Here is a 122480-nt window from a genome sequence, read left to right as displayed (position 1 = left end):
ACCCACATCTCCGTCGACTTCGTCTCTGGGCTTCCTGAGTCCCAAGGAAAGAACACCATCCTCACCATCGTGGATCGCTTCTCCAAAGCTGTGCACCTGGTGGCTCTCTCCGGGCTCCCCTCTGCAAAAACTACCGCAGAACTCATTCTAGAACACGTAGTCCGCCTGCATGGGTTTCCCCAGGACATCGTCTCGGACAGAGGGCCCCAGTTCACGGCCAAGTTCTGGCAGGCCTTCTGCCGTCTGGTCGGCACCACCTCCAGTCTATCATCAGGGTTCCATCCACAGACTAACGGCCAGACGGAGCGGGCCAACCAACAACTGGAGCGCTTCCTCCGATGCTTTACCAGTGAACATCAGCGCTCCTGGGCAAGCTACCTCGTCTGGGCCGAACTGTCCAACAACCTCCACACCTCCACCGCCACCGGCCTAAGTCCATTCGAGGTATGCTACGGATTTCAACCTCCCATATTCGAACATCAGGAGCCGGAGGTTGAAGTTCCGTCTGCCCAACAGTTGGTCCGCCGGTGTCGGCGGCTTTGGAACCACGCTCGTGCTGCCATTCAAAAGGCCAACCTACGCTACGTCGTGCAGCACCGCCGCCGACACCCTCCGGGACGATTGTTCCATGTAGGTGACAGGGTTTATCTATCCACCAAGAACATCAACCTCAAGACCGACTCAAGAAAACTCACCCCCCCGGTACATCGGACCCTTCAAGATCACCCATCGCCTGAACCCTGTCACCTTTCGGCTCCAGCTGCCTGCCTCCCTCCGGGTCCATCCCATATCCCATCAATCACAACTAAAGCCTGTTTTCTTCTCTCCTCTGTCTCCTCAGGCTCCCGCTCCCCCCCCACCCCGGATTGTGGACGGTGGTCCTGCTTACACCGTTCGGAGAATCCTTGACTCGCGGCCCCGTGGCCGAGGCACCCAGTACCTCGTGGACTGGGAAGGCTACGGCCCGGAGGAGCGGTCATGGGTTCCCGGACGGTTCATTCTGGATCCAGCTCTCATCCAGGACTACCGTCGTCGGGTATCCTCCACTCCGGGTCCGTCTGGTGCCGGCCCTGGAGGGGGGGGGGTACTGTCACACGCACCGAGTCACGTGAGGTCACGAGGTCCCGGAAGTAATCTCCGCAGGTATATAAACAGGAAGCAAGGTTCAGTCGGCACCGGACATTGAGTTCATGTTTGAACGTCTCTGTAAGGTCGCATCATCTCTCCAACTCAACTCACGTGAGTACCGCTTAGCGGAACCTTTATATACCTTCTGTGTGTGTATGAGAACGCGGGTTTCCTGGTGGAAATCTCTACTCCTTTACCGGAGCGTTCTCAGAATAACTGCGTGGCTAACCTGCTCATTCGTGTGTATCCGCGTTTGAGTTCTCCGTCACGCAACACAGAGACCTATTCTCGTCAGACCACTTCTTGTCTTGCCTCCGTGACAGTTCCCTACCAAAAGCTACACTTGATGCTGCATATCAATACGCTAATGGGAAACATTCATTGTTCGACCGGTTTAAGTTTAAGTTTAAGCTGATGACAATCAAAATTATTGTTTCCCAGATCCAGTCAGGGGACTGGTTCATGACAATCGATCTCAAGGATGCATACTTTCATGCAGAAATTTAGCCACAACACAGGAAGTTCCTGAGGTTCGTTTTCAGGGTGAAGCTTACAAGTATCAGGTTCTTCCATCCGGCCTAGCCTTGTCATCCTGCACGTATACAAAATGCATGGATGCTGCACTGGCTCCTCTGCGAATCCAGGGCATCCGCATTTTGAATTACATAGACGAATGGCTCATTCTGGCCCAGTCTCAAGAGCTTGCGCTTCGACATCGGGATGTCGTCCTTGCTCATCTCAGATCTCTGGGGTTGAGACTCAACGCCAAGAAAAGCGCTCTTTCTCCTGCCCAGAGAACAACGTATTTGGGGGTTGTATGGGACTCGATCACAGTGCAGGCACAGCTGTCTCCTGCACATGTCAATCCATTCTAAACACCCTAAAGAACATCAAGCTAGGTCAGAAAGTTACTGTGCATTACTTTCAAAGTGTTTTTGGTCTCATGGCAGCTGCATCCATGGTGATGCCTTTGGGCCTCCTGCACATGAGACCATTTCAGTTGTGGCTCAGAGCCAGGGGATTTCATCCAAGGGCCAATCGCCAAATGCAATCGCCAAATAAGGGTTGCGCGCCAGGGGCTTTGTACCCTTTCTATGTGGTTCAGACCTCGGTTTCTGACTTTGAGTCCCACTCTAGGTCCGTTTTGTCATTGCAAAATGCTAACGACAGATGCTTCCTTCACGGGCTGTGGTGCGGTCTTAAATGGCCGTCCAGCCCAATGAATCTGAAGAGGTCATCTTCTCAACTGGCACATCAATTGCCTCGAAATGTTGGCTGTATTTGGGGTACTGAAATACTTCCTCCAGCGGTTAAGAGGCTACCATGTCCTAGTGCGTGTGGACAACACAGAGGTGGTCTCTTACATAGATCGCCAGGGAGGACTGCGGTCGCGCCGCCTGAACAGGCTAGCGCAACAGATTCTGCTTTGGGCACAGGACAAGTTCCTGCCCCTCAGAGCGATTTACATTCTGGGGCATATGAATATGGGAGCAGACTTTCTGTCCAGACAAGCTGTGACACACGGGGAATGGAAACTCCACCACGAAGTAGTCAGTCAAATCTGGGAAAGATTTTACAAAGCAGAGGTGGACCTCTTTGCTTTACAGGAGACAGCACAATGTCCCCTCTACTCTTTTCTGACACCTCCAGCTCTCCTGGGACTGGACACAATGGCCCATACCTGGTCCAGACTGCGTCTTTACGCATTTCTCCCGATTGCTCTGCTCCCGGGAGTCCTGGCAACAAGGGTCTCGCCTCTTACTGATAGCACCCCATTGGCCGTTGGTTCTCGGATCTAATATCCCTCATCGACAGTTCGCCGTGAGTGATTCCAGTGAGGAGAGATCTCCTATCTCAGGCGCAGGGGACAGTTTTTCATCCCCGGCCTGAGCTCTGGAACCTTCATGTCTGGCCCCTGAGGGAGACCAACTAAGAGATGCTGGGCTTCCATCCAATGTTGTAGAGACTATTCTAAGTGCTAGGGCTCCCTCTACTAGAACAAGTTATGCCCTCAAATGGCGTGTCTTTAAGAGTTGGTGTGCGACACACCATACAGACCCAGTTCACTGCCAAGTTGTTTCAGTGGTGGAGTTCATGCAAGAGAAATTGTCCTCAGAAACTTCTCCTGGTACTCTCAGAGTCTATGTGGCCGCCATTTCAGCTTGCCACACTCTGACTGATGGGGTCTCTGTGGAAAAGCACCCACTAGTAGTTTGCTTCATTCGAGCTAGACGTTTGAGGCCGGCCACCAGAGCAACAGTCCCTTCGTGGGAATTGGCGATAGTGCTCGAGGGTCTCGTTGGGACCCCGTTTGAACCACTAGGCTCTGGCAACCTCGCCATCCTGCTTAGACTTTGCCCCTGGGCTGGTGAAAGCCATTTTGCACCCTCACCCAAATTATCTTTCAAAATTTCCATTCTCGATCATAAATCCCTTTGCCTCTAGAGCTTAGGGCCCATTCAACCAGGGGGGTTGCATCCTCCACGGCTATAGCATGAGGTGCCCCCTTGCAGCAAGTGTGTGATGCTGCAGGCTCGTCCTCACCGCACACGTTTATCAGATTCTATAGTCTGGATGTCCATGCCACTCCAGGCTCGCTTGTCCTTGAGTCAACATCCCAGAGTCATGTCTGAGACCTCTTCAATGTTTGTGCGCACACACTACACAACCTTGGGGGGTCCAGACACTTCCAGTGCGGCGGTGTTGGTATTCTCGTTCCCATTAGCGTATTGATACGTAGCATCGAGTGTAGCTTTTGGTAGGGAACGTCTTGGGTTACTTGACTGTAACCCTGTTCCCTTAAAAAGCAGGAACGAGATGCTGTGCCTGCAGATACAAATATTTTGTCTTTTTTCCTGTTTTGCAAATGAAATAGTTTAAAACAAAGCCAGAGCAGAGCTGTTGTGTGTCTCTGATATAACACTGTGGTGTATCTTTCTTGAATGAATCTGTTTTTGAACGAATCCAGTGAACTAAATATTCAATGATCCATTCATAAAAACAGTCCACTTGCCTCAATCCAAATTGAATCAGCCATTTTGAAAAAATCGTTTGACTGACAGATTCAGTGAATCATTCATTAAAACACACACTTGCCGCCACCTACTGGCGGTTTTAATGTCATATTTATTTATCCATGACAAGCCTGAACTAGCACCAAAACACACAGCAAAATATTGTTTAATCATTATTATTGACTTTTTAAACTTTTGACTTTGTGACACATAAAAAATGTTTAAATTTTTTACAAATTTTGTAATCATTTGTTTTCACAGGACAACCCTGTGTATAACCATGTGTATAACCATGTGCAGATCTTAATTGTTTGCTAGCAGGGTATTATTTGGAATGGAATGGATTTTTTTTTTTTAGTGGCGGGTTATGTCATTTGAGAAATTTTGGGTTTGGCAGTTTGTGGGAAGCAGTGGAAACTTCTTAAACTCAGGCTGAAACTCTTTTTCTGAGCTGTTTGGAAATCACATGCAATGCAACTGGAAGACAATCATAAATGCATAAATATGCATGAGACTTCATCTCAGCACACATCCGCCTCTAAACCCAAGTATTAGAAATGATGGAACCTAAAAGCCCATAATGGGGCAGAACGCTTTGTAATGACTTTGCGCTTTCCTGCCTCCCCCTGATAGTGCTGACTTGACAAACTTGCTTCTCAGAGGTGGCTCAATCTTTTGAAACTCTTGTCAAATTTAATAGCACAGTAAAAGGAGGTTCTCTTCTCTATACATCCTGTGTTAGTCAAACCACAAGGTCTAAACTTAAATTGCTATGAATATTTATGAACCTGTTTTTAAGGCACAGATGGAGAGTATCAATTTTCCACAGTGTGTAGGCCACTCATTATGTTATTTCCATATAATGGTACCCAGGTGATGCTTTTAATGAAATGTATTAAGTGAAATTATTGCGTCCCATTGTTTCACTAAGGATATTTTTCTTCTTTTGTGTTCCACAGGGGGAAAATACATATGGATATGAAACTGCATGGGGGTGAGTAAATTATGTATTTAATATTTAAGACAATTTTAGACATTTGTTGAGATGAAACTCTAGACACACATTTGAGAAGGTAACAGTAACTACAGAAAGTAGTCATTTGCTTTCTTTTTAATCTCCTTGCTGTCTATGAGTAAAATCTGATATACAGATCTCATGTATGATTTTCTCTCCATCAGGAGTAAATACCACTGCAGGTATTTGCTTATGTTACAAACCCAGACTTGTTGTCAACCACCAAAAATTGACGTTTTCAGCTTCAACAAATTGGTCTCTGATATTTCTGTTGACCAACTGCACCCCATTCAATTAATTAGTTATGCTTATATTGCTTGAGTTAATTAGGTAAACAAGTGCTACAAAGCACCAGTGTGGCCCATACCACCAATTAAGACACACAACATCACAGACCCAATAAACAAATATGAAAAAGCAATGATGCGAGTAAGACTTATCTGTGAATGCTTTGCCATATGAGAAGTAAATGATTCACTCCCATCTGTTTGTTGTAGCCAGACGTTGCATCCACATTTAGATTGGTAACCTGTCCCTAAAGGATTGGACGTAGCTTAAAACTACTGCATGCCATCCATCTTTTTTACTTTAATTAGAACTAAAATGAAGGGAAAAAAAAAAAAGACTCTGCTTTTAGATGTTAAACACAATCTGGTTTTAAAAAGCATCTTTGTCTATTGATGTTTATTTAAAATTAGATGTATAATATGATGAAATCCATTTTTGTAGAGGCTATTTGCGAGATGCTATTTAGATGCTATTAAGTACAAATAGATATTTTTTTTTTTTACTTTGCATTTTCATGGGAATTCAATAGTTTTACAAGAGATAATGCTATTATTAAAGGATAAAAGCACCAATAAATAAATAAATAAATAAATATATATATATATATATATATATATATTTTTAAGAGTGATTGGCACTGGGATGAACTAATTGTTAAAAGACAGCCTTCGCCAGGTATTATAGGCCTCCTTAACAGAACCAGTGCAGGTCCACACGGAACCATGCTTGATCCCTTTTATTTAGTACAATATCATTCTCATTTCAATAATTCATTCTGCTTCCTGCTGTAAAAGGAATGAACTGTACTTCCCCTGTGCAGAGTTTTAAATAAGAACACCCTCCCACTGAGAGTGACAAAAGTTCTTTGATGTTCTTAAAGACTTGTCTACTTTAATGGATTCAAGAAGCTTGAGGATAATAACATTGACATGCCTATTTAAGAACCATGAATGATGTGTGTAGTGATTCGTGCTGCTGGATTTAATATGTCTAAACATATTTTTGGCATGACCATCTGGTGGTGCCTGTATAAAATATCCTACTTCCGTATGTTTTCATTGCCTCTTCAGGAGACAGCCACACCAGCCAAACATGAGTTACGTCTTAGTGAAAATAGGTACAATTTATGTGCTACTCAACCAGGAGTAACAATTAGGATGAAATGGCAATAATATGCATACTTTTCGGAAGACAGACTAAAATCCTTACGACCTACAGTATACAGTGATGTTGACATTTACAGTTATGTCTGTCTGAAGAGTGAAAACATTATCTGAATCACTAATTTGTTACTGGCTTTTCAGCACAAAACCACTTCATATAGTGTGTTTTCCTCAAGTCAAGTGAGTGTCGCGTTGTTACGGGCTTAATGCAAAAAATATAAGCAGTGATAGAATAGAAATGTACTAACCTACTGCAGCTGGAGTTTTAGATTAGGTTTAGATGTGCAACAAAAACAATCTATATAAAAATTGCATTTATTAAATGTACTTTTTCTGTATTATTTATTTATTTATTTATACATTTACTAATTGTTTATTATTTCAATGTCTAAAAATAGCAGTTATTACATTTCATGATTATTCATATAATATATTCTATTTCCTTTTATTGTACCCCATACGGTAAAAAATATGGCAAAATACATTTTTCAATATATATACACAAGTGTTTAACATTTAAACAACGCAGGAGTATAATAACAATATATCATGTCACAATATATTGTAATACTAAAATGCAAATTTTTGGATAATATTGTGTACCAAAACTGAAAGCTTAGACAATTTAATTTAGTATCAGATATGGTAATATCACCTAAGAGGTAATTAATTATTAATTAAAAAAAAAACCTGAAAACAAATCACAAATACAAAAATTTAGAACGTTTGTTAAATCATTTGTGTCTAAAATAATTATGTATTTTTTAGCTAAGCAAAATGATAAACGTTTCTTTTCTAATGTCACTCTTGTCCTGTGAATTGGGTAGAAGGATGAAGTTCAGGCTGATATAATACTAAATTCTGCTGTTTTTGGTAAAGGAATATGCTCAGTTGCATTTGTGAGAAAATCTGCCTGCACGCATTTCAAGCCAAGCCAAGTTTCCTCAGAAAAAGGCAACTGAGTCTCACAGTTGTAACACACAATACATATGTTTGTCCATACCACTGCATTTTCTCTCAAATTCAGTTTTGTATTTGTGAATCACTTTGCGTTTGTTTGAAAGTTGAGTTTTTCTTTGCAAAGCAGTTTATTTGCAAAACGCTGGATTTGTTTGATGAATATTGGCACAAAATTCACTCCATAGATCCACCCCCCAGATTTTTAAATAGTTGTATCTTAGCCAAAATATTGTCCTATCCTAACAAACCATACATCATTGGAAAGCTTATTTATTCAGTTTTCAGATGATGTAAAATTCTCAATTTAATAAAATTAACCTTTAGGATTATTTTTGTGGTCCACATATAAATAATTCTGTTGAAGTTCTAATCATTTATTTTGATTATCTTAGGCCGTCTCAGGTTGGTTGTACATGGGTTATTGTATGCCGAGAGCTGTAATAGCTATAGCTGTATTTTACACTACATTTTGAAGCAGCTTAGTGTGAGTCCCACTTTGAGTGGTGTTAGCTTTAAGCAGCCAAAATTAAACTGCTCATTCTCAGATTTTCTGTTGATGGCAGTCATCGCAGTTGGCTCAGTTTCACCGCCCCACAGGGAGCGAGGGGGATGCTTATATGATTCTTTTGTATAGTGCTGCTAAAGTCATCAGACATTGGGACACCAAGAGCCAGATGGTCTCCCGCTATACTTTTGTTGCACTGACACGCTTATTTGAGGGGGAGCAGAAATAGATAACCCTCATACCTAGCGCACTTCCTGCCAGCGATGAAACACAATGCCCTTACAGCTCAGCTGCATGCTAGCCAACAACATTATGAAGTTAAGTGGCAAAAGTTTTGGTGGTATCCAAAGTCTTTGGAAGAAATGTCCTTTCTGTAAACCCTTCTAATGTTTGTGCTTAATTTAAGCCGATTTGTTCTGTCCTTTACGATTTGGTCCCTCTCTACCATGGTTTCTAACACAATTCCATCCAAAGGAAGATAGGAATTTGCACCCACTGTTTGCTAACAATGCTTTTGGGAAACCCTGGGAATGCCTCATTGGCTATGTTTTGTGATTAATTGTGTCACGTCATACCCCATTTTTTTCTACATTCGGTGTGGGTGGCAGATTGCTTGTTGCATTGTCCTTCCTAAGGACATGGTTTAAGGAAGGGATGTTATGAACCTTTTTTATTATTTGATTGATTGATTGATTAATTGATCCTCCAATCGAAGTTCCAATCCGATATTTGCATTTTCCTATAGTGCTCGGGGCACATTTAAAGTACATAAGGGTTATTAAAATCAATCCATTGTATATGCATTAAAGAAATGTCTGAATCCATCCATATTGTCACATATCTGGTCTATTTTCTGTTCCATTGTTTCTTTCAGTCTTCTTCAGTTTTCAGTTTGTCTAGTTAATTCATTAGCTCCCACTTGTTTTTGTTTCTCTCTCATTAAACCTGATTATTTAAAGGGGACATCAGATGCAGAATTCACTTTTACGTGGTGTTTGCATATAAAAGTGTTTGGACACAACTACCCTACAATTAAAATTTAATCCCCAAAAAACCTAAACAGTCAGAATTATCAAGCTGTTTTGATTTTCTGAGTAGTAAGACGTCAAGCACCACCCACGACTGTTAACAGTCTGTCCCATATTAGCCCTCAAACGCTCACTGATGCTTCAGAATTGAAGACTTTGAAGATCAGGGTAAATGTAACTTTTTTTGGTCTTCTGGAAACATGTAAGTATCTTCTATAGATTCTAAAGGGCAGTACTAAATAAAAATATGATATTTAGGCAAAATAAGAAAAATGTACACAACTTCATTCTGTTCAAAAATGTTTACCCCCTGGCTTTTAATGCATTGTTTTTCATTCTGGAGCATCAGTGAGCGTTCAAACCTTCTGTAAAGCTGCATATGAGTCCCTCAGTTGTCCTCAGTGTCAAAAGATGGTTCTCAAAATCAAACAGTCATTGTTGGAATAGGTTTAAATAAACAAAAATGCTGAAAAATGAATTTGTGGGACCTTAAGGATTTTTTGAAGAACAGCTGTATCTATCTCTATATATTTTTGGGATTACAGTAAAACTACTAATATTGTACTAAACATGAACAGTAATCTCACGGACCAATTCTCTAGCATGCATACTACAACCATATTTGCTGTTAATTAGTACTTATAAAGCACACATTAATGCCTTATTCTGTATGACCATATTTCAGATCCCTTAATCCTACCTCATACCTAAACTTAAATACTTTAACTATTAATAAGCAACAAATTAGGAGTTAATTGAGGACTCTCAATTTTGAAATGAAGACTAGGTTCTTTTTGAGGAAAATCAGCATCTCTGCCATGTTAGCAGACAGGCAATTCCTCTTCTCATCAACAATGTTTAAAACTCCACATAAAGAGAACATACCATGGCTCTTAAAGTTTCATTTTCACTGTATTCTGTTGAATGTTTAGCTTTTAGGTGCCGTAACAAATTGTTTAACAGTTGCTTTCAGTTAAAAAAAAAATCTTTTAATCAGGCCCAATACTGATGTTTGAGATCAGTACAGGATGTCCCTATAGTTTAAGGCTGAATTGATTTTGGTGAAACCTAAGGTGCTCAGACAAGAGAAGAAAAAAAGCAGGTTCTCACTATCTCAACTCATATACAAGGATTTCTGTTGTTGTTGTGGTTGTCGTTTTTGTTTTTGTTGTTTAATGATTTTTCATAGTCAATAGCATTCCTTCTTACAGTAAAGGTATAAAATATATATACATAATATATAACTGGAAGTCTAATTCTGACTCTTCAAGAGTCTGGAGTTAGCTAGACCCCGAATGCATTTTCACTCTGCCTATGCACAGACTTTTTCAGTTTGACTACTGAACATTCAATTATCATTTTACAATGTGTACTGTATTCAACACATGCATTCAAGTCTTCACTGAAGGAGGTCACATATGCCAGAAGATAGAATTATCTAAGATCTAAGATCTAAGATGGAAGAACAATATGGGATAGACTAGAGTTAACAGAGTAATAAGATCTCTGCATCAAGAAATGGTGAGATCTAAAGTGTTGTTTTGTTGTGTATAGTACAAAACATTTAAAAGGAAGAACTTACTGCATTAATTAAAGAAAAATAAAGAAATAATTAAAGAAAAGTTGGGTCACTCTTTAGTTTGGAGACAAATTCTCAATATTAACTTTTTTGCATCAACAAACTCCTAATTTGCTGCTTATTAATAAAGTAGTTGTTAAGTTTAGGTATGGGGTAGGATTAAGGGATCTAAAATATGGCCATACAGAGTAAGGCATTAATATGTGCTTTATAAATACTAATAAACAGTTAAAGTGCAAGTAATATCCATTGTCCCTATACTAAAGTGTTACCAAAAGTTGTGTGCTTAAACTTGCCTCTTAAGGGGCATAGCAGGCATCATAATTTGGCAGGTCTTATATTCTGCTACCAAGGCTGTTTCATGGAAGAGTGTAGTAAAGTTATATACTGTAGGTTGATTTTGTGGTTCTGGAACCCAACTCTTTGTGATGCTGGACAGCACATGTGACCTTTGGGCTGTTCCACAATTCTGGCAAGATTAGACCTATTTGCAAAAAGGTCGAAACACAATGGCTTTAGACAGGGGTGTCGCTATGGTTTCCGGGCCCCCGAACATCATATTGACTTGCCCCTCGATAAAAATTGCATTCCGGGCTCTCTCTCCCTCTCTCCGGGCCCTTGGAATCATCCTAACCTCAACCCCACCCCCCTCTTATGGCGCCCATGGCTTTAGACAAAAACAACAAAGAATTTCCTACCATAATCAAAGTCACAGTTATAAGGGTCAAGAATAACTCAAAGAGTTTTAGAAGAGAGGCAGTCTAAAAAGATGAAATACTGAGATTTAAATAAATAAACGCAGGCATAATGAGATCTCAGGACTTTTTCTGTTCTGCAAGATTTTCAGAATCATGTAAACTGGCCAATTATCTTGACAAGGTGGGTTACACGTTCTACAAAGGACATCTGTTTTTTACATTTTGGAGCCTACTTCATAACTGAGGATCAAATCAAAGTAGTTAAAAAGAGAGTCAATTATGTCTGCTGGGATTTTTGAGGAATTTTGAGAAAGCTTTGTTGTCTAGATTTCTTGTGGTTTTGTGACAGAGCCCTAGCACTCCGATCATGTCCTGTTTTTCATGTTGTCTGCATGCCTTGTTTCCCGTTGGAGCATGGTGTTCAGATCCCGGCACTCATGTCTTGATGAGTTTCGGTTTCATGTCAGGGTTCGGACACTCATGCTCCATGTTCTGTCTTGTTGTGGGAGCATGTGGTCTTGAGCTTGCTCAGGTCGTATGCTCTTCTGTCCATGTGGATTGTTTTGTGTTGTTGTTATTGTCATGTGTTGTGTGAACACGCAGCTTATGAGTTTTCTCATTAGCTGCATGTTTGTGTCTTGTTTTGTACATGGCAGGTGAATTGTTTTGCTGGCCATGTGCTCGTGTTTTTGTTTTTGTGTGAGCACATGGCTTTTGTCTTGTTTCTATGTGCCATGTGCTCCCATGTCTATTGTCTTGACCCCACCCATCTTGTTTCCTGATTATTGGTTCATTTGCCCCACCTGTGTTGCCCTCATTACCAGCTTCGTTTGCTCTCGTTTGTGTTCAGTCCTGCTCCAGTTCATCTTCATACGCTCCCCGTTCATGTCCTGATCCTGTCCTGCCAAGCCTGCCATGCTGCCAGCAGTGTTTTTCCCCCACAAGGTAGTTTTTGTTGTTGTTTTGTTTTATTTTATTATCAAATAAAAAGCCAATCACTCTGCAGTACTGCATCCTCGCCTCTTCCCTACACCCCAACCCTGATATTTGTGGTCAGTCCACACAACAGGAGCTTTGCTGGTTCTCTTTCTTAAAGGAAAAGTCCACTTCCAAACCAAAGATTCCCATATAGTGTACTCACCCCCTTGTTTTTTTTTTCTTTTTGAGGAAAACATTTCAGCATTTTTCTCCATATAATGAACTGCTGTGGTGCCCCAATTTTAAACTTCCAAAATGCAGTTTAAATGCGGCTTCAAACAATCCCAAATGCAGTTGTAAATGATTCCAGCTGAGGAAGAAGGATCTTATGTAGTGAAACAAACAGTTATTTTCATTTAAAAAATAAAATTTAAATACTTTTTATTCTCAAACGCTTGTCTTGCCTTGCTCTGCTTGAGCGAAGAACTCCAATCATATTTTCTCCCTCAACTTCTACCTCAACAATCATTTCAAAATCATCCTACATCACTGCAGAAGTACCGACCCAGTCTTTGCAAAGTAAACCTACAAAGAAGATCAAACACCCTTAACAAAAAAAGGTAAAACAGTGATATAGGATGATTTTGAAATTAAGGGAGAACATGAGATGGGAGTTTTTTGACACACCCCAACTGTCATGAACCGCAAAAAAGAAAAAAAAACAAAAAGAAAAAAAAAACATCTGGGATCGTTTACAACTGCATTTGGGATCGTTTGAAGCCGTGTTTAAACTGCATTTTGGAAGTTTAAAATCGGGGCACCACATCAGTCCATTATATGGAGAAAAATGCTGAAATATTTTCCTTAAAAAACATAATTTCTTTACGACTGAGAAAAGAAAGACATGAACATCTTGGATGACAAGGGGGTGAGTACATTATATGTGAATCTTTGTTTTGGAAGTGGACTTCTCCTTTAAATGTGCTGTATGTAATTTTTTGACTGTACTAAAGCATAATAGTACCATAATATGTTTGCAGATATTTAGGAAATGTGTCAAGTTCACGTACCTGTTTCTCTAAAAAAAAAAAAAACAAACAAACAAACAAACAGGCAGTTATTCTACTTTGAAATATGCGTTCTGTGTCAGAATGTCTGTTTTTGTTTTGGTCTGTGTAACTGCTAATTTACCCAATAGTAATTTAACACTGCAGTTTGCCAGCGGAAAACACAGCATATTGCAGCCATAGAAGTCAGCAAACTAATTGGTTTAGAGATTGCAGATTCTTCCCCTTCTAAAAAGTCCTATGAATAGAGGCATATTAAAATGTGGATAAATTAACTCCTAAACTTAAAAGGTAAAGCACGCTGCTTTCCTTTGACAGTTGCGCTCGTTCATGTTGCGTGTTGTCAATCTGGCAACCTGAGGAAGTGCTGAGTCTGAGGAGGAGAGATGGGAGAAACAGCTCTGTCCAATATTTTAAATTTGGACTACAGTAGCCATTTCAACTGCTAGCTGTCAATATTACATATTGCGCCTTAAATGACATTTTAACTTATGGTGGTCATACTGTAATTTCAGAAGGGGACACAACTAATGTTGAATCCTTGAATGAAACATTAACATAGGATGATGTGCTAAAATCCCATCCCATGCATTATACTGATTATACAGAAAGTCATAAATGCAAATTACAGCATTAATATTAGAATTGGATTGCTCTTGTGTTTTGGCAAGCGTTAACAGTTGTGTTATAGGTCCAACTCTTGCAGAAAAAGTGGTTTGTATTAGTTATACAGTGTCCATGAGATGCAAAGCGTTTGTCCCGGGGGGCAGTAAAAGAGAGATGGAGCACTAATATTTTTCCTTAGCTTTACTGCACTTCATTTTATGGATGTGAAAAATGAACTTCCCATCTTCTACATAATGTATGAGACATGACTCAATCTTGACTAAGATCTACACGCCGAGGCCTTACGCTAAGATGAATATGCAGTCATACAGTTTGTGTTTACTGGCAGAAATCTTTAAAACACAGCTGCTTTCTCATTCTATGGATATAAACCTATGCTCTGTTGTTAAATTGCTGTGTAGTGGCATGACAGACCTGTTTTCAGATATGTAGTGATTTGCAAACAAAATCATTTGCAAGAAAAGTCAGTCAGATTGTATGCTATTTGTTTTATATTTTACATACAACTCTCATATGCAGCATATGGAGCTAGAAGACTGTTAATTCAGTTACAGGAAATGGGATTCCAGTAATTTCTTGCATATATAAGGATATTTATAGTGCTTGGAATTCTATAGTCTTCTAAATGCATTTTAGGGTGCATTAAACACCAACAATAGCAAAGAGCATTTGCTTCGCTTGAAGAAACTCACCACATCTGCCCCTTACAACATTAGGAAAATAAGTCCGCTTCCCTAGCCATTTTCTCTCTGTGTTTCTCTCTCACACACACTTTTGCTCTCCATCTTGATCTCCAGCTTTCTCTTCACATATCTCTTATTTAGGTCCATTTATTCTTGTTGAATAGTTCAGTGGAGAATACAATTTCTTTCATTATTTACCCCATTCTTTCATCCATGAAACACAAAAGAGGAATTTATGAATTATGTCCTAGTCATTCTTTTTCATACAGTATACAATTACATTGAATGGAGACAAAAGTTCACCCAAAAATGAAAATTTGCTTCTAATTTACTAACCCTCAGATCATCCAGGATGTAAGAGACCTTTTTGTTCAGTAAAAGATTTTTAGCTGAAACTGTGGTCCTTGATGATACAAAAAAAAAGCAAGTACAATCCAGGCTTATGAAAATATGTTCCTCTATATACATTTCTGCAGCACCATAATTATATACCTTACTGCACGTTTCGCAGAAGTTTTAATGTGAAATGTCCAGAGAGTGGCGCTAAAACACACACTCAATACGTGACTGTGGCACGTATTGTTGTGTTTTTATTACACTGCTTGTGGTATGTATTGCGGCTGTTCAGAATTAAAATATCCAGGAAGTGTCGCTAAAGGTTAATGCTCTATTGTGTTGGAAATATCCCCTACACCAAACCAAACCCTCAACCTACCCAATGATGTTAAATGCAAAAGTGATATAAAAAGTATCTGTTGATTGTGCCATGCTATTTTAACTTCCATATGCAGATTTGAGTTGTTTTGACCAGCCATAGTTTCACAGGAGCTCTTCACCTCTCAATTGCAATGCCATACCACGTGAGCTACTGAGCAAACCTACTGAATTACTCAACACAGTCATATGTGCTGTATATGTGATGACAACGTTCAAAAGCATCAGTTTTCAAATCGCGCAGGATGTTAAAATTGTTAAAAAGTTATAACATAATATTCTGCAAGCAATTGTGTGAAAGTAGGCTTTATTAATCAAACCTCTACCTGTATACCATAATTTGTGTGAAAAGGTATAAGAGCTGTTGGAGTTTTACTGCCTCTAGTGTTCATCTCAACTGGAAACTGCAGTGATTTGTAAGGCAGACCAGGTACAGTTGGTACCTTTTTTGTAAAAAAGTTGGTTGCTTTTTCTGTAACCACACCAAAACTAGGGACTGAAAAGAAGTGATTTTTCATATGATATTTTCTTTACTTGTCTACTAAAATATTAATAATTATTAACATCCCTAAGTAGGTCATATTTGCCACAATTAGCAAAACCTTTTTTGTTCCAACTCTATCCGAGTATAGTTGAGACACCCATCCGTAGTGCTGTAAAGCTGCCTACCCATTTCACTGCAAATGTAAAATACCTTTAGAAATGAAAATTCAACAGTTTTTATTTCCATTCAGTATTTTATTTGATTATTTGTTTAGTTAAAAGTAGTTCATTTGTAAAACATTGTACAGTAATGGCAAACAGCGATACAATATTTAATTTCAGTGCATCATTTTAATAGTAACAGTTGAAAAGTTTAGTACAGTAAATAGTAAAACAGTAAAAAAACATTGAACAATAACAATAAACATAATAAATAAATGATACATTGTGTACCCCACTGACCACCTCGAACATTTCTCTAGATTTTTACAGTGACCTTGCATGACACAAAGTCATGCAATATGTCTATTTTTAGAGCACAGATTAAAGTTTACGAAAATGTAAGTTAGGTTTAACAGTCATGTAAGGATGAGAAGCTATTCTTTGTGGAAGGACGTGGTGAAATGAAAAATTTACCTTAGGGAAAAAATGTTCCCTTATATCTTTAGACTGGAGAAACACATGTACTTCAAATTTCCCACGATCGAAGAGGGCACTAATATGCATGTGCAAAGCAAATTTCACAGATCAGACTTGCTGCACATGCAAGTTATTTAAGGTGTTTCAAATGTACCCCTGTACCAATTGTACCCGGTCTACCCTACATATAGGTATGTTTTTTCAGTTTTGCAGAAATGTATATGTACGTTTCCAGTGAGCCTAGGTTGTGCAAGTTAGTGGCTGCCCATTTTTTTCAGAATTAAAAAAGCATATCAAGGAACACAAAATTAATATCTGTGGCTCTCCTCACACCTTATGAAGCAAAACGATCAGTCTGTGCAAGAAACTGATCATTATTTACAACATTATTACCTTTTTTTTTTTTGCAAACTGGTTCTTTCAGAGAGTTTGTTTCTATGAACTCAGTTTTTCTATTTTGTTTACGTAATCATGCAATGATGTAACCTATGAACAATTAAATTATTAAAGTAATGATGTGAAATGTGGATATTTTACATGTCTAAAGCATATAAAGTAAAAAAAAAAAAAAAGTTTTCATCAGCTCACCTTTTTACATAAACAATGAGAAACATGAAACCATTTTGCCCCTTCATTCAAATGTTAAGTTTAAGCATGCGCTTATAAGTGGCTCATCTGTCTTCAGTCCCGGTCTGAACTTTTTTATCATATGGATCATATACACTGGTATTTTGGCTCATTTTGAGTCTGACTGACTGACAGGAATCTGAAACTGAGTTTTGAATGAACAACTTGTGCTGCTTGTAGTATTGAGTATCCTGCTGTTTTCACATATAAACCATCCTCCGTATTGTTTATCTATTTGGGGCCCTAATTAGGGGACAACAAGCACACCTTTTTTCAGTTTCACAAATTTAGAGCTGACCTGCACAGGGAAAAAAAATGGCTTATATACTTTATGGAACATGTGTATGCCAAACATACAGTAGATAGTCACTTTGATAGAAAGTTACACAGCATTGGAAAGAAATGAGGTTAAATAATGCCAGACCTTTCATTTTGCAGTGACCTATTCCTTTAAAGGTAATGAATGTACTTTCCCTTTTCCTTTTCACTGATACATAAATCTACATTTATATAGGGCTCCTATTTTCTTGCGACACCAGATAAATCCCTGTCCTCATTAAAGTGTTTTGAATAAATGTGTCCTCCTCCTGTAAGGTCTTTTGTTAATGACCAGTGATTCATGTGCAGCATTTTCATGGACATGGAGACTAATATAGGGACTCTAAGGCAATTATCGGACTCCCCTGCCACGATGGAGGCATGTTGGACAACTGAAAAGAGATTTCCCCTGCTGTTGAAGTTGTGGGATTAGATGCTTTCTATAAAAATGTGTTAAATGGGTGCTAGACATCATGAAAAAACTGTAAGAAATTAAAAGTTTCAACAGATATTGCTGTGTACATGTAGTCACATTTTTGACAATAACAAAACAACTTTTATTTGATACTCCTAAGAAGAACAAGCTCGTGCAAATGATATGCAAATGTGGCTGTTAGAGGTGTTAAGGGACTTGCTAAAAAGCTTTTATCAACATAACAAATTTACAGTGAATTGATGTTATTGTAATTCACTCATTGCATCATGCAGTCTGTGTTTCTTTTAGCTATTTCATTGACAAAATGAATGTCAGTGCTTGTATGTTTTCAGAAATGTGTTAACACATAAATGGATGTATCCAGGTTTGGGGAATGCTAAAAAGAAAGAAAGAAAAAAAAATCTGCTGCACTGAGGATTCCCAATTGCCCAAAAGAATGTAGAGATGATCAGAACCATCACCACAGCACTCCATCTGTTTGATTTTTTTTAGGTGAGTGTACTGTATGTACTGTATGCATACATGTACCGTATACAAAAAATGAAAAATTGCTGCAAATTTACTTACCCCAGGCCATTAAAGATGAATTTGTTTCTTCACAGGAACAGATTTGAAGAAAGCATTTCTATACATCACTTGCTCTCCAGTGGATCCTCTGCAGTAAATGGGTGCCATCAGAATGAGAGTCAAAACTGATAAAAACCTCACAATAATCCACAAGTAATCTACACCACAGTTCATGTTAGTAATAAACAAATACATGAAGACATAACTAACTTCAAACCATTGCTTCTAGAAAAAAAGTAAAAGTCCACTTTCAGAACAACAATTTACAGATTCCCTTGTCATCCAAGATGTTCATGTCTTTCTTTCTTCAGTCGTAAAGAAATTATGTTTTTTGAGGAAAACATTTCAGGATTTTTCTCCATATAATGGACTGCTATGGTGCCCCGAGTTTGAACTTCCAAAATGCAGTTTAAATGCAGCTTCAAACGATCCCAAATGCGGTTGTAAACGATCCCAGCCAAGGAAGAAGGGTCTTACCTAGTGAAACGATCAGTTATTTCATAAAATTAATACGATTTATATACGTCTTAATCTCAAACGCTCTTCTTGTCTTACTCTCCCTGAACTCAGTTTTTTTTTCCGGTTCATGACAGTTAGGGTATGTCAAAAAACTCACATCTCATCTTCTCCCTCAACTTCAAAATCGTCCTATATGACTGTTTTTTGTTAAGGCTGTTTGATCTTCTTTGCATGTTCACTTTGCATAGACTGAGTTGGTACTTCTGCAGCGATGTAGGATGATTTTGAAATCATTTTTGAAGTTGAGGGAGAAAATACAATTGTTTTTCGTATTTTTTTCGACAGTTTTTCGACATACCCTAACTGTCTTGAACCAGAATACAAAAAGTTCAGGCAGAGCAAGATGACGAGCGTTTGAGATTAAAAAGTATTTAAATTGTATTATTTTATGAAAATAACCGATCGTTTCGCTAAATAAGACCCTTCTTCCTGGGATCATTTACAACCGCATTTGGGATCGTATGAAGCCGAATTTAAACAGCATTTTGGAAGTTCAAACTCGGGGCACCATAGCGCTCCATTACATGGAGAAAAATGCTGAAAAAAGAAAGACATGAACATCTTGGATGACAAGGGGGTGAGGACATTATCTGCAAATTTTTGTTCTGGAAGTGGACTTCTCCTTTAAAGGTGGGGTATGTTTTTTTTTTTTTTTTTTCAAAAACGCTATAGAAAAGAGTCGGGCCGAGTACCAAAACAAACGTGTAGCCATTCAGCAGTCAGGGGCATGTCTACTCATGATGAGGATGAAAGAGCACTCAGTGGCGGATAAAAAAACAGAGAAAAACATCTGTGGAACAAAACAAGGCTTATGATAAGGCAACGGTTCCCAATCCCAGTCCTCGTGCCCCACCGCTCTGCATTTTTTGCATGTCTCTCTTAGTTAACACACCTGATTCAGATCACCAACTCGTTAGAAGCGAGCTACACATGCATGAAATGTGTTCAGACTGATGTGATCCCTACAGTGTTCATTGCTCCCTACTCCCTGAGCAGGGGAAATCAGTTGAAGTTTACTTCACTTCCGAACATTCAATCATGAATTTGCGCTGTGCAGAGGCCTGCAGCATCTTCACACACAGACGAAACTTACTAGAGAAGTGTGAAGTGTGACATCATATCCTCTGTAAATAAATACAATTTAAATTCGCACACTTTAATGCCCTCTGAGTGGAACATATACACCTGTTTCAAACTAGAATCATGGCAGAAAATCCTGGGATGTCCACTTTGCAAGGCACTTACGGTCGAATAGAACAAACGGCATTTGTGATAAGAGATACATACAAAGGACTAGGACTGGGAAACGCTGTGATAAGGCAAGAAGTAGGACCCGTGTAAATATCGGATTTTGCTTTCCAGCGCTGGAGGGGCAGGAAGGCGATTGGATGCTGAGGTTGCTTTGTTTCTTCTTGATAGATGAGTAACATTGGTTTTGCTTTGTTTCACAGAACTTATATATGCTAGCTTTTGCTTGTGTCATGTTCGCTTGTTTGTTCATCTGCAATCAGTGGCTGGCACAACATATTCCGCCATAATCGTTGCCTGGGTTGTGTACGTATGTGTGGGGCGGACCTATCAAAATAGGGCCGAGACCCTTTTAGGGTAGGGTCGTGTTTAAACATTGGCTACCAGAAATCACTTACTGTACATTTAACAAAGGTTAATACAATGTTGTAAAATTATATTGTTAATTTTTAGGGGTAATAAACTAACGCATCAAATAATGTTAACAAATAAAACCTCATTGTAAAGTGTTACCATACTACTAACTACTAACTGACTTTGCAGTGCATGACTCGGGCATGTTCTTGACATATGTAACCCTGGACCACAAAACCAGTCACAAGGGTCATTTTTTCCAAATTGAGATTTCTAAATAATCTGAAAGCTGAATAAATAAGCTTTCCATTGATGTATGGTTTGCTATGATAGAACAATATTTGGTCGAAATATACAGTACTGTGAAAAAGTCTTAGGCCATTAGTAGTATTATCATCAGCTAAAAAATGATTTAAAGTCAGTTAAAATTGGTCTTTTGCTGTAGTGTGTCAGTAGGAAATATCAGATTACATTTCCAAACATTCGTAATAATCCAGTGAGATTTTTGTTTGCACAAGGAGTCTGACAACAGCGAGTGCTCTGCACAGAGATCTGATCTCACCATCATCCAGTCTGTCTGGAATGACATGAAGACACAGAACAAACTCAGACAGACTAAATCCAGAAGAACTGTGAAAAAGTCTCCAGGATGCTTCAAGAAACCTACCTGCAAAGCTGCAGCACTTTTAAAAGTGTTAGGCACTTGTGTAAAAATGCTGTAAAATGAGGATACTGTCATAAATAGATTTTCTTTATCAATTACCTTCTATTAACTAAATGAAATCAACATTTGGTGCGACCATTCTTTGCGTTTACAGCAGCTTTTGCCCTAGGTGCACTTGCACAGAATTTTTCAGGTAGCTTTGCAGGCAGGTCTCTTGAAGCATCTTGGAGACATTGCCACAGTTCTTCTGGATTTACTCTGTTTCAGTTTGCTCTGTGTCTTCATGTCATTCCAGGAAGACTGGACGATGATGAGATTAGATCAGTGTGGAACACTGGCTGTTGTCAGACTCCTTGTGCAAACAAAAATCTCACTAGATTATTACAATTAATGGCAAACAGAATGTTTGGAAATGTAAACTGATATGTTTTACTGACACACTACAGCAAAAGATAGAAATAACTTACTTTAAACCATTTTTTAGCTGGTGAAATTACTAGTGGCCTAAAACTTTTGCACAGTACTGTAGCTGTTTGAAATCTGGAATCTGAGGGTGCCGAAACATTTAAATATTGAGAAAATCATCTTTAAAGTTATCCAAATGAAGTTCTTAACATTGCATATTACTAATCAAAAAATAAGTTTTGATATACTTACAGTAGGAATTTTACAAAATATCTTCATGGAACATGATCTTTACTTGGCATAAAAACAAAATCAATCATTTTGACCTATACAATGTATTTTTGGCTATTGCTACAAATATACCGCAGCGACTTAAGGTTTTGTGGTCCAGGGTCACATATTATGCGATATTCAGTTATTTATTTTTATAAATTAAATACAAATAATACAGTACCCTTTTCATTTTCTGTGAAAAGTTTTGATTTTTTTTCCTTGTCAATGTATATGGCTTGCGTGGGTAACCTCTGGCATTCAACATAACATAGGACAAGACATTTATTGTAAAAGGCTTTGACCTCTCTTGTTTATTCTGACTTTCATTCTGCTTCCCACAGACGTACTGTCCTCCCCTTCTATACCAATCCTTGGCCCTCCTTTCTCTGGGTACTGTCAACAGTTTTTTCTTGCCTTTCTCTTTTTATTCATCCTCACGCATCTTCTTTTTCACACTTCTTCTTCTTCTTTTTCTTTTTCCATCATCAGCTCCAGCAAGCTCTGAAGCCTTAATGATATTCTGAGAAAGATGCCCACTGGGCTTTATTTGTTTTTGTTCTTTGCTCTATTTTCCCTGGAACAAAACCACACTGACTGATGCCAAACAGATGAATTTCTGTTGTGCATGTTACTCAGCGTGCATTGTTCATCTCTCCACACCTCAGTTAAAGCAAAATAAAGCAAATATACACTTCTGGATACATTTTTAAGTACTGTCTGTGTGGGACCTTATCACCATTGGCCCCTTGACCTCCAAAATTGTTTTCTTAAAAACGGCTTAAAATATAAAAATCAGAAGATCAAAAATGATTTGGGATAAATTCTGTATAAAAAAAAAAGCAGATCAAGTTCAGTGTAGACTTATAAATGAGTGTTTGTTGCGTATCAGCTGCAGCTTTACTCAAAGATCTTGCTGTAAGTACATCTTAAGAGAGCACAAGAAGTATGTTTACATGCACATTAATGCACTGATAACTAACAAAAAAACTGTTTCCTGAAAAAATGGTTGGCAGGTCTGCAAAACAGACCAAAAAGCCATTTACGAAAAAGAAAAACATTTTAACATGTTTACAGGACCACATGCATTGTTGAGTTATAAGCATAATTGGTTCAAGAAATTAAGGATATGTTTCATGTGAAAAGCCCTTATGTAATATTGTAATTTCATTGTAATAATTTCATTTTTGCGATCAGCTTGAGTTGATGTGTCTATCCAGAGCTGGTACACAATGCAACTGGACCTTTTTGCAAGTATTCATCTGAGAATGGGTTAAATGCAGCCATAAAGAGATGCACATGGTGCACAGCATTCAAATGATGCTTGAATGGTATTAAGAGGGCTCATGTGTGCCAAGAACACATTCTCCACGCCATTACACCACCAGGACCAGCCTGTGCTGTTGACAGAAGGGAGGATGGATCCATGGATTCCGGCTGTGTACACCAAATTCTGACCCTACCATCTGTGTTTCACAGCAGAAATCGAGATTCACAAGAAGAGGCAATATTTTTCCAATTTCCAACTATGCCCAGCAGCCCAGTGGACCATGTTCTTGCTGACAGGAGCATCATAGTCTTTCACTGCTGCAGGCCAATGATTTCAAGATGTGACATGCTGTACATTCAGAGGTGACCTGCGAATAAGTTGTACAACAGGTTAGTTTCAGTACAGACCATAACAATTGGATTGGAAATAGCATATAAACCTTTTAAGGCAGACCTACCATGAAATTTAAGTTATTAAATGATGGTATGTGTTTATGTAGATGCCACAATTCAAAGTGATTTTAAAATAAGATTTCTTTACAATCACATTTCATAACCAAATTGAAGACTACACTACCCACAATCCTTAATAGAGATAAACCAATCAGTCCCTTTAACCAAGGAAACAGGAATCAACAGTGACAAGAAATTATTGTGAATGACATAATTGTTTCTCTTCACTTTTCTCTTCACTTTTAAAAAAAGTAACCAAGGGGTGTCTGAGCTTAGTGAAAGGTCAATTGCATTATGATGCAAATTATTTGAATTGATTCCTACGGCACAGAAGAATTGCAGATGCCAGTGATGTTGCCTTAAAAAAGTCTTACCTTTGCAGATGTCGGGCTGTCAAATTATCTAGGCATGTGGGTTTACATCTTCTCTCACATTTTCCATTACTCAGGCTTATATATCAATGTCAACCTCTATTAGCACATACAATGAATAAATAAATATTTTAAAAGTGGCTAACACATTTGATTTCAATTACAACCATCATACCAACTCTTTGTAAGCACTGGCACATCATTTAGATTTACAAAGAGCTTTTGCACTAAGCCAGTGGCCTGGAGGGTTTTAATTAAAACTATAAATACTCCTACATGACACACTAATAATGCAACATAGCTCTATGCCTGATTTCCCCATTGTAAACCTTTTAAGATTTCACATGGCTCTTCCCTAGACTAATATGATGCTTCAGGCATGAATCAATTGGTTTTTAATTGGCATGCAGTGCAAGACGCATCTCAAGATTTATTAATTATACTTCAAAAAACACATGGTTGATTACTGGAATATTTTGGTCTATTGTCTGATATTAGAACAAAGTAAAAAATAAAAACATTTTATGTTAAACAGTCGCTTATCATAAGTTTACTGTTGTTCAGATATTGTTACAGAGCGAACAAGATGTGAAGCGGGTAGATCCAAGTGCAAAGATTTATTCATAGATATGGTCAAAAACAGGCAGGTTTGAACACCAGCAAAGAGATGCAGTACAGGCAAGACACATAAACCAGTGACAGGTGTGGGTCAATCCACCTACAAACCCTGCCGGTACAGAGACTCTAGTCTCGCTTGGCCAGACTGACAGCAGAAGGTCTGGAAACCTTGGTTGCTTTGAATGGCCAAGGGCCACCCAAGACTGACAGGTAAAGCACATCATATGACAGACAGGTAAAGCAACCAGTCATGTTTAGTTTTGTGCTACGTCATGTGGAAATGTCCCCACTATAACAGACCAGTGTGTGAACTTTAAATATTTCACATATTTCCAGCATTTAGTTGATCCTGATTAGCGCTCATCATCACAGTTGTAAACACGATGGGTTTATTCTTTCATGAGGGGATTTGGCGTCACAGCATCTTTGTTTCCAGGCAAACCATTAAGGAATGTGACACACACATCTCCCGGAAATCCTGTATACTTTAACCAATCCGATAACGACTTCAAAACTCCTGAAGTGTTTCCACTTTTGTGTGCCATATGCATCAGATACCAAGACTCAAACCCATGACCTTTGACGTACAAATCCGATTCTCTAACCATTATGCCACGTCTGCCAAATTTCAGGTTTCGTTTAAAAAAACCTAAAGAACGAACCATTCTAAGATGTGGTAGTAGATTCTGAGCTTCTACTGCAAATGTCTGGTCATCACTCAATTTCAGTCTGGTCCTTGGAGTGTCTAGAGTCATCTGATTTGCTGACCTAAGAATCTGGGTGGTTTAGAATCTGTGGCCAAGTTATGCAATACTTTATTTGCAATGATCGATTATTTAAAATCAATTCTGTACTGAACTGGCAATCAATGAAGTGAGGTTAAAATCTGTGTTACATACCTGTTCAAATCTGGCAAATCTGGCTAACACCCACATACAGCGAGTTACAGTAATCTAGTCTTTCAGAAATAAATGCATGAATAATCATTTCACAATTACTGGAGAACAGTTTAACCTTTCCTATTGATCTTACATAGAAGAAACAACTAAATTGGTCTGTTTATCAAATTTCAAAGAACTATCAAATTGGACACCAAGGTTGTTCACCACAGATTTATGAAAAGGGGCTAAATTGCCCAAGTCAAAAGAGTTTTGGGTGTCAGAAGCCCTGAACCAGATTGTTTCAGACTTTCATTCAAATTCAGAAAAGTTTGTGACGTCCAAGGTTTAACTTCCCTTTAACTTCTTTTATCTCAGTAGTGAAGAAAATAACTTTTATCCTGTTTTCGCAAAGGTAGGTACACCTAAGTGTCATCGGCGAAACAATGAAAAGATACTCCATGCTTATGAAAAGTGGCATATATAATGAAAGCAAGATTGGGCCCAGAACAGATCCTTGTGGAACCTCACTAGACATTTGTTACCACGTGTACAGATTTGCTCACTGAATTCTCACACCTCTCCCTTCTTTTACCACTCATTATTTTGTGCATGCCTAACCCTCATTCAGTTCAGCTCTTTGTCTTGTCAAATTTTCTCTTGTGACTTTCTTTTATTACTTGGATTATTGGCCCACTTTACCTGAAGTATGTATGACCTCAAAGTGTTTATTGGTATATACTTTCCAAATAACACATTATATGAACTGAATTATCATGAACTGAATTATCGAAAGTTATAACTCCACCACATTCATGTGAAATCAGTAACAACAGCTCTATATTGTTGAGACAACGCAGTTCAAACAAGGGAAATACAATTATGTCAGTATGGTTGCTTAGGTACTACAGAAACAGGTGTGACTAGTTAGTTAATATCTTCAAAAAAATTTATTCGTACTACACTGGTTAGGCAGCAAGTTATGTTGTTTTACAGGAAAAAGAACCTCTGATTAGGACAAAAATACGGATTGACTTGGAAAGATTTTATTTTTTGTCACACATGGTTCAGATATGGTGAACACTGAAATTTGCGTATACAGCTCATCTTGAAAGCAGCTTGCAAATGAAAGCTCATTTTCAACCCACAAGAGTGCTATACAATGTTCATGGCGCAAAACCTAAATCTTACATTAAATCAGTTCAGCGCACCATTGTAGTCAGTGTACCGCTGTGATTTACACAGATCACCCGGCATAATGTTAAATCTCAAAAAGTGTATTTCCAAATAGTTCACTGTGCTTGACAAAATATCTCATCACAGATGTGCTGCCGTTAGACGACGGCTGGGAAATGGATCTGAAACGAAATGGCTCACCCTGAAGACTTTTATGACAGAATTTATATATCTGACTGCACCATAACACTTTGCATTTCCTGTTCTGTGCCGGTCCTGTTCTGAGGTACTGATGGGAGAGAGCGCGAGTAGAAAATGTAATGGCACCATCTGATTCTTTAATCAGAGCTGGGATGTGAGGAGCTGACTGTCTCTGAGGGGCAGATACATCCATGCTGTCTGCTGGTAATGGGGGCTGAGGAACTTACATGCGTGCACATGATCAAAGATGGCAGAAACGGAACAAAACCAAGCAGTTAGTTGCTGTTACCGTAATGTAATGTTTCTTAATTGGATACTGTCGATTAAATTCTTGTTTCTGAAAATGGCATGTTTTATACTGTAAGTATATCTTAAAGAAAACATTTTGACTTTATTTTTATCTGTAACACTTTAGGGACCAGTGCTTACTATTAACTTGTGGCTTATTAGCATGCACATTACTAGCATATTGGTTGCTTATTGTTTGAACATATTTTAGATACCTTAATCCTACCCCATACCGAAACTTAACAACCTTACTAATTAATAAGCACATCAGGAGTTTATTGAGGCAAAAGCTGTAGTTAATCACTTTAGTTTACATTTCAAAATGCATCCAAGTCCACATCTTTATTGTGCATATTAAAACAGATCTGAGGGCGAGTTAAAAATGAAGTTTCATTTTTAAGTGAAAATGTTTTTGTACTGAAATGAACTTGCTAATGACCACAGTGCTGGATTGGCTAATGAGTTATTTATGTCAGTTAAATGGAAGATTTGATCTAGCCTAACTGATCTCTGGCTGCATATCCGTTTTGGTTTATGAGCTGTGTTCTACCAATCATCTGATCCCATCTCCAGTTGAAGCACGCTCATCCATTACGTTGAAAAATAGATGAATGCTGCTTCCTTATCTGTGTAATCCTGACAGTAGCACAGCCCCTCCCTGTGAGATGAAGGGAGAGACGGCTCACTCTAAAGGGAGATCTATGGCAGATTGCTTTGCTCTCTCCAGCTAAACGCTGTCCTCAGAAATCTTGCCTGGGAAAACAGGCAACAGCAACATCACAAGATTCTTGATAAGGGTGTGTGGGGTCTCTCGATTTTCTTGCTTTGCTTTCCAGATTAATTTTTATTTCTTAGCAGTGCTAAGGGATGAACTTGTTGTTAATGTATGAGTAACAATGTGTAGTGTGAAAATGTATGTGACCCTGGACCACAAAACCAGTCGTAAGTAGCACAGGTATATTTGTAGCAATAACCAACAGCACATTGTATGGGTCAAAATAATCACATTTTCTTTTATGCCAAAAATCATTAGAATATTAAGTAAAGATTGTGCTCCATGAAGATATTTTGTAAACTTCCTACAGTAAATATATCAAAACTTAATTTTTGATTAGTAATATGCATTGCTAAGAACTTCATTTGGACAACTTTAAAGGCAAATTTTCTCAGTATTTTGATTTTTTGCACTCTCAGATTCCAGATTTTCAAATTGTTGTATCTCGGCCAAATATTGTCCTATCCTAACAAACCACATTAATGGAAATTCAGACGAATCTCAATTTAAAAACAGACCCTTTTGACTGGTTTTGTGGTCCAGGATCACATATATTGATTAAATATTTATACTTTTGCTAGCATTTACTATTTATCTCTCTGGATTTACTAGGTATGAGTTTGAGTAAAATGTTAATATTTGCTTTATTCTATAAAGGTCTGATAACATTTCTTCCAATTTTCAAGTAAAAACATTAACATTTTTACGTATATATATGTGTGTGTGTGTATGTATGTATGTATATATGTATTTACTTACTTACTTACTTACCAGAAAGTTGGTCAAAATAATAAATGTTTTCATTTGTAGTGATTGAAAATCAGTTATTGCACCAAGATTTATTTATTTATTTATTTATTTATTTATTTATTTATTTTATTTTATTTATTTTTTTTGTTATCTTCTGCAGTTAAAAATTAATATAAACTCTGAAAACATGCCATCTTTTTTGTTATTTTGTCCGATTGTCCAGATTGCTCTAAATTGCTAAATTGGCTTTTTTTTTTTTTTTGGAAGAAATTTGAAAGAAATGTAGAAGTTTACAGAATAAAATCTCTCTCTCTCTCTCTCTCTCTCTCTCTCTCTCTCCTTCCAATCGCTCCCTTTTTTAGCAGGGGTCGCCACAGCGGAGTGATCTGCACAGCCGATTTGGCACATGTTTTTACCCCGGATGCCTTTCCTGCCGCAACCCAGCCCTGAGAGTGCACTAACTCGTGTAACCCCAGTGCTGGGAGTTTACAGAATAATATAAAATAAAATAAAATAATTACATGAAAAAATCATTTGAATGAAAAATGTATTATTATTATTATTGTTGTTGTTGTTTTGTTGTTGTTGTTGTTACATTAAAGCAGCATTACATGAATAAAGTAGTGAGCAATGCAAATAACATCTTAATGTGTAACATTTTTAATATGCAATTTTTTTGGAACAGTTTATTAACTGTATTATTTGTTAACTGTACTTTTCTATTCTGTTCTATTCTATTCTATTCTATTCTATTCTATTCTATTCTATTCTATACTATAACATTAAAAAGTAGCATTATATGCAAAAAATTATAAAGCTTCAAAACCATCTTTTGGTCATTTGTAGCTACTTTATGTTCTGAAACACTATGGCTGATTTATGATTCATAGTTCATTTAAAATGTGCCATCAATATGATGTTCTATGAAACTTGCTCAGAAACACCCAGAATCTGGCCAGAAAACTGTGTCGGACTACAAAAAATATGTCCAGCATACTCGACATATGGAATGAGGAGGCTAGATATGCATGTTTATTTGTGCAGAAAGAGCCTAAACCATTCACCAGTCTCTTCTTCATTTTTCACTGCAAATGCTTTGATTCTAATGCTGTTTTATAACTTTTCAGAATATATTTATTCCAAGCTGTAAATCATTCAGTCAATATCTCAATACCACATGGCAAAACAATTTGTTTCTATAGAACTTTATTTCATGTACTTGTACATTTTTAAATCCTCTATGCTTGTATCTAAAGACATCTCAGATGATGCTCTCTTTTATACATAACAATATACAGTACATTTGTGGCAAACATTAGCAGACACAACCCACACTTTGTGCTTTACCTTTTTTTTCCCTGTATTTTTGGTATGTTTTAATATCATCACGAACAGACAAACATTTGCAATATTTCATACACTGGCATGCGCACAATGATCTGAACCTTTTTGAAGTCAAAACAACACCAAACAACATCCTTTTTGTGGTGTGTTCTGCAACTTTATAAATTAGCATTTTAATGCATTCATGTATTGGTTTTATTCTCACACATACGGTTTTGTCAGTCTTATGCAGTTGACTTTTTTTCTTTTTCTTCTTTTTTTTTTTCGTGGGTTAAAAAGAAAACATAAAAAGGGCTCAAACAATAGGGGGTGTAGCTGTTGATACGCCAGGCAACACTTTAAACAGGCCTGCCTGGCGGGAGAGCAGACCACGAGTATGTGAACATCTGAAAGGAGCAGAAACAGACGCAATGTCTCACAAAATATGTGCCAAGCACTTCTTCTTGCTGGCCTGCTTCAAAAGGTTGCTCAGAATCATAAGATTTTCTTTCTTTTCGAGTTCAGCAACCCACTTTCAGGCTTCATTTTGACTTGAAATAACAATATACTAGTATGGTTATAAATAAAACCAATGAGCTGAAAGCCAACAGAGCCTGCGTTTTAATGCACATTTTTCATTGCTCAGAATAACATACACATCTATAACATTCAAAATCCTAAACATCTCTTTCATTCCTCCGTGTGCTTGTGAAAATACAGAGCAAACTTCAAAACACACTATTATGATTCATTAAATAAGAGCTTTTACATACAGTACACCATTCTTCAATGGGTACAACATCCCAATCTCACATGAAAAAGTAACTATTGTATGAGGTGACGACTTTATATGAATTTGTATGATGTTAGACATACAGTTTTTGTAAGCATGAAGGCCCACCTCTATTCCCAACAATTTGCCAAAATGTTAAATAGTTATGAATTGCCTTGAGTTTGGGTTGGTTGGGTTGGTGTTTGAATTTGAAGAGTATTTACAGTGTAGTTTCAATGCATATTCTCATTAACTTTTACAATATTAAAGAAAAATGTGAAAAACTAAATTATAAACAAGTGCTGTATGTTTCTGCTTGTTGCAGTGCCAAAAATTCACTTTCTAAAATTTTTTAAAGGAATGTTTATCTTTATGAAGATATATTTTTCAGACATATATTAAAATGCATGTTTTTCATGTATGTCTAAGGTCTATATTAGAATATTATGAAATATGACAAAGGGATCCACCACATTTTGAACATTTGTGGCATTCTGATCCTGGCTGTGTTGAAGCATATCATTCTAGTCAGTTTATCAGTGTAAATATTTATTTACTTATCTCAAATTATTTCTAGGTGTGAAACTGAACATGTGCATGTAAATAAACGTCAAACACAATAGCATAACACTGATCGCAAGGTACAGCTTGCTGCAGACTTAAATAAAGAGAAAGATGATGAGTTTGTCCTTTAAAATAGAAAGGGGGGAATCAGACTATCCCATCCAATCTGACAAAGACAAGATCGTTTAAAAAAAACTGTTTTCTGACAGTAACAACGAATATTGCAGAATATTGCAAAATGAGCTGAAGGGAAACTGCTGAGAGCTATACCTCTGAGAGATGTGAGATGAAACCTGTGTCGTGGCCATGGAATTTCAAATGAACAATAGATGCTGCATCTTATAGTCTAACTGAGGCCTGTTTCACACCGCATACACAAGTGTGTAGGCAAAGCAGCAGCAGGAGAGCATGCTGTGCTTTTACATCCACAGCAGTTCTGGAGTGTAACAGAGCTGCAACTCTATACAGAATGTAAAGTGATTTCTGGGTTGCTAAATTGAACATTTCCTCTAATGATGGCAACAAACTATACAATTGTTATTGAGAGTGTGCAAAAGCCTGAAATAAACATAACTTGTTGATACTTTGACGTTTTGATTTACAGTGTAAACTGCACACACCCATACTGAAAACACACATTTTTGAGCAGTTACATTTATTTTTGAAAATGTATGTTTCTAATAAATAACTACAGCTGAAGTCAAAAGTTTACATACACCATGCAGAATCTGCAAAATGTTTATTATTTGATCAAAATAAGATGGATCATACAAAATGCTAAAGTTATTTTTTTTTTATTTAGTACTCACCTGAATAAGATATTTCACATAAAAGAGGTTTACATATAGTCCACGAGAAAATTTAATTTTACCCCATTCAAAAGTTTACATGATTTTTTTTTTTTTTTCATGAGTCCCTTGTTTGTCCTGAACAGTTAAACTCTTTGCTGTTCTTCAGAAAATTCTTTCAGGTCCCACAAATTCTTTGTTTTTCAGCATTTTTGTATATTTGAACCCTTTCCAACAACAATTGTATGATTTTGAAATCCATCTTTTCACGCTGAGGACACCTGGGAGACTTATATACAACTATTACAGAAGGTTCAAACACTCATTAATGCTTCAGAAGGAAAAACGATGCATTAAGAGCCAAACTTTTAGAATCTGAAGATCAGGGTAAATTTATCTTATTTTTGTCTTCTGGGGAACATGTAAGTGTCTTCTGTAGCTTCTGAAGGGCAGTACTAATCAAAAAAAAAAAAAAAAAAAAGGATATTTAGGCAAAATAATAAAAATGTACACTTCCTCATTCCATTCAAAAGTTTACACCCCTGGCTCTTAATGCGTCGTTTTTCCTTTTGAAGCATCAGTGAGTGTTCAAATACACAGAAATGCTGAAAAACCAAAGAATTTGTGGGACCTGAAGGATTTTTCTGAAGAACAGCGAAGAGTTTAACTGTTCAGGACAAACAAGGGACTCACGAACAACTGTCACTAAAAAAAATCAGGTAACAACACAGTATTAAGAATCACATGTATGTAAACTTTTGAACAGGGTCATTTTTATAAATTCAACCATTATTTCATCTCTTTAGATTTGTAGCAATGTCTTTGAATGGGGTGTGAAAGAGGCCTAGCTTTTAGTAACAAGTAATTTGTCTGTCCACAATGAAAGTGCAAATGCTACACGCAGCACAATGTTCAACAGTCAATTAAAACATATCTGATGTTTAACATATACCACTGCCAGTGTGAATGCGTCTTTGAATGGAACCCAAACATAAGCAAAACATTTCATTGGATTTCCACTGAGTTATAATCATAATGCTATTAATTCCATTACTGACTTTTAAATCTAATCAAATGATAATGTATCAATCTCTTTGTCTGGCTTTTACCTCCAAAGCCCTTGCTATATATCTCCAAAATAGTGTTGACATAGATGTAGGCCTATATAAAATAAAGAAAAATGTCTGCTTATAGAAGCTAGAGTATGAATGTGTGGTGCCTGCACAGCACAGCATGAATGGCACCTGAATCTCCAGGTACTTCCTGGTACAAAGCAGTGGTGAGTTTGTGCTTTAGGTGAGTTGTGCTCATGTGTGACATACGCTACCTGGTAACAGCTTAACATTAAATTCCACAACTGGGTCTTTTCCCATTCTGTTACTTTAGCTTCATCTGGTACTTTTTTCATATAATTCATTTATATAATTTATATGGATTCCAAACACTTTTATTATAATTAGCTGTCATCGTGGTTGAAGAGTAAATCTCTTACAGATTATAAGTGCAATTCATATAAAAGACATTTTAATGTTATTTACAAGTGATTTGTAATTTTATTATTTTACAATATGGACAGTATTTGGAAAAAAGTAGGAAATATGTGCAATAAAATAATGACTATAATGTATCCTTTTAGGCATACAGTTAATAAATAATCTATTCTATTATAGATGATATTCTCTCTGCCCTTTCATTTTTAGCTTTCTGTTTAGTAGGCTTCATGATAAGAGAATGAGAGGCTGGAGGCTACGTTCTGATGAGCACTCAATGAATTTTAATTTATATTCCAATTCAAAGGGCTACTTTGAGAAAAGACAGTTTGCAAGACCATGTCCGTCATTTATTTACCCCTCAAACTGTTCCTGTCCTTTGGCCTTTTCCTAACTTTCTAAATCAAATTCATCATAAGCATGCATCTGGAGACTTTGCATCTGTAGTGAAATGAGAGACAACATCTTCTATTTATGGTAATACATTTGGGCTATTTTCGTAGACATGAAAATAAATGTGATGTTTTAATGAAATATATATTCTAGTTAAGTAGTAGATGTCTCAGAACACAGAATACAATACAAACCAAAAGGTCTGGATCTTATATATTATATCTGTGATACATAAACATACAGTACGTGCCTTTCTTTGAACATCTAGTCACATTTGTGTACTTAAATTGTCTTACATTAAAAACATTTCTTAAGGTAAACTCAGTTTAAGGCTGTTCATCATAAACAGTTGAGGTATAAAATATAAGAAATTCGTGAAAAAACAACAGCGTAAAATGATAGATGAAGAGGCTGATCATTTTTTTCTCTCTTCCACAATTATAAATGATCATTTAATTGTTTGAAAATACATATGTTGCATTATTATTATTATTATTATTATTATTATTATTATTATTATGTTTTTATTTAAATATTATTGTAAGCTATTACTCCATAGTCCTTACACCAAGGTCTGTCTAGCATAGATTTAAAATAAATTCAATAGCAGCAACTTACGATGTTTTTACTGGTTTTCCAAAATCCTTGCAAAATGTTAAATTAAGCAAAACACATCTAAGCTTTATTGGTGTGTTTCAAAAATGATGTTTGTTAAGGATGGTATTTATTATTAAGCATTACGTACACCAATATGTTTCCACTGAAATATTATCAGCTATGTATATGTCTCATTAAATTTAATAGTCCTTACGGATACAACCAGAAGTTTTCCATTTCTCAGAATCACTCAATAAACAGCGTAATGTGTTCTGCAAAAACATTGCACAACCTTAAACTATGTTCGCGTTGATCAGTGTGTGATTGTTTCCAGGATATAACCCTAATCTTTTCCTGTTATTGTCATGATTGTTCCAAACATTCCATATTTAACCTTTGACCTCAAGTGTAAGCAATCATCCACTCCCGTTTGGAATATCATGTTAAAATCAGTATGTTGCAGGCAGCAGTTTTAAAGCCTTTATGTGATGCTATTGAGTTTCCACCCACAACCTATTTATGCCATGACTACGGTATATGCAGAGGGGTCTTTGATAGTAGCTTAGCTGAGGTATGAAAATGGAACATGGAGAATCCGAAAAAAGGGAAAACACGTTTGGCTCCATGATCTTCTGTGCTTCTCAGATTGTTGAAATGGAAACCCACTCTCACATCCGCCAAGGCAGTGGCTATTCTTAGAAAGGGCACAGTTGGGACCACATGCATTATTTATGAGGTGGATACACATTCATCTTTCAACCTCTGGGCCACCTCAACTCAATCGCTGTGGCACTAACATACCGAGGTCAAAAAATCAGTTGTAACAAACACACGATTACACATAAAGTGTAGCTCAGCAACGGACCGAAACCAAAGAGACAAGTAGTAGTGCGTCTCACTCGTGTCTCTCTGGAACTCTACAAAAATGTACGTGTTTACAAGTAAACAATTAGCGTTCGAGCAGATGAAGTGGTCGCTCGGGTTATCGACCAACATTGACAACAAGTCAGAGGCAGTAGTAGTGTGGTGTGTATTAGCAATAGTAGTTGTAGCTGTAGTTAGTAGTGAACACGTAGTTTGCGCTTTTAGGTTTGAAGGTTACCGCCATCCCTCAAAGACGGTATTTGCGCAGGAGGTCGGCCTGCCACATGTACTTGCGTTCGGGAAAGTGCTCGGGAATCTTGATCTTGCGGAAGTCCTGGATGCACTTCTCCAGCTCCTCTTCGGCAGTCAACTTTTCTTTCGCCGGCCGCTTCTTACAGGTGCTGGTGTCCCGGGAACTTGCGGTGAGCGTCCGGAGAAGGTCGCTCTTGCGACGCTGCTCGGACTGCTGCTGCTGCAGGAGATGCTGAACGGGGCCTTTCTTGGGAGGCCTGTCCAACGTTTGCACGTGCGTCTGTCGGCTGACCGGGCCGCGGATGACGGTACCTTGCGGGGAGCTGGCCTCAGAATGGCTCTCTGAGCTGGAGGTGGAGAGTTCGTTGAAGGAGGTTCCACTCTCACCTTCGCCTTCACCCTTGTGACCTTTGCAGCAGCAGTCGCATGGAGGAGATGACCAGCGAGACGGGCCACCTGGAAAAGAGAGGAGAGGAGTTCACACAAGGCCTAAAGTTATTGATCCTCAGGGTGACATGGACTATGTTTATGGAATACTAGTGTACTTCTAATTTAACCCCTCCGGACCCAGGTCGTGAGCATGGGAAATGGACATGCTAACAAGGACACTAAAGACCATAGCCTCTTGCGTCAAATGCTGCTGCACCTCTTGAGATCAGGGGAGTGAGGTTTACCCTAGTGTTGGGTCATACGCTCAATTTTCATATCGTCCTATCGTCAGCCTGTGAGAATGCAGATACACAATATTATCATGGTAATTTATTTATTTATTTATTTAGTTTCACTGCCGGAAAGTGAACCAACACCAGCATAAGGCTGAAAGCAACCTAATGTTTTCAATTTAATTTGTGTTTAACATGATATCAATTTAATAGAAACATTGTAAGATACCAATGCTTACATTTCCTTAGTTATTCAAAAAGCAGCTACTGAAAACAAGCAAAGTACATTAACATGATCAATCATCACTGACTAGCCTAGCCTATTCTAGCGCAAGTTTATGCACTTTAATAAACACTCCCAGTACCAGAAGTAAATAGCCTACAATACAGTTAAATCACTGTATGATAAATAAATCTCTTACCCCTTATTTACACTATACACGTCTGTGCGAAGGGGTTAGCATTCACAGGCCATGGCCCCCCAAACGAGTTACTGTGCCACCCTTTTCCATCCTCTCTTTTCCATGCTGAACATGATCGATTTTGTAAGTGAAAGTGAAACCGAAAAAACAGCACATATAAGAAAGCGATTGCACGCTTTTGTGAGCGTCAGCAACTGCACGCAATCACAGTTTGCATGCTTCCCACCCAAAACTCCCCCTCAGCGTGCGCTCAACATGATCAGCTCTACGATGCGGCCACTGGAGCTGATCGTGGCCACTCTGGTCAATTCCTGCGTTTATACCAGCCACCTCGCAGCAAGTTTCTGAAGCGTCCCAGAAGTGGCTCTCAGAACTGCATCGCTGAAGTTAGGCGCCTAGTCTATCGACACAACCCTAGTTTACCCGCACAGCACTTACCAGTTGTCCTACAATACACTCACCCCTCTAAACCTCACTCCCATCTGGGTCACAGCAGCAATGTAACCCCACCAGTCCAAACTGCCCCATTCAAACCCGGATAATCAGCATGGGAGGTGGGCATGCTAATCAGGATTCTAAAGACCACAGCCTTTAACCTTAATCGCTTATACACCTCTTGAGATCGGGGAGTGAGGTTTACCTGCATAACATCCCCCTACACCTCACGATACCAATATAACCCCACCAGTTTGAACCACCCCACTCTGAGCAGGACTCAAACTCGGTCGTCAGTATAGTAGGTGGGCACACTAACACAGATGCTAAAGATCATAGCTTGTAGCATTATTCGCTACCGTGCATCTTGGGCACTATTTTAACTATCTAACCGAATGGTCTGAAGTGCATGGCGCAGGTGCACTCAGGACATGTCCGAAACCACTTTTGCTAATTTAACGATGGAAAAAAACACAAAAAATGGGCAGCACACATGGTCCAAAGGGGTTGTACCTATTCTCTTAATGAGTCATGGGTGTGTTTTAGGTGTAATGTGCAATAAACCAATTAGTCTCATCTCCCATTCCCTTTAAAAGCCAGTTGTGCAGTTCTACATTGTAATCCCTTAATTTTTTATACTTAGCATGTATTACTAAAGAACCCTTTAAATCAATTAAAATAAAAATTAATAAATACTGCGCCATTGACTTGAGATCAGGTTTTAGTTGGTGGAAATGTTTTCAGTTGCCTCAAAATAGCAATGCGCCAACAATGCGCCTGAACACACCTCATTTTTAGACCAGCACACCCATGGGCAAACAGATGTGCATTTGTAATTTAAACAAAGTGGCGCTGGACATGAAAATGATAACTGCGTCTGGCTGAATCTAGCAAAAAACACTTGCGTTGCACCTGGTGTCGCATTGCGCCAAGTGTATGATAGCGCCCTAAACCTCACTCCCATCTGGGTCAATAGTGTTAGAGGCCATTTATACTGAGTGCAAATAGGGGAAGTTTTTTTGCATCTCAGAGTACAGTAATATATTATAAAATACTACATATTATTAACACAGTTTTCATTATATGGTTATATTTAATAAAAATACAAATGGATGTTGCCTTATTGAGACTTTACTTCTCCCTATCACTAGAGCCCACCCCTGCATCTACCCCTAACCATATGGAACCTGATAATCAATAAAAGTGTCCTCAAAGGTCCTGGAAGGGAGAAACGGTTTTGAACGTGGTAAAAATATGAGCTGCATGCTTGAGAACAAACCATCATTTTCAATTAGACAGCATTTACATTACATGGTTGAAGTGACCCAATTCCATTTTTTTTCCTCCCGTGTGGCACAGATTGGATATGACCCACAAACATGTAAACAGGAAAAAGCCTAAAATATTCTCAGATCAGTGCATCTACTTTGGGTTGTTTTGCAAAGTGTATAGTATAAATGAAGATATTGGATATGGATCACTTCGAAAAGAAGATGTAACAAATCACAATTGGGTATCAAGATCTGCAGTGTAAATGCACCTTGTAATGCACACTAGAGGCAGTAAAACTCAGACAGCGTTTATTACAAAGTGTGATTTACAGGGCCACAGTTTTGATTAAGAAAGCCTATTTTTTACACTTTTTTTTGCACATTATGTTATGACTTCAAAACAATTTTAACATGCCTTGAGATTTGAAAACTGATACTTTTGAATGTTTGCGTCACATAAACAGCTTCATATGTATGGGTTTTCTAACGCAGTAGATTTTCTCGGTTGCACTTGTGAGGTGAAGCACTCCAGTACGAATCCTGTGAAACTACGGTTCAACAAGACAGTTGAAATCTGCGTATAACAAAGTTAAAATAGCACGGTTGCATCAGCGGGTGCATTTTTATATCACTTTTGCATTTGTTAACACTATCGGGTAGGTTTGGGGTTGGATTTGATGTGGGGGGGTATGTTATTTTCCAACACAACAGAGCATTAGCCTTTTAGCGACACTCCTCAAACATTTCAATTTTGCACCGCTGCAATATGTACCTGATGCAACATAATAAAAATGCAGCAAAACATGCCTGTACCAACATAATAAAACATGGCCATGGCTACGTATTGAAAGCGCATTTTATCACCACTCATTGGACACTTCACTTTGAAACTGCTGTGAAACATGCAATAAGGTATGTAATACCGGCGTTGCAGAAATGTCACCTCGAACACGTATTTCCAAAGAACCTGGGTTGCCATATTGTTGTCTCATAACCTCATTATGGGTGCAAATAAAATTCAGTTATTCTGGAAATAGTGTTACAGTGTTCCTGAAAACCCATGTGTTCAAAGCAGTGATCATCTTAGCACCAGTATAATAGGGCTTACTCCACAAAAACATACTATATGCTTTTATGCTAACCACAAAGCACCACAATCGTGGGTGTGAGACAGACAACACTGACTGTTATTCACCTAACAGAGTGAAGCCAATTACACAGGCTGTGTTTTCTAAGGCCTGTCACTGATGAACTATGTCTGTTATTCTCCACCACACTGATCCACGCTATTTCACAACACTGATCCATGTCAGATTTTTAATTATGCAACCTCAATCCATTTGCATTTAATTATGCAAATGAAAGTCGGGGTGTCAAAAATGATTCACAGCGAGAGTGGCGGCACTTGATCAAACCCATTAGCCGCCTATATGAATGTTTATGCACAAATTCAGGGCCACATAGTTATAATTAAATATAATATAAAAGGTAATTGCACAGTTGTGCCCACATTTAGCAATCTAGATGTGGTGAGCACAGACCTTCACTGTCAAATTATCACCTTTCAATATGAAACACAATAGTGTGGCACAAAAGTATCCTAGAATCTGGACTCAGTGGATAAATGTCAGTGAATAAATATAGCCTATATAATATGGATGTACAGTACATCACCTACCTAAGTTCTACCAAAGAAATAAACACACTATATATACTTCAATCCCTTTTATTTTAATGGAACCTATTTATGTTATTAACAGTTCAACATCTGTTGCACCTTCAACTGTAACTTTCATCACAGAATCACAACATATTAGCCATAAATATATTTTGATAAATATATATCTGTTATTCATAGCCTATTAAGAATTAACAAGGTTCACAAGATGCACAATCATGCTGCAAGTGCCAGAAAGATGTTTATTTGCTGCAGTGAAACTATTTGGTGGTGCTATTGATCCCACACCAGCAATAGAGACCTTGTATTGCCAACACTGCAATAAAACAGTTGTGCTGTGTTGCAAAACACACATCAAACCTCTAGGGATCCAACCCAAGCATATGCGATATGATTTTAAAATTAAAACACTGAATCCCTTTTGCATTAACAACCGTTGGAGACAATATGGCAATAAATATCCATAGTGCTTAAGACACGACCCATCTTTAATGGGACAACAAGAGGCCCAAAAGAAATGACAGGAAGTTGTGCTTCTCATTATGTGGCAGAGTCTGCTCTGGAATTAATTTGTGTCACTCAGTATAAAAAGGGACCTTTGATCGATGAGTCGAGGCCTCATAATTGGTGTTTTGAAAAATGGCCCCTGACTTGGCAAAACAGCTAAATCAGCTGGTGGCCAATTTTCTTGTCCAAATGGAATTAACAGGATGCGGCAAAGTAGTGCTGACAAATGCCATGCATTTAAAAATGCCTCTCTGAATAATGTAGTCATTCATGGGTAAATATTGCTTAAGTTCATTAATGTGTGTGTGTGTATATATATATACACACACATTAATGAACTTATTCAAAAGGGACCTTTGACCTTTGACCTTTGATATATATATATATATATATATTCTTTTTGTGTACTGTACTTCAGTGGGATATTAGGGCATTAGGGATGGACGATACCATAATTCTTAAGTTCTATACCATACAGATACTTTTGGAAGCAATTTTAGCAATACCGATGCTGTCAAATCACATGTACATGACACATAATGGCAATTAAAAACAAATGCATTGCAAAAGTGAATATAAGCACAATTAAATTAAAATCTGTATACCTATAATTGTAAAAAACTATATTGTATTGAATAAAATAAACTAAAATACCATGAATCATATATCATTGCATCTTGTTGTATATTTTTCAACAGGTGAAAAGTAGCACCACACCAAACCTACATTTTTTTTTTATTAATATACAGGTGAGGTCAAACGTTTACATACACCTTGCAGAATCTGCAAAATGTTAATAATTTTACCGAAATAAGAGGGATCATATAAAATGCATGTTATTTTTATTTAGTACTGACCTGAATAAGATATTTCACATAAAAAACATTTACATATAATCCACAAGTGAAACTAATAGCAAAAATGATGCGGTTCAAAAGTTTACATACACTGGATTATTAATACTTGATGCACAATTGTTTTTGTTGTTGTTGCTGTTGTTGTTGTTTTTGTTTTGTTTTTGTTTTGCTTATTGATAGTTGTTCATGAGTACCTTGTTTGTCCTGAACTTTTTGAATTTGAAGATTAGGGTAAATTGAACTTATTTTGTCTTCTGGGAAACATGTATTCATTGCTGGAAAGGGTTCAAATACACAAAAATGCTGAGAAAAAAGAAAGAAAAAGCAAGCAGTTTAACTGTTCTGGACAAACAAGGGACTCATGAACAACTATCACTGAGAAAAAAAAAAAACACACACACACACACATCTGTGGATCATTCAGGTAACAGCACAATATTAAGAATCAAGTTTATGTAACCATTTGAACAGAGTCATTTTTATAAATTCAACAATTATTTTCTCTTGTGGACTATATGTATGCATCTTTTATGTGAAATATCTTATTCAGGTCAGTGCTAAATAAAAAAAAAAACATGCATTTTGTATGATTCCTCTTATTTTGGTCAAATAATTAACATTTTACATGCATTCAACTGCAATTTTAATATTGATATTTTTTAAAGATATCAATACCTAATAAGTAGCTTGTAAGTATTGCTATATCATTATTGCAGTATGTGCCCGTGCCTACTCTGCATCACCAAGGTTAGAATTTTCTATCATATATATCCACCTTTAAGTTGTTGCAAAGCAAAAGAGTGTTCTTTATTCCACTGAACACAAAAGAAGAAAGGCTTACGAATTCATGGAATATAGTCATATGGACCACTTTTTCGCTTTGAACTGGTTCTCTATGTAAAGTTATTTGAAGGTTCTTCAAAACTTCTTCTTCTGTGTTCCATGGAAGAAAGTAAGTCATGTGTCTTTGGAACATGGAGATGAGTAAATGATTATTTTCAATTTTGGGTGATTTATTCCTTGGGTTTACGGTTATGCTTTCCTAGTAGTGATCTTGCTTTTTTTTTCCGTCCCAGAAGTGAATAACCAGGAATGTTAATAAAGAGAATGTTTGATAGCTGGAATTGTTTAAAAAGCTCTTAAGTGATATTTTTTTTTTTTCTGGAGAGCTCTTCTGTCACTGAAGATTGTGCATTTATACTCTAATGCTTGCTTCAGAGCCCATGCTGTGCACAGGAGATATCCACAGCTAAATAAAGCTATGTCTGGGCAATTAAAAAAATATATAGTAATTAAAAAAAAGATCTTATTCAAATTATAATACAATATGAGTGTATATATTTTGTTCTGATGTGTGTTTATTCTGTTCAAAAGTTTCACCCCTGGCTCTTAATGCATCGTTTTTTCCCTCTGAAGAATCAGTGAGTGTTGAGTCCCTCAGTTGTCCTCAGTATGAAAAGATGGATCTCAAAATCATACAGTCATTGTTGGAAAAGTTTAAAATGCACAAAAAAATGCTAAAACAACAACAACAAAAAAAAAAGAATATGTTGTACCTGAAGGATTTTTCTGAAGAACATCAGTTTAACTGTTCAGGACCAACAAGGGACTCATGAACAACTATCATTGAGAAATAAAAAAGAAAAAAAAGGTCATTTTTATAAATTCAACTATTATTTTCTCCTGTGGACTATATGCACGTCTTTTATGTGAAATATCCTATTCAGGTCAGTGCTAAATAAAAAATAACATTCATTTTGTATGATCCCTCTTATTTTGGTCAAATAATTAACATTTTACAGATTCAACTGCAATTTTAATATTGATATTTTTAAAAGATATCGATACCAAATTGGTAGCTTGTAAGTATTGCTATATCATTATTGCAATATCGATGTGCACGTCCCTACTCTGCATCACCAAGGTTAGAATTTGCTATCATATATATCCACTTTAAAGTTGTTGCAAAGCAAAAGAGTGTTCTTTATTCCACTGAGCACAAAAGAAGAAAGGCTTAAGAATTCATGGAATATAATCATATGGACTACTTTTTTTTAAAACAAACAGTCGCTTTGAACTGGTTTTCTATGTAAAAGAGTTATTTGAAGGTTCTTCAAAACTTCTTTTGTGTTCCACTGAAGAAAGTAAGTCTTGCAGCTTTGGAACATGGAGATGAGTAAATGATTATTTTCAATTTTGGGTGATCTATTCCTTAAAGAAAACTGGGGACTGCATCATCTATGTGGGTTTACTGTTATGCTTTCCTAGTAGTGATCTTGCTTTTTTTTCCATCCCAGAACTGAATAACCAGGAATGTTAATAAAGAGAATGTTTGATAGCAGGACTTGTTTAAAAAGCTCTTAAGTGATAATTACATTTTTCTGGAGAGCTCTTCTGTCACTGAAGATTGTGCAGTCTTAAAACAGACTGAATGACTGTGTTAAGTTTTGTTGACATAGCTTTGAAGCTCTATTAGTTTACATATGAAATAATAATAAGTGTCATTATTTTACAAAAATATTAGAACACACACACACACTAACTAACTAACTAAAAAACAATATGAATGTCCTGAATAGTCCTCCTTTCTATCCAAATAAAGCACATGCTATTAGCACAAGTTCTTTTGAGGCTGCAGTGATGAGTGACACTACAAAAAAGTCCAAATAAACCAGATAATTCATGCTTCAATCTAAACCCAAGTGTGTCCACAAGCCATTGACTGCTGAGCCTCAACATTTCTACAACAGCTGACAGGGGCAGCACCCCGTCACAGCTTCCCACCCTCCGTGTGCCGACTGTCAAGCCCTGATCAATCTGCTGTTCTAACACACACCGGCCCGATCTGTCCACCTGGCCGGCCGGCCATCCATCTTCACTCGCACTCTGGCCATATCAATACATCAGACAGCTGGTGGAGGTGTCTGAGCTATCGGACCCGATTGATTCTTGTCATATACCTTGGCAACATGCTGAAAATGGCAAGGGAAGATAAACGTCGGCACTGCCATGGAAGCAAATAATCCCTCTCATTGTCATTTATTCAGTTTGCCACTGTCACGTCACTGATGCACTATTTTTTAACGAGTTAGGACACTGTACCTCACGTCAGAGTTCCTGGCAGGAGTAACAATCTCTGAATCTCAGGCCTTAGAAGAAACTATTAGCAATAAATTTGTTAAGGTGCCAATAGACTCACATAGCCAGACTTATGACTTGCAGCAAAAAGTCTGGACCACACTGCAGCTTATTCTGGCCTGTTAGACAGGAAGAGACAGCTAAGTCAATGCCACCCTTCAGCTCAAATGCACAAATAAATTAAGCTCATTATAGATTGTGCCTAATTTATTTACTTCTTTTTTATTTAGCAGATGCTTTTATCCGAAGCGACTTACAAATGAGCAGTACAACAAGCAATAGAAAGTTTTTAAACGGGTGCTATTATGCTTTTTCACTTTTTGTCAGTGTGTGGTGTGTATCTTTGGGCATAAAAAAGACCTACAAAGTTACAATTCTCAAAATCCACTCCAAAGGGAGATATTTATCTTTTCAAACACTACAACAAACGGCTTCTTTGGACTACAACATTTGTTTTTCGCATGCAATGATGTCACAGCGCTGGCCCATTAGAATATCATCAAATTAAATCCCGCCTACGGAAATTCACCCTCCATGCATCCTAGGTGTATATGACTTCCTTATTTCAGATGAATGCAATCAGAGTTATATTAAAATTTATCCTGGCACTCCCAAGCTTTAGAACAGCATAGACGGGTGTTTCTCTTCATCAGTCCAAAACAAGTCCAATAAAGTGCATCCATCCATAATAAAAAGTGCCTCACATGGCTCCGGGGGGTTAATAAATGCCTCCTGTAGTGAACTGATGCATTGTTGTAAGAAAAATATCCATATTTAAAACGTAAGAATCACTTTAGCTTGCGCTAACAGTTGTACACAGAACTTGCTTCTTTGACAAGGGGCGTGGCAGTACTGAAACACTGTCTAAGCTGTTCGCCAATCACAATGCAGTGGGAGAGCTAACCAATCACAACACATTTCGTTTTTTGGAAGGCGGGCCTTTAATAAACACGGAACTAATCAAGCCATTTGTGCCAGGCTGGGAGAAATGTATTGTAATAATGTAAATTATGTTAAAAATAATGCGTTTTTCGAACTATCAAGCATGAAAGCATGTTCTAGTACACCGCCAAAACAAAATCAAGACTTTGTAAAAGAGCATAATAGGACCCCTTTAAACATTGTTCAAACTAGTACAAGCTAGAACAGGGAGGGATAGAAGAATTTTTTTTTTTTTTTTTTCCAGCACAATGCAGTTTTCAGCTGTTTTTTTGAAAAATGAAAACATTTGGATGAAAACACTTTTGTATAGGGAACAATTCTCACTATTAACTAGCAGCTTATTAGCATTGTCTATTAAAGCACATATGTGACCCTGGACCACAAAACCAGTCATAAGGGTCAATTTTAGGAAATTAAGATATATACATCATCTAAAAGCTTTATTGAGACAAAAGTCATAATTAATGGTTTGTTAATAGTGAAAATTGGACCTTAAAATAAAGTGTGACCAAACATTTACAAATACAGTACATTACAACATTTATTTCACTTAGTTTTCTTAAAACCAAGACTGCTTTAGGACATTATATTCTTAACTTGCATTTTATGCACATTAGATCTGTATTAACCATCCTCTTGTGTAATTAAATGCTTTATTTAATAAGTATTTCAGATGTTCTGTTTATGAGTCACCACAAAAAAAAGCCTCTGTTGCATTTTGCTGTCTGAGAGACATTCATGAAAAATGGTTTGAGATCAGACATCAGCCATTTCTTTTAAGTCCAACTCAGCTTCCACTGAAGCGATGGAATGTGTGTGCACGTGTGTGTGTGTGTGTGTGTGTGTGTGTGTGTGTGTGCCCGCATGCTTGTCCATGTGTCTTTTATTCCTAGTGAGCATCAAGACATTCTCCATGCACAGTTTAAGCAAGACTGCCTCAACTGCTGAGCAATATGCCAGCTGTCAGCCAGGCATGCTGTGTTCTCTGTAGTGATGGAGTTGTCTTAATTAGGCCCATCTATTTCTGGCCATGAAAGCGATGACATATTTTTTCATTTAAACTTTGCTTAATAGTTTTATGCTTTTGAATTATTGCTCATGTCTCCCTGATTGTGTTCTAGAGATGAAAGGAAGTCATACAGGTTTGGAACAACATGAAGACGAATAAATGATAACAGCACTTTCATTTTTTGGCGAGTGAACTATCACTTCAATACATGTTCCTTCTGTTATTGTGCACAAAACATCAGAAAAAAATTTGACATACTTTTCTGTCAAAGTGCATTAGCTTACTCCATTTTCATTTCGACTGCCATCACCATGCATCTTATTTTCCACTTTTTAATAAAACACCTGGCTTCATTCTGCTATTGAATGCCCACTTTTTAAGATATACTCAGTTCTGATGGATAAAACTGTCTAACCTCAATATTCAATGTTAAGTTTCATTCAGAAATATGGACATTTCATGTTGACTCTAAAAAAAAAATGACAGCATTTCCCATTAACTCTGTTAAAAGGGCATAATGTGATACTAACACAGAATGAGAGATTTCAGAATAGTAATTTCCTAAGTTTGCATCATGAATATCATCCATTTTTTATTTAATAAGAATGTCAAAAATAATTCATATTACTGCAACCACATCAGGTCCTCTGATTGAATATCAAACCATCACAATCAGCGTTTGGATAAGAGTGTAATCTTCAAGGATCAGCTCTTATGTTTACATCTACTGAAAGCTGACAAAACTGAATCCTGACATTTGCATAGGATTTTCCAAAGATCAAAAGGAATTATTTTCATTATAAAATGTAAAAAAAGAAAATATTTCTGAGACAAAATTCAGTGGGATCCTATTGAAACTCTCCTTGGGACGTAACATACTTTACTGAAGGTTAAAGAAATTTGTGTCACACCTCATTTTAAAGGAGAAGTCCACTTCCAGAAAAACAACTGACAAATAATTTACTCACCCCCTTGTCATCCAAGATGTTCATGTCTTTCTGTCTTCAGTCGTAAAGAAATTATGTTTTTTGAGAAAAGCATTTCAGGATTTTTCTTCATATAATGGACTTCAATTGTGCCCTTGATTTTGAACTTCCACAATGCAGTTTAAATGCAGCTTCAAAGGGCTCTAAACGATCCCAGCTGAGGAAGAAGGGTCTTATCTAGCGAAACGATCGCCAACTGAAGTCCATTATATGAAGAAAAATGCTGAAATGTTTTCCTCAAAAAAAATAATTTCTTTACAACCGAAGACAGAAAGACAAGAACATCTTGGATGACAAGGGGGTGAGTAAATTATTTGTAAACTGTTGTTCTGGAAGTGGTCCAATTCTCACTATTAACTAACTATTACCTATGACTTTTGCCTTTATAAACAACTAATTACTGCTTATTAATAGTTAGTTATTAGTTACTAATAGTTTAGGTATTTGATAGGATTAAGGGATCTAAAATATGGTCATGCAGAATAAGACATCAATATGTGCTTCTGCAGTGGAAAGACTGGTTTTGTTACAGCCATAATGTATCCTATTAAATTAAGTGAAATTATTAATAAAATATAAAAATTTGAAATGAAAGATGATGCATGAATTTAATACGGTTAGGGAAAATGGACTTTAAATGGGGAACAAAAAGACCTGGAAACAGTGGCGTAGCAAGTCAGCACTGGGCCCATATGCAAAAAAATTTGTACAGGCCCCCCAATCATTATGGGCTCCAACTCGGTTAACTTGTTGATGTTTCTTAAGTACATAACACTACGTGAGTATTCACAAGCTGTTTTATTTACAATATAAATGCTTGGAAATACTATTTAACGTTTTCAACTCCATTCATTATGTGTGGCACACAAGTCTCAGACTATAAATTCTGTCAATTTTATGATCAAATACAAATAATAAATGTGTTTTTACGCTCTTTTATTTGTAATGAGATAGCTATATTCGTCCCAGATCAAGCAACATGTAAATCAATGATCTCTTCCTCTTTAATATTTGCAGCACGAAATAAATATTTGATATGCAACATTTGCTAAATATTTGAATGCATGTTAAAAAAATAAAATAAAAACAATGTCTCATGAAATCGATCACAGTTGGAAAAAAAAAAAAAAAGAAAAAAAAAACATCAATAAAACATCTTGAGAATAGTAGCAACATAACATTTAGCCTACCTCAGAAAAGCCAACAAGCCTATACCTTTGCCAACATTGTTTTATTTTTCTCATAAATAAGCCAGTTAACAGAGTTGAAGCCTACGTTTTTTATTGCTGTTTTTCATGCTAAATATGAAATATTTTTGGGGGGCACAGAGTAAGTAACATTTTCGCATTAATTTTCCGCAATATAAAATTATTTTATTACATGAATTATTTCGTTTTAAAGTAGTATGAGTGAGTTTCGGATCATTTTTGTGAAGCGTTCATTGTCAACAGATGGCAGAAAGCACTTGTTTGTCTTCTAATTTTTTACAAAAATATATTATCGTGAGTGCACAATAACCTTTTAAAGTTCCGAATGATGTATCACTCTTAGTTAAAAGTTAACTTGTATTAACTTTTAAAGAAACAAAACGAAATCTAGCCACTTTTAAAAACCAAAACTGAACTATTTTAATGGCTGCAACAGCAGCTGTGTATTAAACACAGGCTCTGTTCTGGTAAGTTGTCGGACAAGGGCAGGGCTCGGGTTTGAGCGTCCCGGGCCAGGGCTGGGTCTGTGCAGGGCTCTATCGTTTCAATTAAAAGATCCCCCTCGGCTCGCCGGGCCCCCAATCTGCCCAAGCCCATATGCACTTGCATACCCTGTATAGCCATACGCTACGCCTCTGCCTGGAAATCAATTTGAATACATTTTAGTATGTAGTAACTTTAGTCATATAAAACATAATTTTGGAAAACCACTAGCCACAGTGGCTGGTGAGCGAAAAAGTTCATGTCAAGCCCTGTTTGTAACGAACAGCTTAATAAACAGCCAATATGCAACTAAAAGTGAGAATTGTTCCCTTACGACGGCGTTTTAGATCTCTAAAATTACACGTTTAAAGTCGTAATACTTTGAGAATAAGGTCGAAATAATGAGAATGAAGTCAAAATGTTTCAAGAATAAAGTCAAAATTTCAAGGATAAAGTCAAATTGTAAAATGTAATAGAGTCAAAACAGCTCAGGTTTCAAATTCTGTCATTATCACGAAACACAAATGATAAATGTGTTCTCTTTATTTCAAGTTTATAGAACAATATAAAATTGAAGGAACATTAGAGGGAATGTAAAAAAGAAAACTGTACAGCCTAATTTAATTAAACAAATGTCTCATAATTGAAAAGATGACTGATTCACATGCCTCTTAAACTAAAATGAATAGAGCAATCTGTCACTCCACATTAAAGAGTGTGAAAAATACATTATTGTAATAGACAAATTGTTTGTACTTCAGTACAACAATGTCTTTGGAATATCTCCCGGTGCTCCCAATCCAGGCCATTTGCATGCACAATAGGCTAGAAAATACTCTCAAAATATGATAGCTTTCATTTCGTAACTGTTGCGATTTAATTTTCGTAATTTTGACTTTATTCTCAAAATATTATTCTCGAAACACTTTAGCTTTATTCTTGAAACATTTTGACTTTATTCTTGACACTTTGACTTCATTTTCGAAATATTTTGACTTTATTCCTCTAATATTTTAACTTTATTCTTTTAATTTATTATTTATTCTATTAATTATTCTCTAAGACTTTATTCTTAAAATATTACAAATTTGTAATTTGAGATTTTTTTTTTTTTAAGGTGGCACTAAAACGAAATTGTATTCCCTATTTTTATTTTTTTTTTCTTCTTCTTTATTTTTTGCCTTAAAGGGGTCATCAAAAGCTCATTTTCCACAAGTTGATGTGATTCTTTAGGGTCTTAATAAAAAGTCTATAATATACTTTGGTTAAAAAGTCTTAATGGTAGTGTAAAACAAGACCTTTTTTACCCTGCCAAAATCAGCTCTGCAAAAATCATCCCATTCTGGTCGAGGCTGCTTTAAATGCAAATGGCTCTGCTCGCCCGCCCCTCTCTACTCTGTGTGGAGGGATGAGCATGTTTACTTTAGCCGCATTTAGCCGCATTTAGCCGCGTTTAGCCGCTAAACTTGCTAACTAGCACATTATTAGGAAAGGCGATCGCAAAGATTCATAAAAAACCCTTATACTCACTTCTGCTGTAAGTGAAGCTGGATCACAAATGATTCGCACAAACATAGACGGATATATGTAGATTGGGAGGCGCATTCCCTTCACAAACCAACATAATCCACTGCATCTTCAGCAGCTCAAATGTCGGGAGTAAATGACGACCCCTACGTTCATTATTACATCCAGCAACACAACACCAATTTTTAACAAATGCTCCTTAATAGACTCCATGTTTGTTTGTCAGTGTATCAAACCAGATTGCTTTGTCTACTAGTTTTTGAAGTTGTTTTTTCTGCCAAGGTCTCTGTGCTTCTAGCAGTGTTCACACCTGCCGTAGCGCTTACGAAGAACAAATATATCGGCAGGGCTTATTTATCTAACTGACCGCTGAAAGGAAGTGTTGATGCTGCATTTACTGCCGCACCTGCAGATCGAGATCGCCGATAAACTATGTGACAGCACGGGAAACTAGAGCAGCACCAAGATCTCCCTCTCATTGGACGATCAGAGTCACAAAACCAGGAAAAAGACACGCTTGCTTGCTTAATAGCTGAAGCAAAGTCAGAGGCTGATGGAGGCTGAGAAAGGGGTGATAGGTACTGGATCAATACCGTGCATCGAGAATAAATCTTCTTGTCATGGTTTCAGCCTCACCCCGCAACCAAACCTAGATGCCTATCTTTAGGGTCTATGTGCTAAAGTGTTTGTGTGTAGTGAGCAGATGCACTTAAATTTATCTCTTGATAAAGGCTGGAAAATAGAGTTGAGTCATATTGTTGCCATGAGACATCCAGCTCTTTGTTTCAATTTGACATTTTCTTTATTATAAAATGAAATAAAATAAATAAAACATTATTAACAGCTAAAGAAGAGATCTCTTAACAATTAACAAGTAACATTTTTTTTTTTTATTAGTTAACTATAATAACCCTGATCCTCATAAATTCACCTTTTGAGTTAAATAGAAGAAAAGAAAAAGAAAATCACACAAATTCTCACATTAGGGTGAGTAAATGATGACTTTTCTATCACTACTATCACTTTAATCACTTTAAATCATGGTTTACTAAACCTGCAAGAGATTTTCATGTTGTCGTTATCATTTTAAACGAGTCTGACACCAGTTTGCCTTATTTGTATGTATGTGAGATGGCCTGGGTTACAAGCAAGCTCCAGAAATTGGAGAAAGCCTATATTAGCTGCAAAGGGAAAATCAATTGAAAATTAATTTAGAAAAGCTATTATTTCCAGATACTATCACTACACACTCCAAAGACTTGTCTGCTTAGCCGTGGGTGTATAACATCCAGTAAAGCTCTGCTGTAGACTGACATGATTTAGCTAATAGGGCTGGACTATATGATATCTTCTCACTGTCTTTAAAATAAAATAAAATAAAATAAAATAAATCACTTTTTTAAAAGCTTTTTAAACTAATACTTGTTATTAACTTGATTAAAATGTATTTAATAAATACATAAAAATAGACAATTATAAAACAGCTTAATTTCTACATAAATTGATATTAATAAAACACATTGGTAACACTTATAGTAAAGCGAACAATTCTCACTATTAACTAGTTGCTTATTAGCATGCCTATTCATAACACATTGCCTATTCATTAGTACTTATAAAGCACATATAGTGCATTACCATAATCTACACCCCTAAACTTAATAACTAACTACTAATGAGCAGCAAATTAGTAGTTTATTGAGGCAAAAGCTATTGTTAATAGCGAGAATTGGACCTTAAAGGAACACTCCACTTTTTTTGAAAATAGGCTCATTTTCCAACTCCCCTAGAGTTAAACAGTGGAGTTTTACCATTTTCGAATCCATTCAGCCAATCTCCAAGTCATTTAATCTGATTAGATCGTCAGAATCTCGCTCAAAAATGACCGAAGAGTTTCGATATTTTTCCTATTTAAAACTTGATTCTTCTGTAGTTACATTGTGTACAAAGACGGACGAAAAAGTAAAAGTTGCGATTTTCTAGGTCGTTATGGCTACGAACTATACTCTTATTCCGGCGTAATAATCAAGGAACTTTGCTGCCGTACCATGGGTGCAGCAGGTGCAATGATATTACGCGTCAACTCTGTCAGCTGCAACTCTGCATCACTTTCAGGCGCTGCATAATATCATTGCGCCTGCTGCACCCATGGTACGGCAGCAAGGTTCCTTGATTATTACGCCGAAATGAGAGTATAGTTCTAGCCATATCAGCCTAGAAAATCACAACTTTTCATTAAAAGTGCTACCGCCAGACCCGGAGATTGACTGAATGGATTCGAAAATGGTAAAACTCAACTGTTTAACTCCAGGAGAGTTGGACAATGAGCCTATTTTCAAAAAAAGTGGAGTGTTCCTTTAAAATAAAGGAACACATTCTAAGTTAAAACTAGGTAAACACATGGAAATAAAGATTAAAAATAGTTATTAATTAAACAGGCATGTGTTGGTCCGGTGGTGTAATTTATGCTTTTGACACAGTTCTGGGTGCAGAACCCAACTTTTAATAAACCAAGCTGAACTGTCACTGCATATTAGTGGATGTATGTCAGAAACAGGGCATGTGTCTTAATTGGAACAGAGAGCAAGCCATGGAGCGAAGAGAAGTGTGTGTCTAAAGAGAAGGGCGCAGCACCCATGACAACAGTGCTGCTTGGAAAGCCTAACAGGGCCTGCCACTGACTATAGGGAAGTACAATGCTCAGGGGCATCACTAGGCCCTTTTCAGGGGGCTTCAGCATCCCTAAATGTCTACACAGCCCCCTGAAATTTTGTGATTAGTTCTGTAATCTATACACAAATTTGTGCTTGCCTAAGTCTCTTATAAAACTGATTTTGGCTCCATAAAGCAAATTTAACATACATTAAGCTCAGTCGCTGTGGCAACTTATGCTGAGAAACTAACCTAGTTTGGGTCAGACTAACTGTCAGGCTAAGCTAAATTCCTCTAACACTGACCAATAGCAATACATTAATATTACTACTGACTCACTCACATACAATTATTTAGTACACAGAAAGTATACAGAAAACAACTTAAACAAAAAAATAAAAAAGTAAATAAAAATATAGGCTACAACCAACTGTATTTAATGTTTTGTGCCCAAGATTTAATGACATTATTTTAAGACACAGTATGAAAACATTTTAACATGGTTACTACTGGCGCATTCAGTTGATCAGCAGTTTCTAGCCATGCAGCTGTTCTCTCTGGTTTTATAACAGCTGTATCTTTGATGGTTATTAGCAGAACATTACAGCATTACAAGCTAAAATTTAAAGCATTAACATCACTAAATTATAAGTTAAAATCGCTAAAAATGGCAGATTTACAGTTACTGCAATCATAAAAAGACACTTATGCAGGTTTAAAATTCTATGTGAGGCACATTTAATGTCCAACAACAAATATTTAATCAAAATGTATATTTTACTCCGGATTATTGCATTACTATTCAATTGCGTTCCCTCTGTTTAGCGTGCACTGGTTCACTCGTGTAAGCCTCGCCCACTCCAGCCAACAAAATGGACATATGTGACCCTGCACCACAAAACCAGTCCGTTTTTTAAAACTGAGATTTATACATCCATTGATGTATGGTTTGTAAGAATATGACAATATTTGGCCGAGATACAACTATTTGAAAATCTGAAATCTGAGGGTGCAAAAAAAAATTTAATATTGAGAAAATTGCCTTTAAAGTTGTCCAAATCAAGTTCTTAGCAATGCATATTATTACTAATCCAAAATTATGTTTTGATATATTTACTGTAGGAAATTTACAAAGTATCTTCATGGAACGTGATCTTTACTTAATATCCTAATGATTTTTGGCATAAAATTAAAATTGACCATTTTGACCCATGCAATGTATTTTTTGGCTATAAATATAACCAAGTTACTTAAGACTGCTTTTGTGGTCCAGGGTCACATATTTGCGTAACTTTCTGGCATTTACAGATGAAAAGTATACCTGTCAGTTACGCACTTAAGAAAATGTTTAAAATGCATTAAACAACACACATATATATTTGCTGTTTGCCATGGGGGATCGATTTGATCCATGATCGACATTAAGGGCTGCTTAAGAATAAGAGTGCATATCTTGACTCTCTGGACTTGGATCAAATTAGTGATATCGCTTAAACTTTAATTGTCATTTATGGAACTGTTTTAGCCCTGATTGTTAGATTATTTCAACTTTGGACTGTAATCCCTGCTTTTCTTAATTAAATGATTTGAAATAAAATCAATATTCAGAAGCTGACTTTAGCTGACTGCAAATGTTTAAATCATACACTCACTGAAATCCTAGAATTGCCTCAATGCTTAAAGGAATACTCCACTTTTTTGAAAATAGGCTCATAGGCTCATCTTCTCCCCTAGAGTTAAACAGTTGAGTTTTACCGTTTTCGAATCCATCCATGATCTCTGGGTCTGGCGGTAGCACTTTTAGCATAGCTTAGCATAGACCATTGAATCCAATTAGACTGATAACATCTCGCTCAAAAATGACCATATATAATGACGATATTTTTCGCAATGATATTACGCAGCACCTGAAAGTGACCAGCACTAAGTTTGTGTAGATGCAGAGTTGCAGCCAACAGAGTTGACGGCTGCGTAATATCATTGCGCCTCATGCACCCATGGTACTGCAGCAAGGTTCCTTGATTTTTACGCTGAAATGAGAGTATAGTTCCTAGACATACTGACCTAGAAAATCAGAACTTTTCATTTTCCGTCTGTCTTTGTACACAATGTAACTACAAAAGAGTCAAAAATATCAGAACTCTGGTCATTTTTGAGCGAGATGCTAACGGTCTAATCAAATTCAATGATCTATCCTGAGCTATGCTAAAAGTGCTACCGCCAGACTCGGAGATCGGCTGAATGGATTCGAAAACGGTAAAACTCAACTGTTTAACTCTAGGGGGAGTTGGAAAATGAGCCTATTTTCAAAAAGTGGAGTGTTCCTTTAATGTAATAAACTTTAAATGTGTTTTAGAACAAGTATGATTGATAAATTTCTACAAAAGTGTTGGATAAAACTGGAGCATACAGAAAACAGAATGGAGTGACAAACAAACTAGTAATATTTTTTTCTTTTCTAACTCAAAGGTGATGAAAACACAGCTGTTTCTATTGTTCCTACGTTCTTTGTTTTGTACAAGTAGAGTTCCTAAACTGCTTTCTGAATACTGAAAAGAGAAAACTGTCTGGCAAATAATGGACAAGGACAGATTTCTATGTGGCGCTGTCAGTCGTGGAGCTTCAGTGAAAATGACACCAGCAGTTTCTCACTAGCGTTTCTTGCCAAAAAACTGGCCTTGGATTTCAAAAGGAAGTATGAACGATGGGGGAATCAATGGCGTGATTCTCTCGGGACTCATTAATTGTGGCATGTACAACACAAAAATTCAGGAAAGGGTTTAAAGAGGATGATGCAAGAATCAGTGAAGGTCTTAAAATATGCAAGTGGGATATTAAATTTATCTTTAACTGAGGAATACGCTCGTCTGCAGCCGTGCACATAAACTGTCCTATTGAAGCAAAAATGTATCTTGAGCTTGAAAGTATTTCACAGGGAATGTGTCCGTATGTTTGCATCATGTCCGGTCGTTTAATACTTTAAAAGGAAGAGAATTTACACTAATACTGGTTTGGGAAAGATAACTTGCACCATTTACAAAAATGCAATTACGTTTTGTCCACTAAAGCACATGAGGTGTTTCTCTCTGACCATATTTTCTCATGCCTGCAAGGCTTTATGACTTTGTTTTTGTAGACTAAAGACATTTCTCAGTCCCATTTTCAACCAAATGGCCTTATGGGAGGTTAATTCCAACAGAATAGCAGATTTTTATGTTGTTTCCTGTCTCAAAAGACTCTGTGCGTTTTATCATTGGCTCTATTAATATAATGAGTATTCAATTAAAGTTCCCAGAGGTCGAGTCTCTAAATTTTCTTCCCAGCAGAGGTCCAAATGTGATTTCTTTAGGGGTAATAAAATAAAAAAATAAAAAATGTCTGACCCTCCTAAAATAGGTTTGAGAAGGTTAACAACATCAGTGTGGCTATTTTGTCCAGTATGGGATCTGTGGAGTAGACAAACAATTAATAAACTGTAAAATTAAGCAACTTTAGACATTAACAGACAATATTTTGACTGTTGTCAGTTAATAGATCACAGAGCAGAAGTAAAAGCTTCATTCATTTTGTCCACAGAGAAACAACCTTTGTTGTTTTCAAATACTTTCTGAGATCACTGTTGTTGTTTTTTTTAAAGAAATTAATATGTAATTTATGTATTAAATTGATTTAAAAGGACAGTGAGGACATTGTAATGTTACAAAAAAATTCTACTTCTAATAAATACCATTATTTAAACTTTCTGTTCATCAAAGACCAAAAAAAAGACGGTTTTCACACTTCATTAAGCAGCACGTCCATTTTCAACTGTGATAATAAAACATGTTTCTTAAGTACCAAATCAGCATGTTAGAATGATTTCCTAAGAATAATGTCACACTGAAGAGTAATTCCTGCTAAAATGAAGCTTTGCAAAGCAGAAAAAATAAAACATTTCACAATATTGCTGTTTTGACTGTATTTTTGAATGTCAATGTCATCGTAATGACCCCAACCTTTTGAACAGTAGCGTATATTGTGATTCATGACTCTTTACTGAAAGAGTCTTATTTTCTGAAACCCCAGTGGTGAAAATGAACACTTCCAGAACAACTGCAAAACGTGGGCAGACACTGTTATGTTGACCTCAGCTGTATTTGCTGTACTAAAAAACAACATTTGTCCCAAATGACTTCCACTGTATGTACCACAAACTTTCACAGAAGAAAGTCAGTCATACCGGTTTGGAACGGCATTAAAGTGAGTAAGCTTAAATAATGCCTAATTGAAAGGTAAACTAACCCTTCAAAGACACATAATCCTGCTAAACCAGTCACTGGTAAATGAAAGATAAATATATGAGCAGAATCTGGAGACTCTGCGTCAGCAGCTGAGGAAAAAAAACTGCTATTTCCACTTTGATAAACATCATCTGCTCCTCCATGTCTTCAGCACCAGTCCCAGTATGCAGTAGGTCATTAGGTACGACATATTTTGGCTCTCCTTGACTTCTCCACTCTGAGATGAGCAGGCTCTTGCAGACTTTCTCACAACGTGACAGCTTTTCACACATCTGCTCTTTTGTCAGGCTTCAGGGCTGCTGAGTTCTGCCACACTAGATTGCTCTCACCATGGCTTGGCAGCTGAAATCTTCATGTAGTCACAACATGCTCTGTTCTGCTTGGATGAACTTTGTATTTGGAAAAGAACCCCTTTTTTGTATTTAGAGATGAAGAATCGCTTTTGTGAAAGCGTGTAGTATATAATTAAATATTTCCTACTTTAACCAATATACTCCTTGGTCATGCCTTTCACGGCGTCTTTTGAAAATGCAGCATTGTCAGAATAAGTGGTATTACTGATTATAGCTGACGGTATAGTATTTGAACGACCTCCTAACCCCAATGCTCATCGGTACAGAGTAATGACAATTCTGTGCTGTTCTGCACTGGCAGCTCTTACAAGGCAGTCTCAAGACAGTCTGCCCTGCAAAAAATATTAGTCTCGGAAGTCAGTGATTGGAAATATAAAAATTTAAATTTATAAAAATTGGAAATAACTAAAAATTGTGTGCACCAAATGCATGTAGCTTATTCTGACTGAGAACTATCCATTCAGATATGAAGGGGCTCTTACCAAAAACATGTATACTTCAAGTTTACTTTATTAAGTATACTTAAGTAAAGTTCAAGTATATTTTAAGTATACTTTATGTAGTAAGTATACAAATATCAGTGTACCAGAAGTATACTTTTAAGTGTACTATTTCAATACTCCATGGGACTAAATAGGCCCACATTCTAGTATATAAAAGTATACATTTAAGTATACTTTAAGTATAACAATAGTAAACTTTGAGTACACCTAGTTTACATCTGTTTTCAGTTTGTACTGCAAGTATACTAAAAGTGAACTTATAGGTATACTGATAGTTTACTTATTAAATGCTTTTTTATGCATTTTAGTACACTTTAGTTTTTATACTGCAAGTACACTCGTAAGTTTTCTTTAAGTAAACTTTACATCATACTTTAAGTATACTACTATGTCCCTATCTAGATATTAATTTGTATATATTTTGTTATATGAATATCTGAACATACAAAGCATCAAAAAAAAGAACAGGGTATCTGCCTGTAAACAAAAATATTTTATTCTAGCTTCATGCATTCTTTTTTATAAACACTTGAATGTGAGTACGTTTCATAAATAATAAATCAATAAATAAACAACTTTTGAACAAAAAGCTAAAAAAAAAGACTATTCATGATAATTAAAATGTAGAGGGAGTTGATCAACACCCCAAAGCTTGACAGTCATTATTTCCTCTTCATAGGTCGACATTTTATTCCATAACGTTACACAGTTTTACATAACTATGGTTTTGATGCTGTTTTATGTCTGACGATTATGTTAGATTACATGTGGAATTGTCTGTTGTTTTGATTTCTTCTTCACTTGTGTTTTGGAAATTCTGTACAGAAGATGTGCAATAGCGCCCCTAGCGTATAACAATAAAAGCGCAGATTCTCACAGCAAAGGAATAGCTCAAATATACTTCTAAGTATAAGTCAAGTATACCTAAATGTCATTTTAAGTATATTTCTGAGAAGTACATAAAAAGTAGACTGAAAGTATACTTTCCTATTTTTAGTTTAAAAGAAGTATACTAATAGCCCACTTCAATGAACTACTTTTTCGTAAGGGTGACCAACATACTTCACCACCTTTACACTTCACTTAAAGGAACAGTTCACCCATAAATGACAGTTTGCTGAAATTTACTCATCCTCAGGCCATGTAGATGAGTTTGTTTCCTCATCGGAACAGATTTGAAGAATTTTGGCATTAAATCGCTCACCAATGGATCCTCTGCAATGAATGGGTGCCGTCAGAATGAGAGTCTAAACAGCTGATAGTAACCCACACCAATCCAGTTCATCAGTTAACATTTTATGAAGCAAAAAGCTATGTGTTTTTAAGAAACAAATCTATTTTAAGATTTTTTTTTTTACTTTAAACTTTCACTTTTAGACAAAATATGAGTCTATTATGCCTAAAGCTTCATCCAGAGAAAAAAAAAATACCCCCTGTTGTCCTCTCACATCAAAATATACTGACATATTTGTTCGGAAGTGTTTTGGACTGTTCTGCTTCTAAACAGTGCTTAACATTTCTTTCCTGATTCAGACTAGATGACTTTTTCACTAGAGAAGACAATATTATGGACAGAGCACTCATATTTTAGTTGGAAGCCATATTTTGAAGTTACACACATAGGTCACACTTTATTTTAAGGTCCAATTCTCACTATTAGTAGTTAGTAAGGTAGTTGTTAAATTCAGATATTGGGTAGGATTAGGGATGTAGAATATGGTCATGCAGAATAGTGCTTTATAAGTACTAATTGACAGCCAATATGTTAATAATAGGCCTGCCAATAAGTAAGTAGTTCATAGTGAGAACTGTTCCTTTTACTAAAGTGTTACCAAAAACATTTTATTGTATGTTTTTCGGAATGAGATATCAAACAGCTGATAAAAATATGACAGTAATCCATAAAACGACTCCAGTCCATCTTGTGAAGCGAAAAGCTGCATGTTTGTAATGCACAGATCCATCAAGATGGATTGCTTCTGGCTATAATATGAGTCCTCTATCATTTATTTAGCTTTCTCCAATGAAAATATGAAAAATGCAGAGAAATATGCACAGATTAAGCAGCATTTACAGGCCAAAAAAAGTCCAAAACTGTTCTAAACAAATACGTTGGTGGATTTTGATGTGATGAGACAAAAGGGGACAGACTTTTTACTGGAAGAAGAATTATTTTAGATTATGGATTTTGGACGCTTTGGATGCAATTTGTAATTTTTGCCTCTGTATTGCCATCTCTGATTGTTTGTTTGTTTGTTTGTTTTACTCTTACTAAAATTAACTAATTAATTGCACTTTTTTTCTGAAATTATGAATTATGTGTGATTAATTACGATTAAGTCCATCTAACATTAACGTTTTTGAATATACTTTTGCAATAATGTCACATTCATGTTTCAAATTAATGTAAAATACAACATAAAGACAGTATATTTTTAATATTTGTTTAATGGCGTCTTTTTTATGACTGAAGGTGAGTATCACTGATAAAATTTACCTCCTAATCCTAATATTTACCACTTACTATAGCCATTCTGCTTACAGTATAATTGAGAGCTATCAATTTTAACATTTATTAGACTTTAAAAAATAACAACTTCTAATTTAAGTGAACTTAAATCTTCAGATAAACCCATTATTTACCTGTGCCCTTCAGCAAGTAGGAAACATACAGAAATTGAATAAAGTTTATGAAACTTTATTATGAAACACTAAATTCTAAATTAAATATAGATGAATCCTTAAAGCTACAAAAGTTATTGATTTCCTCTTTTTTTCTTTGATTAATAGACATCACAGCAGCTGGGTTATTAGGCTAACACAACTCTTGTCAAGAAAAAAGAGACAGAAGCAGCAGGTGTAAGTGGGGTGGCCAACCCTAGCTCCGCCTCTGCCTTAACTATGTTAAATATTTTAAACACCATTAAACTGAAAAAATGAAATGGGCTGTTTTTGACAGCACTATTTAAAATGAATTGTGTCACTGGTGTTAAGCTTTAGCTATTGTTCAGTTAGATCAGATCAGATGAATCACAGAGCAGAATCATAGTTAGCAAAAAAACTGTTATTTACGTCACTGAGCGTAGGAAAATAAGAAGAAAACAACAACAAAGGAAACTTGATACTGCTCCACTGAAATGTCTTTCTTGTTCAGCATTAAAAAAGGCATCTCTGCGTTAGTCTTTAATTACTTCAGATCTCTGAGTTGTTGCATCTTCTCAAAAGGCATGCTGATATTTACTTTTAGCACAAGCTTCTGTTGGTTTTTCTTTTTTGACTGCAGACTCTCTGCAGTTTGAGGTTTCTTAGTTTTGACAAGTCTGGATTCTAAGAAACTCTTGTAAGAACTAGCTTCAAACGCTTCACAAACACAAGCCATATAGTTGTGGGGTCCGTTTACGGACATGACGTAACCACCTATTCAACAAAAACTTGCATAGCTTTAATGATGGATTTGTTTTATATGAACATTCAGCTAACTTTCTCCAAATCTGTTCAGATGAAGAAACAACCCCTTATGCAACTTGGAGGGCTTGAGAGTAAATTTTTAGCAAATTTTTCATTTTGGGGTGAACTATTTTATTTTTATTTTATTTTTTTTGTGCAATATAATAACCAAACAAACAAATGAGGAGGGAAAGGGAGGTGAATTTACATTTTAATATCCAATAAATAAATAAATGTCATCTTAATTCTAAAGTTTAAATTAAATTAAATTAAATTAAATTAAATTAAATTAAATTAAATTAAATTAAATTAAATTAAATTAAATTAAATTAAATATTGTGTCTTAGGCCATGAATCCTTGTTGAATGCTGACAAAAATCTAATCATAACAAACTACTATATATTCTTGGAAAGGTCTAAGACTCCCATAGATATATATATATTTTTTTTTTAGCAAATTATGTAGAAACAGCAGTAGATTCATTTATGACAAGAGTGCACCTCAAAAATCTACATCATAACAGGAGTTCTGACCTTTGTCACCAAAAGTCTTTTTTCGTTGCCTTTTTCCCTATCATGTTTTAGAAATTATCATCAATTATATATCAGCTGAAACCCATTTTAAAATCTGAAACTGCATTACCATGGCCATGGAAATGGTACTTCAAAATCATATTAGAAAATGTATTTGTTCATGAATTATAACAATTTAAGTTTGAATAGTGCACTTTCATGTCTATGTTCAAAGGGTTAATAAAAAAATCACACATAATAAAAATGTCACACATAATCATGATCACATAGTTTATGTTTTTTTTATCAACAGTGTAACTTCAGAGTAAGTTCCTAGTAACTGTAATATACAACACATTTCTATGAGTAGGGATGTGCATAGTGTAACCAGTGTTATGATGTAATGCATACTATTTGAAACAACCCCATAAATGCTTAAAGCATTTAAGACAATTTGGAGGTTATTGTAACTTTCATCATAAGTTTTTAAGTGATTTTAAAGAATATTCTTTTTGCGCTTCTAAATGAACCTGATAAAATTTTATTTTTACTTTTTGTGAATCTGGCACTAGAACATGTAGTCTATAAGAGTCAAGAAATGCACAGTCGATAAGTAAGTCTTGGTGTTTGGCGCACTGTAAATCTGCAATTCCAGTTTTCTTCTCATTATACAGCTATCACTATCTCATCTGGCAGGGGCATAACCCAATGTGCTCCGCTCAGAGGTGCTTAAATGTGTTTAAATCTTTCACTCGCCACAACACTCCACTCTAGCGTATTTACTTACTGTGTCCTTAGCAGTGCACAGATGCCAATATATGCTGCTGTACCCTCATCCATAATGCAATATATTTAAAAGTTGTGCAGCAGCACAGCGGTATTAGCTAAATGATGTGTAACCCAGTTAAGTCAAAGCTCTAAGGTTGAAAGCATTTGGTTCAAACCTTTGCATGTCAAAAATTCTATTGTGCAAAGTAAGCAAACTTTGACTGGGCAAAACAACACATATGACAAAAGGTGCTAGATTTATGGACATATAAATTGCCCATATTTTATGCCCTTCCACTGTACACAGCTGAAAACAGCCCAGGCCCAAGACTCATCAACTTCTCCCTCAGACCTTCAGCATAGCTAACAGATGTTTCCAAAGGATAATGGTGCAGCACATAGATATCCTGAGAAATAAATGGCACAAGGCAGATGCCACCCTGTTAATTGAGGTTTAAGTCGGAAAGGTTGTATCAGAAACCCTCTCTCCACGTGCTACAAGAGTTTACGTCTCACCACCAGATTGTTATGCACACCTGCACTCGTTCCAGTTGCTTGATGTGAAATTCATTTATTTGAAATGTGAAATTCATTTATTTTGAGTGAAGTTTCAGATTGTACAGAGGATACATGTTGCAAAAGCCATGTAGTCATGGTGCATTTAGCTAAATTACATGCGATGAACAGGTTTGAGGGCAGTTCATCAGATGTGGTTTCTATGCCATTGTTCATGGGCATAAAACACAGAAGATGCAATCTTATTATCATATTCAAAATCGCAACAGTCACTGAATGAGTTTAACTACCTATCCAGTCATATAGTGAATGGTTGTAAACACATTTAATGTGTTTATTTGGAATTTGGGAGAAAGTATGGTAGTAGTTTATAGAATAAAACAAAAATGTTAATTTTACTCAAACCCATACCTATAAATAATAAAACCAGAGAAACTAATAATTTTGCAGTGGTCTAAACGTATTCTTTAACAAAAATGTGATTTTCTCAGCTTTTTGTTCAAATTTTTAATTGTTTCATGAAACATGAAATAATAATGATAACATAAAACATTATATTGCATGTCATCCCTATTAAAAAATAAATATACTAAAATGTATTTAAAATACATTTATTTCATGCTAAGTATACTATAAACACATTTACATATTATGTACTTATTAAAAATACCCTGCAATTGTACTTTTAGTATATGCATACTAAACTGGTATATTTAAAGTCTGCTAAATTGAAACAACTAATTTTGCACTTAATGTACTTTAATCGTGCAGAGGTAATGCTAAAGTCCAGCTAAAGATATATTTGCAAGTATAAGTATATTTGATTGTGCTAAAGTGGAATTATTGCATGTATACTTAAGGTGCACTTTAAATATTTTGTATTTAAATACCAATATTATTTAAAGATTGTACAATCCTCATCAATAGTGACATTATAACATATCTTAGGCCTAATATTAAGAAATGTGAACTGTGCACAAGTGGTACACCAAATATAGCTTCATTACAAATTTTTATCATTTTTATATCAGAACGTCTCAAACGATATGTCAGTAAATATGTTAATAGACATGAACTATATTTAGTATCAAAATGAATGCATTTTAAATCTATTACTTTTTTTTACTACGGATATTGCATGTTCAGATACTCGTACAACAACATATCAAAAACGCTTGTGGTGACAGGCAACTTTGTTTTTCAATGCTGGCGGGGAAAGGTTCATTTTAAAAGTATCATTTACTTTCATTCAAACTGCAATTTAACTAGAACTGAATTGATGAATAAATGATTTAGTGATCATTTTACTGACATTGGCATCAGGGTCAGAAATTAACTTTTACATTAAGGGGCAATATTTGCCGCTTGGATTGATTTTCAGGGGCATTTTTACATTTATGAGGGCAATGTGTATAATTACCCTATTATAATCACCATTCTATATTGTCTTTAATGTCAAAAACTTTAAAAAAAAATTTAAACTGTTGTCAATAACAATAGACAGTTTAAAATTGTGTCTGAATTATGCATGTAAAAAATAGGAGTTTCGTGTCTGCGTTTTAGGCACGTCACATTCTGGCATCATAGACAAACATGTCCTTCATGACCTTCATGACCTTAGCCAAGTCTAGTTCAAGCTATCCAAAAAACTCCCATTATAACCACTAACGCTATAAACTAATCTTTTATTTACATCAAATCTGCACTGTGTTGTTTACGATGAGGGAATCCGTGAGCTCCAGTGTGTTCAGCACTGACTAATCTAAACTTGTCTGATTGGCCAGTGGATTTCTAAGTTCAACAGAATCGCGTTTGATTGGTTCAACACTGCACAAAACAGTGTGTAAAAGCAATCTGATGCAGTGTGAGTGAATCTGAATATCATTCTGCAAATTGATACATTTTTTAATTATGCAGGGGTATTTTTGTTCATTTTGGTGACATTTTTGCCACAAGCCCTCGTTAATTCCAACCCTGATCAGCATAATACTAGGAGGCGGAAGAAATGACCCAAGTACTTTGGTTAGAAAACTCTACAGTACATAGTGCAGTCCTATTGGGACAATCCCGCCATGTCTTCTAGCATAGCCCATTTGCAGACATTCACACTGCCACAATCTACTATCACAAACTACAGGACCAGCAACACAGCCTGCAGAACTTTCACCCTCCACCTCCCCAGCTCCACCTGTCTGTGCTCAATAACAACGTTCAGTAACAAAAATTGTAAACTACTTTGTAAGTTATTTTTTACTGAATTGTGATCATATACAACTGGACAAAGCAATATGAAAAGGCATACAGCCTTGTATCAAACAAATTAAGTGTTATAGTGTTATCATACCCTATAGTTCTTATCTACATGACTCAAGTGCTTGTGAAAATGAACAAATTATTTCTGCCTGTTTATTGTGTAGGGAGCAGTAAACACTTCATAGGGACTTGAATTTGAGCGCAGCGACTTTATTCACGACTCCCTTGTGGATTTGGGCTGTTAAATGGTGCCTAGCAGCTGAAGATCTTTAATCTTGTAATTGGCAAATGGCCATTGCCATTACCTGACTGATGGGACAGAGAATCAATAATGAACCAGTGCTAAATTGTGTGCTGCGCTCTCCATTTTACGTGAAGTAACCATTACTGCATTTATCCACTGCTGAAGGGGGGAAAATACAAATCACGTTGTTGCAATCATTTTAAGTAATTTGTAACATCTATTAGACTCGCTCAAAAGCTTTATTTTTTCAGTCTCCATCACTTTTTTTAGGCAAAGTAAAACTTCAAGTAACAATTCTGAAGCAGTACTGACAAGCTCTTTCTTTTGATTTCATGAGCTAGTGTTGTACACAACTACCTTAATGATGCTCAATGAATTGTTGTAAACAGTATTAGACGAAAACATGAAAAATAATAAAAATAGCATACAGGTTTGGAGCAAACTTAGGGTGAGTAAATGACAGAATTCTTAAGTGAACTACACCTTTAAATGGACCTTCACTGCAGACCCTAATGAATGGAGAATCAAACTGAGTAAAGGGCCAGACAGAATCCATTTGGTAAGAATTCTTAAAATAGAAAAAGGAATGTCAGAGCTGTTAAATAATTTAATGACTGCAGACATTGTTATATTGGTTATCTTCTGCACAGTGGAATGATCTTGCCTGTGGCGAGAAAAGAAGAAGAATGACATGGCTCTAGTGTCTTATTTTGGGAGAGTTGGCTGACAGAGTGATCGTGTCACTGAAATCCCTTCGTTTGCTTGATGTGCTCAGGGACAAAGTGCTATGAGAGGCCTAAACCGCATGTTATTGAGACAACGTCAGTGTTACATAACTGACTGATCTTGGGCTGTTGGGTATAGAGTTATGGATACAATTATGTGTTCGACTCGTATAAACTCTAAAATATAAATATTAGAGCATGACACAAATATCTTAAATCTGTCTGTTCACTGAAATATACACATTTATATGGTAATTACAGCAGCAGTTTTGACCAAGGAAGTCTATAATACCTGGAAAAAGCTATTCGTTTCATGCATTCCCATTCATCGCAATGATTAAATCTGATCATGGTAAAACATCTACTATGATATGAAATGATGATTCCTTGGCTCTAATATATATTAATCCTGCCTGTCCATCTCTGTTTAAAGGCCTAGTCACATAAAAAGCACGTATTTGCTACGAATTGCAATCATAACGTTGCATGCACCTACTGGAGACCAATTAAAATGAGTCCAACCAAACAAAATCAAAGATTAATAAGAAGCTGATAAGAATGAGCTTCTGAACAATTAACATGTAAACACAATTCTTCATGCTACCATTTTTTACAAGCGCTTGTGTCCAAAGTTAAGCTTGTAAATGGAATATAAAGACAGTAATTGGGCTTTTAGTCAGTTTCTTGTCCAATTCAATGAACATTTTTACTGGATTTGCGATGTTAATTAAAATGCTGAACTGTGCGTCTGCTCATCTTGAAATATTTATGAAGCCACAGCTAAACTGATGTGTTTAATGATGTATGAAACTTCGGTATGGCATTAGCATTCCATTCAACAGATGCAATGAAGTTGTATGTCAGTAAGCCAAAATTTAATTGATTGATATCAAATGTATTCAATCCACTTATTTCAGTGCTTTATTCTGTTAAGAAGTGAGTGTGAGTGTGGCCACCAATGATTATAATAATAATAATAATAATAATAATAATAATACATTTACTGGTTACATTTTAGAATAACTTTGATTCTAAATTTTAGAATAATCTGTTTCTTAAGTTAACAAACAATTAAAAATGATGAAATAATTTATAATTAATTAAACTTATTAAAATAACTAAGCAAGCTATAATGCTTTAAAATATATAATAAAACTGTTAAGTACTGTAACTGTTTGTAATGTAATAAAGGTTGTTAATGTTATTACTGAAACTGAGTCTGTAAGTTAATAACTTCAAATCCAGCTGAATGTTAATTACATTATGTGATGTTTGCCATAATAGTCTACTGTCAAAAAAATGTGCCAGCTGTGTATATCCAGTCTCTGTGTTATTAAATTTGGTTTCTCTAGTAGTGTTTTAAAAAATAATAATTTAAATAATAATCCCTTGCTGTTAAGTTAATTAACACAAGGAACATAATAAACTGGTTTAAAATGCATGTAGCTGGAATTATCTGTAGGATCTTGTCGGTGGCTTGGCCTTTCCACATAAACAACACTTACTTTTCAAAACTATATATATTTACTGTAGTGTCATCTGATCAATTCAATGAATAAAGCAATTAATAAATTGTTAGGGGCGTGTTGATGGTGTCATTTAAGAGACTGCAGCTTTGCCAAGCAGAGGTATAGTTTACCTTGACGGGTCTCTCAGACAGACAGATGAGGACACAATGCTGTGGTTATTGATGGACAGGCAGATATTGTTGGCTAATCGTACCTGATACACTATTAGACACTTGAATCTGATCTAAAGGGCAAACAGAAATAGCTGAGAACAGAACAATATTCATTCATAAGCCAGAAGGAGATGTTTCATGTGCACAATTTACATTAATTTCTCAACAATACTAAATTAACATAATGGAAACCAATGTGTTTATAATAAACATACTGAAAGTAACTTGATACTGACAGTGATTGAAAAGAAACACCAAAATAAGTGGTATCTGTGCTTTCTTACTTTTGAAAAACACAGACTCCTACTATAGCCAACAAATTTTAAAATAATTTACAATCTGCAAGTTCCACAGAAGCAAGCAATTTCAAGCAATATTAGTGTATTACCCACTGTTTTTAGTGCTAATATGTTTTAAAACAGTGGTAGTATTAGACATCAATGACATCAACCTCCACTGGTTTTCGGTTTTGTCTCCTGACCAAACATCACTGAAGATGTCACTTTTAACTGAACTATTTTTTTAAGCTTCAAATCAAATGTAGTGTAGACACTCTTCCTAACCCCCGTCAGCTAATTCAAAGCCAACATCTCGACCCACTACAAGCAAATCTGCACCATTCTTGAAACAGTCTGCAGTTGTCACGAATCTGGTCGGTGTCCCGCTGTCCGCTCACCACCAGATGTCACTCTCGCCCTTTCACACACAGACTGTTGCACCACACCCCGGACTACATTTCCCATCAGCCATTACACTTGACCCACGACCAATCAGCGGCGCTATAAAAGCCCCTGTATTTCGCCGTGCTAACCACGGATTGTTGTATTGTTGTTTGCTAGCGTTTTCCTGTTTCCAAGTTCCTAGTTCCCGTGGTTTTTGACTTCTCGCTTGCATTATCGTTTACGTCTGTCTAGCCGCCTGCCTTGTGGATTATCGCTCTCGTTTCCTGGACTATTCTTTCCTACTGCCTGTGTTATTCCTGTTTGCTCCCGTCTCGACCTTGCCTGTACGACCATGTCTTTGTCTCGCCCAATAAAAAGCTTGCATATGGATCCGCTCGCCTCTCGTCTCGTTCATCCTGTGACAGAACAATCCGTCAACAAGGATCCAGCAGCTCAGGACCCTGCGATACAGATCATGCTCCTCAAGCAAGGTGAGCGATCGGTTGAGGAGTACGTTATGGACTTTCATACATTAACACACCAGACTTCTATGAGTGATCTGTGTTTAATGATCTTTTTCCGTGGAGGGCTCTCTGAACCGTTCGTCTCCTTAATGCCAACACATCAGCCCCATTGGACTATAAGCCAATATCTAAACATTGCACTACATATTAGCGGTTCTTCACTTACTGTGGATGTTGCGGAGAAGCAACGCGATATCGCGCCAGCGCCGGCGCCCGTTCACAAGATGGCGGCCGCGCCGGAGCGCGTTCATACCCTGGCGGCGACAACGGAGCCCGTGCGCAAAATGGCGGCGACTGCGATGCCCGTTCGCAAGATGGCGGCGGCGCCAGTGCGCGCTCACCAGATGGCGGCGATAACGGAGCTCCGTCATTTCACAGCTGCCTTTCCTGAGTCAAGTCAAGTTGCAGCTGTGTTTCCCGAGTCAAGTCAAGTTTCCAAGTCGAGTCAAGTTGCAGCTGTGTTTCCTGAGTCAAGTCAAGTCTCCAAGTTAAGTCAAGCTGCAGCTGTTTTCCCCGAGTCAAGTCAAGTTGTTATGTCAAGTCAAGCTACTACTGTGGTTCCTGTGTCAAGTCAAGTTACAGCCATCATTCCCGAGCCAAGCACTGTCAAGATGGCCGCCACGCCAGAGCCACTGCACAAGATGGCTGCCACATCAGAGCCACTGCACAAGATGGCTGCCACGCCAGAGCTACTGCACAAGATGGCTGCCAAGCCAGTGCCAGCTAACGCCATGTCAGCCAAGCCACAGCCTGCTCAGGCCATCTCAGTCAAGCCACAGCCTGTTCACGTTGTGTTTTCTGCTCCTGAGTCTGCACCCATCAGGGCCGGCCTTCCTGAAGCGGTTCCCGAGTCAAGCAAAGTCACAGCCGTGGTTCCTGAGTCAAGTCACGTCCCGCCTGACATCCCAAGATCGCGGCCTATCATGATGGCACATGTGCTGGATTCACCCCTGATGGCTGTACGGGCAGCTAAAATGGCGCTCCTTCACGTCGCGGCTGCTACCCCAGGGTCAAGTCAAGCTTCCAAGTCCGGTCAAACAACAGAGTCAAGTCAAACCAAAGCTCTTGTTCTCCACGAGTCAAGCCAAGTCACAGCTGTTCCTCATGAGTTAAGTCACGTCACAGCTGTCGTCCCTGAGCCAAGTCACGTTACAGCTGTTATTCCTGAAGCAAGCCAGGCCTCTGCAGATCCTCGTGAGTCAAGCCTAGTTGTCAGGTCCTGTCATAATGCAGCTTCCGTCTCCAGTCAAGCTTCAGCGTCCAGTCAAGCTTCAGCGTCCAGTCAAGCTTCAGCGTCCAGTCAAGCTTCCAAGTCCCGTCAAGCTTCCAAGTCCCGTCAAGCTTCAGCGTCCAGTCAAGCTTCAGCGTCCAGTCAAGCTTCAGCGTCCAGTCAAGCTTCCAAGTCCAGTCAAGCTTCCAAGTCCAGTCAAGCTTCCAAGTCCAGTCAAGCTTCCAAGTCGAGCAATGTCAAGGCGGCTGTTCCAGAGTCAGGCCACGCCCCGCCTGACGGCCCAGAGTCAAGCCACGCCCCGCCTGACGGCCCAGAGTCAAGCCACGCCCCGCCTGACGGCTCAGAGTCAAGCCACGCTCCGCCTGACGGCCCAGACTCAAGCCACGCCCCGCCTGACGGCCCAGACTCAAGCCACGCCCCGCCTGACGGCCCAGACTCAAGCCACGTCTCGTCTGGCCACCCAGAGCCTTACCATGACCCGTCTGACGGCCCAGAGTCAGGTCATGCCCAGTCCCCAAGTCAAGTCACACCAGACCCCAAGTCAAGTCACATCTCGTCTGACATCCCAAGACCACAGCCTATCGGGATAGCCAGCGCCCTGGACCCACCACAACCTCCCGCTGCTGCTCTACCCTTAATGGCTATTGCCATCTGGTGTGTGTGGGCTGCACATTGTGCTTCTGGGGTCACGTCTGCTCCCAAGCCTGCTCCAGAACTCCTGTCCAAGCACAAGCCTACTCCAGAGCCCCCGCCAGTTGGAGAGGCCGCGCCAATGCCTCCTGAGGTGTCAGCTTCGGCTGTGGATCCTCCCGTGGAGGCGGCGTCCCCTACAGACTCTCTGCCTCTCCCCATATTCTCTCTACCTCCTCTGTCTCTGCTGTTTCCAGGTCCCAGGCCATAACGCGGTTTCCTGCTCCGCCCCAGCTCCCGTCTGGTCACAAGCCTGTTCCAGAGCTCCCGTCCGGTCACAAGCCTGTTCCAGAGTGCCACTTGGTCGGAGAAGCTGCGCCAATACCTCCAGAGGTGTCAGCCATGGCTGTGGACCCTCCCTTGGAGGTGGCGTCCCCCTACAAGCTCTCTGCTTCTCTCCCTTCTCTGTTTGTCTCCTCTGTCTCTGCTTTCCCCAGGTCCCAGATCGTAAAGCGGGGTCCTGTTCCGCCCCGGAGGGCCGCTGCGCCTCCTGTTCCGCCCCGGAGGGCCGCTCCGCCTCCTGTTCCGCCCCCGGAGGGCCGCTCCGCCTCCTGTTCCGCCCGGAGGGCCGCTCCGCCTCCTGTTCCGCCCGGAGGGCGGCTTCGCCTCCTGTTCCGCCCGGAGGGCGGCTTCGCCTCCTGTTCCGCCCGGAGGGCTGCTCTGCCTCCTGTTCCGCCCTGGAGGATCGCCCCGCCTCCTGTTCCGCCTCGGAGGGCTCGGGCGTCGCCTGTCCCGCCTCCGGTTCCGCCCTGGAGGGCTCCTGCGCCTCCTGCTCTCCCTCCGGCTCCGCCCTGGAGGGCTCCTGCGCCTCCGGCTCCGCCCTGGAGGGCTCCTGCACCCCCTGCTCTGCCTCCGGCTCCGCCCTGGAGGGCTCCTGCGCCTTCTGCTCTGCCTCCTGCTCTGCCTCCGGCTCCGCCCTGGAGGGCTCCTGCGCCTCCTGCTCTGCCTCCGGCTCCGCCCTGGAGGGCTCCTGCGCCTCCTGCTCCGCCCTGGAGGGCTCCTGCGCTTCCTGCTCCGCCTCCAGCCCCTCCCTGGAGGGTACCTGCTCTGTCGGTTCTGCCTCAATCACCGGGTCCTCCGCAGGGACCTGGTCCTCCAGCCCTCGCCCTGTCTCACTCCCGCCCCACCGCTCCCTGGACTGTTACTCTGTTGGAGCGTCTGGAAGCCGCTCCTTGGGGGGCTATGTCACGAATCTGGTCGGTGTCCCGCTGTCCGCTCACCACCAGATGTCACTCTCGCCCTTTCACACACAGACTGTTGCACCACACCCCGGACTACATTTCCCATCAGCCATTACACTTGACCCACGACCAATCAGCGGCGCTATAAAAGCCCCTGTATTTCGCCGTGCTAACCACGGATTGTTGTATTGTTGTTTGCTAGCGTTTTCCTGTTTCCAAGTTCCTAGTTCCCGTGGTTTTTGACTTCTCGCTTGCATTATCGTTTACGTCTGTCTAGCCGCCTGCCTTGTGGATTATCGCTCTCGTTTCCTGGACTATTCTTTCCTACTGCCTGTGTTATTCCTGTTTGCTCCCGTCTCGACCTTGCCTGTACGACCATGTCTTTGTCTCGCCCAATAAAAAGCTTGCATATGGATCCGCTCGCCTCTCGTCTCGTTCATCCTGTGACAGCAGTGGCCTGTCTCCTACAAGATGAGACTACCAGAGAGTGCATTTTCATATTTTATGATAGCGCCATCAAAGCTGCCTTGTTCAGTCACTCCAGTGGCCACTCTACAGCACTATGCTGGCCTGGAGAAACCTGCAAATTCTTGGAGAAGGTAATGAGGCGTAGACCCCACCATCTCAGACTTTCCCTCCTCTAGCTAACATATTCACGGACCGCAGAGGAAGATTACTTATTCACATGGAGCACCATAAATCATGGATTTGAATGTCAGAATGGGTAAAAAAAGCACAGCAGTGGCAAGAGCGTTGCAAGTATACAAACTGCTCAAGCTAATGTAAAACTGAAGATGCTATTTTAGATTTATCGGTGCACATTATGTCAAAATTTGTTGAGAGACTTCTGAAATTTGTTGAGAGACTTTCAGAAATTAAAACATTAAAAATGAATACAATATATATATATATATATATATATATATATATATATATATATATATGTGTGTGTGTGTGTGTGTATATGTATATATATATATTGTATTCATTTTTAATGTTTTAATTTCTGAAATGTATTATTATTATTCTGAAATAGCGTAAAAATAGCAGTCAAAATCATGTGGTTCAAACGCATTAATATGCAGAAAAAAAAAACATGAAACAGGACATAGAAGACCCCTAAAGACATGACTGTCAATACGTCTCTTAAAATATCGGTAACACTTTAGTATATGCAACAATTCTCACTAGTAACTAGTTGCTTATTAGCATGCCTATTCATAACATATTGGCTGTTTATTAGTACTTATAAAGCACATATTCTGCATGATCATATTCTACATCCCTAATCCTACCCAATACCTAAACTTAAAAACTACCTTACTAACTACTAAAAAGCAGCAAATTAGTAGTTTATTGAGGCAAAATTCATAGTTAATGATTTGTTAATAGTGAGAACTGGACCTTAAAATAAAGTGTGACCAAAATATCAGATAATTTGACTTTTATGATAAGGTTAGCTAACATATGTCATTTGGTGCAACTTTTCAAATGGTATAATATTTAGGAATATCATGAAATTCATGTGGTGTAACCATCAAAATTGTGGTTCAACTCATACATTATGTCATACATTAATATGCAGACAATAAAAATATGAAACAGGATGCATAAGACCCTTGAAGACATGATTTTCAGTAAGTCTCTTAAAATACCAGAAAACTTGACTTTTATGATAAGGTTAGTTATGTCATATGGTGCGACTTCCCAAAAGGTATGAAATTTAGGAATAAAATTAATTCATGACATCTGTAAAATAATTTTTTGAAAAACATATTTAAACCTTTTTGGAAAATAATGATTAAGATGTGTACATCTTACTTTTTCCTTGATGGTAGCACCACATGACATTTTTAGAGTCATTAAACTGAAATTGGTATTTTTCGAAAAACCCATGAAACCAAAATGAATCCAAAGAGACATTTCTAATAACTTGTGTGTTTTAAACTAAAGACTTTTAAGATGTTTGCTTTTGTCCACCAAATCAAAGTCATGTGGTGTAACCATCAAAATCATGGTTCAACTACATTAATACATAGTAAATAAAAACATGAATCAGGACATACATGCCCCCTGAAGACATGACTGTCAATAAGCCTATTAAAATATCAGATAATTTGACTTTTATGATAAGGTTAATAAATATATGTCATATTGTGCAGCTTCACAAAAGGTATGGTACTTAGGAATATAATTCATGACATTTGAAAAAAAAATGAAAAATATATTTAAATATTTTTGGAAAATAATGATGAAGATGTGTACATCTTACTTTTTTTCTTGATGGTAGCACAACATGACATTTTTAGAGCCGTTAAACTAAAATTGGTATTTTTCAAAAACCTCATAAAACCAAAATAAATGCAAAGTGTACATTTCTAATAACTTGTGTGTTTTAAACTATAGACTTTTAAGATGTTTCCTTTTCTTTATCATGGACCATCCTAATTTTCATTGACCCATGTAATACCCACTTTTTATGAGCCAATTAATAAAACTAACCAGACATATTGTGGTCATGTCCAGCATGCATATGTATGTAACCCATGTTATGACCACAGATTATAACTGTAGCTAGATTTTGCATCAACAGCAAAATGTGTTATTACCATTTCAATTAAACCCTAAGACAACAAGAAAGCAGGTAGAACAATTACAAAGATAAAAGGCATTTCTTGCTGAAATGACAGGCTTGCAGTGGTTGCAGATGACTCATGTTCTCCACTCCCAGAGATGCTGATGTTAAGAACTTAACAACTTACACACTCAACTTGAGGGCTTAATTAATTACCCGAGGCAATCCTGCTTAATGAATGCAAACCACATGTACTAACAAGACTGTAGAGTCTAATGGCCTCCTAACATAAGCTGCATGTTATGCACATTTGCATTTTCTTTTGAACTTTGAGCATGCAGTGATATACTTTATCAAGAAAAGTAAGTGTTGGACTCTTAATGCACTCAGTGGTCACAGATTTCCTACATATGTTAAAGCCAGTGTTGGGGAGTAACTAGTTACTTGTAAGAGCATTACGTAATTTAAATTCAAAATAAATGTAACTGACTCTTAAGTGACCTTTCAGTTAATTAATAGTATTGTCCATAATTTCCCTTTTTACACTACAAGTGCACATTTAATAGACATGAGAACACAGTTTTCCTTTTTTAAGAAGTATTTTAACTTATTTTTATTTACCCAGATTTATCTGAAATAGATTTTACAACTATAATAAACCAAGCGACCAATCAGATGGCACCTTGCTAGTTTAACAAAGTACCAGTTTTGGGTGTAAAATACATCAGGCAGTCAATGAAAAAATTGTGGGCTGTCCATGGCTGTGTTGTCAGAGGCTGGTACTAGTATGTGTTGTGGAAATGAATGGATGGTTGTGAAATACAAGTACCCAGAGGAAGTAGGTGTGCATATCAATGGCTACAGAGTTCAAGAGAAATGTACCAGAAGCAAATGAAGTCATTGCCGACAACTCTAATTGCCTCTATTAACACCATTACTCTGGTATTCATAGGCACTCTCTTTTCATGTGACGCTTTTCGAGTAGTCCCGGAATAGCTTTGAATTTGAAATGACATATTTGATGTAGAAAATGGAAATGGGATGCAAGAACAAGAACATGCTCATTGTTTCTGGTCTCATATTTTTTTCCTGACTGTGAATGTTTCTCCGTCTTCTTCCAAAATAACTCTTAATAGGACAGGTGATGTCCCGACAGCATATTAACTCCAATGAGAACTTTCCGTTTCTGTTTTTGTTTACCGATTCTTGTTTCCCACCTTTGCAATTACAGCCAAGTGGCTCTCCAAGCGCTCTTTTATTACAGATGCAAACTGTTTTTTTGTTCACATCGGATGCATGGAGGCCCTTGCCGTAAGTCAGAGCTTTGCTTTATTCCTCTATTCCAACTTTTATGTGTAAGGCCGAAAGACCGTGATCCCGAGGCCTTCACAGGCGGACCATAACCGTGTACTGAAATTGGTCATTTATGCACCGTGGATTTGCCTGCGAGAGGAAGGGAAATATCATTACCGCAGAGGATGGGAAAGGCGGTGAAAACATCTGGGACTCTGAGATCAGAAACCTGTTTATGTTGTCATCTCCCTCTGGTTATGGAAACAGGTGTATGTTAAGTACCACGTATGGCAAACCTCCTAACAAACAACCAAAGGGCAAATTAATTTGATTAGTAATATATTATTTGGAATAACAAACTTGTGTTGTCTGTCAGAGACATGCACAGACATTTTGGGGGTCCAGGTTTTCAAATAAACTCTTCTCATAATTGTTTATAAAAAAGTAGTTATATAACATCTTTTAATTTCTTAAACTAATTAACACTACAAGGCTGTTAAACTAATTACAATAAATCAGTACCAATAAAATTCATCTCACCATTTATCAAAATCCATTTACACAAACAGTATTATAAGATTAATGATCTGAATATAAAATTGCAAATTTAAAAATGTTGGGAAATGAAAACTAAAAACACATCTAGGTGATGCAAGTCTTAATAAGTGACTCATAGAATCATTTATTCAACCGATTTGTTCAACCAACTAATTCATTCATGAATGAAGCAAGATTCACTCAATTTGTTTAAAAATGCAGAAGCCCAAGAGAAGCCAAAATTCAAAGACACTGTTTTGTCCATTTGTACATCACGGCACGATACGTTACACTTTTCACCTGGATTGCAAACAGCTTATTCTTGAAATGGATCATTTAATGATGCAAATGCAGATGAGATGCATCCATGCCTAATTCAAGCATATTTACTGATTTGGTAAGATTTATCATCACTGTCAAAAGACGGCGAAAGAGTGCTAGATCACTAATGGCCAAAGAACGCCCACCGCAGACTTCCTTAAGCAGACTTTTTCAGTCACTTCTTCAGAACTACCTTTTTAACAAGTCTAAGACACTGGAAACTCATTGCCAATGTTCACAAATACCAGTGTTAATCAACTGCTAATCTGCACAAAGCTCTTTAGTATGTCAAAGGAAAATGGCAAGGGGGCAAACTATGAGCCCGTTTTAATTTCCTCTGCACTTTCGAGTCCTTTCGCTTAGTGGAGTCATTAATCTGCTGAATGAAACAAAGGGCAAAGGTCTGTTGACTGATCAACAATGTTATTATTGGTTTTTCTAATGCAAGAATCGCTACTGATGCTTACTTAAAGGGACAGTTCACCCAAATATGAAATTCTGTCATGATGCACAAACCTATTGGTTGTTGTGGGTCAAGCATGCATACTTGAGCTTCCATGTTTACCACATGTGATGGGCTCTATGTATGTGCATTTATTAGAGAGATTATTAAGAATGGAAATCATATGGGTTTGGAATGACATGAGGACTATAGTAAATGAGAACTAAATTTCCATTTTTGGGTGAAATATTGGTTTAAGGACAGAGATTTGTATTTCAGAGATTTGTAATACACTGATTTACAACTAAATCAATGTATTACACTTTAGGGTGTACCTTTGTTAAAAAGAAGCACACTTCTAAAAAATAAACTTTAAAAGAATTATTATAGAGTACTTATAGTTGTGAACTGAATGTAATGTTTTCGGACACTTAACTGTAACTTATTTACAATTCATTTAAATGTATTATACATTTACATTAAATGCAATTGGTCAAACTTAAGGGTGTTTTTGATACGTTTATATGTAATTTCAATATTTTTATTTTATTTTAAATACGGTTAAAGTGTATTGTCAAATGTAACTTAAAATATACAACAATGTGCACTTTTTAAAATGGTACTTAATTTTTAAATTCAGTTTAAAGTTTATATTCTATACATTTAAGCACTTTTTTTTCCACAAAGGGCAAAGTCTGTGCACAAATGATATCTTAAATTATGCACCATTACTTTGTTAATAAATCAAACTAAAGATTTTTATCTACTGGACAATAAAATGAAGACAAAGCATCCCAGATCAAACTGAAGTAGTGCTTAGAATGTGTCGAACTAAAGACTTTTAACTACTGGACGATAAAAGAAGGACAAAACATTCCAGATTGAACTAAAGTAGTGATTCAAGCGATTCAAACAAAAGACTTTTAACTACTGAATGATAAAAGGAAGACAAAACATTACAGATTGGACTGAAGTACCGATTTGAGCGAGTCAAACTAGAAATTTTTAATTAGTGGATGATAAAATGAGGACAAAAAATTCCAGATTGAACTGAAGTAGCGATTTGCACAAGTCAAACTAAAGACTTTATCTACTGGATGATAAAAGGGAGACAAAACAGATAGAACTGAAGTAGTGATTCGAATGACCCAAATGAAACACTTTTAACTACTGGATGATTAAAGAAGGACAAAACGTTCCAGAATGAACTGAAGTAGTGATTTCAATGAGTCAAGCTAAACACTTTTTAATATTGGAAGATAAAATAAGGACAAAACATTCCAGATTGAACTGAAGTAGTGATTCGAATGAGTTAAATGAAAGACTTTTAACAACTGGACGATAAAATGTGGACAAAACTTCCCAGATCGAACTGAAGTAATGCCTAGAATGTGTCATACTAAAGACTTTTAAATACTGGATGATAAAAGGAAGACCAAACATTGCAGACTGAACTGAAGTAGCAATCTGAATGAGTCAAACTAAAGACTTTTAGCTACTAGACAGTACAAAGGAAGACAAAACATTCCAGATTGAACTGAAGTAGTGATTCGAATGAGTTAAACAAAAGACTTTTAACTACTGGACAATAAATTGAGGAGAAAACATCCCAGATCGAACTGAAGTAGTGCTTAGAATGTGTCAAACTAAAGACTTTTAGCTACTGAACGATAAAAGGAGGACAAAACATTTCAGATTGAACTGAAGTAGCGATTCGAATTATTCAAACTAAAGACTTTTAACTACTGGATGATAAAAGAAGGACAAAACATTCCAGACTGATCTGAAGTAGTGATTCAAATGAGTCAAACAAAAGACTTTTAACTACTAGACGATAAAAGGAAGACAAAACATTGCAGACTGAACTGAAATAGTGATTAGAACGAGTCAAACTAAAGACTTTTAGCTACTGGACAATAGAAGGAAGACAAAATATTCCAGATTGAACTGAAGTAGCAATTCGAATAATTCAAACTAAAGACTTTTAACTACTGGACAATAAAATGAGGACGAAACATCCCAGATGGAACTGAAGTAGTGCTTAGAATGTGTCAAACTAAAGACTTTTAAATACTGGACGATAAAAGGAAGACAAAACATTGCAGACTGAACTGAAGTAGCAATTTGAATGAGTCAAACTAAAGACTTTTAGCTACTGGACAATAAAAGGAGGACAAAACATTCCAGATTGAACTGAAGTAGCAATTCGAATAATTCAAACTAAAGACTTTTAACAACTGGATGATAAAAGAAGGACAAAACATTCCAGAATGAACTGAAGTAGCAATTAGAATAATTCAAACTAAAGACTTTTAACAACTGGATGATAAAAGAAGGACAAAACATTCCAGACTGATCTGAAGTAGTGATTCAAATGAGTCAAATGAAAGACTTTTAACTACTGGACGATAAAAGGAAGACAAAACTTTCCAGACTTGAACTGAAGTAGAGATTCGAATGAGTCAAACTAACGTTTTGTCCTCCTTTTATCATTCAGTATTTAAAAGTCTTTAAAGACTTGAACTGAAGTAGTATTTCAAACGAGTCAAACTTAAGACTTTGAACTACTGGATGATAAAAGGAGAACAAAACTTTCCAGACTTCAACTGAAGTAGCGATTCAAAGCTAATTGTATAGAACGGGTTATCATTTTTTGACTTACACTGTGTCTACACTGGACGCGAGCGGTGTACAAAATACAGTAGAACCAACTGTAATCAGTGATGCTGTCTACACTGGATGTGGCGCTGCGCGACACAACACGACAAATCTCCGACAGTAAACTGCTGTTCTATTTATGAGGTGCTCACACAAAGTTCAAATGATTTGCAACGGTCGCTTTGTCGCGTCCAGTGTAGACAGACTTTAGCTGTGTAGTGTAGACAGGGTGTTGAGCAAACAACCACATATAGAACCCTTTTTTGTAGTGGTTGCACTACAAAGGGGAAAAAAAAACGTACTAACATTGTGAATTGCAATCGATGCAGGTAGCATTTAGGCCCAAATGAAAAGGACTTGTTTCTATTACATTAAAACTGCTTTGAGTGAAATTACTTGTCTGGACCTCAGACATCTTGTTTCAGAGGCAGTGTGGAAGGACAGGAGTGGAGGTTGTCTGAATGAAGGTATCGACTAAGTTTAAGTCTGAGTGAACCTGATACCGTGATCCTGTCAAGCACAGACCTCTTCCTCAGTGCCCTCAAGGCTGCCAAAGACGGCAACTCAAAGACTGCGATCTTCAAAGACTGAAATTCAGGGAGGACCCTGAAGGAACCTTTCTGACCGGCACCTGCTAGCTGAGAATCTCAGAGGAGTGAGAGAAAAGTGAAGGGAGGTGGGGAAAGTTGCCAGCTTTTCCGCTTGGCAGAGTGAGAAAATGGGCTGAGTGGCAGGACGGGTTGTGTGTCAAATAGCCACTGGCAAAGAAGATGGGCAGGGAATTATGTGGAGCTCCACTTGACCTCTTCATTCCTGTCTGAGAGGATAATTACTGCAAATACTAAAGCCAAAATGGCTCCTGATGAGCCTCTTCCATTCTTCAATTAGGCTATAATATGAATGTGAATTTACATAACAGGATATTTCCAATAGACAGTGGTGTGTGTCGATTATAATATTACCATAATAATTTCCTAGACTTATAAACATATAAAAATAAATCCCAACCTAAACTGTCATTATTTTAAAAAGTATTAATCGAAGTTTAATATTAATTAATTTTAACAATTATTTACGAACAATAAGAACCAAAATGACTGTTTTTTTAAACAGCTTTCCCTAACATATAATGTCAAAAGTGTCATCATCTTTGCACTCTTTTAAACAGCTCGAAATATCTTAGAAATATCAAGCTTTTATGGTTGCGGCTGCCAGATTTTGAAAATGTAAGCATTTAAAAGGTTACTCCACCCCAAAATGAAAATTTTGCCATTAATCACTTACCCCCATGTTGTTCCAACCCGTAAAAGCTTCTCGTCACTGTAGTGCCATTTTGGAGAGTATCCGCTGGACACAAACAGCGTATGCTGTTCTGCGTCAGCCACACAACACGGATAAATTTTCTACGTTTATTTACTCTTTGATTTGAACAAAAACAGTGTATCCACGTGATGCAGCTGACACCGAACAGCGTATGCTGTATGACAAAATTTTCATTTTGGGGTGGAGTAACCCTTTAAAATGACTTCAAGCTTTAAAACTACTTCAAACTTTAGCCAGGTTTGTCAAGTCAACCTGACAAACTTTTTTGTTCAGTTTACACAAGGTATAAAACCATAAAGGAGACAGACTATGTTTACATGCATGTCAGTATTCTGATATTAACTGTCATATTCCAATTAGTACTGTGTCATGTAAAAGCCGGAATCCAACTGTCAGATTGACAGTATTCCAATTCCCCAAATTTGGATTACTGTCCTATTTGACTATGAATATTAAATTTGTTTTATGTAAACACTTATTGAAAGGAGATCTAACTCAATCCATGGCAGTCCTAATTAAAATTACTGAAGAAAAAATAAACAAATAAAACTAATAACTGAGCTGCATAACCAACGGCAGCACCTTGAATCTCCTAAAAAATAACAGCAGGAAAGGAATCTTGCATGTGTAGATCAGCTTATATACAACAACCATGTACACGGGGAAAAAAAATAATTGATTTCTTTATGAATATGAACATCATATTCAGAATATGGCTGCAATCCGAATATAAAGTTTACATGGAATTTGTTAAACAAAACAAACATTAACATAAAGGGGAATAAAAAAACAGGAATTACACTGATGTCAAATAGCCAGAACGATTTAAACTTTTCAAACATACTTTTTGCTCAAGCAAAACTACTACATGACATACAACATATTTAAGTTGTAGAACATATTTATATTTAAGCATTAGAAACACAAAGTAAATATTTTACCAGTGTCCATATTTGTTTTAAGGGCCCTTTAAAATATGTAATAGACTTTCCTGTATGTCTTCCATAGGTAGTTGTCTATTGGGAAGCTTTTTCAAGTCCAGTCAAAATATCTGTATAGTCTAGATACAAACATGATCACTGGCCACCTCATCTTCAAAGATTTGTCTAGAGACTAGGCAAGTGTATTTGTGCCTGACTCCACTGCTGCGGTCATTGTTTATCCAGCAGTTTCTTCCACTCCAGTGTGCCTTAAAGTTTTAACACTAGACTGACTGCTCGATGTGAAAAGCAGCACGGTTGCAAGTCACCGCACAGTCATACGGGGCCTTTGGGTAAAGCCAACGGACTCTCACCGAGTCAGCACTAATCTTCTTTAGCACAAACTAGAATTGTTGTTACTGCAGTGTGGAAATGAAAATGTGGAGCTTTAATGTTTGTGGAATAATCAAAGCACACTGCAGTACAGGGTCTGTTTGTGTGTGGGTTGGGTCAGCACAAGCAATGCTGGGGTTTTTTGTGTGTGTGTTTTTTTTTAAATAATGGACTGGGTCTTATTCATGAAACACAAGCTGATGGAGGTCTTGTGAATTGTTCATGAATTAATTCTTATGTAATTGTATAGACTGACACTGAATTGAAAACCATTTGTGTAAGAATGTTTTTATGAATGATTTAAATGCAAATTAGTTCCGCTTGAGTTTCATGAATGTTGGCCATTGACATACTTTAGATTTCTAATCTACTTGGCAACTGCGGCTATTTACTAGAACTAGGCCAAATATTTTCCCAGTTGACTTTTAGTCATTCATTTCAGCTATTAGCCAACTAGTTGCACATTTATGATATTAATTAAATGTGTTGTCATATTTACCGCATTGCGGGCTGTGGGACTCGACCAGGACAGGGACCATTGCTTGTCTAATATCTTCATGTCTTATAACGATGTTTCAAAGCAACCGACACTTGTTGTAAAAGGTCAGTAAAGCATGTTTATCTTCAGCACATGCAAGACATTAAGGTTGTACTTGATATTTTGCTGCCAAAGAAAGTGAAACTAAATTACAGTTTAAATCAACCGTTTACATACACTTTGCACAATCTGCAAAACGACCAAAATAAGAGGGGTCATACAAAATGCATGTTATTTTTTATTTAGTACTGACCTGGGGTGCGTTTCCCGTACAACAACGTAACTCGCTGATTAACCTCCATAGTACGTTGCATTATTGTGGAAAGTAACTAGCTAGTCACGACTGTTTCCCGAACACGGTCGCATCTCCCTCGTTTGAACCACATCAGTTCAACAATATAGGGCCGTTGTTAATGACAGCACAGAGTAATAATTTATGCTATTTAACTTATTAGGGATCTCTAAAATACATTAAACATGACACCTGATGACTAATTTACTATTTTTTGTTCCATGTCATTTCGCTTTATTTGATGTTTGATTCATCCCAGGTTCCCTTACGTCATACTCCAGGGTTCCCATAGGCATTTATGCGCACTATTCAAATATGTCGCTTGAAGAGGAAGCTTAAAAAATACATAAATTAGAAGGCATTTGTATTTAGATTGAGTGAAAGATATAGATTGTACTGCATGTTAGCTTGCTTATTGTAACCAAGAGCATAATTTATTGAGCCCATATGTCTTACTAACAAGGAACTATGCTTCTAACCACAGGTCGAGAGCTGTAGTTCCAACCACGTAAGTTTGTGATGCTGTTTGCGAACGTTCGTTTGAACTATGTTTTCGGGAAACACTGAATCGCTGAACTATGTTGGTAACGACGGAACTTGCGACCATAGTTGGCTAACGATGCTTTTGGGAAACGCACCCCTGATTAAGATATTTCACATAAAAGACATTTACGTATAGTCCACAAGAGAATATAATAGCTGAATTCATAAAAATTGCCCTGTTCAAAAGTTTACATACACTTGATTCTTAAAGGGGTCATTGGATGCCCATTTTCCACAAGTTGATATGATTCTTTAGGGTCTTAATTAAACCAAATTCTTCAACTTTTTTGTTTTTTGTTTTTTTTTGTGTATTTGAACTTTTTTTTTTTTTTTTTTTTTTTTTTTTTCATTTAGTACTGCCCTTCAGAAGCTACAGAAGATACTTGCATTTACATTTATTCATTTAGCAGACTTTTATCCAAAGGACGTTTTTACAATTGGGGAATACATCAAGCGATTCATCCTAAAGAAGCAACTTGACATAGGAAGTGGATTTTTCTGAAGAAAGCGGGTAGTAAAACTGTTTAACTATCAGCTAAAACAGCTAAGAACAACTATCACTTCAAATCCGCCATTTTGTCCAACTAGCAAATCAGACAGGAGAGTAGATTAACCTCAGTGGACATAAACTTGAAAATTTGTGTGTATTGACTTCTTTCTGTGATTAAAATAAAATATGTTCTGATGTTCATTCATGCTTTTTCGTGTTTTAAGTAAAGAAGAAAAGACAATAGCAACAGTAACTAAAGACGGCAGGTTTTTGAGAAGGGTCATTTGCATGATATAAAGACGCAATTGCAAGTTATGTCAGAATTGCGGGATATAAACTTGCAATTCTGACTTCTTTTCTCACTTTTGAGATATAAACTTGCAATTATGTGTTATATAGTCAGAATTGTGGGATATAGACTTGTAATTGCGAGAACTAAAGTCAGAACTGCAAGATATAAACTCACAACAGATTTTTTTTCTCACAATTCTGACTTTTACTCTTGCAATTGCAAATTTTTATCCCACAAATCTGACTTTTTTTCTTACAACTCTGACTTCTGTTTTCACAATTGTGATATAAATCCAATGCTGAGGGTAGAAATACTATTTTCTTACAACTGTGAGATTATATCTCATAATTCTTACTTTATAACTCGGAATTGCATGTTATAAAATCAGAATTGCAAGATATAAACTTGCAATTTTTAGAAAAATTGTGAGATAAACAGTCACAATTACCTTTTTAATTGTTATTCAGTGACAGAAACAAGCTTCAGTAATTTAAAAATCACTGCCAGGAAACGTTCAGAGGACATATGGTCAACCTAGTTAAGTGAGATCTGAACCAGGGTCATTAAATTCATGCTAATTCCTATCCCTAGGATACAAGAGTCTGGAAACTTAATGCAAGTCTAGCAGATTTTAGTGCAGCTAATGCACAAGCTGTGGAAAGAACAAAGTCCAGCAGTCACCCCTCTACCTCCATTCAGTCACCTTAACTCTTACATAATGAAGGGAACCTCCAATGGAGAGGCTATTCGAGGCCCTCTAATCACATTGCCATTGAATGTGGCTGAAGCAGGAGACTAAACGCATGCTGTGAGCCAATCAGAGCAGGCAGTTTATTTATTTATTTCAACTTTGTCGGTTAGCACGTTCGACACATTGATTCAACTGCAGCCAGCTTGATTGTTTCATTATTCATGGCCTGAATTTGGAGAAAGTGGGCTGCCAGAACCGATTGGACAAATCGCCAAAGCACAAGACAGTGATCAGTGCTAATGGAGTAATCTGGGTGCACATCTTCTTGCCATCAACACATTTGTAGCTTTGTGTGCCATGAATGCTTTGTCCAAGCAGCAAAGCCTAGGGCTTTCTGGTAAATGTCTCTGATTGCTGTAACGCATTCTGTGCAGTTTTATTCTGGATGTCTTTGGCATTCTGCTTTGGTCCACAATCATGTTCTAATTTTTAATGGTGTAACTACTTTATAATTATGATTGAGTTGTGAGATTTGAGAGCTACAGTGGAGGAAAAGACTTTAATTCCAGTCTGTTCTTCAATCAAACCTATTGTATGGCTTGTTAAATATTTTTGGGAGCTTGACAGTTCCTGGTCACAACACACTTTTGCTGTATGAAAAGCAGCAGTGTTTCAACATTTAAAAAAAAAAAAAAAGTTCTTTGTGTCCAGTGGTTGAACCAGTTATCAAGCTTGTCCCAATGCACTGTTAAAAAAAAAATAGTGTAATTTTAACTGTAAAATACTGCTAAAATGCTTCAAAAATGTTGATAGGTTAACAGGGAAAAACTGTAGATCTGACCTGACATTTCATTTAAAACTTGCAGTAAAATGTTGTTAATTCTACTGTTTTAAGAAGTAAAAGAACAAATCAACAAATCAAAAACCGTAAAGAAAAATTTCCAGAATTCCCTGTGTGGCACTCCACATTTGAAAGTTGTGGAAAAGCAACTTGTGATGAAATTTGATTTTTTTATATACTTTTTTTGATGAACTATTCCATTGAATGCGATTTGTTATGTTCAAGCAAACTTACAGTGTGTCTTTCAAACAGTCAGACCAAACTGTGGACATTCTCTCAATTGAAATTTTTCCTCTTTGATGTCCATAGAGCAAAAACACTGGACTACAGACGGATCACCTCTCTGCTGGAGCAGTGACACACCGCAAAGCTAATTCGGTCAGCGGTCCCGGTCCCGCTCATGACAGATCATCAGCGTTACATCCACGTGTGCCTTTCTACCTCTGAATCTCTGAAACCTCGCTGAGCTTTGATGTAGCAAAGTGCCGTGCAAAACTTTAGCTGTCTCTCAAGACTTCAAACAAGATTAGGCAAAGAAAGCTGTTTGATGCTAGAATGCAAAATCTCCCTAATGGCATGTGGGTGAAGTCACAGGGAAAAAAGATAGAAATGGGATGGGATTTCAATGTTTTCCACCAGGAACACTAGCAAGCAGACCAACCCGATCCTATTAGAAAATGTAACTTTCAAGAGGTGCTTCCAAAGTCATTTTTGGAGCTTGATTACATAAATGTTTTGTTTATAATGAGAAGGAAATTTTAGGCAATGAAACTTGCAGGACTTTTTTTAAATGGTACAATGACCTCTTATATGTTAAAAGCTCAAGAAAAATCTGATTCTCATGTCACAATCCCTTTGAAATTGCCGGCTCTGTTCCAAAACCTGAAATAGAAGTTTTATAAGTTCTGATTTTTGTACACTAGGGTGACCAGACATGCCACTTCCCAGGGACACGTTCGGCACAGGATTTCTAAATTGCTTAAATTAACCAGGTGTTGGTTGTTTGCGCTTTGCCTATCATTCACTGTATGACAGCAAGTATTGCGAGAACTATTCGAAAGCATGGAGCGTGTGCTCTGCTCTCTATAGCTCTCGCAGTACTTTGATGTTGTACAGTGATCAATCAGAAACAAGCAAACAATCAATCACAAACAAGCAACACCTAGTTATTTTAGGCAATTTAGAAATCCTTTGCTGTACGGGAAGTAGCACGTTGGTCACCCTATTATACACTTTACATGAGCAGAAATTCCATGTGCCACACAAAACGTTGCGGTGTCCCAATTCGTCTACTTATACTATGCCCTTCATTTTGTGAAGAAGTACATACTTTTGAGTGTGTAACAGAATAGTAAACAAGCTTTGGGACATATTACTTTGTCATAACCTTGCCTTTGGACCAATTGATCTAAAACACAGCATGACTGGTCTTTTATGCCAAGAACTCTCCTAATGTTTTGCATAATGATGCATTTAAAACTTAATTACCAAAACACTTCTTTATAAAAGTTCATAATGCTGTTGTAGATTAAATCTTGTGACGCGTTTTAGTGCCATGTTAAAAAAATTAAAAATCTAAAAAATCTTGAGAATAAATTTGGAATACTATGAGACTAAAAAATAACATGCAAATGGCCCGGATTGGGAGTACCAGAAGAAGATGCCAGGCCACCGGAATTTCTTTAAATATGTGTGGGACTATTAGTAGAAATCATGTGTTAAATTCGCAGGAACAGTATGATTGGAAACAACATTCAAAGGGGCAGCCGTGGCCTAATGGTTAGGGAGTCAGGCTTGTAACCGAAAGGTTGTAGGTTTGAGTCCCAGGTCCAGCAGGGATTGAAGGTGGGGGGGAGTGAATAACCAATGCTCTCTCCACCCTCAATACCATGACTGAGGTGAGTCCCTTGAGCAAAGCACCAATCCCCCAACTGCTCTCTGGGCGCCGCAGCGATAGCGATATGGCTGCCCACTGCTCCGGGTGTGTGTGTTCACTGCTGTGTGTGTGCGCACTTGGATGGGTTAAATGCAGAGCACAAAAGTATGGGTCACCACACTTGGCCTCATGTCACATCCTTTCCTTCCAAAATTGAAATTACGAGAATAAAGTTGCAATGTTTAGAGAATAAGGTCAAAATTACAACAATAAAGTTGGAATGTTTTGAGAATAATGTTAAAATATTTTGTGGAAAAAGTCTACATTACGAGAATAAAGTCAACATATTTAGAGAATAAAGTCTAAATGTTTTGAGAATAAAATTATGAGAATAAAGTCAATGTTTCAAAAATAATGTCGGAATGTTTTGAGAATAAAGTCTAACTGTTTCGAGAATAAAGTCAGAATGTTTAAAGAATAAGGTCAAAATTACAACAAAGTTGGATTGTTTCAAGAATAAAGTTTAAATATTTAGTGAAAAAAAGTCTACATTACGAGAATAAAGTAAAAATATTTTGAGAATAAAGTCTAAATGTTTTGAGAATAAAATTACGAGAATAAAGTAAGTGTTTCAAGAATAATGTCGGAATGTTTTGAGAATAAAGTCAAAATGTTTAGAGAATAAAGTCAAAATTACAAGAATAATGTTGGAATGTTTTGAGAACGAAGTTGAAATTTTTTGAGAATAAAGTCAAATTATGAAAATAAAGTCGGAATGTTTCAAGAATAAAGTCAAAATGTTTCGAGAATAAAGTCACAATTAGGAGAATAAAGTTTGAATGTTTTATATAACATGAAAATTGCCTGGATTGGGAGCACCGGAACAAGCTGCCAGGCCACCGGAATTTCTTTGAATATATGTGGTATTATTTGCAGAAATCATACCATGTGTTATACTCGCAGGGACAGTATGCTTGGAAATAATATTTCACGTCTTCGATTGCATTCATTAGGCGTATTTGTAGTGAGCCAGCCATCCAATAATAACAATAAGCTTTGTGCTTTTGGTACATTTAATATAAAACAAGCTTTAGTCTCAGCTTTCAAAATCTGTCAGTTTTATAGCCAAATACAAACAATGTGTCTTGCAATAATGTGTTTGTCACTGTATTCATGTGAATCAGTCATCATTTCATTTACAGTGAGACATTTGTTTAATTATACTATTTTCTTTATGAAAATCCCACCACCTACTCAGCAAAAACATCTGTGGTGTCTAATTTTTCATTCCTCAAATATATTCAATTAAAAACAACAATAAATACGTTCCAAAGGTTGAGGTGGGCTCCAACTCGTTAACATAAGTGACTGTTCACAAGCTGTTTTATTTACGGTATAATACAGTAAATGATTGGAAATAATATTTAACATCTTCCATTCATTATTTGTAGCACACCAGCCACCCATGCAGTAATTGCAATAATTTTGTGCTTTGTTGCTTTTAATATAACACAGCTCAGCTTTCAAATTCTGTCAGTTTTATCACAAAATACAAATAATAAATGTGTTTCACAAGTTCATAGCACGATATAAATGTGAAGGAACATCAGAAGGAATGAAAAAAAAAACGATATAGCCTAATTTAATGAAACAAATGTTTCAATAGGCTAGAATATACTCTCAAAATGTTGTAACTTTAATCTTGCAATTGCTACGAATTCATTCTTGTAATATTGACTTTATTCTCAAAATATTTTGACATTATTCTCAAAACACTTCAACTTTATTCTCATAATTTTGACTTTATTGTTTATTAATTACGTGAACAAAGTCAAAATATTTTGACTTTTTTTTTATATTTTGACATTATTCTCATAATTAATAAATATTAATAATTAATTACTCTTTTATTACTTTATTCTTGTAATTTCAACTGAATTCTCAAAATATTTCCACTTTATTCTCGAAATATTATGACTTTAATCTTGTAATCTCAAACCCTCAACCATCATTCTTGCATATCCACCATGTTTATCCACCTTATTTTTCCCGTAAGAGTGTGTGCGGTCATTTGTAAATTTTATGGGTGTGGCTTCAGGTCTCCATTGCTGCTTGATATTGCAAATCAGTGTGCTTCACTGTATTATTTTAATGTACAATCTTAATTATGAACAGACTGGTTTGAAATGCAAACAGTTTCAATGTTTACTGCACATTTTTATTCTTTTGGTTATTGCCCTATAGTGGCTAATGAACTGGAAGTCTCGCCAATGGGCTTACCTCTGCGTTGAAGAATAAGGTGGACATTTTTGAAAAAAGAGCTGTTAAAATGTGCACAGATCTGTCACCAAAAATAGCAAACCATCCGGGTATCTTTGAGATACTAATTTCAACATACTATTATTTGGGGCACACTAATTCTAAATTTAAATATTATGTAAATAGCATCACTTGTAAAACATGTGCTTTCTCTCTCAAAGCTATTTGCATTTGCTCACAAAACTTTGCATTCTCTTGCAAAACCTGTTGAGTTCGGACAAACACTTCCTGTTCACTTTACAGCTTGCAGTGATTCAGACAGCTCTGTACATTAACAATGGAGCAGTTCATAGAGTTTTAAGGTTTTGGGTCATTCTAAAATGCTTAACATGAAAAACACTTAACGTGGCTTAATGTAAAAGAACTGTGAAACCAGTTTCAGTACACACCTTATTAATAAACCATACTATTTGTAGACAAGCAGAATAGCCCAGAATATGAACACAACACACTGAATTGCATGTTAAGTATTTTCTCCCCTACAGAAAACGTTATAAAGAAAATGGTTAACACATCTTAATGAAATGAGATATAAAAATGCCAAATTCGGTATACAGTTTATTATTATATTGTACTACATAACGTTGTTAATTTGCATGTTAAGTGTTTTCCTCTCATAGAAAACTGTTTAACCTGAAAATGCTTAAAAGAAAATGCTTAACCTGGTTTAATGGATAAAGTGATAAAAATACCAAATTTGCTATACAGATTAATAAAATATATATACTGTGTACAGGTAAACAGTTGAGCCCAGAATATAAATGCAATGTGCTAAACTGCATGTTAAGTGTTTTCTCCCCCATTTCACAAGTTCACCTGCCCATCCAGTCCTGATGGGCAATGGTAAACAAACTTGGCTTACTGTCCTTAATGAAGGCTCGAACCCGAGGCTCAGCTTGAGCGCCGAGTTCAACCCCCCATTGCGATATTACCTAGAGGGAGAATAACAGAAATAGAGGAGGAGAAGGGAAGGTGAAGGGATGCCGGAAGAACTGAGGCTAGGATGGTGCAATGAGAGCTGCTTATATAGGCTCGTAATGATGATTGACCGGACTGAATGATTAGGCTCCTCCCGAACCTGCGTTTGGAACTTCATTATGTAGAAAATAAATGTGGTTTAATGGACCAAGACAGCGAAAAAAAAAAAAAAAAAAAAAATATATATATATATATATATATATATATATATATATATATATGCGCTCCAGTATAAATCCTGTGACACTGCGTTTCAACAAAACAGCTTAAACCCACGCAGGAAGAGGTTAAAATAACACGCTGACATCAGCAAATGTGTTTTGCATTCATTAACACTATCAGGTAGGTTTAAGGTTGGGTTTGGTGTAGGGGGTGTGTTATTTTCCAACACGATACAGCATTAACCTTTTGAACCGTTGCAATACATACTTGAAGCAACGTAATGAAACATTGCCACAGTCATATATAGCCTATCTGTTTTGAAGAAAACCGAATGTGTGTTTTAGTGCCACTGACTGGAATTTCACTTTGAAACGTGCCATAAACGTGCAATAAGACACGTAATATTGGTGTTACAGAGGGTTGGTGTGAGCTGTGCTTCATACATCATGACTCACACTATTCACAACAGACAATGGAGCTGTTCTGCCCATTTTCCTAGAATTTCTCTAATGTGACCTCACCTTTAGGCAGCACAATTATGCTGCTTATCTCTTCCAACAACATTCGCATTGTTATAGCATTTGTGACTATGAATTTGCAACGCTACTGAACAATTCTTCCACTAAGTAATATCGTTTCTTGGCCTCACTGCAGATTAATTGTATGTAAACATGTGAAAATGAAATTATGTGCAGTCACAAGTACATGTATATGAGCTTTTTTTGCAGTGGCTTTCAATGTGGCTCATACAGTCTGTATCACTGATTATTTGAAAAATATACTGTATATGCAGTTATTCATTTCTGTGCAATTCAGTTCAATCCTACAGAGTGGGAAAACTGTGTAAAGAAAATTAAATGAAGAAGATGATTTAGAGGATTACTCCAGTTAGGGAGTTGCAATTATATTTTATCAGTTTTAAAGAGCTATGATTAGCCTTAACAGCTTAAGATATGCATTTAAGGACCACAAATGGAGGCTTGTAAGCCAGGGAAAATTACTGATAAATGCAAAATTAACTTCTGAAATACGGTTATCCGTAATAACAACATAACTGACTGTTGATGCCTCATGTTTCATAATGATGTGATGATTGAGCGATGAATTCTGCCATCACACTTGCATTATTTCAATGAATCAGCAAGGAGTCAACATGCATACAAAACATTTTACTATAACAATGCAATGCTGGTGGTTTGTTATCGTTGGTTGAATTGATTTTCAATTTTTGAATTTATATTGCAAAAACACCATTTTATGAAATACTAATAGCATCACGCTAATGAAATCTGTTCTAGCACCACAGGTGTTACGTAAAAGAAAATAAAACAAACATGATGTTAACAGCAGCGATGCCTTAAAAACACATCAGAGCTATTAATATGTCACACTGTGGAAAAGAGTATTTATCAGCTTTAATCTAACCGAGAGTGACACAGAAACAAGGTTTTACCGCATTGTGTGCGATAAGCACTTACAGTTTCTCTGATGAACACTGTAACTGCGGTATCAGGCCCTGTTAAAGCTAAAGCCTTATAATTCCAGCCGTCTTAAGACTAAGCAGCTGTTACTGATGGGAGAGATTAGAATTGTGACAACATGCTTATTGCTGCGTGCTTATTGCTGGATATTTGGAAACTGATGATGTTTTCACTGATTCATGTGTGGCAGGTCCTAGTGTGTATATAATGTCTTTAGGTTTTTCAGTAGGGGAGTAAAGCTAAAGTGACAGGCAGTACAAAACAAGAAAATTGAATGCCAATCATCACAGTGCTCCAACTGGAGGCTGGGGTGATGGGAAAGACATTCTCCTAGAATCTACCAAGCTTTAATACTCAGCTTAGAAACTTCTCTATACATGTAATGGCTCTAAAAATATAATATACTGTAACCATCAAGTATAAAATAATTACACATTTTCCTGATATCTTGAAGACATGCAAGTGTGGACATTGCCATTATTTTTAAAAATGCTTTCAAATGTACTTGTCTTTTTTTCCTGCATTTTAATATCAAGACAGTTATACCACCCTGACATTTTTTTTTTTTTTTGTAAATGAGGTCCAAACTGTTTTTGACTGATCAAATCACTCAAACCATCTGTTCCCTATCTGTCGTACACTCCGAGTTGTGTCGAGTAGTGTACGACACTAGGGGTCGCTCTTGGGAGCCCAAACACCTCTGACAGTATAGAAACAGGCCAATGAAAATTGGGTGTGCAGATTTGCATAGCTGGCCACGCCCCGTTCATCCGAGTATAAATAGGGCAGCATGTGCATCTGCTCACTCGCTCTGTTTTTCGGAGCCGAATGCAGCGTCTCTGCGTGAGAAGCGGCAACATTCACCTCTTCGTCGTTGGATCTACGGCACAGACAGTGGTCTCTCCCTTCTCTCTAGCACGGCTGGGTGTGCGAGAGTCCCCTGGGTGCGTCGACGGCGATCTTCAAGAGAAACTTCTCCTCTAAAAAGAGCAAATTTCTCTAAAAGAGCTAGCACAAACGGTTTTTGTGTTTCACTATGCCTTTCCGTTTGTGCCCTTCTGGTTGCGGATTCTACCTCTCCCCTAACGATCGGCACGATCGCTGTGTTCAATGCCTGGAGCGTGGGCATGCGGAAGCAGCGTTCGCTGATGGTGGTTGCCAAGCTTGCGAGGAACTGCCATTAAGCACGCTTCGTTCGAGACTCGGTTTCTTTACGAAGAAGCCGCGGCTCGCCCCAGCTGCTTCCCGCTCCGGTCCTTCTACCCCCCGGGTATGAGGCCGCGGCGGGCGCTGGGGATGAACGAGAGGAATCGAACGATGTTTTGCCGGGTGCTTCCCCGAAAACCGCTCGCTCCGAGTGTTTACCGATGGAGTGTCCGGATGACTTTGAAAACTCGTCTCAGTATGGGTTGGATTTGTCATTCGGCGCTCCTGCTGGGGAAAAGGAGGATGCTGCTGCATCGGAGGGAGAGCGGATCTCAGTCGATGGCGGATGCCGAAATGGCCGCCGCACTTCAGCGGGCAGCAAGAGAGATCAGGGTCGCGTGGGCTCCCCCGCCAGGCCCGGAGCCTTCTAGGCTGGATGATTGGTTCCTGGGGAAGGGGCGTGACCCCCCGGCCGCGCTCTTCCCCGGTTCCGTTCTTCCCGGCAGTGCATGAGGAGTTGACGAGATCGTGGAAAGCCCCTCTGTCGGCTCGTTCACGGTATGCCAACTCCTCATCCCTCACCACCCTCGATGGCGGTCCGGCGAGGGGGTACACGGAGGTCCCCCAGGTGGAGAGAGCGATTGCGATGCACTTGTGCCCGCAAAACGCCGCCTCCTGGAGGGGCCAACCGAAACTCCCGTCCAGGGCCTGTAAGTTTTCGTCTACTCTCGTAGCGAAGGCTTATTCGGCCTCTGGGCAAGCCGCGTCCGCCCTGCACGCCATGGCAATCCTGCAGGTCTACCAAGCCAAGGTTTTAAAAGATCTGCACGAGGGTGTTCCCGACCCAGAGCTGGTGCAGGAACTGCGCTCGGCGACTATGACTATGACTATGCTCTACGAGCTATGAAGGTCACGGCGCAGGCTCTGGGGAGGGTGATGTCCACTACGGTGGTCCAGGAGCGCCACCTGTGGCTAAACCTGGCAGAGATGCGAGATGCCGAGAAGGTTCGCTTTCTCGACGCTCCCATTTCCCAGGCTGGTCTCTTTGGCGAAACCGTGGAGGAATTTGCACTACAGTTTTCCACGGTGAAGAAGCAGACGGAGGCCATCAAGCACATCCTGCCTCGGCGTGTGGCGAGCTCCAGCCCAGCTCCGCCGAGGCAGCAACCCCCGCCTGCTCCGCGCCGAGGGAGGCCGCCTACGAGAGCAGCTCAGGACCCGCGACCTGCCGGTCCTGCAGCTGCACCCGCCCTGCGGTCCAGCTCTCGTAGGAAGGTGGCACCGTCAGCTCGTCCTCAGGCCACTAAGAACCCTCGCCAGGCTTCGAAGCGGTCCTGAGACAGGCCGCCCAGTAAACACTCTCCTACAGGCAAGAGCTCCCTCCACCAGGCGGCTGTATGACCTGAAATGGCACATATTTGTGAACTGGTGTTCCTCTCGAGGGGAGGACCCACGGAGGTGTGGCGTCGAGTCAGTGTTATCCTTCCTCCAGGGGGGCCTGGACAGGCACCTTTCTGCCTCAACACTCAAGGTTCATGTCGCCGCTATATCAGCTAATCATGACTTGATGGGGGGCAGATCGGTGGGGAAACACGATTTGATAATCAGATTTCTGAAAGGAGCCCGGAGACTGAACCCTCCCCGGCCGCATCTGATCCCCTCTTGGGATCTCGCTGTGGTTCTCCAGGGCCTACAGCGGGGTCCATTTGAGCCACTCCAATCGGTCGAGGTTGACGCCCTCTCCCTTAAGACGGCGCTCCTGACTGCGCTCACTTCTGTCAAAAGAGTGGGAGATCTCCAAGCCCTCTCCGTCAACAATGCGTGCCTAGAATTCGGACCGGCAGACTCTCACGTTGTCCTGAGACCCCGGCCTGGATACGTGCCCAAGGTCCCCACCACTCCCCCTTCAGAGATCAGGTGGTGACCTTGCAAGCCATCTCTTCCCAGGAAGATGATCCCAACCTGACCTTGTTATGCCCAGTCCGTGCCCTGCGCATTTACTTGGAACGAACTCAACCCTTCAGACGTTCGGAACAGCTCTTTGTCTGTTATGGAGGACAGCAGAAGGGGAAGGCTGTCTCCAAACAGAGGATTTCCCACTGGTTAGTGGACGCAATCCGGATGGCCTACGAGGCCAGAGGTTTACCCTGCCCACTAGGAATAAGAGCGCATTCAACCAGGGGCGTCGCTGCTTCGGCAGCTCTTGCAAACGGGGCCTCATTAACAGACATCTGTCGAGCTGCAGGTTGGGCTACACCAAATACATTTGCCAGATTTTACAATTTGCGCATGGAGCCAGTTTCAGCTAGAGTCTTGAACGCAAGCACTTGACTTAAGCACACTGGTCGGTGTAGAGCTTGCTCAAAGCGCTTCCCCTAATTGGTGATTACGCTTCTAAGTTTCAGTAGGTTTCCTGATGTGAACCCTGGACTCCTCCCTCCATCATTGGCACTTCCAGACGTGGCAGAGTTTTGCGGAGGAACTCGCTGCTAACTCCAGCATAAGGTATGAACACTGTTTATTCATGATTAGAGTTGTGCCCCATATGTAGTGGCTCCTCAGGTGGCCCCATGTGTGTATTTTCCACCTATAGCTCATTATGGTGCGGTGTTTCCCCTGAGATCAGGTTGGTCTCTAAGGTCCTAGGTTTGGCTGTCTCCCTTACGTGAGGCCCATCCTGGGTCCCATACCTAACAATTTTCACTTATACCCCCCCTCTGGGCAGGTTGTGATCTCCTTAGTGCCTCTTTCCCTCGGGAAACAGTCACTTCCCCAACGTCCGCCAAGACGCTCAGCCGCTCCACTGAGACAGGCCCGGCTGCAGGACACTGCTGTAACAGGTCAGTTCTTGGACGTTGGAAGGTCACGAAGAGGTGAGTCGCACTTATGTTAACCCTATCTCTTTAGCACTTGTTACTATCTGCGCCCGGTCACTCGTGACACGGCCAGACTTGTGGCGTGATTTGACAGGGGACCCCTAGTGTCGTACACTACTCGACACAACTCGGAGTGTACGACAGATAGGGAACGTCTCGGTTACGTATGGTAACCCTCGTTCCCTGATGGAGGGAACCGAGACGTTGTGTCTCCCATGCCACAACTCTGGACCGTCTCTGAGTGAGTTGAGACGCTCGGCTCCTCACATCAGAACGAGTGAGCAGATGCACATGCTGCCCTATTTATACCCGGATGAACGGGGCGTGGCCAGCTATGCAAATCTGCACACCCAATTTTCATTGGCCTGTTTCTATACTGTCAGAGGTGTTTGGGCTCCCAAGAGCGACCCCTAGTGTCGTACACTACTCGACACAACGTCTCCGTTCCCTCCTTCAGGGAACGAGGGTTACCATACGTAACCGAGACGTTATTTCTTTTTCTTTAATGTTGCAAGACTCTTACATTAAGTACATCCTTAAATTCACCAATTAAAAATATGTATATTTCATAATTTTATTCCTATTCTTCATAATTTTACTAAAAGCAGGCATGTTCCAAAAGAAGCAATTTCTGATTCTGCTGTGCTGGAAGGTTTTTTTTATTTTTTATCCTGACATGAATTTGCTTGTGAAAGCAAAGGTCCCCACCTCCTCAGACCCAGTGGTGTCATGCACAACAGTGGCCAGATGTCTGATGGACCCGCTGAGGTTTCCATACCCGCTAGCACTCCGATCAAACATGTCCCTTTAGTGGAAGGAGGAGATGAACTAGAAATGCTTCACAAGCTAAAGAAAACCTTGTGACAACAGTTTAAGGGAAGGCTTTTATCTGTCCCTGGCGGTGTTCTGTGTTTACTGAATATCTCTCATATTGGTTTTTGTGTATCAGAGATCCCGCTGGGCTGGCTAAGGGAAATGGCCAGCCAGCCTCCTGCACTGTCAAGGCACCAGCTTCTAGATGATCAATTTAAATGAAAAGACTGCAAGCAGGGCAGTCAATCAAGAAGAAACAAGGTTTGGTAATGCAGGTTGATTGTTTGTTTAGGAATCATGCCACTTCATTATATAAGTTCAAGAACAGCAGTGTAGCTCAAGCTCTTGGTTACAGCAGAATATGTCTGAATTTAAAAAAAAAAAAACACTCAGCACACTTTAGCAGGTGCATACCTACATATTAGCAGCTAACCACAATTCCATATCACCACAACAGCATATTTCTTCAGAAAAAAAGCAAATAGATGAAGATCTGAAGTTTGTTTTATTAATCTTGTAATTAAGTTCCACACCCAAGAATTAAGGTTTTCTGAAAATGTACTCAGGCTTTCTAAGACATACATGTGTTCTTCATTGGAACAGATTTCCTCAATGGATCCTCTGCAGTGAATGGGTGCCGTCAGAATGAGTCCAAACAGCTGCTAAAAACATCACCATAATCCTAAAGTAATCCACACCATTCCAGTCCATCAGTTAACATCTTGCACAAAAGCACAAATCCATCACTGTTTATAAGCAAAAGCAGTCTAAAACATGAAAAAACAGTCTAAACAGCATGATTATGGCATAGGTGTCATTAATCTGGCCGGTGACCTTCGGTCCGCTCACCACCAGATCTCTCGCTCTCACACTTTCACATCACACAGTCTGTTGCATTACACCCCGGACTACGTCTCCCATCACCCATCGTGCTTATTGCGCCAGCACCTGTGGCCAATCAGACGCGCTACATAAGCCCCCCGTTACTGATCGAGTATTGTGGTGTTTTCCATGGTTGTTTCGCGTATCTTCTGAGTTCCCTAGTTCCCAAGTTCCAGAGTTCCCGAGTTCCCTTAGTTTAGCTTTCTCGCCTCGTCATCTCGTTTCGTCTGTCTCACCGCCTGCCTCTTGGACTTCTCGCTCGTTTTACGGATAACCCCTTTGCCTCGCCCTTCGGATCTCGTTCGCCGTTGATCAACCCACGCCCCACGCCTGCTGCACGGACTATCCCCACATCTTGCCTTTGCTACTCTTGTTTGCTATTGTTACAACCCTGCCTGTTTTCACCATGTTTCTGTCTCATCCCAATAAAAGCTACTGACTGGTTTTCACCCCCCTCAACAATACAGTAAAAAAGTCTTAGATCTTTGAGTTTAGCTCATGAAAAATGGGGGCAAAAACATTTTGTTTTTTATTTAACATTTTTTTTAACATTTTTTATTATTATTCTGAGTGTTTTATCAGCTGTTTGGACACTGATTCTAGTGGCACCCATTCACTTCCATTGGTGAGCAAGGTGGTGTAAAATTGCTAATTTTCTCAAAATCAATTTTGAAACAAACTCATTAACATTTTGAATGACCTGAGGGTGATTTTCAGAAATGTCTTATTTTGGAGTGAAGTATTTCTTTAAACATGCATGGTGCAGTCATAACACCTGCAAGGACCAGTATACACAATCAGGCCATTGCACTATATTATAATCTCACAGAAAATCTACAGAAAATGGTTTTAGTGCTTCCTGAATAACAAATCAATTTATTTGAAATAAAAAAAGCATTTTTGCATATTTGTTTACCTGCATTTACATGAGTATCGGAAACCCTGAAGATTTAATATTTTGGTTCAGTAACTTTAAATGAGTGCTTGAGAAAATTATGTTAAAACATTGTGAGCAGAGACAAAAGCAACACCCTAAACATTTTATAAGTATTCATAGTGCAAGCCTGAAGAGCACAGATGTCTGTATACTTTCTGCAATCTGTGGCATTTTGAAGAATCAATTTAAATATGATAAAATGTGTTAAACACAGCTCACTGTATGTGTCTATTGGAGCAGGCATTTTTAATAAATTCTCTATGGGAGCTGAGCAGCAGGCTCACATTCTTGCACAGTTTTACAGGGAGCAGAGCAACTTCAGAGAGCGTCATTGTACATATATGTGTGTGTGTGTGTGTGTGTGTGTGTGTGTGTGTCCTGTTATACTAACCCTCGGTTTCACAGACAAGGCTTAAATGTAAGACTAAAATGTAAGTCTGAGCTGTTTCAACTGAAAGAAACTTGCACTGACTGATCTAAAAATATATCAATGCCTTTGTTTTGTCTCAAGATGCGCACCAGTAATGCTTTTTTTCTAAGCACATTTATTATTATTTAAAACGTTATATTTTTAATGAAAAATACATGCCTATACGACGTGATATCTGATTTGAAAATGGAGGGGAAAAAACTTCAGAAAGAAAGACGTGGATTCAAAGTCTTTTTGATCGCGACAAAAATGACTACAACACGCACTTTACCATCTACGCCACTGAAGCTGTTATTAGACGATTGTCTTTTGTAGTGTTGACAATCACAATCACACGTTGGTAGGTGGAGTTAGTGTAAACAGCCTCTGCCAACAAGGCAGGCCATTTGCGCCTCAACTTATTTTTGGGTCATCGTCATAAAAGCCCTGTAAACATGGTTACAGGCACAAAGATACATCTTTCATTTCATCAAGCTGAATACTCACTAAAAACTGACACAGTCACCACGTTTTCGGGCCATTTCATGTTTCATTTTGACATGACACAAAGCAGTGATATCTAAACAGGAGAGTTGTTTACTTACCTTATAATTAGTCAATAACGGCATCATTTTCTTTATTTAGACCTAGAATTATAACGCAATAGAGGTGTTGCCTCCTCTCACATGACTTTCTCCCATTCACCTCAATGAGCCTCCAGAAAAGTCAGGGCATGCTATGGGGTCTCTGTAGAGAGTCAGAGGGGAGGCAAGCATCCACTGTAACTTTACCTGCGGGTGTCGCTGTTGGACAGTGTTACTTTATAAAAACAAGTGACTTTTAGATTTTTAATGTCATATTTAGTCATATTTGCGTTGTATTATTTTTGTAATATCTATTATTTTCTCATCCAGTTTTGAGGAGAGGTGACACTGCATCCCTTGCCTCCTTGGAGGAAACACCCTTGATACACGCTATGAACGCTAAAAAACATTAGCTGTTATATTATTGGAAAAAAAAGGTTTCTGCATGCAAGCTTTATACATTATGCATTTCTAATAAATAAAAAAATGTAAACTGCATATGTTGCAGTAATTTTTAATGTTTTGTTAAAATATTAAAAACATACACTGTATATTAATAAGCAATATTAATATAAAAATGTTAATTATGTTATGTCAGCACAGACAATACATTGTTCTATCATATTTTATCAATAATTTTTATCAATAATTTTGATGACATAATTCTGCACTTCAGCTTCTCATCAGATTGCTGTCCAATCAATTGCTCTTTAGATTCTGAAGAATCTCACCCCCTACACTATAAAAGACACTATAGATGCAGCTAAAATCTGTCACTTTTTTACACATTTACTATGTTATATATGACGAATAGTAGATCGCACTATATTGAGGATAGGGAGTGATTCTAACAGTTTAAAGATGCTTTTCATTGGGGTGAATAAAGTCTGGTTTCACATCAATGTCAAGGGAATGCACAGCATGCTCCGGTCCGGAGTTGATCCAGTACCCACTGATGGGCAGCTGTTATATATATATATATACAGTGGGTACTGAAAGTATTCAGACCACCTTAAATTTTTCACTCTTTGTTATATTGCAGCCATTTGCTAAAATCATTTAAGTTCATTTTTTTTTAACTCACAGCACCCCATATTGACAGAAAAACACAGAATTGTTGACATTTTTGCAGATTTATTAAAAAAGAAAAACTGAAATATCACATATCACAAGTATTCAGACCCTTTGCTCAGTATTTAGTAGAAGCACCCTTTTGATCTAATACAGCCATGAGTCTTTTTGGGAAAAATGCAACAAGTTTTTCACACCTGGTTTTGGGGATCCTCTGCCATTCCTCCTTGCAGATCCTCTCCAGTTCTGTCAGGTTGGATGGTAAACGTTGGTGGACAGCCATTTTTAGGTGTCTCCAGAGATGCTCAATTGGGTTTAAGTCAGGGCTCTGGCTGGGCCATTCAAGAACAGTCACGGAGTTGTTGTGAAGCCACTCCTTCGTTATTTTAGCTGTGTGCTTAGGGTCATTGTCTTGTTGGAAGGTAAACCTTCGGCCCAGTCTGAGGTCCTGAGCACTCTGGAGAAGGTTTTCGTCCAGGATATCCCTGTACTTGGCCGCATTCATCTTTCCCTCGATTGCAACCAGTCGTCCTGTCCCTGCAGCTGAAAAACACCCCCACAGCATAATGCTGCCACCACCATGCTTCACTGTTGGGACTGTATTGCACAGGTGATGAGCAGTGCCTGGTTTTCTCCACACATACCGCTTAGAATTAAGGCCAAAAAGTTCTATCTTAGACCAGAGAATCTTATTTCTCACCATCTTGGAGTCCTTCAGGTGTTTTTTAGCAAACTCCATGCGGGCTTTCATGTGTCTTGCACTGAGGAGAGGCTTCCGTCGGGCCACTCTGCCATAAAGCCCCGACTGGTGGAGGGCTGCAGTGATGGTTGACCTTCTACAACTTTCTCCCATCTCCCGACTGCATCTCTGGAGCTCAGCCACAGTGATCTTTGGGTTCTTCTTTACCTCTCTCACCAAGGCTCTTCTCCCCCGATAGCTCAGTTTGGCCGGACGGCCAGCTCTAGGAAGGGTTCTGGTCATCCCAAACGTCCTTTGACCTCATGATTCTCATTTGCTCTGACATGCACTGTGAGCTGTAAGGTCTTATATAGACAGGTGTGTGGCTCCTTTGGAGTACAGCCTTTTTTTTTTTTTTTTTTGAACTCTCTGCAAAGAACATCAAAGGTTTCTATTTGCAATGTGTTTTTGCAGCATTGAGCATTGTGGCCAATCATGTTTTTCAAGCATGTGAACGCAATGGCCAAGCAGAAGCTTTTGAGTAAGAATCTGCTCAATACATCAGAACTTGTTCAGTGTTCACAACCAAACATGGTGTAAATACGTGATTCACTGTGCAGTATAGGTAGATTTTTTTTTATTACATCAGAAGTTTTCACTGCAGCTTGGACTGCAGGTGAACTAAAGAGATATCAACTTCATTGATTATAAAGGGAGCAATCCTTGCTTGCTTTCTAAAAAATTGGTTTCTGCATATAACCCATTCAAATTTAATATAAAAATTTAATTTTTCATGCTGCTAAGTACACACTTCAAGGTTTCAGGAGTGACAACCATATTAAAACGTGGGATTGAAATTTTAAATTACAGTGTGTGATGTTGTGATTATCATAGCAATGGACAAAACAAATAACATAAATGTGACCCTGGTCATAAGGGTACATTTTTTTCCATTTCTGTATGGTTTCCATTGATGTACACTGTAAAAAATTACTGTGAATTTAGTGGTAAAAACTGTAAAAATGGTACAGTAAAAACATGTTAAATGCTTAACGGTAAAAGACCATAGAATTTACAGTGAATAACCATAAATGAACATTCCCAGAATTCTCTGTGTTACATTTTTTTTTTTTAATTTTATGTTTTTTTGGTTTGTTTGTTTTGTTTAAATAACTCTTTCTTAGTTTTTTTCTTAGCAGTTTTGTACATTCGGGTTGTATGTTACATCCAATGTTGTTAAATTAATGTTTATTGCATTATTTCAGTTTCATGTGTGTTACCATGATGGTGTTTAGTGTTTGTGTGAATGACACTGTGCACCTTCTATATTTGTTAATATTTAAAAGCTGTATGTGATGAGCTTTGGTTCATCTTTTGACTTTCTCATTGCCTGCTTTTGGTGGTTATCAGTGTATTACAAAGGTACAAAACAGACTTCAGTACTTCAGTAGGCTGGTACATTAACATTACATCAGTTAATGAAATTACAGTATTTATCTGTAAATTTAAGTGAAAACAGTATAACGTGCTACCGTATTTGTTACAGTAAAATTCTGCCAACCACAACTGCCATTTTTTTTACCGTTAATTTTACGGAATCTGATGGTGCAAAAAAATCCAAATATTGAGAAAATTGTCTTTAAAGTTGTCCAAATCTAAATCAAAAATTAAGTTCTGATATATTTACGGTAGGAAATTTACAAAATATCTTCATGGAATATGATCTTTACTTAATATCCTAATGATTTTTGGCATAAAAGAAAAATATATTTTTACTATAGTACTGATACTGGTATTGGTACCCACTACTAAAATTTTCGTACCATGTCATTATATGAAACTGCGGAAAATTATCACAGTTTATTCTAGTAGTAACAGTTTCATGTTAAATCTAAAGAGGGAATCTTTTAGACTTTGTTACTTTAATACAGCTGTGGCTATTACAAGCTGTCAGATACTCCTCTTCCAGCCTGCAATGTAAACCAAAAGCTATTTTTAAAAATAGGGATGAGCCACTCGATATTTGTTTGATATTTAATATTGTTTCAATAGAAATTACATCAACACACTGAATTATGCTGTGCGTTTCAAGGCACTTCAGTGGTGCTTTAAATAAACAGTTATGTTGCATTGCAAGAGCAATCTGAAAGAAGTAGTTTGCCCATTACTCATCCTCATGTCACTTCAAACATATAAGACCCTTTCATCCGTGAAAAACAGGGATGAAGGATGAGAGCTGATGTGTACCAACATCACGCGTATCATCATCGTGAAATGTGAGCGCTAGGAGCCCCACACTTTGAGAAACAATGCTATGAACACAGTGAATTTAACTAACCTGCTTTAACTAAGTCCATAATGAAAGCAGCTGACATGAAAGAACAGTGTCCGCTATAATGCCTCATGCAGCAATGCTGAGAATGCATTTTGCGAACGACGGACGTTCTAATTCTGCAGAAATCTGCTGAGCTGTCTGTAGCAGATTCTGTGTGGCTCTGGCCATAAGAGACATTTGGATTAGCCTCTAACCACAGACAAAAGCTCATTAATTTGGGTGTTAACTGTGCTAAAACAGCAGCACTGCCAAACGAAGCACGCTGGAAGGAAGGGACAGAGCGTTACGAGGTCATTCTCCATCTGTCATTGACTGTCCCTGTCTTCTCCTCTTTCTTCACATCAGCAGCACCAACTGGAAATGCTGTGGCAGGTGCAGAAATCGACTGTCACAAGGAGGAGAGTCTTTTAGCTTGTATTAAGTGGTCGAATAGCTTTTGCCACCCACCACTTCTCCTTTTTCCACATTGCCAGTGTGAAGATGAAGAGAGATAAGGCAGGGGGCAACCAAGACAGCTTCCCTCGGGAGTTTCTTGTATCTTCCAGCCACTCAGCAATTCAGCCGCAGGGCGAGATTGAGGCCAGTCGCCACAGTTGTGCGTCTGCAACCTTTTACGACCTGCCAATCAGGGTGGACTGTATCCTGGAGGCCGGGACTCTACAATAACCTCTTGAGGAGAGCTGCTCAAATCGAGAATAATGGTGTATAGGGCACGGAAATCAAAGAGAAGCAATCAACACCACCATCATTTGGCTGTCGAGCTCTGGTCTTGATTGAAATAGACCCTTCTGGGCAAATTGTACAATCCTGAAGTGCTCTAATTGTGTTAAAATGCAATCTACTTTGTCTTCCACTCAAAAATAGAATAGCACACAGCTTGGAATGTCAACAGGGTGAGTGAATGACAGAATTTTCATTAACACTTTATTTTAAGTACCATTTCTCACTATTAACTAGCAAGCACATTAGCTGTTTAATAATACTTATAAAGCATATATTAAAGGGGTCCTATTATGCTCTTTTAAAAAGTCTTGATTTTGTTTTGGGGGTGTACAAGAACATGCTTTCATGCTTGGTGGTTCGAAAAACGCATTATTTTTCACATAATTTACATTATTGCAATACCTTTCTACCAGCTTGGCACAAATGGCTTGATTAGTTCAGGGTTTAATAAAGGCCTGCCTTCTGAAAAACGAAATGTGTTGTGATTGGTTAGCTGTCCCACTGCGTTGTGATTAGCGAACAGCTTAGACAGTGTTTCAGTACTGCCACACCCCTTGTCAAAGAAGCAAGTTCCGTGTACAACTGTTAGCGCAAGCTAGATTAAAGTGATTCTTATGTTTTAAATATGGATAGTTTTCTTACAAAAAAACATTGATTTGCTACAGGAGGCCTTTATTGACCCCCCGGAGCCGTGTGAAGCACTTTTTATTATGGATGGATGCATATTATTGGACTTGTTTTGGACTGATGAAGACAAACACTTGTCTATTCTGTTCTAAAGCTTAGGAGTGCTAGGATCATTTTTAATATAACTCCGAGTGGATTTGTCTGAAAGAAAGAAGTCATATTCACCTAGGATGCATGGAGGGTGAGTACATACTATGCTACAGTAATGCTGGGTCCTATCATCAGCCTGCTAGATCGCCGATACATGATATTATCGTGCTAATTTAATTGTTTACATATTTAGTTTCATTGCCCGAAACCAGCTCCAGCATAAGGCTAAAAGCAGCCTAACATTAACATTATCAAAGAACACACTGTATGATGCATAAATCGCTTATCACACACCGCACACATCTGTGGTGCGTTATGGCTCTGACACAGCCACTCAGAACCTCTTGAAGTATCTCAGAACCTGCTCTCCACACTGCATTGCTAAAGTTAGGCTTATCCCCTACCTCGTCCCTACCTACCATCCAATCATTCAAACCTCCGTAGGCAGGATTTATTTTAATGATATTCTAATTCACTGTATTGTGACATCGTAACATCAGGAAAACAAATGCTGTACTCCAAAGGAGCTGTTCATTGTAGTTCTTGAAAAGGGATTTTTTAAAAACAAAATATCTCCCTTTGGAGTGGACTTTGAGATTTGTAACTTTGAAGATCTTTTTTATGCCCAAACATACACACCACACACTGACTAAAATTCAAAAAGTGAAAAAAACATAATAGAACCCCTTTAATGCCTAATTCTGCATGACCATATTTTAAATCCCTTAATCCTACCTCACAACAAATCGACTACCTCACTAACTAGTAATAAGCAGCAAATTAGGAGTTTACTGAGGCAAAAGCTGTGCTTAGCAATTAGTTAATAGTGAGAATTTGGTAGCCATTTGATGCCCATTTAGCCAGGAAATACTGCGAGCAAATGGTACTGTGGAAGAAGCAAACCACAGAAGGTGACCTTAAACACACAAGGAGCTTTGTTTTTGGCACAGCGATGTTTACCAGCTCACTTGATCCTTCAGTAACCTTCATTTATTGATTCAGGAGGTGCAGACTACTTTCCGACTCCTTCTGCTTACTTCAGGGTGAAACCCTGATGGCTACTGCTTCTCAGCACATCACACGCTTCAAACAAAGACTCAAAACGTGTCTATAATAAAAGACAGTGAAGAATATAAAACTGCTACAGTGAAAACCAGTAAATATGATAATTGGGAATCAAGCAGCTATTTGGTGTGGTAAATCTGTTTAACAGGACCATGTACACTACCATTTATAAGTTTGAGGTTGTTGTTTTTTTATGTTTTTAAAATTATTTTTTTATAGCTCCATTTATTTGATAACACCAACATGTTTCATCTTACAGTGTTAGATTTCCAGAACTGGATTTTGAACAGCCAATACTCCAGACTTCAGTGTCACATGATCCTTCAGAAATGATTCAAAAGCTGCTCAAGAACTAGTTCTTCTTATTATAAATGTTGAAAACAACTGCTTTGCTTAATATTTTTGTACAAACCGTGACACATTTGAAATATTTTTTTTTGTATCACTGTCACTTTTGATCAGTTTAATGCATTTTTGCTGAATAAAAGTGTTGATCTCTTTTTAGGCTAAGTTTAGGGATGTGAACCACTCTTTGGCATGAATAATGTACAGTGCATTCGGAAAGTATTCACAGTGTTTCACTTTTTTTCACATTTTATTATGTTACAGCCTTATTCCAAAATGGATTAAATTAATAATTTTACTCAAAATTCCACAAACAACAATAATAACAATGGGAAAGAAGCTTGTTTGAAATATTTGCAATTTTATTAAAAATAAAACATGAAAAAATCACATGCATACACATACATAAGTTTTCACAGCCTTTGCCATGACACTCAAAACTGAGCTCAGGTGCATCCTGTTTCCACTGATCATCCTTGAGATGTTTCTACAACTTGATTGGAGTCCACCTGTGATTGAATTTCCATGATTTGGAAAGCCACACACCTGTCTATATAAAGTCCCACAGTTAGCAGTGCATGTCAGAGCACAAACCATGCCATGAAGTCCCAGGAATAGTCCGTAGACCTCCAAGACAGGATTGTATTGAGGCACAGATCTGGGGAAGGGTACAGAAAAAATTCTGCAGCATTGAAGGTCCCAGTCAGCACAGTGGCTTCCATCATCCGAAAATGGAAGAAGTTTGGAACCACCAGGACTCTCCCTAGAGTGGGCCGCAAAGCCAAACTGAGTGATCGGGGTAGAAGGGCCTTAATCAGGGAGGTGACCAAAAACCCGATGGTCACAATGAAAGAGTTCCAGCGTTTCTCTGTGGAGAGAAGAGAACCTTCCAGAAAAAAAATCATCTCTGCAGCACTCCATCAATCAGTCCTGTATGGTAGAGTGGCCAGATGGAAGCCACTTCTCAGTCAAAAGCCCATGAACTCTTTGGCCTAAATGCCCAGCGTCATGTCTAGAGGAAACCAGGCACCGCTCATCACCTGTGGGGATGTTTTTCCAGTGGCAGGAATTGGGAGACTGGTCAGGATCGAGGGAAAGATGCAGCAATGTACAAAGACATCCTTGAAGAAAACATGCTCTAGAGTGCTCTGGACCTCACACTGGGGCGACGGTTCATCTTTCAACAGGACAACGACCCTAAGCACACAAGTCTGGACAAGGACAAGTCTGTAAATGTCCTCGAGTGACCCAGCCACAGCCCAGACTTAAACCTGAGTTTACATATCTGGAGAGATCTGAAAATGGCTGTGCACTGACAGTCCCCATCCAACCTGATGGAGCTTGAGAGGTCCTGCAAAGAAGAATGGAAGGAACTGCCCGAAAATGGGTGTGCCAAGCTTGTAGCAACATACTCAAAAAGGCTTGATGCTGTAATTGGTGCTGCAGGTGCTTCAAAAAGTATTGAGCAAAGGCTGTGAATACCTATGCACTTGTTGTTGTTGCTGTTGTTGTTGTTGTTGTTGTTCTTGGGGTGTGTGTGTGTTTACTTTATACATTTGTAAAGATTTCAAACAAACTTCTTTCACATTGTAATTATGGGGTAATGTTTATAGAATTTTCCAGGAAAATAATGAATTTAATCCATTTTGGAATAAGGCTGCAACATAACAAAATGTGAAAAAAGTGAAGCCCTGTGAATACTTTCTGGATGCACTGTAATTGTGTGTTATTACTTCAAACAACTCCACTCAATGGAATAACAACCAAACAAATCCTACCGACTTGCAATGAAAAGGAGACCAGAGTCATATTTATTAGCCAGAATATCACAGAGACTTACAGTTGGGCTTTTTTGAGCCAGTAGGTATCACACTAAAACCAGATCAACAATCAGAATCAGAATCAGAATCAGAACACACAGACAACTGACAGACCCCAGATTCATGGTAGGTAGTTCTGCATGTGTAAGTACCACTCATATTTTCTACAGAAAAATATAAAATGCAATACTGTTGCAAAAACTTTAGACTTTTGAATGTTGAAGTACACCAGACTAGCAGCCTCTAAATAGTACAGCATATTACATTGAGCGACTAGAAGGGAATAAAACCCTCCACAGCTGATTTGAACTTCAGAAATCTATAAAAATGCTCTTGTTTGCTCTCGAGAATGTAAAGATTTTCTTTCATGCTCCTCAACCTTTGCTAAGATGCCATATTTCATTCAGAAAAGAAAAAAATGCATTGAATCCAGCGTATGGATGGCGTCTCAATTTTTGATCGCTATTTTTATTCACACCGTGCAACCAAATTAAGCAAAAAGCCTTGTCTGAGCTGCAAACACAGCTCCTGCAGTGCCAGGAGCACTTCCTCTGAATTCGCAAGCTTAAGAAAACAGTTGGCTCTCTGAAGCAGTTCAATAAGAAGCAAGACACATGCCTGGATGGATACGGGGGTGGAAATCAAGAGACAGCAGAGCTCAGAATACAAGAGCAGCATAAAACAGTCCCACGCAGTCTATCTGTCAGTTTTAAGGACATGCAATCCTCGACTTGTAAATGGTTTGTGCGGAAGCACCTGATATTAATGCTAATAAAATGACATAACCATCCAAAAATAGCGCAGACAGAATCCAGATTGGATAGCATAGTCACGGTGCTGCACTGGCACCTGTTTTTGGAAGCATTTAAGGCTCGTATTCCCAGCAATATACTGTAAATAGTAACATGCAATTGATACCTATTTCTATCTGACATAACCCATAAAAATGACTTGTGTTGCTGTAGTCTGGTTGATTTAGTCAAATTAAACAATATTTTTGATGTTAATAAAAACAGTTAATATGTTTTCACATGGCAATATATACATCAAATAATTAAAATTACATTAAATAAATATTTTTTGGAAATACTTATTAATAAATACTTTCATTAAGGTGTTTTCCTGCATATTTCTGATGCACCACATCATATTTAACAATTTTACAGTAAACAACATCATGCCATGTTAGCAGTTTTCTTTGATGCAGGGTACGTTCCCTGGACAGTGTAACTCGCTGCTTAAAGGGATAGTTTACCCAAAAATGAAAATTCTGTCATTAATTACTCACCCTCATGTCATTCCAAATCCGTAAGACCTTTGTTCGTCTTCGAACACAAATTAAGATAATTTTGCTGAAATCTGAGAGCTTTCTGACCCTCCATAGACAGCAAAGCAACTACCACATTCAAGGCCCAGAAAGGTAGTAAGGGCATCGATAAAATAGTCCATGTGGCATCAGTGGTTCAACCTTAATTTTATGAAGCAATGAGAATACTTTCTGTGTGCAAAGAAAGGAAAAATAATGACTTTACTCAACAAGAATACTTGGTTACAAGAGTACCACACCGAACGCCGGCTCATGCATCGTGGTACTTGTGAACGTGTGTCGAAGACTGATACGGAATAGAAGAAATCTGATCGTACTTAATTTTATCGGAGAGTTTATTTACACTAAGTGCAAATAGCCTCTGGCAGCAAGGCTTCGCCCAACAATGTGTGATTGGACTAGTCAACTCTACAAAAGACAGCTGTCAAATATCAGTTCCAATGGTGCAGATGATAAAGCACATGTTCTACACTTTTTGACGTGATCAACCCGGGTTCGAATCCGCTTTCTAGCGAGTGTTTTTCCTCCATTTTTAAATGTCATTTCATATCGGAAAGGCATTTATTTTCAATAAAAATAAAGGAAATAATCAAAGTTAAAAATAAAGTATCGGTTAGGGTTATGGTAGATGTGTAGGGAGGGCTTATTGTCCCAACGAGGTGGCATCCATTTAATAAACTAAATTAAAACTATAATTTATACTCAATATGTAATTACTGCATACTGTTTTAATGTACTACAATACAGAGGTGCAGATAATTGTATCTATTTGCAGTAAGTATTATAAATAGCAGAAAATTCTGCTATTTTAACATAGTGTAAAATAGAATCTATAGCTATTTGGACTTAGTGTAAATAGAACCCATTGCTATTTACACTTAGTGCAAATAGCCACTGCCTAATTTTATTATATTTTAAAGGGGTCCTATTATGCTCTTTTGCAAAGTCTTAATTTTGTTTTGGGGCTGTAGTAGAACATGCTCTCGCGCTTGGTGGCTCGAAAAACACAGTATTTACATTATTACAATACTTATGTCCTCAGCCTGGCACAAATGGCTCGTTTAGTTCCGTGTTGTGATTGGTTAGCTCTCCCACTGCGTTGCGATTGGCGAACAGCAACTGTGTTTCCGTCCTGCTACGCCCCTTACTAAAGCAGTTAGCGCAAGCTGGATTAAAGTGATTCTTACGTTTTAAATATGGATATTTTTCTTACAAAAATGCATCGATTAGCTACAGGAGGCCTTTATTACACTTTTCTTATTATGGATGGATGCACTTTATTGGACTTATTTTGGACTGATGAAGAGAAACGGCCTCTGTGCCATTTACTGTATTTTACTGTATTTTACTTAATTTACTGTATTTTGCAGGTTCCCTTATGTCACTCTGCGGGTTTTTGCATCTTAAGACATTTTACAACCTGAACTAACCTTTACTTGTCATTAAAAAAGGGTAAATTTACCTGAAGAAACGTATTAACCTTGACATACTTTTTTTTCCTGCATTTTTGTGCATATTGGTTGCACCACAGTGACTGCATGACATGAGTTCTCTGTCATTACTTCAGCTGTTTAACACGGACAGCTCTTCAACTCCCGCTGTCCCACAGGACAGGAAACTGTCCACTGGTTTCACACTCCAGAATCTCAGCAGATGCAATGTGTCATATGGGTATAATTTGCCTACTGCAATCTTTTTAACTTGACAGACTGCTTTTTGCATACAGCGTAGCAGGTTTGGATGTTTACACTGGCCATGTCTGACACATCACAGTGCTTTTGCAGGCCAAGAATGTTCTGTACTCACGTAATTTTCTAATCTTATTCCCCTGTCTTCAACTCTTCACTACCAGCAGAAAAAAATGCTGAAGAAGCTTGTGAGCAAGAATTCAAAATATTCTAACAAAGAACTGGAAAATAAACTCTTGTGTTTTCCATCGTTCTCCATATTAATGAGTTCGGATCAGTTGTCCTAAGTGCTGTCGTTTTAGACACACAAAAGGAAGCACCAAATGATTAAGCAGCAGTTTCGCCCAGACATATCAGGCCGGAACTTCACCTAATTGGATGAAATGAGATTCAGGGGTGATGGATTTTGATAATTGTTGGCACTTGTTAGCCACCTCACACAGGCCCTAGCATGCTGTCATGCATATTAAGCCACAGACCTCCACTTATTGGGTGACAGATACAGACTTCACAATTATCTCACTAACTTGAAGGCAGGTTAATCAATGCAGAAGTTTATCAAATTAAGAACAGTTTCAAGAGGCCTAATAAGAGACATGACAGACCGGACTTTGACGGGCAGGGATTTGAGGACTCAGAGGCCTCACAGCAGCTAAGGGAACTGTGGTCAATCCTGTCAAGAACTTTCAGAGTTTGACCTTCGTGTTAGCAAAAATAGGGCATTATTATAAAAATCTGAATGCAGCTTGCGAGTTTGACATTGCTGCACCCTCAGTGCAGCACATATGTCAGCAATACTTTGTTTTCAAATAAAAATCAAAGAGTTCACAAAGTTCAAAAGAGTCTGACAAAGCAGTTACAGAAGCGGAAGGGTAAAGGCCAGCTTTCCAACACACTATTCTGAAATAATGTAAACCTAGTGCAGTTGTACTGTATGATAGAATTCCCCAATGAGATTAAGCCATATTGCAGTTTCTCAGCGATGGACTATTTATGTACATACTTTAGCATTTGATGCATGATTCATCTCAGATGAATATATTGTTATAATGAGCATACACACAGGGACAAATCTGGGTATTGTGCCTGGAAAGATGCAGGGCAGTTTGTATTTTGAAAGCATTCCCTTTTGGAACTGAGCCTGTTTTTGATGCAGTGCCGTCTACATCATCAACCAAAACAAAATCAATAACAACAGCAGTGAGTCCAACCTCCAGCTCCTCATCAAACAGAGATTTGTAGATCAGATGTTTTCCTCAACGTGCTTCATTTTGTGTAATCCACCCAATATGACCATATATGTATGAATGTGAAATCATTAACACCACAAATAAAGATCATTTACTGATTGTTAGTTTAAAATTCATGTGCCAAGCTCTTAAAATTGTAGTCTTAAAAATGTATTTTAAGTTTTTATCATGAATTAATATTTCCTAAGTATCATTACAACCACACAACATTCCACAATCTGAATTAATCTTTCCTTGGCATAGGAAGGCCAAATGATTTTGACCTTATTTCAACATCTGCATTTTAGTTGCACTGCTGTACATGATGATTATCACAACTAGGGTTGCAAAGAGGCAGAAAACTTCCAGTAAATTTCTAGAAACAGCCTAGAACTTTTGAAAACTTTCCAAATTTGCAACTCTACCCTAGTAAAAAAGTAATAGATTTAAAATGCATTTTTTGTACTAAGTATAGTTCAAGTCTATTAACATATTTGCTAACATATCACTCAAGACTTACTGATATAAAAGTGGTAATTAAAGTTTATTTAGAGTACTAGTGCACAATGCACATTTCTTAACATGAAGCCTTAAAATATGTTTTAATGTCACTATTAATGAAGACTGTGTGATCTTTAAATAGCTTTGAACATCGACATAAACATGCACTATTCAAACTTAAATTCATATAATTCATGGACAAATACATTATGTAATATGATTTTGAAGTCCCATTTCCATGGTAATGCAACGTCTGATTTTAAAATGGCTTTCAAAGGATGAATTTTGAGGTTTTTAGCTTTAAAGTGATTTATAATTTCTGATGATTTCTAAAATGTAATAGGGAAAAAGGCAACCATGGTGCAATCATGTCATTTCTGTTTACAATCAAAACTAGCTAGTTAGTTTCTACTATGATGCATCATCCTATGGTGTTTAAGCAGCGAGTTATGTCACTGTAATGGAAACGCACCCCTGGTCATCTTTCTTAAAATTTTATAGTGACCCATCCTTTTAAATCTAATTCTCTGTCTCAGGTTGTGAATAATGCAAACGCTACATTCAGAGTTAGGTCCCTCTGGACTGAGCAGGGGAGCAGCTGCGCCTAACAAGTGGAGCATCAAAACTGTCATGGCTCATTCTCTAGCAAGATAAATCAGTTTAAGCAAACACCATACCACTCCACACCATCCACTCTTTCCTTTTTTAACCAATCTCCATCTATAGCTTCATTCACTACCTAATGTGCATGTACACACCAATTGGTATTTTAGGTGTAAATGTATTTATCACACTAATGCTACATGTATGTACATTTGTGTTGTTCACTAAATAGCCAAATGCCAAATATATATTGCAATGAACTGCCCAGGGTGTTTTTCTGCCTAATTTGCATGTTACATAATTTTATTGTGGAAAAGAAAAATTGCTTAGCAACCTTTTCTATGTACTTTTATATACATTTTTTAAAAATGTTACGCCATGAGCCCTAAAATGACTGTAACAATGATTTTAAACCAAAAAAAAAAAAAAAAAAACAACAACAACAAAAAATAGTGGCAATCAACATACCACCAATTCTGTCAACTGAGTCTAACTTTTACAGTAACACTTTAGTTTAGAGACCAATTCTCACTATTAACTAGTTACTTATTAGCATGCATATTACTAGCTTATAGGCTGTTTACTTCTGAAGCACATATTAATGCCTTATTCTGTATTACCACGTTTAAGACCCCTTAATCTTAATCAAACCCTATACCTAAACTAACAACTCCATTATTTACTATTAATATTCATATATTCAAATTATACGTTTATTGAGAAAGAGTCATAGTTAACGTTTAATAATAGTGAGAATTGGTCCCCAAACTAAAGTGTGACCACTTTTACTACTAAACTTATCTAAGGTTCCAGATATTTACCACAGTAGTGTAACACACCTTTACTAAAATCATTTGTCTTTAAATTCTTCTCAATATTGTGTTGATGCTAATGTCAGGTTATGGTGATGTTTTTTGGAGGGTGGGAAAAGGTGACATTGCCAATGCAGAAGCCAATGACGTGATTTACAGCACTGTAGGCAGACTGCAGAAAGTCCTCGGCCTGTCACAGCTAATGATTGATTGTCAATCACTCTAACCATGCAACAAACTGGTAAATAAATTTGCCTTCAAGGGATCGCACTCTGGGTAGACTTTGCGTCAGAGCGGTGAAGCCTATAAAAAGCAACTGTTGCGCTCTGCCAGAGGCAAAGAAAATTCAACAGGCTTGCTGGGTTGTGTAGGAGGCTGGATATCAACTCAGAAAAAACTCTGAAACTTTCTAAACTCCTGCCTGGTGCATGGCACTTTTACAAACTTGGGTTGGTGGTTGATTAATGGAAGTACGATATTAATATCCTTGTGGCTCAAAAACCATAATGTAGTAATGCTGCATTTTTCTGTTTCATTTTAACATGTATGCAGTACATAGTTTTGGTATGTACTTCTGTGACACATATAAATATATAAACGCAACAACAAAAATGCAAAATTAGGCTATTTCCATTTTGCTACAAATGTTTTCAGATACAAAACTGCAAGTGGATACTTTTGTTAATATACTAAGTTTCCTGTTCAGTAGCTTGTATACCATGTTGCATGCATTTGTTACCTTGGTAGTGATCAAAAATAGCAGTTACATTGCTGCATTGGTGAGAGCGTCCAAACCACTGACAAAAATTGACGTAACATTTCCATGTGAGATAGTAAGGCTGTAAACTGTTAAAAATGTCAATTTAAATGGCTGTCTTGTGAGAATCTGTAAAGAATATGGCAGCTGCAATCTCTTTAATGGGCTCAGTATAGTCCATTATGTGCTTCCTCCATTTTGCCTTGTGGCAGGGCCACTGCTGGCTGACAGCACATTAGCCACTACCGGCCTAAAGTAGGTGGTGTTTTGTTACATCATAAAATGTTATGAGAGCTATTACAGAAAGCCATCATCCTCTGCCACTCCATTGAGATGCTCACAGAGATAGACAATCAGTGTGGAGGGAGGGGTCTCTCTTTTCACGAGCATTACTTACCAGGTAAGGGTCTTATATAAAGGCTTTCAGTTCCTGGGAACAGGTACATAGTCAGGATACTTAAATAAACACAACTGTCTGTTTTGTCTCGATAAGAACCTCTCTATCTCTACCTACTGATCAACAGTTAAAGATCTACATGAAAACTTCTCCCATGAAAAAACATTTTACAAACCATTTTAACATTTAAAACACTGCTTACTTATTTTAAAACACTAACGTTTCACAATTCATTAGGTGTTAGTACTTATGCCAATAGCAATCAGTCACAATAGTAATTATTGCATTGATACTGGGAATAAATTAAATATTTTTGTCACTGAATTCTACTGGGATCTGTGATTCAGAGATCAACTGTTCATTTTCAATCAGCATTTACTCCAGTTGTTGCTGATTACAGTTCTACTAATAATAGGCACTACTTATTCTTTAATTACTTAAATAGCTACTAGTATCTATTTTCCTAGTTCTAACAGAATAAAAAGTAGTACCTGTTAGTGAGACACTTGTGAGTATACCAATTGTTACTATTAACAATTGATTTTTTTTCTAATAAGAAACTACCTTTTGTTCTAATGTAGTTTTTCTAATAAAAAAACGACCAGAAGACATACCTATGGATGCCCGTTTCCACCATTGAATATTTAAAAAAAAAAAAAAAAAACTTATTGTGACTTATCTCACAATTCTGACTTTTTGTCTCAGAATTGTGTGATATGAACTAATAAAAATTAAAAAAATACAAATAAAAAATAAAAATAAAAAATATTCTGAGAAATAAAGTCAAAATTGTGTGATTATAAACTCGTAACTCTGAGAAATAAAGTTACAATTGCATGATATAAACTCGCAACTGCAAGTTATAAAGTCACAATACAATTCTGAGAAATAAAGTCAGAATTGTGTGATTTAAACTTGCAATTGCGAGTTATTAGTCAGAATTGTGAGATATAAACTCGGAATTCTGTGAACATTTTTCTCCTCAGAACTGGACTTTATAACCTGCAATTTGCAAGTTTGTATCTCACAATTCTGAGAAAAAAAAAGTCTGAATTGCGAGATACAAACTTAAGATTGCAAGAAAAAATGTCAGAACTGCGAGATACAAAGTCGCAATTGCAAAAAAAAAAAAAAAAAAGTCAGAATTGTGAGTTTACATCTCGCAATTCTGACTTTATAACTCGCAATGGTGCGTTTATATCTCACCGTTCTGAGAAATAAAAAGTCAGAATTCCAAGATGTAAACTAGAAATTGCAAGAAAAAAAGTCAGAATTGTGAGATAAAAAGTCGCAAGTACTTCCATAGATACCAGTACCTATTGTACCATATATATATATATATACACACACACACACACATACATACAGTCAAACCAAAAATTATTCAGACACCAAATATAATTTTTTATATTTTTTTTACTAGTGGGTGCAGGACACTATAGTTCATTTATATAAGTGAGGATAGCAAAATAAACTGTGACATGTTATACCCAAAAATTCTTCATACAGTGGACTACCAGTAAAATTGATTAAAAAAAAAAAAAAAAAAAAAAAAAACTCGGACCAAAAATTATTCAGAAACCTTGACCATGTTTTTTCTTGAATTGCTAATATGACCTTTTTACACTGCAGAATGAAAGAAATTTAGCATTGCTTGGTAATTGGTAGTATTGATAGTAGTGTAAATATTGTCATACTAACAGTTTTGAAAATTTTGGTTTTGAAATTTTGGTTGATTGTAATCCATTACATACCTTTCTATCAAAGTTACCTGACATTATCAAGATGAGTTTGTTCTGACTTTGTTCTGACCGAGTTTAACTTTGAGTTCTTGTCATATTTAGTTACCATTTTCTAAACTACTGCGAATAAACTGTGATTATGTGAGAAATGTTGAAGGTGTCTGAATAAATTTTGGTTTGACTTCACAATTTTTCTGACTACGATTTTCACATTTCCGGGGTTCTCAGGAGCAGACGTTGTCGTAGTTGGGTGAACTGAAACTACAACAGAAATATTGTTTCTGTTTCTGTAAAAGAAAAACCATAACAGTATTTTTGTGTTTTTATAGATAGATAGATAGATAGATAGATAGCCTATAATTGTGCTGTTAATTACTGTGGAAACGTGTCCGTGAAAAGGAAAAAGGATTCACTGCTATCCTACTAGTCGGAGGTGATTAGTTAATATCTTAACCACAGATCCCTAGAGAAGTTGGTGAAATGTACTACTGACTAAAGGAAATAGTGGATGGATGGAAGTCGCTAATGGAATAAGTACAAGCAGTAGTGAACTAGTATTCAGTAGTATTCAGTATACTACTAGATACTCATAATTTTTAAGTAAGACAAGCTACACTTCTTGAAATACTACTCGTCCCTATGAGACCTTGAAGTGGAGAAGGCAGGGAAAAAGTGTAAACCGAGTGCGCCGTCTAGTGGTTATTCAATAAAAACCTCATTTGTGACAGTGTTGCTGTGTTCAGCAGAAACGGCAGAGCATGCGAAATGCAAATGTTGACAAAACTTTAGAGGAGAAACTTACGGTAAAAGACGTACTCAGTGTAACTTGACCATATCTTGTCGTCAGTATGCTGGTTGACGAACGAGGCTGTCACAGACGAGTTACACGCGACCATCTGGAAGCCACACTCCGAGAGCATGTCGAAAGAGCGCTCCAGGTGCTTGAACTTGAGGTAAAAGCGGGACGTGTACCTGTCAGGGGTCCTGTCTGGGTCCCTGCTCTCGTTCAGGGTCTCGCCAAAAACTTCTTTGGCTAGCGCAATCCTCCCGCATATCATAATCCGCGGCACCCTCCGGAATTTGGCATCGGTTTGACTCTCCCTACCCATCGTACAAGACCCGCGATATCCGACTGTTATGAACCCGCTTTTTCTGTCGGCGGGAACGAGCGACGGTGGAGGGCACATCCGCTGGTCGCTTCCTTGAGAGCCATCCTCGTAATCGCTGTGGATGTATTCGTCGGGACTGGGCTTCAAGTCGTCCGGGGTTAAGAGTTTAACCAAGTCAGGCAATTGAAAGTACTCCGCTTCTTTCCTCAGCCTTCCCTTCTCAGGGAAGTGGTCAGGGAGGACAACTTGCTTGTCTCTAAGGTAGTCTAACACATATCTGAACAAAAACCCATCCCGGTCGATGAAGTAACGACCTTTGGGGTCCCTAGCGAGATCATTCGATGCGTTGTTTTTAGGAGAGAATATTTTCCCCAAAAGAGAGCCAGGGTTGCTTATTAACGTGGTGTGACGGGTATAATACACTTGGCCCCCGACGTTTAGTTCAATAACGTCTGGAAAACTGCTGTCTTTAGCTCTAGAGTTTCCACTTAACGCCATTGTCTCGGTCATGGGTGCCAAAAAAATAACCGTATTCGTATAAAGTTCGCTCTACTGCTTCGGGAACGGTTTAGAAAATACAGACGATGGACCATGCACATTAAAAGGCAATAAAAATAGCATTTCAACCAACTAATTGGAGCAGGTACCTTACAGTTACTTTATTTTAAAAACCAACCTCTTATGCCCAGATGAAACGAATCGAAAAAGAGGGAATGAACGGTGAAGTATCCGAGCAGGAACTACAAGCGCACACCAGAGAGTCGCACCTTGCAAACGAGCATCGGTTGCTCAGCAGCGGATGGACACGGCGATAGACACGGGTGCTTATTCCTTCGCCTGAAAAAGCTAGAACATTTGTATGCGAACGGAAGATGCTGTTTAAATTCTGCACAAAACATTATAAAACAAAACAGTTTTTTTTTTTTTTTCTGTTAGGCAGGTTTAAAGTTCCTTACAAGTTCAGCAGCGTTTTGAATCCAACTTTTGACGACCAGTAGACGCAAATTGGATAGTTTCAAAAGAAAATAACTGAAAACAGTTCAAAACACATCTTTTATAGCGACTACAGGGTTGATCGATAATCCCAGCTGTTTAGAAGAAAATCCCGACTGTGATCCTCTGACATAATCCAGGGATTGCGTGTTGGTGGGGTTTAGAAGTGAAGATGATGCAGCATCACTCTCGGTGCGCTCTCAATCAGGGCTGTGGCGCGGGAAAAATAACCGCCTCAGCTGTTGTTGCCTCAGCGGGCGGGAAAAAAAAAAAAAAACATAATGGGTTATCAAAAATTACATCATCTTAAAGGAGTATGCACGCGATGCGTCTGTGTGTAATATCTGTGTCAGCCAGCTGTGTTAGCTGTACTTCATGCAGTCATCATATTGATTTAGCTATAGGAAACAGAATGCTTAGAATGACATTGTGTGCGTTCATTCAAGCGTTTGCCAATGATCTACTGTACTTTTAGAAAAAGTATGTTCGGATTGTGTGAGGATGTGGTCAGTGGAGGATTCAACAGTCAATTTCAGGACCCTGGACAGCGAAAACAATACCTACTACCATCTTTTCCATATAGCTTGCTTCTCATCAGGGGTTCCTTACAGCAGAGCTGCCAAAGACCCTCAATTGCCATGATACTAAAGCGAGGGACACCCTTCTTAAAATATAGGTATAGATTCACTTATAATGTTTGCAAAAAATATTTGGCGTGGTATAACAGCAAATTAAATAATTAACAAAATGGAAAATTAAAAAAAAAAAAAAAAAAAAAAAAATTCCATTGCACAAAGGTAAAGTAAAT

General features: G+C 37.8%; 1 protein-coding gene across 1 annotated transcript; it reads right to left on the bottom strand.

Annotated features, from left to right (window-relative positions):
* Positions 1–32856: 32856 nt before the first annotated feature.
* On the bottom strand, positions 32857–121882 carry kctd16b (potassium channel tetramerization domain containing 16b). Its single transcript, XM_051093348.1, has 2 exons — positions 120373–121882; positions 32857–36195 (listed from the first exon to the last, which is right to left on the bottom strand). Exons 1-2 carry the CDS (start codon positions 121187–121189, stop codon positions 35735–35737), a joined length of 1278 nt encoding a protein of 425 aa, XP_050949305.1. The 5' UTR covers positions 121190–121882; the 3' UTR covers positions 32857–35734.
* Between the last annotated feature and the right edge of the window lie 598 nt (positions 121883–122480).

Source organism: Labeo rohita, chromosome 21, assembly GCF_022985175.1.
Source record: "Labeo rohita strain BAU-BD-2019 chromosome 21, IGBB_LRoh.1.0, whole genome shotgun sequence".
In the NCBI taxonomy this organism is placed as follows: Eukaryota; Metazoa; Chordata; class Actinopteri; order Cypriniformes; family Cyprinidae; genus Labeo; species Labeo rohita.
Note: the sequence above shows the minus strand (reverse complement) of the source record. Positions and strands in the feature narration are given on the sequence as shown.

Bases quoted from the DNA above. Each gene is read 5' to 3' on its own strand.
- kctd16b (XM_051093348.1), bottom strand. From the start codon at position 121,189: ATGACCGAGACAATGGCGTTAAGTGGAAACTCTAGAGCTAAAGACAGC. The intron at 36,196-120,372 runs GTAAGTTTCTCC...TCTCTTTTCCAG, and splicing joins CACTGAGTACGTCTTTTACC to GTGGCCCGTCTCGCTGGTCA.